Raw genomic sequence first — 107,912 nt, 5'->3', positions numbered from 1 at the left:
CCCAGTGGCGCCCCCCCCCCCCCTATAAAAATAATCATAATGTGGCAGCATTTCACCAGAAATAATCTTATTACAGCAGTGTTTTGGTGCAATACTATGGGCCGCCGATCTACCGCCACTATACCACTATGTCCAATTGAAAAATGTACTGTTCGTAATTTTGATATGTTTTTGCCACGGATTGATGGAAATTATGAGCAATGTGGGTGGTTGATAATCATCAGATTCGATCATTATGAAATAATCGGTCGGTAAAAATGAATGCATGTATTGACAGCTATAGGCTAGGGTAACTAATAACAAGTTTGGGTGATTAAATTGTGACGGTGGGTGGGGGCAAACTAGAGAGTGACAAGGAACATTTATATTGCGCATTTCTCCTGGCGGACTCACAGTGCTTGAGCTGCAGCCACTAAGACTCGCTCAGTACGCAGCAGTGTTAGGGAGTCTTGCCCAAGGTCTCCTACTGAATAGGTGCTGGCTTACAGGGCAGGAAAAGCTAATATTTGCTGAGGTTTGCACCCAGGTCACCTGTGCCAGGGACAGAGCCCTTAACCATTACACTATCTAGAGAGAGGGGAGAAAAGCACTTTTATTTTAGCTTTCCTGTATGACAAGAAGACAGCCAGGGCTAGGGGAAACAAAGGTGAATGAGGGAGAGAAGAGGAGTGGAGAGAAGAGGAGTGGAGAGATACTGAGAATAGCCCGAGATGGAGCAGAGAGCTTATCTGTATTGCAGTCCCACATCACACAGAGGCAACTTGCCTGTAATGTGACTCCTGGCCCTGCCAATCTCTCACACAAGGCTGCAGCAGCCCTCCTGGAGTTTAGGGACTGTCGAAAACGTTTCAACCTGTGTAATACCTTATCTATCTGTCCACGTGCAGTCTTTACAATGGTAAGAGAGTAGTTTTTTCTACGGACTCTGCAGGAGGCAAGCCTCTGTTCTGCATAATGCTGTGTACATTTACTAGCTTGCCCTCCCCAGTAATTGCACATTGTACTTTTATTTCCCTCAGCCAGCCTAGTTCTTTACATTGTTTTATACAAAAACCTCAATGCACCATGCACTGTAACGGCCCTAAATCATTAAATGAGAGGCAGCCTGGGGGGACATGCCCCCCTTCCTCCCTGGCCAGTCGCTCTGGCATGCCTTGTGGTTACCTGCTTCAACAGAAAGACACCATCCTCCTCTCCTGATCTGTGTTTTCTTTTCTCTCTCCTGGAGAGGCAGAGAGGAGAGGCAGGACAGGAGTGCACAGACACAATGTAGATCCCAAGATAACACTAATTAGGGAATGTTATACAGAGTTCTGTTGTAGACAAAAGATTTGTAGATTCCATATCATTGGCTGAGCAGGTGGTTTCATTAGAACTTTTTCTCTCCACACCCTTGGTTTTCAATCTCTTAAAGTGAACCGAGCACCTTTTTAGCACTTAGGACTTTTCTATAGCACATGAAAAATGCATGCCAACTATCTGTTTCATTATTAAAATAAACTTTCATTTTACCTTGTATCTTACAATCAAAGTAGTTTTATTAGCCTGTTTCAGTAGCCTGACAGTCCGCAGAAATCTCAGGAAGCTAATTGTTTTTTTGAGCGAATTACCCAAAAGTAAACAATACCTTTTTATCAACAAAAGGCGGTGGGTAATTAGGACTGTTTGACACACCCAATGTCTTTGAAGAAACAGTCCTAATTAACCACCCCCTTTGTTGATGAAAAGGTATTGTTTTCTTCTGGGTAATTAGCTCAATAAAACAATTAGCTTCCTGAGATTTCTGCAGAAGGTCAGGCTGCTGAAACAGGCTAATAAAACTACTTTGATTGTAAAATACAAGGTAAAATGAAAGTTTATTTTAATAATGAAACAGATTGTTGGCATGCATTTTTCATGTGCTATAGAAATGTCCTGAGTGCTAAAAAGGTGCTCAGTTCACTTTAAGCCCAATCTACACCATATGATTGTTTGTTTCGATTACGATTCTATTTACGATCCGATTATATCCGACATGTCCGATCGGAGGAGCAGGTTGAGATGTTTTTTCGGCTTTGACCTGCACCCAAATTTTCTGACGCCTTAATTACATGTACTCCGGTCTGGATTTACCTCACAGAAGCCTGTAGGCACAGTTGTCTTGTCACCTTAGACTTTGGCCTTCATGTCCCTACAAACTCCCACCAAACTGCATTGCAAGTGTGCTGGCTGTCCCAGCTGTCACTTCTCCCTTACTTCCCTTGCCCATCATAGGTAGCTACAGGTGCCCCTTAGTATTAGATAGTCAGAAGTACCCTAAATATTAAGTAGCTAGAGGTGTCCCCAAGTATTAGGTAACTAGAGGAACCTCAATATTAAGTAGCTAGAGGCACGGCTGCCCCGGACCGAAGGGAGATCTTGGCAGTGGAATGCTGAGAGCTGGATGAGTAAACTCTCATTTACACTCTCATCAGGACTCTGCATAGGGAAGGAGGGCAATCTAGGACAAGCGCTGTCAGGCCAGTGCCTGTGTGCTACTGAGGGACCTTGCTGACCTGGAAGTAGTACAGAGACAGGCTGCCCATGGACTTTTCTCAGTACAACAGTTAGCTCCATTCCTAATGGTAAATCTGGCCCTGCATGTACACCTGAAAAGAACCTATATTTTAGCTTTATTTTGTCAATATGTTAAGTTCCAATAACGGTGCCAGGTTATAGCACAAATACCTACAAATATTTTTGAAATTGCTTATGAAGTATCCCCGCGCTCCTGTCACCTCAGATTACCCTACAGCCTTTCCAAGTAAACTTCCTTCTATAATCTGCTGTTTATGTACGGCTAAGATCCTGCGTTTAGGTATGCAGAGTAAGCTATCAAGACACACAGCCATTTATAAGCTATGCTGTGATTGCACAATCTTTCCCTTAAAATGTTCTATTGCCAAACCTAAAAACAAAACGGGAGGGGAAGAAATGTACTCAAGCAAATGTATTAGAAATGGCATTTAGTAAGCACGTTTAATGTTTTTAAATGGTCACTTTCAAACAGACATGCTATAATACAAATATTCAGTGGCGAAATAATATAAATCAACTTTTCAAAGTTGTTACCCATAATTCTTTAAATAAATACAAGAGCAGCTAATACAGTATGTTTGCTTAAAGGATGCCAGATTCCGGAAGACACTTGAAACCTACGCCCTGTTTGGGACCTGTTATGCCTGCCAGGGCAGAGAATTCAATTAGCCCACCGCACGCTGCCACCGATTGTGCCGATCTCCCTCCACTACAGCCCACTCACCCTGCTGTCTGTATGACAGCTTAGCTCTTTTGAGCCAGTCAGGAGCCACATCACTGCCACCGTGCTGATCTGTAGGTCTGGATGAAAGGACACAACAAGGGGAGAAAAGTAGGGTGGCCTTTTGGAGGGAGTAAGGAAAAAGTCCACCTGGTACTGGTTTCAGCCAGCACATATACCCTCTCCATATCAAAGGTGGTTAATTTAACGAGGACACTATCCAGCCTCAGTACAGACTCGAGTGGCGTTAGTATGTGGTTGGGTATACAGTGGTGGTGGTGTAAACTTCTAAGGGTAATAATTCCTTTTTTTATATAGCGCTTTTCTCCTGTCGGACTCAAAGCGCTCGCAAGGCAGCCACTAGAGCGCACTCAGTAGGCAGTAGCAGTGTTAGGGAGTCTTGCCCTAAGAACTCCTTACAGAATAGGTGCTGGCTTACTGAATAGGAAGAGCCGAGATTTGAACTCAGGTCTCCTGTGTCAGAGGCAGAGCCCTTAACCATTACACTACTGTAAGGAAGGAGGGAGTCAGTGATATTATAGGTGGTTGTCCTCCAGGTCCTGCATCTATGTGTATTAGATAGGATATGCATCAGGCCAGTTTCACACTGGGGAGTTACTTTGTATTAAGGATCACAGCACAATGGAGGGGAAAAGTCACATGACGTATACAGTATTGAAAAAGTATGCTTTACTTCAACTGTAAATGCGCATGTTGTCCATTAACACACAGTTACGCTGACACACAGAGCTGGGACAAGGTCCTCCAGCACCCAAGGCTGAGACACCAAAGTGCACCCCTCCATACCTCCCACTCTAGCTGTCACACACTGATTTCTATTAGAGTAAGAGGCGCCCCAGGGCCCCCGCCAGCTTCATCTCTAGTTATCTGGCTTGCAGTCACTGCCATGTATCCCCTTTTCTTACAATAGGTGTACCAGTTGTGCAGATCCCTCCTACACTGCACCCTGAGGCTGGAGAGGCAACTGCCTGGTGCAATGAAACATTTTGCAACCCATCATATTTTGCATCTTGCCATAGAGGACAGTGTATGAATGTGTAGGCGTGGCTCCTCTGTGTTAACACGCCTGTAATTTTTTGCAACCACAGATCCCATTGAGCTAGAAGGGGGATTGTTCCCTCCAGGGGGGGTTATTAGTTGAGCAAGAGGGGATATTGTTCCCTCGGGGGGTGGGGGGGTTATTACTTGAGCAAGAGGGGGGATTGTTCCCTCCAGGGGGGGTTATTAGTTGAGCAAGAGGGGGGATTGTTCCCTTCGGGGGGGGGGGGGTTATTAGTTGAGCAAGAGGGGGGATTGTTACCTGGGGGGGGGGTTATTAGTTGAGCAAGAGGGGGGATTGTTCCCAGGGGGGGGGTTATTAGTTGAGCAAGAGGGGGGATTGTTCCCTCCAGGGGAGGTTATTAGTTGAGCAAGAGGGGGGATTGTTCCCTTCAGGGGAGGTTATTAGTTGAGCAAGAGGGGGGATTGTTCCCTCCAGGGGGGGGGGGGGGGGGTATTAGTTGAGCAAGAGGGGAGGGTTCTGTGTGAGAAAAGGGTTTGGTTGGGTTGCATTTTCTGATACAGATAGGTTGAAGTCAATGGTTAGGTTGCACTTTCTGATAGCTATACCTATAAATAAGTGCAACTGGTTGCAAAATCTGATAAAGTTGCAAAAAATTTCACCACACCGGCCCTGCTCATGCATACCACACCAATTCTGCTAACGCTACATGAAAATGCCAATCCAAATCCAAAAAAGCTTTATTGGCAGGACCAAATACATTTAGCATTGCCAAAGCAAAACAAAGCATTAACACGGGAGGGGGGATTGTGGGAATAAGGGAGGGGTATACGGTATATTATAACTACATCACGTTAGATATGCAATTGTCTTTTCTTAAAGCAGACCTGAACTCAGAAATCCTCTCTGCTCTAAATGATACACAACAGCATAATAACCTTTAAACAAAAACATTTATTTGTTACAGCTAGAGTGACCAGACGTCCCGGATTGCCCGGGACGCGTCCCGGATTCGGGGTCCGCTGTCCCAGGCTTAATGAGGTCCCGGGAAACGTCCCGCTTTCAGCAGCGGGACGTCCCGGCCTCGGGACTCTGGCCACTCTATCTCATGAACTGGCAGCGGCGTCTATAGACGCCGTGCCAGTTCATTGCCCGCAGCCCCGCTCCAGCCTCCTCTTCCGGTGTCTGTTCTGACACCGGCAGGCGAGCAGGGCTACGGCAAGATGGCTACCGAAGCCCTGTACTGGAGACTATTTGTGTCTCCAGTACAGGGCTTCGAGCGCCATCTTGCCGTAGCCCTGTCAGCGCGGGAGACCAGAGCAGGAGGAACAAGACAGTCCCGGGACGGAGCAGCGCGCCAGAGGAGACTTCTGCCAGGTGAGTAAATGCTTGTTTTCCAGGTGAACTTTGCCCGCATTGCGTTTCTTGTCTGGTGAAATGTTTCCCCACATTACGTTTCTTGTCTGGTGAAATGTTTGCCCGCATTGCGTTTCTTGTCTGGTGAAATGTTTGCCCGCATTGTGTTTCTTGTCTGGTGAAATGTTTGCCCGCATTGCGTTTCTTGTCTGGTGAAATGTTTGCCCGCAGTGCGTTTCTTTTCTGGTGAAATGTTTGCCCGCAGTGCGTTTATTTTCTGGTGAAATGTTTGCCCACAGTGCGTTTCTTGTCTGGTGAAATGTTTGCCCGCAGTGCGTTTCTTGTCTGGTGAAATGTTTGCCCGCATTACGGTTCTTTTCTGGTGAAATGTTTGCCCGCAGTGCGTTTCTTTTCTGGTGAAATGTTTGCCCGCAGTGCGTTTCTTTTCTGGTGAAATGTTTGCCCGCATTGCGTTTCTTTTCTGGTGAAATGTTTACCCGAATTGCGTTTCTTTTCTGGTGAAATGTTTGCCCGCATTGCGTTTCTTTTCTGGTGAAATGTTTGCCCGCATTGCGTTTCTTGTCTGGTGAAATGTTTGCCCGCATTGCGTTTCTTGTCTGGTGAAATGTTTGCCCGCAGTGTGTTTCTTTTCTGGTGAAATGTTTGCCCGCAGTGCGTTTCTTTTCTGGTGAAATGTTTGCCCGCAGTGCGTTTCTTGTCTGGTGAAATGTTTGCCCGCATTGCGTTTATTTTGTACTGACATGTTGCCCGCATTGCGTTTATTGTCTGGTGAAATGTTTGCCCGCATTGCGTTTATTGTCTGGTGAAATGTTTGCCCACATTGCGTTTATTGTCTGGTGAAATGTTTGCCCGCATTGCGTTTATTTTGTACTGACATGTTGCCCGCATTGCGTTTATTTTGTACTGACATGTTTGCCCGCATTGTGTTTATTTTGTACTGACATGTTTGCCCGCATTGCATTTATTTTATACTGACATGTTTGCCCGCATTGCATTTATTTTATACTGATATGTTGCCCGCATTGCGGTTATTTTGTGCTGACATGTTGCCTATTGCGTTTATTTTCTGGTGTCCGGGGTAACTGTTACTGCATTTATTATTTAATGGTCATAGATGGCTATGTTTGCTGCTTTGTGGTTACGGTATACTATTAGCATCACACAGTTTCTGCACACCCATGATGCAAAGTCTCGTTTGTCCACATCATGGCGTAAACACTGCTTTCTTATGCCTCGCTGTTACATCATTACATTAGCTCCGCCCATACAATGTCATGGCCACGCTCCCCCGGTCTTCGCCACTGCGCGCTCCTCAGTCCTCCCCACTTTTCGCCCCCCCCCCCCCACACACACACACACACCCCTCCCCGTCCCAGGTTGGACCCACAAAAATCTGGTCACACTATTACAGCTCATACAAATCCTAAAATAAATCTGCACAGATTTAGACACAAATGAGGGGGAATTAGACAGCCTAAACTCTCTAAATACATACAGGGTGCATGTCTCTCTGTTTTCCTTTTGTCCTGTGCAAGAGTTCGGTCCACTTTAACACAATGCAACAGCAACATTTCAACCAGCGTTAAAGTAATGCCTTAATAAAATGTGAGGCTGAACCAGGATTTGAAACTACTCGTGGGCAAATACTATGTTATTCCTTTTTCTATGCAGTAGCTTGCATTAACAAACAAAACACTGAATGGCTAATGTATTATGGCGGGCAGTTGGCACAGTGTAGATAACGCAGAATAGCGCTTGTCACAGCATCACGGTACGGTAGGCAGCGCAGTATACTGTACTCGCTTCCTCCTCACTGCTGAGTGCTCACTCAGTGCACAGCACGCATATCATGTGACAGAGCAGACCACGTGACTCCAGCATCAGCCTTTCCTCTATACAGGCTGCTGGTAGAGAAATAAGTGATTGTCACTTGTCAGAAGCCGTGTGCCACAGATTGCTTACCAGCACCGCTTCTATGCCTCCACTATGGTGCTGCCTCCCTGTGCTTCTCCTCGGCGCTGGCCTGGCACAAGCTTTAGATGGAGGTATGTTATATCCCAAAGAAACCCCCACCCGGGAGCTGAAGGAGCTGAATGGCATCTGGAGTTTCCGGGCTGACAGATCATGCAGCAGGGACGAGGGCTTTCAGAAGCAGTGGTACAAAAGGCCACTCAGAGAGGTAACTGAAGATTCGGAGCTTTTGCGTTGGACTGGACAAATATTGTATGTTGTATATACAATACTAATGTATGCAGCCTGTAATATTTATATATTTCCCCCCAGCCTTATAAAGTTATATGAATACACCTGACCTCACAAAGAGCCTTTCTTTGAGCAAGCAGTGCATACATATGTTTCACATGTACAGTATCATCTCTTATAATTGTTCTTTAGATGAAAATGGTACCCAATTTACACATTCTCATTATAATGCTATCATTTACAAACCACCACAAATTATTTGACCATCAGTGTAAAGCACCAATGTTTCATGCGACAACATCAAAAGAAGTATGAAAGATTAAGAGGCACAAAAAGGCACAACTGAATGTCGGTGCGGTGGGCATTCTGAAAGATTCAGTGTGGGTTAACTTGGTGCTGATTAGGGATGATCCGTGAGATGCAAATAGCTCTGAGTTGATGTAAGATTATGCAAATTGTGCACACATTTATGCTTGAAAATGGTCCAATTAAATTCAACTTTGATGTTATTTGATTCGTTTTCAAACTGCTTAAATGTGGCATAATCCTGCCTCAATTTGGAACTTTTTGCATTTTATTGACCATCCCCAGTTTTGATGCTTGAATGTTGGGAAGGGACCCCCTGGACTACTAAGGCTGAAGGGTAAGTTTTTGTGCTGGGTGTTGGGAGTGAGAAAGTCTTGATGGAGGGAAGAAGGACTGGGTGGTGAATGCTGTTGGAGGAAAAAAGGAAGGACCGGGTGTAGGGTGCTAAAGATGAAAAGTTACTGGTAGAGGGTGTAAGAACTGGGTGCAGGGTGCGAAAGATAAGATCCTGGTAGAAAAAAGGAGGGACTGGGTGTTGGGTGCTAAAGATGAAAAATTCCTGCTAGAGGGAGTAAGGACAGGGTCAGGGGCGTAGCAATAAGGGGTTGCAGAGGTAGCGACCGCATCGGGGCCCTTGGGCCAGAGGGGCCCCGAAGGGCCCTTCCTCAACTACAGTATTAGCTCTCTATTGATTCTGTGCTCAAAATAATCACTTCTATAGATACTTTGAATAGTGGTAATCATTAACAAGCTATTTCCCATCCTCTTCTTGCATCTCTGACACTGTAGTTGCTATTGGCAGATTTTGGTGTGCCGTATCAATTGTTATGTATAGAGTGCTTGGGGGGCCCCATTGTAAAACTTGTATCGGGGCCCACAGCTCCTTAGCTACGCCACTGGACAGGGTGCTTTTTGGTAAAGATGAGAAGGTCCTTTGTGAGGTTGGAAGGATCTAGTACCGCAGTACTGGCTGCTGAAGATAAGGTTGGATTTAACAAACTTATATAGAAGATCTGGACAATAAATAAGGCATCAGACTATGATAATAGGGGTAGGGACAACCGCAGGAATGCGGAAGTGAGAGCGGAGATTCATGTGGGTGTCCGAACGGCGTCCTGACCTGCGACTGTGTTGGAAGTGCACGCCATCTCGTTAGCGATGGAGGAACTACAAGTGCCAGCCGGGGCTCAACTACACGGGGGAGAGCCCGTAATCAAACTCTATGCTGAATATTTAAAGAAAGAAATCTGTGAGTGCAATCCAATTTTTTTAATAAATGTCGCTGGTTTTACACTATGTAAGGCAACTTGTTCTTTGAGGTAATGCTTGTATGGAGGCTGGAATCTGGTCTGCATAGAGAAGGAGTATCCGAGGTGACCCTGTGGTGACATATATCCTCTTGGTGTGGTAGGGGATGGCCCAAAGCGCTTTTAGACCTGAGTGGAGGTCTTTAAATTTGGTGAGTGTCTGCTCACAGGGTGCTGGCGGAGGTGATAGGAAGATAAGAAGCTGTGAACACCTTAACCTTTTTGGCAGATGTGGACTTGCTTTATCCTGCAGCATAAATACTGTGACATTTCCCACATAGTGACAGTTGTGTATGCGCTACCTTCTAAAGAGACAATTATATTACAAATAAGAAGGGGCGGCTCCGACTGAGTGGATGCAATAGGCATTTTTTCCTTTATGGTGTAGCGCTTTTCTCCTTGCTGGTTTATAGAGAGAATTAGGAGATCCAGGTAGGGTAGACCTTCTTGAAGAGGTGAGGTTGGATTGGGTAGCGAGTGCTGAATATGAGAAGATTTTGAAGGAGGGGAAAAGTCTAGGTGTCTGGTGCTAAAGATGAATGGATTTTAGTGGAGGGAGAGAGGAAGGGTTAGGTGCCAGACGCAGAAGTCAAAACAAACATCAAAAGGCAAGTACAAATTAAAGTCAGTATAATGCACTCCTACGTTCATGGTAGGTAATACACTTGGGCACTGTCCCATGCTAGGAATTACTGTGTCCCTCTGAGTGCCCCCCAATCAGTTCCATAGAGTTAAACGTTTCCAGGCTCCAGCAGGTTACAGTGAACAGGATAGGGTCTGTAAAATTAACTCTACATGTCAGTGTCTATGCAGGTGTTAAGTATACCAAGGGTCTTTTCTATTTGCCATAAATACATCACAATCCTTGCAAGATCCCTTGCAATTAATGTATGTGGATGTCACTTATATTTGCAAAAAAACTCTCTACCGACTTCTAATTGTATGTTCTGACATTGTCAGTCAACATTGTCAGTTAATCATCATTGGGACAATATGCTCTGCTCAAAAGGCACTGTGAGTTTTGTTTGATGTTTACATTTTGCTCCCATCATTGCTGAAATAGTTAGCCTTAAGTTTAACATCTGAGTTAGGCAAAAAATATCTAAAGCTCGCTATACAAACATCAATTTTGATTACTCAAATGGGCCTCACCAGCCAGTCATCGTCCCGTCCCGTCCCCCCCCCCCCCCAAAAAAAAAAAAAAAAAGAAAGAAACATTGAAGCTGGAGGCACCATTGCCTACAATCTATGGCAGCTGTCACTTACTTTATGAATTAATATATAGAATGGCATACATAGCTAAAGCCATTAGTTGAACGGTCAAAGCACAGTGTGAAGTCCACCCACACTATGACGCACCATGGAGTAAGAGGGATAATGAGGAAAGCACAGCACTCACAGCGATCAGAATATCTCACTGATGCATGCTAGATTGTTGGCAGAAATGGCTTAAAATGGCTTTCTTCATCCGAGTACCATCTAGCATGTGTGCCAGGTTTCAGATATGGCATGTGTACTGGCACCTTCCCTGCTGTCACTAGCAGTCACAGAACTCTGCACCATATGCAGGTGGTGGTACTAGAGTAGCAGTCATTCTGTTTTGGCTCCAAGAGGATCGGCGTCCTCGCAATTTCCCTGTGGGTGTGGCTCTTGTATCCATTTTTAAAGTGTCATGTAGGCAATTTTAGTAATCTTTGTTGCTGTTGTTTTATGGTGTTATTCCTCACTTCCTGATCATATGACAATAAGAGCTGTGAGAATCGCAAAGATACAATTGCAAAACTTATAGTTGTATCCAGCCACCATGAAGAGGGGAGAGGGGTGTGTGGCAGTTACATACCTACCAGTAATTATCTTCTGGGGTGCTAAGGAATAGTGTGCATTCCTTTCATTTGGCTCTTGGTGTTCTCCTCCTCTCCAATGACCCTTATGTGGCCTCCACCTCCTCTCCTAAATTGGTGCGGAATGGGGTGCTGGAAAAACCTGTCATTCCATGCTACTCCCTTATGTGTCATGCATGTGCACCCTCAGAACCCTGGGAAAGAGCCAGAAGGAAGTAGCGGGCCACAGCAGCATTGAGGCAGTTAAAAGGAAAGGGGCAATCGGCACAGCTCAGTTGCACTAGCCCATGCCAGCCTTACTTAAAGGATACCCGAAGTGATTTGTGACATGATGAGATAGACATGTACAGTACCTAGCGCACAACTATGCTGTGTTCCCTTTTTTTCTTTCTCTGTCTGAAAGAGTTAAATATCAGGTATGTAAGTGGCTGACTTAGTCCTGACTCAGACAGGAAGTGACTACAGTGTAACCCTCACTAATAAGAAATTCCAACTGTAAAACACTTTCCTAGCAGAAAATGGCTTCTGAGAGCAAGAAAGAGATAAAAGGAATTTCTTATCAGTGAGCGTCACACTGTAGTCACTTCCTGCCTGAGTCAGGACTGAGTCAGCCACTTACATACCTGATAAAACTCTTTCAGGCTGAGAAATAAAAAAAGGAATACAGCATAGTTATTTGTGTGCTAGGCACTGTACATACCCATGTCTATCTCATCATGTCACATGTCACTTCGGGTATCCTTTTAATGGGTACCTGAGATGAGACATATAGAGGCTGACCTATTTATTTACTTTTAAACAATGCACATTGCCTGGCTGTCCTGCTGATCCACTACCTCTAATACATTTAGCCATAAAACCTGAACAAGCATGCAGATCATATCATGTTTCTGAAACAAATCTGACAAGACCAGAAGATCTGACAAAACTGCCGATTTGTATACAGGAAAATAACGAATGCAAAACAGGAGTCAAAATTGGCTCAAAAAGTTCTAAATTGCAGAAGACCAGAAGATCAGCAGGACTGTTTGGCAACTGGTATTGTAAAAAGATAACCATTAAAGGAGCCCCCATATGTCTCTCACATTAGGGGCCATATGCAATTCACTTTTTCGCCTGAGTTTTCTCCTAGGAGATAATTTTTCATCTTTGATTTAAAATAACTTTCCAGGATTTTTCAACCAAAAAAGTACCAAAAAGTAGGTGAGAAAGTACTATCAAAATTATTTTGAGTATTTTCTTGCTTTCTGTTAGCTTGAAAGGCATTTTATTTACAAGTTTAAAAATATCACCTGAGAGAAAACTCAGGAGAAAAAGTTAATTGCATATGGGCCAAGGTTCCTTTTTAAAAACCAAGGGGAGATGGAGCAGTTTAATCAGTCTTCAAATACAGATATCCTTTAAGTATAAGCAGTGGGTTAGCCCAGGTGTGGAAGGCGAGTTACAAGCTCCTACTCTGTTCGGACAGAATTATTGGGCTCCTGTTTATACATTTTATGTTTTGTAAATCTGATTTTCCAGTAGAAGCATTTTAATTCCAAATGTAAAGCAAGAATTGGGACAAACACTGTCTGTCAGTTGTGTAAACTTTAAATAAGGGAAAGCTTTTGTAATGGATTGCGGAGATGCCGCCGCGCGGTCTGGCAGCGGGGCGGCTGTCTCCGCGTTCAGACCGGCGGTTTCCGCACAGCAGCATGCGTCTGGTTTGTCTGAGCCTTCTAGTGCACACAGATGGAGAGCTACGCGTGTGCGCGCTGGGAGGCAGGAACTTTATGCCATTAGGAGAGGGATCAGCTGATCAGGTCGATCAGCTGATCCCAGTGCAGCTGTTGATTGGCTGAGTGGCGCTGGGCGGCGCTGAGGAGCGCTGCACTATATATAGATCTCGCTGGTCAGTCTCAGGTTGTCTGCCGTTGCGAATACTTACGTGTGAACACTCAGACCTCAGTCAGATCCCACAGTGTGTTAGAACCAGGTGGACCTGGGAATTCACACTTAGTCAGATTACGCTTGTGTTATAATTTAGACCAGTTCCGGGGTGTTGTGACCAAGGACCTCACACCCAAGCTTAGGATTACTGTGTCATTGCTGTGTTATACTTTAGACCAGTTTCGGGGTGTTGTGACCAAGGACCTCACACACAAGCTTAGGATTACTGTGTCATTACTGTGTTATACTTTAGACTAGTTCCTGGGTGTCGAGACCACGGACCTCACACCTCAGACTAGGACTCTGCTCTATTTCTGTTATGACTATTTGCTCTGTCGACCTCTCTATTGCTTTCTGATTCGGTACCTCTGCATATCTGCCTACCTGTTGCCAGACCCTGCCTGTACCCGGTTACCGAATCAGCCTTCTGTCTCTGTACCTTATCTGCTCGTGTGTTGCCGACCTGGCCTGCCCGACCTTCCAGGCTGTCACTCACCCCTTGAGTGCTCAGTCTATCTGTACTAGCAATGACACAATTCCACCAAGTGTCAGTTGCAACTAGGACTCCTGCTCCTCAGAGACTCCGGCCGGTTAGCAGCCAGTGGCCTCTTCCCCTGGAGTCCCCTGGCTGCAGTACAGTCTATATCTGATATCCAGATATCCCTGGTTGCCAGGTTCTCACTATTCCCTCTCTCAAGGAGATAGTCCCTGCACTTCCCAGAGCCACCTGCCTCTCAGGTGGTTCTCGGTCAAGCTGCCTGTATCTCCCGCCTCACGGGAGATAGCCTACAGTTACACCAAACACTTACACTTTATTAGGTGTCCAGAGGTTAGTCATACTTGTATTATTGGTGATTCTGCAGATCATCAATGATCAGATTCTCTCTGTGTGCTGACACCGATCGTTACAGAACGTCAGACCTGAAAAACAAAATGGACGCACTCAACAGCCGTCTTGATGCACTCACCACCTCGGTGGAGAATTTCATCAGGGTGCTGGACGGTCATCAGACCCAGATCACTGCCTTGTCTGGGTCCATACAGGTCATTCAGACGGCTGTGAATGCAGTGCGATCTCCTCCAGTACAGACTTGCGTATGTCTGTACCCGAAAGGTTTTCTGGTCATAGATCTGACTTTCAGAATTTTAAAAATCGAGTAATGTCGTATTTTGAGTTAAGACCCAATTTATCAGGAACTGAGGCACAGAGAATTACATTTATTAAAACCCTTTTGTCAGGGTATTCTCAAGCATGGGCATATAGCCTTCAGGTAGGGCATGAGGCTTTGACATCAGTTGAGGAATTTTTTAAGGCCATGGCCATAATTTATGATGATCCGGACATTGCCTCCACTGCTGAGCGGAAGCTTAAGACTTTGCGTCAAGGCAAGGATCCAGTAGAAGTCTACGCAGCTGAGTTCAGGAAGTGGTCTGTGTCAGCTAGGTGGGGGGACATTTGCATTGTTATACTGTTTTTTTTTGTCAGGGTTGTCAAACGCAGTCTCTGATTTGATGTTGGGACACCCTGAACCAAAATGTATCGATGAGGCAATCGCTTTTGCAGTACGGGTTGATCGCCGTTTACGCTATCAGAAACAAACCCGGGGTAAGAACACTGTAAGATATGTCTCCTACGCCTCTCCTCCACCCGTCTCACCTCCGCTAGAACCAATGCAAATTGGACAGTCAAAATTTACAGGGGTGGAAAAAAATCACAGGAAAACAGAACAGCTCTGTTTATACTGTGCAGAGGAGGGTCATAAGGTGCAGAATTGTCCAAAAAAGTCGGGAAACGCTGCCGCCTAGGTGTAGTCAGAGGTAATACCCTAGGCGCGCAGTCATTACCTCTAAACAATAATTGTCTGCTTCTTCCCTGTTCTGTCACATGGGAGGGCCAGACTGTTTCCACTGAAGCTTTCATAGACTCTGGTTCAGCGGCTAACTTTATGGATTACGAGTTTGCAAAAAATTTGGGGGTTCCCATACTTCCATTAGACCAACAGGTTTTGGTCACTGCAGTAGATGACTCTCCTCTACAAAGTAGACATCCCCTGTCTCGGACCCCGGAGTTGAGGTTCAGTGTTGGGGTACTACATAAAGAGAGTCTACAGTTTCTGGTCCTGCGTATGGCAACCTCCACCGTTATTCTTGACATGCCATGGTTACAACTTCACTCCCCTCAGATAGATTGGGTTTCAGGTCAGCTAACGAGCTGGGCTACCCATTGTCATCATCACTGTTTAGCGAAAGTAACCGTGGGTAACACCAAGATTCAGGCTAAAGATGTGCCAACCCAATACGCAGAATTTGCTGACGTATTTTGTCCTAAATCAGCAGATAAACTCCCCCCCCCCCCCCACCGTACCTTCGACTGTCCCATCGATTTAAGATCTGGTTGTATGCCTCCTAGGGGCCACATCTATAATCTATCTGGGCCTGAGAAACTGGCAATGCAGGAATACATCAAAGAAAATTTGGCTAAGGGTTTCATCCGTCCCTCTCGTTCACCAGCAGGGGCAGGATTATTTTTTGTAAAGAAAAAAGATGGAGGCCTTCGTCCCTGCATTGATTATCGAGGCTTAAACAAGATTACAGTGAAAAATCGTTATCCTTTACCGTTGATTGACGATTTGTTCACTCAGGTTACCAACGCCAAGATTTTCTCGAAACTAGATTTGAGAGGCGCATACAACCTAGTTCGAATTAGGGATGGTGACGAATGGAAGATGGCCTTTAACACACCCGACGGGCACTACGAGTACCTGGTGATGCCCTTCGGGTTGTGTAATGCCCCGGCTGTCTTCCAGGAGTTGATTAATGAGGTATTCAGGGAGGTGTTGGGGAAGTTCGTCTTAGTATATCTGGACGATATACTGATCTTCTTCTCTTCCAATCTCTCGGAACATCGAAAGCATGTCAAGTTTGTCCTAGAGAAGTTAAGACAAATGTCTTTTTGAAGTAACCTCTGTTGTCTTCTTGGGGTACATTATCTCTACGTCTGGCCTCTCTATGGATCCTGGAAAGGTTTCTGCTGTCTTGGAGTGGCCTCAGCCTGTGGGACTGAAAGCGCTCCAAAGATTTTTGGGCTTTGCCAACTACTACAGGAGGTTTATAAAGGGGTACTCTACAGTGGTCTCGCCCCTCACCAGTCTCACCAAGAAGGGGGCTGATACTTACCACTGGTCAGCAGAGGCACATTCTGCCTTTTCTACACTGAAAAAAACTGTTCTGTTCTGCACCCATATTAAGACATGTGGATGTCACCTTCCCCTTTATCATGGAGGTTGATGCCTCAGAGGTGGGGGTGTATTGTCTCAGCGATCGGGTTTGCAGGGCAAACTCCACCCATGCGCCTACTTCTCTCGTAGGTTTTCACCCGCAGAGAAAAACTACGATATAAGCAACCGGGAGCTTTTAGCTATCAAGTTAGCTTTTGAGGAATGGCGACATTGGCTAGAAGGGGCAGAACATACTATCACAGTTTATACAGATCATAAAAATTTGGAGTACATTGAGGGCGCCAAGAGACTTAGCCCCCGCCAGGCCCGGTGATCTTTGTTCTTTTCAAGATTCAGATTTGTGATTACGTATACCCCTGGTAGTGAAAACATCGAGGCCGACTCCTTGTCCAGGTGTTTTGAGCCCGAGACAGTACAGCCCTCAGCCCCTGAGACCATTCTACCTCAGAAGGTAGTTTTGGCAGCCATTGAGACCTGGAAGGATTGGACAGTCACTCTGAGTCCTTACCAACAGGATGCTCCAGAGGGGAAGCCTGATGGGGTTATGTTTGTGCCACTACCTTTCCATCTACAACTCTTACAGCTGTTTCATCCCCACAAGAATGCTGGTCATCCCGGGGCCACCAGAACCCAGGATTTACTGGCCAGATGTGCTTGGTGGGCTACGTTGGCAACAGATTGTAAGGAGTTTGTAAGAGAGTGTGCAGTGTGTGCTAGGAGTAAACCTTCTCGTCAGGCTCCTGTTGGTACTTTACAACCCTTACCAGTCCCAAGTGAACCATGGACCCATTTGTCCATGGATTTTGTAGAACTCCTCAGGTCTGAGGGCAAGACGGTCATTTGGGTGGTAGTAGACAGATTCAGTAAGATGGCTCATTTTGTTCCATTGAAAGGACTCCCCTCGGCCCAGGAATTGGCTGACCTCTTCATCCAGCACATTTTCCGGCTGCATGGCATTCCGGAAAATGTAGTGTCAGATCGGGGAGTCCAATTTGTATCTAAGTTTTGGAGAGCCTTTTGCCATCAGATGGACATGGACCTTGCATTCTCATCAGGCTACCACGCACAGACCAATGGCCAGACCGAGAGAGTTAACCAGTCCCTAGAACAATTTCTCAGATGTTATGTTGCAGATGCGCAGTGTAACTGTCCTCGGATCCTTGAAAGACTTTAAGAACATACCGCTGGTACAAAAATAACTTTCTTTATTGGTAACATCATCAGGATACGGAATCAGGAATAAAGATGATCACAGTTTTAGTAATATTGGTGGCTGAACATGGTAGAATGTGATCTTAGCAGTTTCAAGTGGTAGAAAGCGATTTCAAGCATAGAAAGCGGTAGAACTAGGGGCAAACATACAAAACAGTATTCAGTATAGACTCTAACATATAACCACTAACATTGTCATTAGCAGCATGAATCAGTACACATAAACCAAGATAGCTCACCTATTTTGGCCTCATAGGATCTTAAGGGCAGTTTCTCTGCTCTGTCTCTCTCATAAGCTCTGAAGATTCTGTCTGTAAGATGGCTGCTGGCATGTCTGGATAGAAGATTCTAGAAGATCTCAGAGTGAGGCTGGGTTCTGATTGGACTAGAGTGTCAGGTGACTGGAGTACTCAGATTAACCCTGTAATGTCCTGTGCTTAGCTAGCTATATTATAGCTGATGCTGCAGGCTGTTACTCTACACACAAATAAACTTTAACAGCAGGCTAACTTTTCTGCTTATCATACAACAGGCCTATATAGGTGTATATATTGTTCTGTACAGAAAACTAGCATTAAATTTCTATCAACTTCTCTTATTTTAACAGTGACTATAGAGAACATATAGATTATGCTGTTCAGTTCTTAGATTGGCTTGGACGGGCAGCTACACTCCCACCAAATTACCTCTAATTTATGCTTTAATTGTTGAGTTGGGTTGCATAAATTAAGGGAATTTTACTTCTTCCTTCTTGCTAGGCATTTTGGAATGTCCTTTATTATTCTCGATAAGTACAACCAGTTTTTGGATAGGACGTTCTAGTATGAGTGGAGTGGTGAGACGTTCTCCTTTCTTACTTAATTTGGAATCTCCCATCTGCACTCTTCTCACCAATCTGTCTTTGTCTTTCTGAACTTCAAGAACATTAGCAATTCTCCATCGATTTCTGGCTATGTCCTCTTCTTTGACCATCACTATGTCGTTTATTTGAACATTTCTCCTAGGAGTATGCCATTGTTGGTCCTTGGCTGTTGTGTTTAAGGCTTGAATGGCCTTCACTTCGGGATCACACATTGATAGCTCTAGGAAACCTTTCTTGGGTACTATTTCCCTTTCCCATAGGAACTTTGGGCCTGTGAACCAGTTTGAGTCCTTCATTTTTGAAACTTTAAGACCTCTTGAAGCATGATCAGCTGGGTTCTTTTCTGACTCAATGTAGTACCACTGGCCTGGATCAGTAATTTCTCTAATTCTTTGAAGTCTGTTTGCCACAAAGACATGAAATCTTCGAGCTTCATTATTTATGTAGCCTAGAACCACCTGTGAGTCTGTCCAAAAGTACTCTTCATCTATCTTAAACTCTAATTCATCTCTCAGGAACTTGCTCATTGAAGCAGAAACTGCAGCAGCTGCTAGTTCCAGTCTTGGTATTGTGAGAACATTGGTAGGTGCAACTCTGGTCTTGGCCATGACAAGGGCGCAATGTACCTTTTCATCTCTTATCACCCTGATGTAGGAACATTGGCCATAACCTTAATACTAGCATCTGAGAAGTGATGCAGTTCAATTCTGTCATACTTTCCAAAGTTGTAGGGTGCGAAGCACCTCGGTATTCTGACCCCTTCAAGATCTTGAAAATCCTTAATCCAACTCTCCCACCTTGGCCTCAGTTCTTCTGTTATAGAGTCATCCCAACCTAGCTTCTGCCTGCACAGCTCTTGGAGTATTCCTTTTCCTCTGAGGATCACTGGGGCTAAGAATCCCAATGGATCATACACAGAAGCTACCATGGAGAGAATATTACGTCTTGTTGCTGGTTTCTCTTCAATTGAGACCTTAAAGAAGAACTCATCCTTTTCAACATCCCACCTCAGGCCAAGTGCATTCTGGACTGGAAGATCATCATAGTTGAGGTCTACATTTTCCATTGCTGATGCACGTTCAGATTCGCAAATGGATTCCAACACTTTTCTGTTGTTTGAGATGAATTTGTGAAGGTGCAGATTTCCCTTTGCACACAACTCTTGGGTTTCTTTCACTAATTTGATCGCTGAGTCAGCAGATTCCAGGCTTATAAGTCCATCGTCGACATAAAAGTTTTTCTTAATGAAGTTTGCTGCAGATGGATAACTTCTTTCGTTTTGACTGGCAAGGTGTTTCATACCATAATTGGCACAACCTGGGGATGATGCTGCTCCAAACAGATGAACTTTCATGTGATATTCTACAGGCTCTGTATTAGTATTTCCATTCTCCCACCATAGGAACCTCAGGAAATCTCTATCTTCTTCTTTCACGTGAAACCTATGGAACATCTTTTCAATGTCACACATGACAGCAATAGGGTATTTCCGAAATCTACAGAGAACTCCAGACAGCATATTCGTGAGGTTTGGTCCCGTTAGCAGATAATCGTTCAATGCAACACCATCATACCTTGCTGAGCAGTCAAATACCACTCTGATCTTGTCTGGTTTCTTCGAGTGATAGACACCTTGATGTGGAATGTACCAAACTTTTCCCAGGTCTGGTTGATTGTCAGCTCTTTCTGCATCTCCGTCTTGGATGATGCCTTCCATAAACTTAAAATAGTCACTTTTGAATTTTGGCTCTCTTCCCAGCTTCCTCTCCAAACGTCTTAGTCGTACTAAGGCAAGATTCCTATTGTCTGGAAGGTAAGGGTGTTTTCTGAAAGGTAAGGGCATCTCTAAATGTCCTTGTTGGTTTTGCTCAATGCCTCCTTCCAAGATGTGTAGGAATTTTATATCTTCTTGAGATATGCTCCTTTCTTTTGAACTGGTGTCTGCAAAGTCAGACTCAAGGATCTTGATTACTGTAGCAGGACTTGGAGTTGGTGACATCTTGACAGATATGCGATGACATAACCCGGTTACTTGTGTTGAGCTTGCAGCCTGTTGTGCCCCTCCAACAATGCTCCATCCTAAATCAGTTTTGATGGCATATGGTTCATCATCCCTTCCTGCGATAATTTGTCGTGGCATCAGTGCTTTAGAACAGTCATAACCTATCAGGAGCCCAACACCATACTCCTTCAGAGGGGGTATTTTATGAGAGATTACTGATAGGTGCTTCCACTTTTTAGCTGTTTCACAGGTAGGTATGTGTTCACGATCAAGGGGTATGAAGTCTCTTGTATAGACCGGAGGTAGATCTATTCTGACATCTGAGCAAAGTCCCTTGACTTTTAGTCCTGTGACTCTTTGACTATCTTCCAATGAGTCTTTTCCCATAATTGTTGAGAGCTTAAACTTCACTGGCTCCATGGCTACTTGCAATTTCTGACAGACCTCTTGGTCAATGAAAGTGTTACTGCTTTGTGTGTCTAGTAGTGCATAAGCAAGTACCTCCTTACTTTCTGTTCCTGGAGATGAGATACACACTGGGATGATCATTGAAGTATTCTTGCTCTCACTTTCAACCATACAGCAAGATAGTGTGGATATGCTTTCTCCCTCATTGACAGTACTGGGTATTGAAACTTTATCCCTCTTTGGGTGCTCCTCATGTAATGGGGTTGGGTGACGTCCTTTACAAATGCCACAGGTGGCTCTTCTCTTACAGTCCTTAGCACTGTGTCCCTTTCGTAGGCACCCAAAACAGAGCTGGTTATCCAGTATGAATCTTTTCTTCTCCTCTACAGACCTTTCCTTCATTTGTTGACATTTGTAGATGGAGTGGTTCTCTCCACAGAACATGCATTGAAGAGGTGTGTGACTATCCGTCTGTACTTTCTCTCTGTTCTTCACATCAGTGACCTTAGGCTTACTCTCCTTTGTATCATTGCCTTTATCCACTGCATTGACTGCAAATGAAGTTGCCTTTGCACGCTTTACCTCTCTTGTTGGCTTTCCTTCCAAAGGTTTCAGAATGTGGAGGGATGACACTGGATTGCATGCTATGCGTGCTTCTGTATTGACAAACGAAGAAAACTCTTCAAAGCTGGGATACTCCTTGCCTTGGTCTAACTGTTTAGTTACATGACGATTCCATCTTGAGGTCACCCAGTCAGGTAGCTTAAGTAACATTTTCTGATTTTCTTCACAGTCATTCAGTACTTGCAAACCCTTTACGTGTGGAATGGCGTTGCTACATGCTTGCAGGAAGTCACCATACTCTCTAAGCTTAACATACTCTTTAGCGCCTATCTTTGGCCAACTGTTAAGTCTCTCTCTGAAGGCTCGCTGTACTACAAAGGGATGACCATACCTTGCATTCAGTTTTTCCCATGCTTGTTTGTAGGCTTCTTCATCTTTCCTGTAGAAGCTACCTTCAAGAGCACTCTTTGCTTCTCCACTAACATACTTCTGTAGGTAGAACAACTTGTCTGCTGAATTGGGGCAGCGACGTGCAATAAGTGCTTCAAAGCTTGTACTCCACTCTATGAACTTCAGTGGGTCTCCTGAGAATACAGAGGGTTCAGGAGTTGGAAGTCTTGTAAGAACCATTGTCTCATGTATTGCTTGAGCAATAGCTGCAACATTTTCTTGGTCACTATGATGACTAGTGGGGATAGAACGACAGGAATCTGTTCTCTCACTGCACACGGATTTAGATTTCTTTCTATTTTCGTCAGTGAGGACAGAAGGACAGGGATCTGTTCTTTCATGTAGTGCTGCTCTGGATCTATCACAATTTTCTTTTATTTCCTCTTCAGCATATACTCTAAGTTTAGCTTCCATGACCTCAATGTCTCTTTGGTTTTTCAACTTTTTTAATTGTAGACGTTGTGCATCAATTGCAGCTTCCATCTCAATCTCAGCTCTTTTAGCGGCAAGTTGTGCAGATGCTTCTACCCTTTTGGCTGAGGTACTTGTGCACTTAGATAAGTGGCTAGAATGGTTGCTGGAAGAGGTTGCTCTTGAAACTGTAGATCCATATACAGACTTGGCATAATCCCTTTTATAAAGCTGTAGTAGTCTTGTCCTCTCTGTCTCTGCATCAAAGTCGGTTTCAATTGATCGTATTCTCATAAGCCCTAATAAATCTGCTGTTATTGCAGTGCAGGTGTCGATCTTCCTCTTAATGTCCTGGGAGGGTGCTGTGTGTGACCTTAGCTCATCATATATTGTCTTCATATCTAACTCATGCTTCTGTACAGCATCCATCAAGTTGGATAATTCATCCTCTGCACACTCTAGTTTTAGCTTCATGCGAACCTCATTGGTGTGCGTCTTCCATTTTATGTACATTTGGTTGAATTTCCTTTCTCTTTGTGCAGCCTCTTGTTGCATATATTCTAGCATTTTTGGGGTAGGTCTTCTCTCACGAGATGACTGTCTCAACTGGCCTATCTGTTCTGAGACTGCCTGAGACTCCCTAAGCTCAACTTCTAAATTCTCTATCTTAGACAGGTACTCTTTTAGGTCACAATTTATCCTTTCTATCTCTTCAGGATCTGTCTCTGCCTCTAAGGTTTCCCTCAACTCTAATACCTTCTGCTGTAAGGAATATCTCTCACTATTTAACTCTTCACCCTCTAACAATGGCATTGAAATACTATAAACAGACATTTTGACCTGAAATAGTTAAATAGCAGTTAAACTCAAAGGAATAATAACTTTGTTCAAATACACATAAAGTCCTTATAATGCAAATGTCTCTTGATGTGCCAAATTCAGCACATAATCATCAATAAGGAATAAACAGGAAACTCTGACCTTATTATGAAGAGCAAGATACAGTGACTTGACTGCTGATTTAATATTAGTGTCTTTTGAAACAGAAGTTAGGATTCACTAAGGATCAGTCTTTGCAGATGTAGATGCAAGGTGAGGGACTTTGACTTGCTTGTAGTTGCTTACAGGATGCAGACTGTCTGTGTCTTTACTTGCAGAGATGCAGCTGTGAGTGTCTGTGTCTTCACTTGCAGAGATGCAGCTGTGAGTGTCTGTGTCTTCACTTGCAGAGATGCAGCTGTGTCTGTGTCTTTACTTGCAGAGATGCAGCAGTGAGGATTGTTGCTCTGATTGTGTGCGGTTGCTCGAGGTGAATTGCAGCATGTGGTTGTTTCACTCTGTGTGGTGGCGCGCCTGTCGATATGTGCACTCTCACTGTGGCAATGTTGTGACTCTGAAGGCCGCAGGAAAGGCATACATCTACTTGGGTGCAATACTTGGCTCTATTTCTGCTTCTACTGTGGTGTTTTGTGAACTCTGTGGCCACAGGGAAGGCAGGTTAGCTTTAAAGTGCTTTTTGAACTTTTGTGCACTGTCACTTTAAGGGCTTTGCAATTACACTCTGAGGCACACTTGGTATGGCTTCTGCTCTAGCTCTGATGAGGTGCGTCTTCTCGCCTCCTCAGAGGGTAATAGTTCTACTGTAACTGTCCTCGGATCCTTGAAAGACTTTAAGAACATACCGCTGGTACAAAAATAACTTTCTTTATTGGTAACATCATCAGGATAGGGAATCAGGAATAAAGATGATCACAGTTTTAGTAATATTGGTGGCTGAACATGGTAGAATGTGATCTTAGCAGTTTCAAGTGGTAGAAAGCGATTTCAAGCATAGAAAGCGGTAGAACTAGGGGCAAACATACAAAACAGTATTCAGTATAGACTCTAACATATAACCACTAACATTGTCATTAGCAGCATGAATCAGTACACATAAACCAAGATAGCTCACCTATTTTGGCCTCATAGGATCTTAAGGGCAGTTTCTCTGCTCTGTCTCTCTCATAAGCTCTGAAGATTCTGTCTGTAAGATGGCTGCTGGCATGTCTGGATAGAAGATTCTAGAAGATCTCAGAGTGAGGCTGGGTTCTGATTGGACTAGAGTGTCAGGTGACTGGAGTACTCAGATTAACCCTGTAATGTCCTGTGCTTAGCTAGCTATATTATAGCTGATGCTGCAGGCTGTTACTCTACACACAAATAAACTTTAACAGCAGGCTAACTTTTCTGCTTATCATACAACAGGCCTATATAGGTGTATATATTGTTCTGTACAGAAAACTAGCATTAAATTTCTATCAACTTCTCTTATTTTAACAGTGACTATAGAGAACATATAGATTATGCTGTTCAGTTCTTAGATTGGCTTGGACGGGCAGCTACACGCAGTCCGATTGGGTAAAATTTTTGCCGTTTGCAGAATTTGCGCACAACAACCTGAAAAGTTCCTATTCAGGATTTTCCCCATTCCAGGTAGTGTTGGGAAGATCACCCAAGTTTGCCCCCATTGCCTGTGGCGTCTACACCATTCCCGGCCCTGGAGGATTGGCAGAGGGCTTTGAAGGAAATTTGGGGAATGGTTAAGAGGAACTTGGGGAAAGCTTTCCAGACCCAGAAAAAACAGGCAGACAAAAGGCGGTCCGTAGAGTGGAAGTCCTCTCCGGGGGACTTGGTGTGGGTGTCCACTCAGCATTTGGCCCTGAAGCAACTGTCACCCAAACTGGGTCCTAGATTCATAGGACCATTCCCAGTGACCAGAAAAATTAATAATGTCACTTATGCGATTGATCTCCCAGCCAGCATGCGAGGTGTGAGATCATTCCATGTGTCTCTGTTGTAACCGGCAGTGCACGTGGATTCCTCTCCCCCCCCCCCCCCGTGATGGTTGATGATCAACCTGAATATGAAATTGAAAAGATTCTGGACTCTCGGTTAGTGCAGAATTCCGTGCAGTATCTGGTCCACTGGAAAGGATATGGTGTGGAGGAAAGAACTTGGGTGCCAGATTGTCGCATGCATGCGGAAGAATTAAAGAAAGAATTTCATGACTCACATCCTGGGAAGCCCGGTGGGAAGTGTCCAGAGTCCACTCCTCAGGAATGGCGGGTACTGTAATGGATTGCGGAGATGCCGCTGCGCGGTCTGGCAGCGGGGCGGCTGTCTCCGCGTTCAGACCGGCGGTTTCCGCACAGCAGCATGCGTCTGGTTTGTCTGAGCCTTCTAGTGCACACAGATGGAGAGCTACGCGTGTGCGCGCTGGGAGGCAGGACCTTTATGCCATTAGGAGAGGGATCAGCTGATCAGGTCGATCAGCTGATTCCAGCACAGCTGTTGATTGGCTGGGTGGCGCTGAGGAGCGCTGCACTATATATAGATCTCACTGGTCAGTCTCAGGTTGTCTGCCGTTGCGAATACTTACGTGTGAGCACTCAGACCTCAGTCAGATCCCACAGTGTGTTAGAACCAGGTGGACCTGGGAATTCACACTTAGTCAGATTACACTTGTGTTATACTTTAGACCAGTTCCGGGGTGTTGTGACCAAGGACCTCACACCCAAGCTTAGGATTACTGTGTCATTGCTGTGTTATACTTTAGACCAGTTCCGGGGTGTTGTGACCAAGGACCTCACACACAAGCTTAGGATTACTGTGTCATTACTGTGTTATACTTTAGACTAGTTCCTGGGTGTCGAGACCACGGACCGCACACCTCAGACTAGGACTCTGCTCTATTTCTGTTATGACTATTTGCTCTGTCGACCTCTCTATTGCTTTCTGATTCGGTACCTCTGCATATCTGCCTACCTGTTGCCAGACCCTGCCTGTACCCGGTTACCGAATCAGCCTTCTGTCTCTGTACCTTATCTGCTCGTGTGTTGCTGACCTGGCCTGCCCGGCCTTCCAGGCTGTCACTCACCCCTTGAGTGCTCAGTCTATCTGTACTAGTAGTGACACAATTCCACCAAGTGTCAGTTGTAACTAGGACTCCTGCTCCTCAGAGAGTCCAGCCGGTTAGCAGCCAGTGGCCTCTTCCCCTGGAGTCCCCTGGCTGCAGTACAGTCTATATCTGATATCCAGATATCCCTGGTTGCCAGGTTCTCACTATTCCCTCTCTCAAGGAGATAGTCCCTGCACTTCCCAGAGCCACCTGCCTCCCAGGTGGTTCTCGGCCAAGCTGCCTGTATCTCCCACCTCACGGGAGATAGCCTACAGTTACACCAAACACTTACACTTTATTAGGTGTCCAGAGGTTAGTCATACTTGCATTATTGGTGATTCTGCAGATCATCCATAATCAAGTATAAATCTGTATTATTGATGATTCTGCAGATCATCAATGATCAGATCCTCTCTGTGTGCTGACACCGATCGTTACAGCTTTACATCCATCTAGGGCAGTGGTCCTCAAACCAAGACCTGTGGGCTGAATGCGGCCCTCAAGGCTTTTTCACTGGCCCCCAAACACAAAATTGTATAACCTATAGATGTGGCCCACTGCACCTTTAAATATCGGCAGCTCACATATAGAATAGCAGTGCTGGCACCACATACTGTAGAAGCCAGGGAGCGTCATTCGCTGGCTTCCTATCCAATTCCACATCAGGTGACACTGCTGTCCAGTTGGATGGCAGGTTGTCACCTGGGTATGCTTCACTGTCTGGTGCACAAAGACATTCTTCTGGCGCCACACAACTGCTGGGAGTTCTCCTCCAGGCATGATTGGGGGAAATCGATACCTAGATTCAATGTAATGTTGTTCAACATCATTTTATGCATGTTCCGGCCCCCCAGCAGTCTGAAGTATGTTGGCCCTTGACAGAAAAAGTTTGGGGACCCCTTTGTAATAACTACAAAAGCTGCTTTATTTTAAGTTTTAATGATTTTTTTATGTGGTGTAAGTAGAGGAAAATCACATCTTGTAATTGTATTTATTTTCACTAGATGGAGTACTAACCCTGAATTTAACTGTGGCTAATATCAAAAGAATCCAACCACAGTATACCACTTCTGAAATCTCTCAGGGAAACTACTCTGGGGAATTGTGGTAGCTCAGTCTCCTAGCAACAGGGACGGATTTAGGGGGGGCAGGTGGGTCTCTTGCCCCAGGTGCAGTTTGTTGAAATCTTAAAAAAGCGGCAAAATTTGGATGGGGAAATAAACACTTGGCAGAATTGATACCCGGGAGTGTGGCGACCCCCCCCCCCCCCCCCCCTGCAACAATCCCCTGTTCGGTGTAATACATACTAAGGTTTCGATCCTGCGGTTGGACGTCACACGAGCTCTGTGCTGCAGCTCCGTCTTCCCTGCCAAGGACACAGACACTCTGCTTGGTGATGTCACTAAGCCGCGTGTCTGTGTCCCGACAGAGAAGAAGGAGCTGCAGAGCTTGTGTGACATCCGCAGGATCAAAGGCTCGGTATGTATAGTTACACCCGGCAGGGGATGGCTGCAGGGGGGGGGTCGCCACATTCGGGAGTTCAGTAAATTGCCACCCTCAGAGGTGGATAAAAGGGGGGATTGCCACAAATAAGAGGTCAGTAAATTGCCACCCTTGGTGGGGAAGAAGGGGGGATTGCAACAAAGGGGAGGTGGGTCAGAAAATCGCCACCCTATTTCTAGGATTACATGCGAGGATTGCGTTTTCGAATTATGTATAAACAGTAGGGATAAGAGCATAGGCACCAAAACCTGACCTTGCCCCAGGCGCAACTTGGTCTAGATCCGTCCCTGCTCCTGTAGTGCGCGCAGGTGCCTTCTGTGCATTTGATTCTTTTGAGAATCGGGTGTTTACTGGTAGAATATACTAATCCAAGGTTAGAATTGAGGATTTACTATTGTCCACATACAGTGGAGGAAATAATTATTTGACCCCTCACTGATTTTGTAAGTTTGTCCAATGACAAAGAAATGAAAAGTCTCAGAACAGTATCATTTCAATGGTAGGTTTATTTTAACAGTGGCAGATAGCACATCAAAAGGAAAATTGAAAAAATAACCTTAAATAAAAGATAGCAACTGATTTTCATTTCATTGAGTGAAATAAGTTTTTGAACCCTCTAACAATAAAAGACTTAATACTTCGTGGAAAAACCCTTGTTTGCAAGCACAGAGGTCAAACGTTTCTTGTAATTGATGACCAAGTTTTCACACATTTTAGGAGGAATGTTGGTTCACTCCTCTTTGCAGATCATCTCTAAATCCCTAAGGTTTCGAGGCTGTCTCTGTGCAACTCTGAGCTTGAGCTCCCTCCATAGGTTTTCTATTGGATTAAGGTCCGGAGACTGACTAGGCCACTCCATGACCTTAATGGGCTTCTTCTTGAGCCACTCCTTTGTTGCCTTTGCTGTATGTTTTGGGTCATTGTCGTGCTGAAACACCCATCCATGACCCATTTTCAGTTTCCTGGCAGAGGGAAGGAGGTTGTCGTTCAGGATTTCACGATACATGGCTCCGTCCATTTTCCCGTTAATGCGATTAAGTTGTCCTGTGCCCTTAGCAGAAAAACACCCCCAAAGCAAAATGTTTCCACCCCCATGCTTGATGGTGGGGACGGTGTTTTGGGGGTCATAGGCAGCATTTTTCTTCCTCCAAACACAGCGAGTTGAGTTAATGCCAAAGAGCTCTATTTTGGTCTCATCAGACCACAGCACCTTCTCCCAGTCACTCACAGAATCATTCAGGTGTTCATTGGCAAACTTCAGACGGGCCTGCACATGTGCCTTCTTGAGCAGGGGGACCTTGCGAGCCCTGCAGGATTTTAATCCATTGCGGTGTAATGTGTTTCCAATGGTTTTCTTGGTGACTGTGGTCCCTGCTAATTTGAGGTCATTCACTAACTCCTCCCGTGTAGTTCTAGGATGCTTTTTCACCTTTCTCAGAACCATTGACACCCTACGAGGTGAGATCTTGCGTGGAGCCCCAGAGCGAGGTCGATTGATGGTCATTTTGTGCTCCTTCCATTTTCGAACAATCGCACCAACAGTTGTCACCTTCTCTCCCAGCTTCTTGCTAATGGTTTTGTAGCCCATTCCAGCCTTGTGCAGGTCTACAATTTATCTGACATCCTTGGACAGCTCTTTGGTCTTTCTCATGTTGGAGAGTTTGGAGTCTGCTTGATTGATTGATTCTGTGGACAGGTGTCTTTTATACAGGTGACTAGTTAAGACAGGTGTCCTTAAAGAGACTCCGTAACAAAAATTGCATCCTGTTTTTTATCATCCTACAAGTTCAAAAAGCTATTCTAATGAGTTCTGGCTTACTGCAGCACTTTATACTATCACTGTCTCTGTAATAAATCAATGTATCTTTCCCCTGTCAGACTTGTCGGCCTGTGTCTGGAAGGCTGCCAAGTTCTTCAGTGTTGTGGTTCTGCTATGAACTCCCCCCTCCAGGCCCCTCTATGCACACTGCCTGTGTGTTATTTAGGATTAGAGCAGCTTCTCTCTTCTCTCTTATCTTTTACAAGCTGGATAAATCGCCCTCTGAGCTGGCTGGGCTTTCACATACTGAAGAATTACAGACAAGGGCAAAGCTGTTTGCAGGAAGAAACAAGCAGCCTGAAACTTCAGTGCATGAGAACAGGGGGAAAGAAACACACAAATGATCTCTTGAGATTCAAAAGGAAGGCTGTATACAGCCTGCTTGTGTATGGATGTATTTTCTATGTGTGGACATACTGTACATCAACCTACTTCCTGTTTTGGTGGCCATTTTGTTTGTTTATAAACAAACTTTTTAAAACTGTTTTTAACCACTTTTAATGCGGCGAGGAGCGGCGAAATTGTGTCTGAGGGTAATAGGAGATGTCCCCTAACGCACTGGTATGTTTACTTTTGTGCGATTTTAACAATACAGATTCTCTTTAATGAGGGTGACTAATTGAGTAGAAGTGTCTAACCACTCTGTGGGAGCCAGAACTCTTAATGGTTGGTAGGGGTTCAAAAACTTATTTCACTCAATGAAATGCAAATCAGTTGCTATCTTTTATTCAAGGTTATTTTTTCAATTTTCCTTGTGATGTGCTATCTGCCACTGTTAAAATAAACCTACCATTGAAATGAAACTGTTCTGAGACTTTTCATTTCTTTGTCATTGGACAAACTTACAAAATCAGTGAGGGGTCAAATAATTATTTCCTCCACTGTATATGCCCCCCCCCCCCTCTTCCCAGTAACCCAGACTGTCTTATTCTCTTTTTCACACGTTTTCCTGTTTTTCCTCTCTGCTTTTTCACTATTTCACGTTCCTCACATCTCTCTCTCCCTTAAAGAGACACTGAAGCGAGAATAAATCTCGCTTCAGTGCTTATATTCAGCAGGGGCACATGTGCCCCTGCTAAAACGCCGCTATCCTGTGGCTAATCGGGGGTCCCTTACCTCCCCAATCCCCTCGTGCTGTGCGGGCAGCGCTTCCGCATTCAGGCAGGGCTAATGGCCGCAGCCCTGCCTCACGCGCGTCTGTCAGCGCGTATCTCCGCCTCTTCCCCGCCCCTCTGTCTTCCTTCGCTGAGAGGGGCGGGGGAGAGGCGGCGATGCGCCGCTGATTGACGGCGCTGACAGGCAGGGCTGCAGCCGTTAGCCCTGCCTGAAGAGCAGCAAAATCTACAACCAAGTTGGTCGTTAATTTTGCAGGGGGGTTTGGGGGTGAAGGGACCCCCATTCGGCCGCGGGATAGCGGCGTTTTAGCAGGGGCACACGTGCCCCTGCTGAATATAAGCACTGAAGCGAGGTTTATTCTCGCTTCAGTGTCTCTTTAATGTCCCCCAGCCTTCCCCCATGTTCCCAGTCAGTCTTCCAGTGCTCTCCCACACACTTTTCCATTCTTCAGTGCTTCCACACTCTTCTACTCTTTCTTCCCATATTTCCCTCTTTTTTTTTTTTTTGCCTCTTTCCCTCTTTTTCTTGTCTCTTCCTCTGTTAACCACCCTGGCGTTCTGATTAAATCGCCAGGGTGGCTGCGGGAGGGTTTTTTTTAAATAAAAAAAAAACTATTTCATGCAGCCAACTGAAAGTTGGCTGCATGAAAGCCCACTAGAGGGCGCTCCGGAGGCGATCTTCCGATCGCCTCCGGCGCCCAGAATAAACAAGGAAGGCCGCAATGAGCGGCCTTCCTTGTTTTGCTTATATCGTCGCCATAGCGACGAGCGGAGTGACGTCATCGACGTCAGCCGACGTCCTGACGTCAGCCGCCTCCGATCCAGCCCTTAGCGCTGGCCGGAACTTTTTGTTCCGGCTACGCTGGGCTCAGGCGGCTGGGGGGACCCTCTTTCGCCGCTGCTCGCGGCGAATCGCCGCAGAGCGGCGGCGATCAGGCAGCACACGCGGCTGGCAAAGTGCCGGCTGCGTGTGCTGCTTTTTATTTCATTCAAATCGGCCCAGCAGGGCCTGAGCGGCAGCCGCTGGCGGTGTTGGACGAGCTGAGCTCGTCCAGACCGCTCAGCTGGTTAATATGGGCGGTGCAGGCTTTAGTGTTTGCAAGAGTTTGATGCGGCGTCAACGAACATGGTGACGTCCATGTTGTGGGCTGCAGCTTTGGATGTGCTGCAGCTTTGGATGGGCGGCAGCTTTGGGCGAGCTTGTGGGCAACGTTTAGTGTTCTTGGCCTATATACTAATTGAAGTTGCATTTCTTGTGGGCGGCGGCTTAGTGTTGGTGGGCGGTGGCTTAGCTAGTGGTCTCGTGCATGCATACAGCCTCTGGTTAGTATATAGAATGCCACTGTGAGCCTTATAGTGTAGCTACATCCGGAAAGTATTCACAGTGCACCACTTTTTCTACATTTTGTTATGTTACATCCTTATTACAAAATTTATCAAATTCATTTTTTTCCTCAGAATTCTACACACAACATCCCATAATGACATGAAAAAGTTTACTTGAGGTTTTGGCAAATTTATTAAAAATAACAAAAATTGAGAGCATATGTATACAGTATAAGTATTCACAGCCTAAAGGCCATGAAGCTTAAAACTGAGCCCAGGAAACATCCTTTTTCCCCTGATCATCCTTGAGATGTTGCTGCAGCTTAATTTGAGTCCACCTGTGGTAAATTCAGTTGATTGGATGTGATTTGGAAAGGCACACACCTGTCCATATAAGGTCCCACAGTTGACAGTTCATGTCAGATCATAAACCAAGCATGAAGTCAAAGGAATGTTCTGTAGACCTCTGAGACAAGATTGTCTTGAGATAAAAATCTGGAGAGGTTACAGAAAAATCTGCTTTGAAAGGTCCCTATGAGCACAATGGGCTCCATCATCCATAAGTGGAAGAAGTTCAAAACCACCAGGACTTTTCCTAGAGCTGGCTGGCCATCTAAGGTGTTTGCACAGTCAGTATTTGTCCATCATGAAAACAGTAATTCTGTTTACAAAACAGACAGCCTGCTGCCTAGCGATGTGTCCTATCACTATGGGGGGCAGGCAATATGCGGTGCAAGATGGAGGAGGCAGAGCGCAGTCAGGCAGCATTTTAATGAGATAATCTGGCATGCCAAATCTTTCAGGGCCTGAGCCCACTGCTGCGTTTATAGAAACGCATGCATTTTTAAAACTCATTCAAATGCTTTAAAACGCATTTCAAAATGCTTTCAAAAAGCGTTCCTATGCGTTTTCATAAACGCAGCAGTAGGCTCAGGCCCTCAGGGACGTATCAAGGCTGCGGTATACATGCTAGATTCTCGGCACAAGCTTTTTCTTTTTTTTGCCCTCTTAGCCACTTAAAGGGACACTTAAGTCAAACAAAAAAAATTAGTTTTACTCACCTGGGGCTTCCAATAGCCCCCTGCAGTTGTCCGGTGCCCTCACCGTCTCCATCCGATCCTCCTGGCCCCGCCGGCAGCCACTTCCTGTTTCGGTGACAGGAGCTGACAGGCTGGGGACGCGAGTGATTCTTCGCGTTCCTGGCCACAATAGCGCCATCTATGCTGCTATAGCATATATCATATACCATATAGCAGCATAGAGGGTGCTAATGTGTCTGGGAACGCGAAGAATCACTCGCGTCCCCAGCCTGTCAGCTCCTGTCACCGAAACAGGAAGTGGCTGCCGGCGGGGCCAGGAGGATCGGAGGGAGACGGCGAGGGCACCAGACAGCTGCAGGGGCTATTGGAAGCCCTAGCTGAGTAAAACCCATTTTTTTTGTTTGACTTAAGTGTCCCTTTAAGCCAATCTGGACGGATATATTTGTTCTGCCCTTGTGCACACATATCTGCATTCAGGCGGCTCCTTCTCTGCCTCTATAAGGCCCAGTGTACACCAAAAACCTCTAGCAGATCTGCAAAACGCTAGAGGTTTTGAAGCAGATTTCAGAGCGATGCTAGGCATGTTTAGAGAGGTTTTCTAAACATGTCTAGCGTTTTTTGTGTAGCAGATTACAAATATTGTTACAGTAAAGCTGTTACTGAACAACTTCTGTAACAAAAAATGATCTGATCTAGCATTTTTCAGAGCGGTTTTCCACTTTCCTATACTTTAACATTGAGGCAGAAAATGCTGCAGCCCCCGTGTTTGCGTTTGTGGAAAAAACAAACGGTACTTATCCGTTAGCCGGGCGCATCCTCTAGGTGGCGACAAAACTCCACCAGAGTTACTTCTTTCCCTACTATCCATGTCGGCCTGGAGGGGGAATAGTAATTAGCGCCACCTGCCGGATGCGCCCGGCTAACGGATAAGTACCAAACAAACTTCTCTGGTGTGCACCATCCCGTTCACTCTCCTTAGCCAAGCGGTTTTCCCCCTGCAAGCGTTTTAAAAAATGCTCCAGAACCGCTCTGGTGTTTACCAGCCCTTACAGGTGATTGATTGCTGAAGAGGAACCAGTGTTCCCCAGAGGCAAACGACTCCTTGCAAATGAATCAAATGCCTCCAATCAGGAGGTATTTGATTCATGAACTGTGAAATGTAAAACTAAAGACCTTGCACTCCCTGGTATCTTTCAGGAGAGTGCTTAGCGCCACCTAGTGGCCAAAAAGTAAAATTAAAGTATGGGGGGAAAAAAACACAACCCTTAAATAAAAACTGATTGATTCCCCACCCTGCCCATTAACTAAAAAAATAAAAACACATTAAAACAAAAAAATACAGTTTAAAAAAAAAAAACATAAATAGTTACCTTAGGGACTAAACTTTTTAAATATGTATGTTGTGAAGATATATTACTATACACCTTATTACCTTGAGCCTATATGGGCTTGTAATTAGTGATGGACGCAAAACTGAAAAAATGCACCTTTATTTCTAAATAAAATATTTGTACCATACAGTGTACTAGGGAAACATTTTAACCGTTGCAATAACAGGGACAAATGTGCAAATGTGTGGATTTTATCCACAGAGGAACATTTTATTTTAAAACTATATTAGCTGAAAACTGAGAAATATTTTTTTTCCATTTTGTTTCTTATTATTCCTGTTAAAATGCATTTGGAATAAAATAATTCTTAGAAAAATGTACCACCCAAAGAAAGCCTAAGTGGTGGCAAAAAAAACAAGATCTAGATCATTTGTGTGATGAGTAGTGATAACGTTATTGGTGGATGAATGGGAGGAGCGCTGACAGGGAAAATTGCCTTCGTCCTGCAGGTGAAAACACCTGCGGGCTGAAGTGGTTAAAACAGAAGGTATTTGCCATTATTCAGATTGGAGTTAGAATCTGAGGTGTCCTACAGTGTATTACCGCTGAATATGCAAACCGTCTCTTTGTTGTCCCTTGGGGGTTGTCTTTTACCGGATATTGGCTGATCTTCATACTCGTGATCCTCTGGACCACAGGAACAATATTGTAAATACCGTATATACTCGAGTATAAGCCGACCCGAGTATAAGCCGACCCCCCAACTTTTACCTAAAAAACTTGGAAAAAATGATTGACTCGAGTATAAGCCGGGGGGGAAGCAATGCAGAGGTCTAAAGTCATTGTCCTGCTAGCCATACACTAAACAACAAGTGCCCAATCCTGCAAATGACTGTGCCCCCAGCATATGCAGCGTAGTTTGAGAGGATATGCGGCCATGACTGTGTCCCCATTCCCCCTCCAGAGCCGAACAGTTTATAAATAAATCCTGTGTGTCTCAGCCAGAGTATCCTCTTTATATAGTGCTGTGTGATTAGGGCACATCTACAGCCATCACTTTACTTTCCCCATCTCCATCCAGAGCAGAGCAGTTTATAACTAAATCCTGTGTGTTTCAGCCAGTGTATCCCCTCTATATAGTGCTTTGTGATTAGGGCACATATTCAGTCACAAGGGTTCCCCTCTAGAGCGGAGTATTATCTAAATTACAGCTATGTCCAGCTATGTCCCCTGAGTGCCTCCCCTGCATATTGCAGTGTGGTTTAGCCGCACTGACAGTGTCGGCTCTCTCCCCCCCCACCCCCGCCAGAGCGAAGCGGCATGTAAATATCAGCTGTGTGCTGATCTGATTGCCGCTCTCGCTGTGTGCAGAGAGATAAACTGCGGTGCGTGCTTCCTCCACTTACTTGCTAAAGTCCGTTCGTGCTGCGGGGATTTCTCTATAGCTGCTCTGATGCCGGCTCATCTCTATGACACCATCTAGTGGCGCTTCCGTCATAGAGATGAGCCGGCATCAGAGCAGCTATAGAGAAATCCCCGCAGCACGAACGGACTTTAGCAAGTAAGTGGAGGAAGCACGCACCGCAGTTTATCTCTCTGCACACAGCGAGAGCGGCAATCAGATCAGCACACAGCTGATATTTACATGCCGCTTCGCTCTGGCGGGGGTGGGGGGGGGGAGAGAGCCGACACTGTCAGTGCGGCTAAACCACACTGCAATATGCAGGGGAGGCACTCGGGGGACATAGCTGTAATTTAGATAATACTCCGCTCTAGAGGGGGAGAGTAGAAAACCCTTGTGACTATATATGTGCCCTAATCATCCATAACTATATAGAGGGGGTTACTGGGTAGGGGGACAATGGCATGGCGACTCGTGTATAAGCCGACCCCCCCACTTTTGGAGCACTTTTTTGGTCCCAAAAATTCGGCTTATACACGAGTATATACGGTAAGTTAGTCTGAGATTTAAACATTGTAGGCTATTGGGTGTTTTATTGTGATATTTCTTCCTTCAGACAGGTCCTGTTATAGACATGCCAGTACCTGCCAGCTACAATGATATTACCCAGGATGCAGCTTTGAGAGATTTCGTTGGATGGGTCTGGTATGAAAAGGAGGTTTGGCTTCCGAGCCGGTGGATACAAGACCAGGCCACTTCAAGGATTATGCTTCGTGTTGGCAGTGCCCACTATTATTCCATTGTTGTGAGTATGGTACTACTTATTGATTTTGAAAAACAGTTAATTACCCTTGAATACACAAATACCCATGAATTTTATAAGGACAGGAAATGGTAGGGACCCCAAGACAGCAAGCAACATGAGGAGTGTCACCACCAGGTAATCTACCTATGGGCTTAATTCACGATTTATTTTTTTTCTGTTCACTTCAGGGCTACTTAGGCTGCTTTCCTAACTTTGAGTATTTTTGGTTTAAGGCAAATGTTAATATATCTGCAATCAATGTCAAGTTAGTCATGTTTCACATTAACCAATTATTATGCATTTATATAGTGATCACTTATTTTGCAGTGCTTTACAAAGTACATAGTCATGTCACTTACTGTATGTACTCAAATATGAACTGATTTACATGTAAATCAATCCTATGTTAGGCAAGGTAATAATAGCTGACTCGACTGTAAAATAAGGGGCCTTTACATCCCCAGCTCAGATTCTGTCCCACCGCTACATTGATCCTCCCAACCCACGCCACCACCACCACAAGCAGGACACACATGTACTGTGCTGGGGGGTATTGGCACAGCTACCTTTCTTAGTTACAACTGTTGTCTCTTTCATTTAGCTACTTCCTGCTGCCATGTCCTCCTCTGTTCACCCCACTGATTTTCACTGCTCAACGCTGTCTGTCAGCTCTGTGGGGCTTTGGATAAATTATGCTGACACAACTTGGCAATGGATGATGGTTGAAGGAAGGAGACTTGACAGCAAGTGCAAGGAAGGCTTTCTATGCCATCCCCCACCAAGAACAAGACACATTCTTATTGGGCCTGAAAAAAAATTATTCTGATTTAAACAACTGACTTGCCAAAACTGAAGTGTATCTGGCTGCATCAGTCTATTTCGTGTGTCAGAGAAACCATGAAGTCCTTCACCATTTCATACTTTCCACAGAGATATTTTTCCCTGTTTGCGCCAGATCACTCCCCATATTAGTGAAAACATTTTGTAGAACATTTCCTGCTTAGAACTAGGAAGTACCGTATATTCCGGCGTATAAGACGACTGGGTGTATAAGACGACCCCCCAACTTTTCCAGTTACAATATAGAGTTTGGGATATACTCGCCATATAAGACTACCCCTCTTTCAACACACACCAAATTAAAATAAAAAAAAATCATGTACTGGTGCTGTGTATGAACAGATACTGGTGCTGTACTGTATGTGTTACCCAGTACATAACAGTATATGATTGACTTGTTGCATTGGTCAACTCTCCTTAAAGGGAACCTTAACTGAACGGGGGGTAAAGAGTTTTACTTACCTGGGGCTATTACCAGCCCCCTGCAGCAGTCTTGTGCCCTCGGCGCCGCTCTGGAATCCTCTGGTCCCCCGCTGTCACTTAGTTTCGTTTTTGACGACTCACCAGTCGCCGGCCGCCATGCGTATTATTGGACGCATTCACCAATGCAATTAGCGCTATTGCGGACCGCAACGCGTACAAAAATACGCGTTGCCGCATTCCGCACGCGTAGATATGCGGCAACGCGTATTTTTGTACGCGTTGCGGTCCGCAATAGCGCTAATTGCATTGGTGAATGCGTCCAATAATACGCATGGCGGCCGGCGACTGGTGAGTCGTCAAAAACGAAACTAAGTGACAGCGGGGGACCAGAGGATTCCAGAGCGGCGCCGAGGGCACAAGACTGCTGCAGGGGGCTGGTAATAGCCCCAGGTAAGTAAAACTCTTTACCCCCCGTTCAGTTAAGGTTCCCTTTAAGTAGACTGGTCAGCTCTCCTTGTCTACCTGTTTATCAGAGTGGTATGGAAGAATAGATTGCGCTCCCTCAGCAGGGAGATCTGAGAGGTGGTAACAGGATAGGGTGTATCCCCCGGCATCAATGACACCCGGCGTATAAGACGACCCCCAACTTTTCAGAAGATTTTCAAGGGTTAAAAAGTAGTCTTATACACAGGAATATACAGTATTCCTTTTGGTTTGGTTGAGAAGTGCTTTGTTCCTTTGCATATTATGATGCACAGGGGCGGACATACGGCCGTGCAGGCCGTGCCGCCGCACGAGGGCCCCTGAAGTTCCGTTTTCTTCAGGGGCCCATGGCATTAAGTACTTTTTTTTTTTTTTTTAATATTTTTTTTTTTTTTTATTATTTTATTCCCGGGGGCCCCCCGACTCCTATCCTCCCTCCCTCCCTCACCTCGGGGGCCCCCTCCCGATATGCGCGGCGGGAGAGCGAGCGAGCGGCAAATGCAGGAAGGGCTCTCCAGGCATCCGCTAGAGGCCCAGCCGCTTGGTCTCCAATATGTCTCCAGTTGGAGACATATTGGAGACTCAGCGGCTGGGCCTCTAGCGGATGCCTGGAGAGCCCTGAAGACTTCCTGCATTTGCCGCTCACTCTCCCGCCGCGCATATCGGGAGGGGGCCCCCCGAGGTGAGGAAGGAAGGGAGGGAGGGAGGATAGGAGTCGGGCCCCCCACCCGGATAGCTACCCACCCGGCTACCTACCCACCCGGCTACCTACCTACCCACCCGACTACCTAACCACCCACCAGGCTTCCTACCTACCTACCCACCCGGCTACCTACCCACCCACCAGGCTTCCTACCTAACCACCCACCCAACTACCTAACCACCCACCCGGCTACCTACCCACCCGGCTACCTACCCACCCACCAGGCTTCCTACCTAACCACCCACTCAACTACCTAACCACCCACCCGGCTACCTACCCACCCGGCTACCTACCCACCCGGCTACCTACCTACCTACCCGGCTACCTACCTAACCACCCACCCGGCTACCTACCTAACCACCCACCCGGCTACCTACCGGGCTAGTTACCAACCCACCCACCAGGCTACCTACCCACCCACCCGGCTACCCGGCTACCTACCTAACCACCCACCTGGCTACCTACCTAACCACCCACCTGGCTACCTACCTAACCACCCACCCGGCTACCTACCGGGCTAGTTACCAACCCACCCACCAGGTTACCAACCCACCCACCAGGTTACCTACCCACCCACCAGGCTACCTACCTACCCACCCACCAGGCTACCTACCCACCCACCAGGCTTCCTACCTACCCACCCGGCTACCTACCTACCCACCAGGCTACCTACCCACCCACCAGGCTACCTACCTACCCACCCACCAGGCTACCTACCCACCCACCAGGCTTCCTACCTACCCACCCGGCTACCTACCTACCCACCCGGCTACCTACCCACCCACCAGGCTTCCTACCTACCCACCCGGCTACCTACCTAACCACCCACCCGGCTACCTACCTACCCACCCACCCGGCTACCCACCCACCAGGCTTCCTACCTAACCACCCACCCGGCTACCTACCTAACCACCCACCCGGCTACCTACCGGGCTAGTTACCAGCCCACCCACCAGGCTACCTACCCACCCACCCGGCTACCCACGCACCCACCAGGCTACCTACCTACCCACCCACCGGGCTACCTACCTACCTACCGGGCTAGTTACCCACCCACCCACCAGGCTACCTACCCACCAGGCTACCTACCCACCCACCCACCAGGCTACCTACCCACCCACCCACCAGGCTACCAACCCACCCACTCAACCAGGCTACCAACCCACCCACCCACTCACCCACCCACTAGGCTACCTATCCACCCAACCACCCATGGGAGCTGCGCGCCGGATGGAGGCTGGGACAGGAGGTCTGCTGCTGCAGGTGAGTAAATGTTTTTGTTTTATTTATATTAGCAGGTGTATGTTCTGGGCAGGTCTGCCACATGATTGCATGTATTTTCTTCGCAAATCTGCCGACATGATTGCATGTATTTTCTGGGCATATCTGCCGACATGATTGCACGTATTTTCTGGGCATATCTGCCGACTTGTTTGCACGTATTTTCTGGGCATATCTGCCGACTTGATTGCATGTATTTTCTGGGCATATCTGCCGACTTGTTTGCACGTATTTTCTGGGCATATCTGCCGACTTGTTTGCACGTATTTTCTGGGCATATCTGCCGACTTGATTGCACGTATTTTCTGGGCATATCTGCCGACTTGATTGCACGTATTTTCTGGGCATATCTGCCGACTTGATTGCACATATTTTCTGGGCATATCTGCCGACTTGATTGCACATATTTTCTGGGCATATCTGCCGACATGATTGCACGTATTTTCTGGGCATATCTGCCGACATGATTGCACGTATTTTCTGGGCATATATGTGTATTTTCTTGAGAAAACCTGCACAATTATGTGAATTTTCTGGGGAAAGGGTCACCAAAACTTGGGCCCACTGTCTTTGCGTTGCACTTTTCAAGGGAACCTGAGGTGAGAATAATATTGAGGCTGCCATATTTCTCTCCTTTTAAGCAATACCAGTTGCCTGGCTGCCGTGCTGGTCCTCTGCCTCTTATTCTTTCAACCATAGACCCTGAACAAGCATGCAGCAGGTCAGGGGTTTCTGACAATATTGTCAGAACTGAGAAGATTAGCTGCATGCTTGTTGCTGGTGTAATTCAGTTTATTACTGCAGCCAAATAGATCAGCAGGGCCGCCAGGCAACTAGTATTGTTTAACCATCCTGGCGGTATGGACGAGCTCAGCTCGTCCATCACCGCCGGAGGCTGGCGCTCAGGCCCTGCTGGGCCGATTTGCACCAAATAAAGTGCAGCACACGCAGCCGGCACTTTGCCAGCCGCGTGTGCTGCCCGATCGCCGCCGCTCTGCGGCGATCCGCCGCGAGCAGCGGCGAAAGAGGGTCCCCCCAGCCGCCTGAGCCCAGCGTAGCCGGAACAAAAAGTTCCGGCCAGCGCTAAGGGCTGGATCGGAGGCGGCTGACGTCAGGACGTCGGCTGACGTCCATGACGTCACTCCGCTCGTCGCTATGGCGACGGTGTAAGCAAAACAAGGAAGGCCGCTCATTGCGGCCTTCCTTGTTTATTCTGGGCGCCGGAGGCGATCGGAAGAACGCCTCCGGAGCGCCCTCTAGTGGGCTTTCATGCAGCCAACTTTCAGTTGGCTGCATGAAATAGTTTTTTTTTAATTTAAAAAAAACCCTCATGCAGCTGCCCTGGCGATCTTATCAGAACGCCAGGGTGGTTAAAAGGAAATAAACCCTCACCCCGGGTTCGCTTTAAGTTACAGTTAGCTCCGCCCTCATCCGGTCATTGCCACGCCCATTTTTTTGCCGCGGCGCTACGCGCCGCAGGTTCTGTCCACTAATTTTTGCCGCGGCGCGCTTCGCGCGCCGCAGGTTGTAGCCACGCCCATATTTTGCCGCGGCGCGCTATGCGCGCCGCAGGTCATAGGGGGCCCACAATTACAATTTTGCACAGGGGCCCACTGCTGGCTGTGTCCGCCACTGATGATGCAGTATAATCCCTTTATAGTAAACTCCAATTGGCCAGGAAAATTAGTTCACTATAAGGAGATTCTACTGTATATTGCACTTTATATCACCCGCAGAATGTTCAGTAGCATCCAATGTGCAGATATTGATTGTATTCATTGGATGTATTCTGTTTCCCCTTGCAGTGGGTTAACGGAGTACAAGTAACACAACATGAAGGAGGCCACTTGCCATTTGAAGCTGACATAGCCAGCGTTCTGAAAAGCAGTATGGGGAGTGCCTGTCGTATTACTATTGCTGTGAATAACACTCTGACGCTGAACACCTTACCCCCTGGATATATCCAAGTCATGCAGGACACCAGACTGTAAGTGTTCAAAGTGGGGCTTTAACACACAAGATTGGAGATAATTTATATGTAACCACCAATGTTATATGCATAGCATTACATAGTCAGACTAAAAATCTGTTACATCACAATCCAGTAGCACCTGGATAGCTACAGCAGTCCGTATTCCGATTCTAAGGCTCAGGACTGATTTTCTAGTAACGTGGCAATCTGAACAACAGTCTCCACTTTTCTTTCTTTCCACATTTGAAATCCTGATCATGACTTTTATAACCCCTACTTCTGCTAACGTGGCATCCAGAAGTTCCATTCACTTGTACTGGAAAGTGGTCAGAAATTGGCACCTAACTTGTGACCTCCAGTCCTTTGCCTGTATCACTATCAGCAATTTGCAGTGTAAGAAGAACAGGGGCTTTGACACAAACGCCACTGTTTTGTACTGCACTATTTCTTATGATGATAATAATGTTAAAATTTGTGTAGAGCTTTTCTCCTGTCTCCCGGGGCTTGTCAGTATCTGTGACGGTCTCCACAAACCCTTATAAAGTGGTAATGACATCTGTTATACTCTTAAAGTGGATCTAAGATAAACTTTTACTCATTGCATAATTGTGTTCCTTTCATATCATTTATAGGGCATTCATCAAGCCAAATATTTTTATTGTTTTGTTTTAATACTCTAATTCCCTATAAACTAAACAAGCCTTGCCCACAGCTCCTCCAGAGTGCCTTGGCACTTTGAGCCTTAGTAGCAAGGGCTTTTGGGAGCTCAGTCTGGGCAGGAGGAGGTTACTAGCCAGAGATTTCAGAGGCAGAGGGGAGGAGCTTCACAGACTGAGGGCTGGAGATACAGATGTGCCTGTGTGTAATGTGACAAACAACATGGCCACTCTCATTGTATCACAGGAATAAATAATCACAAACTGTTGCAGTTGTTTGCAGCTAGATTTGCTGTGTAAACTATCTAAACTTTAGATAAGATATATAGACAAATTACTTGTTATAGTTAGTTTTTCATCTCGGATCTGCTTTAATAAATGTGGCTATTGGATCAAAAGTCTTTTTAAGTGGCGATCACTCTGATTAGTGTGTGTAATATAAATACGCACGCACGCACGCACGCACGCACACACACACACACACACACACACACACGTATTAAATAGACCACATACAAGGAGGCCTTTTTCCAATAACAAGGGATTGTGTGTTGATGGCTCTTTGTGAGGGGTTTCTATAGCTATAGCAGGAATGAATATACACACCACTTTATAATTTTTCATGTATCACTTTTTATTTTCATAATTTTTTTACACTATGTAAAAGGTGTTGATACCAAAAGAGAGAGAGCAGAGGCTGACACTGCATGCATTAAATGTATTGTTAAACTTTGCTTTTACATTAGTGGGGTGGATGGAGCATCAATAAGCAGAAAAGCTAGTGGGCGGCTGGGCACTGGTCCAGCCTCTTTCTTTTGATAAGACACGTCTGCTGCACTGCCTGGGCACACATGTTGAGTTTTCAACATTAAAGGAGAAAAAAGATTGTTGGCACTATGGCTGCATGGGAGGTTAAAGCGGAATATAACCCTGCATTTCAACTTTGCTCTAAAACATTATTTACAGCATATTATATGCAAAAAGCATTTTTTTTTTACTAGACTAGCATTGGAAGGGTTAAACACAGAGGTTTTAAGTTCCGTGCAGACGTTCAGATAGTTACGTGTGTAAATAGAATATGAGTGGTAGGCACAGTGGACGTCTGCTTCAGGGAGGGTTTCACTCGCTGGTACTGGAGTATAGGGTACCACCTTTGGCGTGCTCAGATTGGAATATTAGATGCAGTATATATCATGTAAAAAGGAGAACAAAATCTTGCACCGCTCCAAGGTCCTTTATTCTATCAGTTCAATCTTCATACATATACATTCATGTCCATCTTGTAAATATAGAAATGTATTCAAACATACCCTGATGGAGTCCTGGCTGTGGGGCAATGTGGGGCGGCAGCGGCCTGCCTGACGACCGTTTCGCTCAACGAGCTTCCTCTGAGGCTCCGTGCGCGTTGGACATCCCATATTGGGGGACTTTTATATTACCCATCGGTAGTTCCGTGTTCCGGGCACGTGACGCCGCTACGCATCACTTCCTGTCCGCGTCAGCCGCATGCACGCGTACTGGATGACGCGTGTCATGCGCATATCTGGACAGGAAGCGAAATGCGTTCCACGCTGGAACACACAGTCCTCCGTCCGCATCGGGTGCGCGCACGCGTACCACATGACGCATGCGGACACACCCATAGACGGAAAGCCCATGTGCTCCATATAGGACGCCTGGGCTCCAATTCTTTCAGAGTCCAAACATCCTCCACTAGGTGGTGCCTAAATATACAGGAAAGGCTTCTTTCTATACAAGTTCCATTAGCAGCAGTGTTTAATCATAAAACCTACATATTTATTTCAATATTGTTAAAAAATACATCGTGCTAAAACTCATATAGTGAAAACTATATCTAAAACAATGCATATATAATCAACTATTCTAGTATTCATTCCATATTCCCTGATAGGGGGGGGGGGGGGAATTCTTCTGATATAAGCTAGTGGGAAATTTTTGGTGCTAACTGATTCATTCTAAACATTATTTATTGTTGAGTTAAAGATAGTTACATTCTATTTAGTTAGATGTATCTATTGATAAACAGTTACACACTCTTTGGCTGTCCTCCAAGCTCCTTCTCAGTGAGAGAGATGAGTCACAATAAACACTTAAAAGATACATATTTGTAAACAAAAAGTATCTAACTGAAGTTCGGATGCGTCTGCAGAAATCTCTAGGGACTTTAAAGCCCTGTGTAACCCTTCCAATGCTGGTCTAGTAAAAAAAAAATGCTGGTTGCATATAATATACTGTAAATAATGTTTTAGAGCAAAGTTGAAATGCAGGGTTATATTCCGCTTTAAGCGAGGGGTTTGCTGGGCCCACGTGCACTGCGGACTGCAAATACATGCCCAAATTATAGATGCGCTAGACCGTGTACAAAACCAAAAAGGAGAAGATACTGCCAACAGTCTGTTTATTGTAAATGGTTTATGAAAAAAAAATGCAAGTTGATCACTAGCATACAAGCATGAAGACACATACCGGTGAAGATGCTCACAAATGAATGGAGGGGGTGGGTGCAGGGTAAAGATCAGCCTTAGCACTTCTGCGTGGTCCAGAAAAATGTCCGTCATGCTTTTCATTTGTGAGCACCTGCATTGGCATTTGTCTTCATGCTTGTTTGTTACTGAACACATTGCAGCTTTTTATACACAGTTTAGAATAGTAGTCCAGTCTTCACCTCTTAATTGTTATAGCTCTGAGTTTACAGCAATACAGACAGCGTGTGGAAGCAGGAACCATTCCCCCATAGCCTTCTAGACCCAAGTAAGGGCTGGTGCACACCAAAACCCGCTAGCAGATCCGCAAAACGCTAGCAGATTTTTAAACGCTTTTTTTTATTTTTATGAGGCGTTTTGCTAGCGTTTTGCGGATTGCTGCTGCGGTTTTCAGTATAGTAGATTTCATATATTGTTACAGTAAAGCTGTTACTGGACAGCTTCTGTAACAAAAACGCCTGCAAAACCGCTCTGAAGTGCCGTTTTTCAGAGCGGTTTGCGTTTTTCCTATACTTAACATTGAGGCAGAAACGCATCCGCAATCCAAAAAATGCCTCACCCAGGCATTTTTCGTTTCTGCAAAATGCCTGCCGCTCTGGTGTGCACCACCCCATTGAGATACATTGACCAAGCAGATCCGCAGCCGCAAGCGGATCTGAAAACGCCCCAAAAGCCGCTCGGTGTGCACCAGCCCTGAGTGCTGATCTTTGCCTCTCTATACATTAATTTTGTTAATTGCAAGAGGGCAAAAGGTCTAAGTGAGCTAGCTATGATGTGAGGGAAGAAGAAACACTATACAGGTATGTTAGAGTAGCATTTCTGGAAGAAAAAAAAAAGAAAGAAAGAAAACTGGATCAATAATACCAAAGCAGGCAATTTGGGCACATAGCACACCAGTAAACGTGAGCACCTGAAATGTAAATTGCCATTATGGCGACAATTTGAGTGCTTAAGTTTTGGCTTTTATATAGCTAAACTCTGGCTATTGTCGGAGAGTGAAGGAAGTGGTCAGGTACGGTGTACCCAAACTCCCAATAGCAACAATGGTGAAAACAGCAGCGGAAGCATGTTAGTGACGCCAGGGTTTTAGTCCCAGCGCACAGAGTTCAGTCAAGGCAAAAAGGGTTAAGGAATCGTCCATCCAGGATTTGGCTATTATGTAGCCCCACATCAGCAGAGATTAGTGTTAGGAGCAGGTTGGGGGGGCAGTGTGAGAGTTAGTTGAGGGAAGGCAATAGTAGAATATCAGTAATAATACCAATATAGTACTATTGGTAATGCAGCATATTGATGGTAGAATTTCCAAACAGCCTTTTTGTATGTCATACAATAAAACAACTGTACAGTTTTGGGCACACATGTTGAGTTTTTAGATTTTAGTTTCAAACTTTTTATTTTGAAAAAAGCAATAAAAAACTTCTTACAGCATTGGAATAGTGCCCCCAATGGGGCAAATTTCTGAATTAAACATAGTATGTCATAAACACAAAAATAACGGTACTACAAATATAGCAGCATTTGGTACAGGTTACTCAATATATGAAATAGCAAACAAGGTCAAGGAGAGGCATATTCTAATTTTAAATGGAGAATGCACAAGATCGAAGGCCTAGTAGGGTAGAGGCGTTCATCCAAGGCTGCCATGTTTTGATGAATGATTCAAATGTGTCATTTGTGATAGCAAGCAACCTCTCCGAAATTACAATATCTAGTAAGATCTGATCTACCATTTGTATTGAGAGTGTTGGCTGTAGCCACTGTCGGGCAATATGCGATCTGGCAGCCTTGGCTATATGTTGTGCTAGACGATGTGGTGGGTGCTTCCACTTTTGAGGTTTATCTCCAAACAGGAGAAGTGCTGGGTCAGGACTAAGGGAGGTCTCAAGTGCTGTATTAATTACTGATGTGATTTTGGCCCAGAAGTTCTGAACCTTCGGACAGTACCACCATATGTGTGCTATGTCTCCAATTCTTCCACAGTTTCTGAAGCAAAGGTTAGTTTTGGAGGCATCGATAGCGTGAAGTTTTAAGGGGGTGATATATGTACGATGGAGAATTTTATAGTTTGTTTCGGTGTGGGAGTAGTAGTTACTGCCTTTTGACAGGGTAGTGCAACACTTAGACCATCTCTCTGGAGTGAGGGTAATTCCAAGGTCCGATTCCCAAGATATCATGGTCTTAAGTTTTTGTGGTTGGGAAGGCTGTGAAAGGGTAGAGTATAGTAAGGATATGAGGCCCCCTTCTAATGGTCTAAGGTCACACCACGCCTCATATGATGAGCGTTGGGGTACAGTTGTGCCTTTTGAGCCTATGGATGTGATAAAGTGATATAACTGCATTGCTGCAAAGTATTCAGATGGTGGCATGTCCATTTTGGATTTAAACTGGTCCCATGTGGGGATCCTGCCGTTAATTACCAGGTGCTTTATTTGGGTGATTTCTTTATCTTTCCACCATTTGAAAGCTTTAGGATCCAGTCCTGGAGGAAACATAGGATTACCAAACAGTGGGAGTATTAAGGGAATTTTTGTCTGTAATTCTTTTTTATATCTGGAGTAACGCCATATGTGGAGGGAATGGGCAGATAAGGGAGAATTGTGCTTTAATGTTGCAGGCAAGGGTGCCATGGACCACTGTAATGCTGGCAAGGTGAATGGATGCAGGAGGTCGGATTCTATTTGTGCCCATAGAGGGAAATTGAATTTGGAGTGTGTCTGTGCAAGTTGTGCTATCTGGGCAGCCCTGTAGTACGTCATGAGATTAGGGACTCCCAAGCCCCCCCTCACTCGGTTAAGATACATGAGAGTGCGATTTATACGGCTCCTTTTGTTATTATTAATGAATTTAAAGATTTCATCTTGTAGGCCTTTAAGTTTTTGCTGAGTGACTAGAATTGGAAGAGTGCGAAATAAGTAGAGCAAGCGAGGGAGAAGGTTCATACGGATTGCCTGCACTCTACCTGTCCAGGAAATGGTTGGGAGATTCCACCCTGACAAGTCCCCGATCAGTTTCGAGATCATAGGTTTGTAATTAAGCTCATAGAGATCAGTTGGGTTGGTAGAAATTTTTATCCCTAGATATGTAATGTATTTACGCTGGAGGATAAGGCCCAATGAGGACGTTAAATGTTCTGCCTGGACCTGAGGTAGATTAGTGAACATGATTTCTGTTTTGGCTACATTGAGTTGCAGGCCTGATATAGTTCCGAATCTTTTTACCAAAGATAGGAGGTTAGGGATTGAGGTATGTGGTGAGGTGAGCGTAAGGAGCAGATCATCTGCAAAGAGGCTGGTTTTATAAATTTTGTCTGCTATTTTTATGCCTTGTATGTCTTGGGATCGCCTGATTTCTTCTGCCAGGGGCTCAATCACCAACGCAAAAAGCGCAGGTGAGAGTGGGCAGCCCTGCCTTGTACCTCTTTTAATTGGTATATTAATGGCGGTTGTAGATGGCAATTTCAGTTGGGCCAAAGGGTTTGAATATAGTCCCCGGATTGCTTGTAGGAAATTACCCCCTATGCCCACTCTTCCCAGAGCTTGCAACATGTACTCCCAGTCTATGGTGTCGAAGGCCTTCTCCATGTCTAACGCAACAAGTGCTAATGGCTCTTTTCGTTTTTTAGCGACATGGAGAAGGCCCACCACCTTTCTTACATTGTCAGGGGCCTGCCTAAAGGGAATGAACCCCACCTGGTCTTTGTGTATTAGTGGAGATAGGAATTTGTTTAGTCTGGAGACAAGAATGGACGTGAAGAGTTTGTAATCTAGGTTGAGGAGCGAGATGGGACGATAGTTTTTGACGTCAAGGGGGTCCCTATTAGGTTTTGGTATTACTGCGATCATTGATTGTAAAAACTCAGCTGGAGGGACCCTACCTAGAAGGATGGAGTTGTAGAATTTAAGGAGGTATGGAATGAGATGGTTTTTGAATTTTTTGTAATACATGGCAGAGTAGCCATCAGGTCCAGGGGCCTTGCCATGTTTTAGGCGCTTGATTGAGTTTGTTAGCTCTTCCTCAGTAATAGGGAGATTGAGTTCTTGGGCCTTTTCAGGTCTAAGGGAGGGCATTGGTAAGTTTCGTAGGTATGAAGCTGGGGAGACATGGGACGGGGCAGTGGGCTTTGGTGCATAGAGGTCAGAATAATAGTTAGCAAACTGTTGGTGAATTTTTAGAGGGTCCGAGGTGACACTACCATTTTTGGTTCGGATTTGGAGGACTTTATTAAGGTGCTGGGTTTCTCTGAGTTTTTTTGCAAGCCAGGAATTAGGCTTATTATATTGGGCGTACAATTTAGAACGTGTCCATCTCAGTGCCTTTTCGGTTCTCGAGGATAGATTAATTTCTAATTGGGCTAAGGTCGATTCAATTTGTCTTTGTAGGTACAGAGTTGGAGTGCAGGCGTGTGCTATTTTTAGCTTGGAGAGCTTAGGGCCCGTTCACACTGCACGCGTTTCCAGCCGCGTTTTGGAAACGCGTGCAGGTGGCCAAAACGCACGACATCAGACATTGCATAGAGTGCAATGTCTGATGTTCACACAGCATGCGTTCCGGACCTGTGCGGTCCGGGAACGCATGCTGCACGCAGATTTTGCAAAAACGCGTGGCTGTCCCATTCACTTTTCAGTGATGGGATCAGCCACGCAACGCACACAAACGCGGATGGCCATGCGTTCGTACGCGTTGCGGTCCGCACGCGTTCCGCACGCATGGCCATCCGCATTTCTGATCTGAACGGGCCCTATTCTAAGTTAGATTGCTGCTCAAGCTTTTGTCTTTTGTGTTGTGCTGCTAAGCGTATTAGATGCCCCCTGATTGTAGCTTTATGAGCGAACCATACCGTTGAGGGTTGGACTGTTGGTGAGTCATTAATCCTAAAATAGTCTGATATATTTTCCTCAATGTCTAGCATATTTTCGGGGGAGGTTAATAGGCTCTCGTTTAATCTCCAGGGTGGTCGTGTTAAGGGCGTCGAGAGGGAAGTGCAAGTCGTTACCACCATGTCATGGTCTGACCATGAGCTTATATGTGTTCTTGAAAATATTAGATTAGGTATAAGGGATGATGACATGTATATTGCATCTATTCGCGAGTATGTTTTGTGGGCATGCGAGAAAAATGTGTATGCTCTGGTTTGAGGGTTGTATTCCCTCCAAGTGTCTACTAAATGGATTGAGGCCATTAAGGATTGAAGAGCTTTTGATTGTTGTGTTTGCTTATGGCTGGAAACAGAAGATGATCTATCTAGGACCGGGTTGGGGGCTACATTGAAGTCCCCAGCCCAGATGATTTGAGCCTTGGGATACTGTTGAGTTTTTAGATTTTGTACATGCTCTGTACGTTGGAGATTGGGTCCATCTTGTGAAGAAAGAAGTAGGATTGCCTAATATGGAATTTGATGTCTGAGCCATATACAGCCTTGTAGTGCGGGCACTTATTGGCTGGTAAGCCTCTTTGCTGTTGGTGATGACTCACTGAAGTTGTCCGACACCAGGGTGTTAATTATCAACTAATAGACTGCTGATATCATATTTAGCTGAACTAATGTTTTATCATATCTATTGGAACTGTGGACGAGTTTGTATTTCAGCTGCTGTTTGATTGTCTTTGGCACTGATCTATCATTTTAGAAGATACTTGTCTTTATAGCCTTATTTTTAAACCCAACATTTTGAATAAAACATAGCTATAGTTTTGTATCTTATGTATATACATTTTTAATGCAGGTACCCTAAAGGATATTTTGTCCAAGTTGCAGACTTTGATTTTTTCAACTATGCTGGCATTCATCGTCCTGTGGTCATTTATTCTACTCCCTCAGTTTACATTGATGACATCACTGTAATTACTGACATCACTGGCAACACAGGTAGGTGGAACTTGGTAGCTTGGATGAATAAAGTACACCTGAACTGAAAGAGCTGTGGAGGCTGACCTATTTATTTCCTTTTAAACAATGCACATTGCCTGGCTGTCCAGATGACTAGTACATACGTTCTGCGTGCAAATGGGGCGCTGGGAGAAGCCAAACGATGGCTCTGACTGCACTAGGCAATCTCTGAAAATATAAAAAATATATTCCCCTACTGATTACCTTACTTCCTCCCCCCTGCATGTAATTCGGGGTCTGGCAGTGATTTTGTAGCTGGTGCCAATCTGCTGTGGTGCCTGAGCGGACACTAAAATGACCTGTCTCACTGCTGATCCTCTGGCCTCAATTCACTAAACTTATCTCCTGTCTTTAATAACTCTTCTAGAGTTGTTACCATGGTGATAAGGCATGTAGTATTCAGGAAACATTTTACCTCAGGCAAACCTAAAGTTAACTCTTCTGTCTTTAAGTTAACTCTTCAATCCTTAAAATAACTCCAGAGTTAAAGACAGGCTGTTTATTAACTGCATGTGAAAATAACTACAGAGGAGGTAAATTAACTACAGAGGAGGTAAAATAACTACAGAGGAGGTAACTTAAGGAATGAAGAGCTAAAATAACTCTCTCTTATGTGGAGGTAAGTTTTCTCTTGCCTTATTATCTCCAGCATGATCTTAGTGAATTGAGGCCTCTGCCTCTAATACTTTTAGCCATAGACCCTGAACAAACATGGAGCCGATCAGGTGTGACTGAATTAGCCAGCTTGTTTCAGGTGTGTGATCCAGACACTACTGCAGCCAGGACTGCCAGAAAATAAATCTAGCAGTCACCACATGCACCTCAATTCAGGGGGTACTTTGAGGGCTTGTTTCCACTGTAGCGGTGCGGAATCGCCTGGATTCCACCGCTGAAGAAATCGCATGCGGCTGCGTTTCCCCATGCGGATTTCCCCGCGATTTCGCATGCGATTTCGCATGGCAAGGAGCCATTCGAATTTAACCATGTCACTGCCTGTGTTAAGTTCCATTGGCTTTCATGCGAAATCGCATGCAAAATCGCGGGGAAATCCGCATGACAAAGCCGCATGCGATTTCCCTATTAAATACATTAGCGGCGATTCGCATGCATTCCACTCGCAGGCGAATTCGTTGACTCTTTTGAGCGTTTTTTTACCGCTGAAAAAAACGCACCTCAACAACGCTACAGTGGAAACAGGCCCATCCACTTGCATTACATGTGCGAATCCGCATGTGTTGGACACATGCGGATTCGCGATAGTGGAAACGAGCCCTAAATTGTCAGGTGGATTTGTGTGATTTTCCCAGGTGATTTAATAAAAATAGGAAAACAATTGTAAAGGTAGGATAACTAGCTGTAGGGTCTCCATCTTTATAAGAAAAAGGAAGGTGGAACATGACCGTGTGTGTGTGCGTGCGTGCGCGTGCGAATGGTAAAAGTACCATACATTATGTATTGTGGTGTTTTAGGATGAAGCTTTGTTTAGGGTGAAAGTTAATAGATTTGAACAGCAGCAATTCCTACTTGGTATACGATATACTTGGAGTCTGTATGTTTTTCTGTCCTATATATCAAAACATTCCAATGTGTTAAATGCCTGTGCCTACAAGAAGACCTATAAAGTGAAAGGGACATTAAGGGATCAAACCCACTAGAGCGATTTTCTGAGCGTTTAGGTAGCGATTCAAACCACTAGCAATTTCCCTAAACGCTCAGCTAATGTTAACCCTCCTGGCGGTTTGCAAAAAAATCGCCAGGGGGCAGCAAATCTTTTTTTTAAAATTTTTTTTTTTTTTTTTTCATGTAGCGAGACTTTGCTCAGCGGCATCCCCCCAGCCCCTCCGATCGCCGCCGGCGATCGGAGATCCGGAGATCCCGTTCAAAGAACGGGATCTCCCGGAGGGCTTCCCCCGTCGCCATGGCGACGGGGCGGAATGACGTCACCGACGTCATCGACGTCGTGACGTCAAAGGGGATTCCGATCCACCCCATAGAGCTGCCTGGCACTGATTGGCCAGGCAGCGCACGGGGTCTGGGGGGGGGGGGCGGCTGCGGCGCGACGGATAGCGGCAGATCGGCGGGTAGCGGCGGCGATCGGGCACTGCACGCAGCTAGCAAAGTGCTAGCTGCGTGCAACAAAAAAAAAAATTATGCAAATCGGCCCAGCGGGGCCTGAGCGGTGCCTTCCGGCGGCTTACCCCGAGCTCAGCTCGGGCTTACCGCCAGGAAGGTTAATGGATGTGCCAAATTCCACTGGAGCGATTGCGATTACCAAATCGCAGAACATGCAGCATTTTTCGTGGTTAGCGTTATCGTTTCTGCAATGTAAAGTATATAAACGCTGGCGTAATCGCTCATCAAAACCTGCACAGAGTGATTTTGCTAGCGTTTTGAAGTTACTGCACACTGGAACAAAATTAAATTTAATTGAAAGGACCAATCAGAATTTAAACGTTAATCGCTACACAACCGCTGGCAAATTGATTACACTTTTTAAAATCGCTACTGAAAACGCTCATGAAATTGCTAACAATCCGCTCATACAAAACACTAGCGATTACGATTAGCGATAGGTACGCTGCCAGTGAGTTGGGCGCAGGATGAGTCAAACGACGGTTCACACTGCCACCGCTCGAATTCCCAGCAGCGTTACATACTATTTCCCCCTCAGTCGTAGCAACTCGGAGGTAGAAGTCATTCTGGGCACCCCGAATGACCCATCCACGGGCATATGGACTGTAGCATAACTGCTATAGCGGCGCCCAAGTCGGGCACCATGCGGCCGGCACATGGTGCCTAAACAACCTGCTTCGCCTGTAGTGGATCTCAGCCCTTAAAGGACCCATTTCCACTAGGAGCGGTGCAATGCGTTACATAGCCGCATCGCACCGCGTGTATGCTGAAACACATGCACACCAATGGAAGTTTCCACTGCGTGCATGTTGTGCGGAGCGATCCGAGAATCTGCAGCATGCTGCAGATTCTCGCACGCCCGCCTGCAGCCGCGCCCCATATCCTCAATTGACTTCCGCATCGGGAGATGCGGAAGTGATGCGGCCGGCGATGGAAGTGATGCGATGCGGCTTGGTAGCCGCATTCGCATCACTTTGTAGTGGGAACCGGCCCTTAGAGACAGACAGTGTGATGTGATCTCTGCTGCAGAAAGTGTCAGTGCTGTGTGAATATGTACATACATATTAATGCACCTTTATTTTTATTTAGGATTGGTGAATTATAAAGTGGCAGTTGTTGGATCAGAATACTATTCTCTAACTGTGACACTGCGTAACCAGGAGGGAGAAGAGGTAACCAACGGCCTAGGTGCCATTGGACAGCTAAAAGTATCCAGTGCAAACCTTTGGTGGCCGTATCTGATGAATGAGAACCCTGGCTATTTATACTCATTAGAGGTAAACTGCTGTCATTCCTTGCATGTACCACATGATCATTTCATAATGCGACTGCATAAAACAATAAGTCACTTCAGCAGACGCGCCTGCAGACCACCTCCTGGCACCAAAAAAAGACCTGAAGTGAAAATAAACCGATGAGTTAAACAACTTTATCCATAGTCCTAATCTTAAATAGGACCTTTTGGAAATTCCATAATCTGAATTATGGTTTAAAAGGTTCAAAGAATCCCATTTTAATGTAACTGCCTCAGGTGAATGTTTACTTAAAGAGGAACTTTAACCCAGAATTGAACTTCATCCCAATTTGTAGCTCATACTCCCCTTCCCACGAGAAATCGTTACCTTTTCTCAAATAGATTGTTGGGGGTCTGTGTCTGATATTGTGGTAGAACCTCTCCCACAATGTGATGTCATTACCATGGTCCTGACAGATTGCTGTCTGTTAACCTCATTGCATTGTGGGAAATAACTGCTTTTTCCAACTGCTAAGCAAGCAATATCTCCCTCTGTGTATAGAACTCTCAGTAGCTAACATTCCATACAGATCACCTGGCAGAACTAAAGATGTCATCACCAGTGATACATTTCAGAATGTAAACCAAGGAGAGGAAAGATTTTACAATAGGCAAACACTGCCTAAATCTATAAATGAATTTTTATTTTTTTTAAAAACACTTTTATTCCTTATTTTCACTACAGTTCATCTTTAAATCTTCCACAAATATATTTACCGGTATTGAATTTTATGTTCTCTACGCTCACAATTTTTTTTGCCTCAGTCGCATCAGAGTGAATATAAAATTAATATACTGAATATAAATTTGCCTTAAAGCACACCTGTACTCAAAATAGATTTTAATTTACCTGGGGGTTCTTCCAGCAGATAAACTGTCATGGATTCTTAACCCTTAAGGTCCGTACACACGCCGGACTTTAGGCAACGACGGGTCCGTCGTTGCCTCCCGCTGGGTGGGCGTGCCAGCGACAGTCCGGCGTGTGTACGCTCTGTCGTCAGACTGATACGGCTGTTTCTGAGCGATCCGCCGGGCGGATCGCTCAGAAACAGCCGTATCAGTCTGACGACAGAGCGTACACACGCCGGACTGTCGCTGGCACGCCCACCCAGCGGGAGGCAACGACGGACCCATCGTTGCCTGAAGTCCGGCGTGTGTACGGACCTTTACAGTTAGAAAAAAGAACAATGGGCTAGTTCTAAGTAGGATTTAAAGATTAAGCATAATAGGCAGTGTGATGTCTAAGCAGTTATCATTCCAAACCCCACATCCCCCTACACCCCCCGCCCTCCCCGGTATTTATTATAGCATCCATCCTACCACCTTTTTTTTGTTCTAAACGTTTTCAGACCAGGGTATTATTTTCAAAAATGGTCTGAACCTTAGCAGGTCTTATAATTGGGTACATACAACCATGAATGCAGGGGTGTAACTGGAAACTCCCCGGCTACTAGTGTTAGTTTGCCTTTTGTCTGTTTTTCATTTTTTGCCTGCATGTAAATGTCCATCAGTACAGTGATGTGAAAAACTATTTGCCCCCTTCCTGATTTCTTATTCTTTTGCATGTTTGTCGCACTTAAATGTTTCTGCTCATCAAAAACCATTAACTATTAGTCAAAGATAACATAATTGAACACAAAATGCAGTTTTAAATGATGCTTTTTATTATTTAGTGAGAAAAAAAACTAAAAATCTACATGGCCCTGTGTGAAAAAGTGATTGCCCCCCCTTGTTTAAAAATAACGTAACTGTGGTTTATCACACCTGAGTTCAATTTCTGTAGTCACCCCCAGGCCTGATTACTGCCACACCTGTTTCAATCAAGAAATCACTTAAATAAGAGCTATCTGACACAGAGAAGTAGACCAAAAGCACCTCAAAAGCTAGACATCATGCCAAGATCCAAACAAATTCAGGAACAAATGAGAACAAAAGTAATTGAGATCTATCAGTCTGGTAAGGGTTATAAAGCCATTTCTAAAGCTTTGGGACTCTAGCGAACCACAGTGAGAGCCATTATCCACAAATGGCAAAAACATGGAACAGTGATGAACCTTCCCAGGAGTGGCCGGCCGACCAAAATTACTCCAAGAGCGCAGAGAAAACTAATCCGGGAGGCCACAAAAGACCCCAGGACAACATCTAAAGAACTGCAGGCCTCACTTGCCTCAATTAAGGTCAGTGTTCACGACTCCACCATAAGAAAGAGACTGGGAAAAAACAGCCTGCATGGCAAACCACTTTTAAGCAAAAAGAACATTAAAGGGACTCCGAGCAGTGCAGAAACTATGGAAAGATGCATATCATTTTAAAGCTCTCTTTCTCCTCTTTCCAATGATATATAAACCGCTGCCCTACGCCTTTAAGTTTTCGCTATTTTTGCGGCCGCGACTTCGACCGCGGAAATAGAGAAAACTAAAAGGCGTAGGGCGACCATTTAGGTGTCGCCAGAAAGGGGAGAAAGAGAGCTTTAAAATGATATCCATCTTCCCATAGTTACATTGTATTACACAGGGCGACTTTTTCTCAAAGTCAGCAGCTCCATTCAGCAGAAAAAGTCGCCCTGTGTAATACAATGTAACTATGGAAAGATGGATATCATTTTAAAGCTCTCTTTCTCCTCTTTCTGCTCACATCTAAATCATCGCCCTACGCCTTTTAGTTTTCTCTATTTTCGTGATCGAAGTCGCGGCAATTTCGATCTCGAAAATAGTGAAAACTAAAAGGCGTAGGGTGGTGGTTTATATATCATTGGAAAGAGGAGAAATAGAGCTTTAGAATGATATGCATCTTTCCATAGTTTCTGCACTGCTCGGAGTCCCTTTAAAGAGAACCCGAGGTGGGAATTACTTTTACTATTGGGGCACAGAGGCTGGTTGTGCGCACTAAGACCAGCCTCTGTTGCCCCATCGTGTGCCTCCATGTCCCCCCTGCTCACCGCTATACCCCCCGCATTGCTGGCGACACGCAGCGTGTCGCCAGCTCAATGTTTACCTTGCGCTGTCAGTCAGCGCTGCTCCCCTGCCTCCTCCGCATCGGCGCACCCGCCCGTGTCCCTTCCCTCCCGCTGATAGGAGGGAAGTGACGCGGCGGGTGGCGCCGATGCGGAGGAGGCGGGGGAGCGGCGCTGACTGACAGCGCAAGGTAAACATTGAGCTGGCGACACAGCCAGCAATGCGGGGGGTATAGCGGCGAGCAGGGGGGACATGGAGGCACACGATGGGGCAACAGAGGCTGGTCTTAGTGCGCACAACCAGCCTCTGTGCCCCAATAGTAAAAGTAATTCCCACCTCGGGTTCTCTTTAAGGCTCGTCTCAATTTTGCTAAAAAACATCTTAATGATTGCCAAGACTTTGGGGAAAATACCATGTGGACCGACGAGACAAAAGTTGAACTTTTTGGAAGGTGCGTGTCCCGTTACATCTAGCATACAAGTAACACAGCATTTCAGCAAAAGAACATCATACCAACAGTAAAATATGGTGGTGGTAGTGTGATGGTCTGGGGTTGTTTTGTTGCTTCAGGACCTGGAAGGCTTGCTGTGATAGATGGAACCATGAATTCTACTGTCTACCAAAAAATCCTGAAGGAGAATGTCCGGCCATCTGTTCGTCAACTCAAGCTGAAGCGATCTTGGGTGCTGCAGCAGGACAATGACCCAAAACACACCAGCAAATCCACCTCTGAATGGCTGAAGAAAAACAAAATGAAGACTTTGGAGTGGCCTAGTCAAAGTCCTGACCTGAATCCTATTGAGATGTTGTGGCATGACCTTAAAAAGGCAGTTTATGCTAGAAAACCCTCAAATAACGCTGAATTACAACAATTCTGCAAAGATGAGTGGGCCAAAATTCCTCCAGAGCGCTGTAAAAGACTTGTTGCAAGTTATCGCAAACGCTTGATTGCAGTTATTGCTGCTAAGGGTGGCCCAACCAGTTATTAGGTTCAGGAGGCAATTTCTTTTTCACACAGGGCCATGTAGGTTTTGAGTTTTTTCTCACTAAATAATAAAAACCATCAATTAAAACTGCATTTTGTGTTCAATTATGTTATCTTTGACGAATAGTTAATGGTTTTTGATGAGCAGAAACATTTAAGTGTGACAAACATGCAAAAGATTAAGAAATCAGGAAGGGGGCAAATAGTTTTTCACATCACTGTATATGAACCTAATTTTGTAAATTTTTATTAATCTGACATGTTGATTTTGAACCAGGTTATAAACACAACAGCAATCATGAACACCCTCCAACCATCTCTTCCCCTCCCCATAGCAAATGTAGTAATTGTTCCTCTCCTCACATAACAAGTCCAGTCTCCACTACTCAACAAGATCAGCTAGGATGATTGTTCCCATCATCGTCATAACCATTTTGGGCTACCTATTCCCCTACAAATGTGACTGGCATAACACCACCCCATAGCATAACTAGCGCAGGTTCCATACTCTTTCTTCCCTGTCCACCAAATAAGCCTAGCCACCTCTCCATCCCAATAAAAACTGCTGTATTCATTGTACTAGCCCTCCACACCACCATCATACATAGTTCTGTGCAGGGGAGTAGAATATTTTCACCGCAGTGTTGCAGCCCCCTGCTGTGCTGTTGAATACCTCCATACAGCTCCCAATATTGCAGTCTGATGTGACACACAGGAATGAGAAACGGTCAGTTTAAACATCATGATATTTGATAGCAAAATTGTGAGGAAGCTGAAATCAAACCAGAATGTGGAAGGTGAGTAGGTTCAGAGAATGTTAAGGTAGCCACTAACTGTCCAATGTCTAGCGAAAAATCGTTCGAGAGATCAGAAATTCTGATCGGAAGTGAAATATTGTAATACATCGTTCACTACACCGTCAACAAACCAATCTTTGCTTCCTATCTATCACAACCAACAAGAAAATCCAAATTTTGGTTCGTCAAAAATTCATTCGGACGACATTTTTTTCACTTGTCCATAATAGATTGTGTCCACCAATGGAGATTATTTACAACCAATCCGATCAGAATTTCTGATCGCTCGAACGATTTTTCGCTAGAAATTGGACCGTTAGTGGCCACCTTAAGAGGGAGGTTGGCTTTCCTATACCCTGCTTATGAATTTATTATTATTAATGGTGACTCCATGCATACCCAATCTTTTCCCTCAACTTGTTTGTTTACATAGAAATAGAAGGATTTTATGAAAAAGATTGGATCATTAGTGGCTACCATAAGCATGCCTTTCTCTTTTGCTCTTTTTAACGTTTCCATTGCAATTTGAGTTGATGCAGCTGAGATTGCTGTTTCCAGGTGAAGATGAAGGCAAATACAGATAGTGGCTCAGTTGACGATGTCTACACCTTACCTGTTGGGATAAGAACAGTTCAAGTATCAGGACAGCAGTTCCTCATTAATGGGAAACCCTTCTACTTCCATGGTGTCAACAAACATGAAGATTGTGATGTAAGTGTCAGCGGATAGAAAGTTACTTAGCTCTAATAGATTATGGATCTGTGCACAGTTAAAAGACAACTGTAGGGAGGCTACCATGTTTTTTTTCCTTTTTTGCAATACCGGTTGCCTGGCTGTCCTGCCGATCATTTGTCTCTAATACTTTTAGCCATAGACCCTGAACAAGCATGCAGCAGATCAGGTGTTTCCGACATTAATGTCAGAACTGACAAGATTAGCTGCATGCTTGTTTCTGGTGTTATTCAGACACTACTGCATCCACATAGTTCAGCAGGGCTGCCAGGCAACTGGTATTGCACAAAAGGGAAAAAAACAAAACAAAACATGGCAGCCTCCCTACGGTTGTCCTTTAAGGCTAGCCAAGACTGAGAGCAAACATGTATTGTGTTCTAGGATTTTTATAAATACAATCACGATTACACATTACTATGTTCTGCTTTTATTTAACAGATCAGAGGAAAAGGTCTGGACTGGTCCACAATCGTGAAGGATTTTAACCTTCTGAAGTGGCTGGGAGCAAACTCATTCCGCACTAGCCATTACCCATATGCGGAGGAAATCCTAGATCTGTGTGATAAATATGGCATAGTGGTCATTGATGAAAGCCCAGGAGTGGGCATAAAACGCCCGTAAGGAATCTGTGTGCTTACTATAGTTTTCTCTTGTTTCTGGCATATATGTGATGAATTCAGCATCGAACCCACAGCATACAGTATTGAGTGCTGTACAGTAATTAGACTCAGCGCCCTGCACCTGGCATATACATAGTACAGACACTGAAGACCAAGAACTCTTTGATAACTAGTGGTTGTAACAGGGAAATGGGCTAGTGTAAAACCTTACATCTGTGTTTTCTAAACCGGTACTCAAGTCCCAATAACACTACATGTTTTGCAGATAAGCTGCCATAGATACAGCTGTGGTAGCCAATGGTTCAGCCATGTGGTTTATTATGCTTGCCCTGATTCTAGTATTGCTAACAATGCTATTCTTGAAATGGAAGATTAGGGTAGGGTGGTGATTTCCCCGGTTTCATGTAGTTAGGCTGGAGAAGTGTAACATCAGGACAAGTTTTGGAAGCACTGGTTTTTGCATACAGAAAAGTTTACCCCATGACTGCATTACTTCCTGTCCGTTGCCCTCTCCTTTCCATTCTCAACATTGCACTGAATGTTAAAGGGAACCTTAACTGAGAGAGATCTGGATGTTTCCTTTTAAACAATACCAGTTGCTTGGCAGTCCTGCTGATTTCTTTGGCTGCAGTAGTGGCTGAATCACACCAGAAACAAACATGCAGCTAATCCAGTCTGACTTCAGTCTGAGCACCTAATCTGCATGCTTGTTCAGGGGCCATGGCAGTTCAGTATTAGAGACATAGAATCAGCAGGACTGCCAGGCAACTGGTATTATTTTAAAAGGAAAAATCCATATCCTTCTCAGTTTAGGTTCCCTTTAAGTACCATTTCAATGACTTACCAGTTATCATTAGCAAGTGATAAATCTCCATCAATGCCATACCATCATACTGTTATGACCTTCCCCAACTTTTCTTAATCCTCTGGACAATTCTTATTTTTATATTTAGAATTGTTCTAAAAAGACTTGTTTACTGGAAACGCCCCGAGTGCACTTTGGAAGAAGCACTTCTAGTCCACATATTAACTATTTCCTTTTCAGCATAAAAGTATAAAATTGAATTTACATGACACCTTCCGCTCCTAATAAAATACCACTAACATTTGCTGTTGAAAACTCTTAATCAAAGTCTCTTATATTTTCTTCCAGGAGATCTTGGCCCTGCAGCAGAACATGTAGGAATAGGAATCTTCTCCCTTTCTTGGTACATCCTATGTAGTCTTTGTGGTGGACACTTTACACTACAAATATTTTTTCAGTTGTATTCATCTGTTCCTAGCAGAAATTAGTGCCGAGTTATAATAATAGGGCACCCCAGGCTGCTTACTATGTAATAATGTTCAGAGGTTAAGCTGTTAAATGTAGTGCCTGCCCTGTGTCTTGTCAGGACAAGCTTTGGAAATAAGTCTTTGGAACATCATCTGGTTGTCATGGAGGAATTGGTACGCCGGGATAAGAACCACCCATCTGTGGTAATGTGGTCAGTTGCCAATGAACCAGCCTCTGAGCTCATTCCTGCCGGATATTATTTCAAGTAAGTGACAGAACTTTTTATCTGGTTGTCCAGCATCTTTTATGAAATGAAGATGTATGTAGTAGGATCTTGTTATAGTAAACTCCGATATAGTACATCCCTTGCTATAGTAAACTCAATCCCTAGGTCCAGAAAATTAGCCTTTATGAATATACAATGTATGACCAATTCTAATGTAGTACATTTCTGATCTAGTCAACTACTTGGCTAGGTCCCTTTAAGTTTACCATAAAGGGTTTTTACTGTAATGCAATGAAGAGTACGTCCGTTTTTTCTTCAGATCAGAGACCCTATGTAAATGATTTAACTGCTGATCTAAGTTACTGAATAGTAGGAGATGGGTAATGAGATGCAAGTAATTTCACGTTTGCGGCATTATACAAATTTTATATGCACCTTTAGGGCCCATTCTCACTGGGGCAATTAGCGGACAATTACAGCCAATCGCTGAATCACTAGCGCTTTTTAAAGTGCAATCAATGACGATTAGTGGAAATCGAAAAACGCATGCAGCATTTTTCCGTGATTCTAGAGCGATCTCGATTAGAATGCTAAAAAGCGCTAATCGAGATCGCTCAAATATCACGAGAGTGTACAGTGATTTTACTGTGATAATCGCGGTAAAATCACCAGCTCAAAATGCTAGCGCTGAGCGCTAGCATTTTGCGTTTGCCAGCGCTGAGCGCTAGCATTTTGCGTTTGCCAGCGCTGAGCGCTAGCATTTTGCGTTTGCCAGCGCTGAGCGCTAGCATTTTGCGTTTGCCAGCGCTGAGCGCTAGCATTTTGCGTTTGCCAGCGCTGAGCGCTAGCATTTTGCGTTTGCCAGCGCTGAGCGCTAGCATTTTGCGTTTGCCAGCGCTGAGCGCTAGCATTTTGCGTTTGCCAGCGCTGAGCGCTAGCATTTTGCGTTTGCCAGCGCTGAGCGCTAGCATTTTGCGTTTGCCAGCGTGAATGGGCCTTTAAGCAGCTTGGAAATGGACCAACCATATTCTACTGAAGCCGGATTTGATTTGTCCAGTTTCAAGATACATACCTTTGCATACCCAATTTGCATAACCCTGCATCAACTCAGAATTATTTGCATTTCATTGACCATCCCTACTGAATAGTTGTAGTTTAGAATGAAGTGTTATGCAGACTGCACATGTTAAGAGGCCATTGTACAATAAGTTGATCAATTTACTTTGGCAACACATTTTTGTATTCTGAGCACAGTGTAGAGCTGTCTCATTCAGTTTAGTTGAATGGGGCAGCGCTGCAACGCAGGTCCCAGCTGTATAAAACGTATGGCCACTTGCATTGCAGCTCCCTGCGACAGTGTGCCCAGGCCTTCAATGAATGTCTTCTCTTACAGCTGTGAATGAAATGTAATATCTTGCTGTACCTGATTCCTAATAGAAATAATAATGAATCCTTCAGTGTTTTGCTAATGATTTTTCTCTGTTAGAGCATATTGCCCACAGAGAGCTAATTACTTTGGCATATTGTAGTCTCCTTTCCTGTAAGCTCGAATACTTTCCTCTAGATATTTTGACTATTAGAATTACCCATGGGCCTGATAAAGTACTTTATTAGCTGCCAGGATACATGCTTTGTAGGTTTGGCGTTTGACATGTGCACAAGCTAGGCACACACAGCTTTTCTGCCAAGCATAAACTGACCCTTATGTATAATTTTGTTAAAAGTAGATTTCATGTTACAGCCTGCAGAATCTGTCAATACAATGTTTATAGCTATTATTTTGGCCTTTAGCGTAATATCATTCTTAAATGTATACATTAATAAAATATTAACTAGTGACCTTAGCCCGTTAAAAAACGGGCTAGGTCTGTCACCGTTCATCAGCTGTGCGAGCGTGCACACCCGCCCATCCTGGCTCGGTCCTTCCCAGCTTGCGCGTCATTCCCCAGCTCTCCTCAGTGTCTCTGTGTCCCTCCCTGCACATGCGCACACAAAAAAAAAAACCACACACACAGGGACATGGGACGCAGAGACACTTGCTGATTATTATATAGGATGCATTGGGTTTTGTAACTTACGCATCTATGCATGGAGAATGCACAAAGGCCATTGTAAATTCCTTCAGAAAACCTCAGAAGGAAGAAAAAAAAACAAGGAAGCAGGAGCCTTTTTTAAGTGTAGTATGAGAAGTTATATGGTGGCTCAAACAATTCGCCAGTGGACAGTTCCCAGCGAACTTGTGCTGTTCGCCATTCGCATTTAGCGTAAATTGTGTTGAAAAAATTTTGTATTTGCATTTTACATTAACGTCAGTGGCCGCCAACTTTAGCATTTAAAGTGAATGGGAGTCAAAGTAAGGAAAAGAAGAAAAAAATAAAAAAAATAAAAAGAGAAGGCTCTGGGTCCTGTAGAGTCTCCCCGCTCCTCTTTTGCTCCCCATTCCAGTGCTGGTTCCCCGGGAGCAGTATTCGACCAATTTGGTCAAGTACTGCTTATCTCCGCCACTGAAGGGAGGCTTTGGAAGTCTTCGAGAACTTGAGTGCACCCGAAGACGGGCCCGCTAAACATGCGTCAGCGCCCTCTCTAGCACACTCGCGCGTGCGCAGTATGGTGCCACCTGTCTTTGGGAAGAATCTACTTCCTAAAAATCCCCCGCGGTGGGGGATTTAAATGGAGGAGCTGCAGCTGCAACGAGGGCACCAGGAGAGGTAAGTATCTCCTTAGGTAAGTATCTGGTTTATTTTTTTTTTTTTTTTAGCACAGTTCCCTTTCGCTTTAATAGCAAAGCCCCCTTACGTGCTAGAAACATTTGCAGGATATGTGAAAGAGGATAGTTGAGCAGGGCTGTGGAGTCGGTACAAAAATCTTCCGACTCAGACTCCTCAGTTTATGAAACCACGACTCCGACTCCAACTCCGACTCTGGGTAACCAAAATGGACCCACTTCCGACTCCTCGACTCCGACTCCTTAGTCTAATATTTAACAGGGGTGTGGATTTTGTACAAAAATCACCCGACTCCGACTCCTGACTCCGACTCCTTAGTTTATGAAACTCCGACTCCAACTCCGACTCCAGGTGCCCAAAATTGCCTCGACTCCGACTCCAACTCCGACTCCACAGCCCTGTAGTTGAGTACAAGAGGAAAACTTTTTTTTTTTTTTTTTTTTTTTTTTCAAAAAGACCTTTGTAGTTTTTGAGAAAATTGATGTTTAAGGGCCAGTGCACACACAAAAGCGCTAACACTCTGCGCTTTTTGAAGTGATTTTTCTAGGCGACTAGGCATGTGCTTAGTGATTTTCTAATCATACCTAGCTATTTGTGGAGCGTTTTGGTGTAGCGTTTTTAATTTTTTGTTACAGCAGAGCTGTAACTGAACAGCTTCTGTAACAAAAACGCTTGGAAAATCTCTCTGCTCTAGCGCTTTTCAGAGCGATTTTCCACTTTCCTTTCCTTTAACATTGAGGCTGAATTGCCTCAGAAATCAGCAGAAATGCTGCAGGACCCGCTTTTGGGAGAAAATCACATTGCTCTGGTGTGATCCATCTAATTCAAATACATTAGCCAATCGCTTTTCAAAGCGCTGGCTCAGTAAGCGCTCTTGGTGTGCACTAGCCTTAAGTTAGAGGCAAAAAGTAGCAAGGTTACTGCACTAAAATGACAATGTATTTAAAATGTATATAAATGTATTTTTTTATGTTCAGAGTGTGGGAAATATACAAAAAAAAAGACACCTCCTGAGCCTCTTTAACTCCTTGTCCCCCATGCAGGCTGGGATGGCCAGAATGCAGAGCCCCAGCCGCGTGGAGCTTTGCACCCTGAGCTATACCAGCCCACATGGTCCATGGTATGGGGGGGGGCTTCGGAGTGGCCAAGCCTTCACCTACCCTCCCCCCCCTCCCCCCTCGCCCGCGGAGCCCTTGTCCAATCCATGAACAAGGGGCTTTTCCTCACTTCTGGTGCCCCAGGAGGAGGTGGGGGCCGCCAATGTCCGGGGGGAGGGGCGTGGGGTTTCATGGTGGCATCTGGGAGTCCCCTTTGAGAAGGAACCACCCCACGCCCACCCTCTCTCCAGGATACATAGTACCCCTTACTCTTTTCCATAAAGGGTTAAATGAAATGGACATAAAGACGAAAAAAAGCCTTTATTAATCTTAATTAACCAGAAATGCATACCTTAAAAAAAAAAAAAGTTCCCACACCAATATCCTTTATCTTGCGATTTTTAATTGAAGATCTGTACCCCTATACTCATTTCTCCTGGGCATCTGGGGGTCCTGTTCTTAAAGGGGACTCCCAGATGCTACCATGAACCCTCCTCCCTTTCCAGACATCGTCGTCTCCACCTTCTCCTGGGCACCGGAGGTGGGGCAGAGCCCCTAGTCCATAGATTGGACAAAGACTCCGGGGAGAGGGGGAGCCTTGGCCGCCCCTCTCCTCCGGAGCCCCCCATACCATGGACCATGTGAGCTGGTATAGTTCAGAGTGCCAAACCCCACGTGGCTGGGGCTCAACATTATGGCTATCCCAGCCTGCAAGGGGGACAAGGGGTTACAGAGGCTCAAGAGGGGGAGCCCATGTAATTTTTTTTTTTACACTCTGAACATACAGTATCTAAAAATAAAAATACATGTTAATACATTATCCATCATTTTTGCGCAATCATTTTTTTTCTTTCATCTAACTTTAACATTAATTTTCTCAAAAACGTTAAGGTCTTTCCCCCCCCCCCCCCCTCTTGTACCCACTGTCTTCCTCCACATACCCTGCAAATTTGGTATGTCTAGCACGTAAGGGGGCATTGCTATTAACTACTAAATTTGGCAGCCGGTCATCTGCCATTTAAGTCTATGGAGCCCGCTGCGAACAGTCAGTTCGTGAACATTTGCAGTAAAGTTTGCGAAACGAAAATTTGATGTTCGCTACATCACTAGTGGTTGCCCAATTGCAGTCACACTTCAGGCTGGAGGTTGGGGTAAGGTTAAAGGCTGCGGGGACAGGAGGAACGCCAATTGAATGTGAATATAAACCAGAATCATTCCATTGAAAATATTAACCCTTTCTGGACTAGCACCCTCTGCCCCCTCAAGGACCAGAGGGTGCTGGTCCAGCAAACCGCCGCTTCCCGACGAATTGCCGCAAGTTACCGTCGCTCCCGCCAGACACGCCGCTCTGTCCCCGCCGCAGGCTGCTCTCTCTGCCGTCGCTATGACGGCAGAGCGCTGTGCGCCGGTCAGGAGCCGCTTTCATTGGCTCCTGACCCTGTCACTCCATGTAAGCCAATGGGAACGGCTTACATGAATGACAGGGCCAGGAGCCAATGAAAACGGCTCCTGCCTGGCTCACAGTGCTCTGCCATCATAGAGGCGGCAGGGCATCACATTGCGGCGGGGGCAGAGCAGACCGAGCGACGCGGACGGGCTAGGGCGCGCGGTCAATGGGACGTAGAGTTTACGTCCGGTCAGGACCGCAGCGCCCCCTGCTCGACGTAGATTCGTACTCGCTCGGTCCGAAAGTAGTTAAGGGCCCTTTCACACCGTGGCAGTGCGGTATTCATACCGCACCTCACCGACGTGCAATGAAAGTCTGTAGAGACTTTTAGTACTTCCACGGTACGGTGCGACACAACGGAAGTGACATTTTTGACACATCCCCAATGCAGGTCCGTTGCGGCGACTTGCGCCAATCTGCGTCATCCCGGAAGTCATATTAGTCTATGGCGATACATGGATTAAAAAAAAAATACTGACGCGACATTGCGGCATGCATGCAAGCGCGCGTCACTTCCTGCTTGCCCGGTGGCCAGACAGGGAGAAGGTCTGGTTTTCAGTTATGCAATGAGGCCTCCTCACTCTGGGGACCTAAGGACCTCCCTAAAGGGTTGTCAGTGTGGCAACTATTAAGATTTAGGCAGAAAATACATGAGATTATTACATAGAGGTTAAACATTTTATGTATTTATTTTTACCTTGTTTTATAGTGGTGGCTGGATAGTGTACTGGTTAAGGGCTCTGCCTCTGAGACCTGGGTTCAAATCTCGGCTCTTCCTATTCAGTAAGCTGCACCTATTCAGTAAGGAGTTCTTTGGGCAAGACTCCCTAACACTGTTACTGCCTACTGAGTGCGCTCTAGTGGATGGTCCCACAAGTACTGACAGGAGAAAAGCGCTATACAAAAAAAAAGGAATTATTATTATTATTATTATTAGCATACATACAATCTTAGCACTGGGTGCCACTGCCACATCACCTTGTAGGGGTGGCTTAGAAACCGGCATGTTTATAAGGAGGACTAATCTTTTTCTAGTTTTTGTTTACTTGAACACTCCCCATTTCATATCAGTTGAGTAGCAGTGATTGATGTACCTACCTTTTCACATTCTTCCAGATAGATTTAAGCAGTACAACACTATGCAGTCATCTATCCCCATCTGAAATGAATCATTTACACTGTGCACACAACATATTACATCAATGTTAACATGCTTCTGGAGAAATGTTGTTCTGATAGCTTCACACTGCTTGATGTAGCAGAAAGCTGTGGGAAAAGCTTTAGAGCACAGGATTTGCCTGCTTTGACAGAACATCGATCAATAGTCGAAAAATGTCTTAGGCCACGTTCAGAGTGGGTGTTGCGGCGCTGCACGTTATGCTCTTGTTGTGTTGGGTATACAGTAATGAAGCATAGTAAAGGAAAAGTATGCTCTACTGTACTGTTAATGTGCACATACATGCAGTACACTAGGATGCCGGAACAGGTTATACCGCAACGTACCTGCCGCACTGTTGCATTGGTGGCACATTGCAGTGTGGTAAGTTACGTTACAAAGCAGCCGTTACACCGCAACACTGTGAACGTGGCCTTAGGCCAGAAACCCACTAGGAGCGCTTTTCTGAGCGCTTTTTGATTTGAAAAGCTCTTGGTAATGTATTGCTACGGGTGTGATCCCACTAGAGGGATGTGATTTTTAAAAAATCCACCATAGCATTGCATTAGTGAGAGCTTTTTCAAATCACTAGCGCTTAAAAATCGCTCCTAGTGGGTTTCTAGCCTAATAGTCTATGGTAAGCATCTTTATATGGCTGTTTTCCTTAAAGAGAACCTGTACTGAGTAAAAATATTTAAAATAAACATATGAGGTAACTTCAAATGAACATTACATAGTTACCTTGCCATCAGTTCCTCTCAGAAGCTCACCATTTTCTTCTGACAAAAATCCCTTCCAGTTCTGACAATATTTTGTCAGATCTGAAATATATCAGTTGCTGTCAGTAAAATATCAGTTGCTGTCAGTTATAGCTGAGAGGAAAACTGATGTACCAGGTAATGTCCATGTTTTCCTATGACTCAAGTGGACGATGTTACAGTTTAACTGTGTGCTGACCAGAAAGCTGTTATGGGGTAATGGCTATTTTCAAAATGGAGGACGGAAAATTCCCTTGATCACAGTGAACAAACAGGACGCGGGGCAGGAGAAAGACACTGAGGAGTAGACTACATGGAAGGTAAGTATGCCTTGTGTATGCTTATTTTGACTTTTCATTTTCAGTTCAGGTTTTCTTTAACATTAAGTTATGTGGTAGGTAAGAGTCCACATTCATTGGAATGATAATTGTTCATAACATGCCTTCCTTGGAACAAATTCCCCTCATTTTTGTGTGACCTATTTCTTTTCCACAGAACAGTGATCTCTCACACCAAACAATTGGACCATACTAGACCAGTCACGTATGTCACTTGCGCCAAATATGATAAAGACCTAGGTGTAAGTTAATTATTTTTTTAAATGTCAAATATATAGTTGAAATGTTATAGTAAATATAATAATCATGCAAACCAGAAATGCAAAAAGAAAAGGATAAGACTGGGCTGGTTTACTAACAGCTGAGGGATATAACTCAAATGAGGGTGGCTAACTTTTGGCCCTAGTCACAGACCTACCACTTGCAGAAGCAATGGATTTTGCTTTGTGATTATTGCAATTGCACTTTCATGATCACATCGTGATTGCTCCTAAAAGTCTTCATGCTGTGCCTTTGTGATTTTATACAAACTCCAACACTGCAATGAGAATGGTCCCATAGGGTTACTTTATCACAGTGCTTTGCTGATCCCCAGTAATCAGTAAGGCATTGGTAATCCCCTATAAAGAGCCCCAGTATGAACAGGCCACAGAACATCAAGACATTTAAAAAAAAAAAAAAAGTCCATATCTTACCATGAGGCGTTGTTCACATCTAAAATCGAAATCGTATACGAGGGCAAACTTTTTTTTTTTCTCCCCTCCCGACACTCGGGTGGGCGCTGCGTTTTTTTTATAAAGCGATTTTACATAGAGATTTGTTTTTTCAATTCCTGGCGACAGGAAGTGAACTCTTTGAACCGGAAAAGAATAAATAATACAGTGTATTTATTCTTAACAACGCCTGGGAAATCGCAAAACGCTTGAAAAAACTCTTTTTATAGTGATTTCCCTATACCTTCCATTGAGGCAAAACTCCTCAAAATGGTACAGGCAGCGCTTTGCTGAGCAGATCGGAAACGAACCGCTCAGATGTGAACACTCTCATAGGGAATCATTGCACAAGCGTTTTTAAGGCGATTTTCAAAATGGCCAGTGTCAGGAACTGGCCCGCGGCACGCCTGCGTATACGGTTCCCGACTGCGAGTTTGACCAGACTGAGAGGGGAAGCAGCCTTAGTCAAGCTAAAACAAGGCTGGGACCCCTCAGAACACCTCTCACTGCCACCACTAGCGGTTCGCTAGACACTTCCACTCTGCTGTCGAGTCCTCAGCGCGCACTCCACGTTTTCGTATTTGGGTAGCTTTGCGCTTAGGCCAAATACGGGAACGCCACGCCACGCACCCACACACACACACAGTTGCAATCTTACACTGTCGTGAAGCAAGGACCCACTAACAGTCGTTCCGAACGATACTGTTGGCCACTCTGCTGTCGCTACTCGCACTGGCGTTGTTCGTACGTTGGGTCAGCTGCGCGCTTAGGCCAACGTATGACAAACGCCCCCACACACAATGCAATTACAATTTCATACAGTAGTGTTGCTCAAGCGTACAATTAGGCATGAACTTATACACGGTTACACTTCAGTCTCTTCTAGGCTATGAGTGTTAGTTTAGTACAGCAGAAGTCCAAGCTTATTAAATAATAATTTAATATTCCAGAAAAACATAGAACAATGCAGAACTTAATATATACAAAAGATTACAAAAACAAAGTAAAAATAGTTACAAGATAAAAAGTTACAAAGATAACACACACGGATATTTGCGTAAAATAAAAATGGGGATTAAAAAAAACGTTACCAACTTGAAGGTCTCAACGTTGTCGGCAGGAGCATGCCGCTTGTTCGACCGGAAGTCGAGATCAACTCTAGCTATGCGCTAACTCCCAGAGCAGATAGTCACTAGGCATCTGCCTCTGCTTTTTATACTCTGAGCTACGCCTGGAGGCTGCAACTTCCTTGGGGAGCGGAGGAACTAGGTTTTAATTAAATCTCAGACATATTCCATTTCCAGGTAAAAGTCTATACATCAAAGATTGTGAAGTGAGTCTTTCAACTCCAGGTGAAAACTTGATTAAGGCTTTTTCCTGTCTCCGTTTTATTAGATGTAATTTACAGGGTATAGTTTTGCACCTCCACTAATGATTTAATTTCCACAGGTAAAAAATGGTATCAACAGGACTTCACCCATTTCTAATAGCCTGTCATGTACATTTCAAATGTTCCTGTGTTAGTCTCCAGACTCTGGTCCTCTTGCTTTGTGTATTGAGACAATGGGCCGTCTCCTGAGTTCAAAAAACCAGGCAGATAATCCCATTAGCACTCTCAGAGGAACTGCATACAGACTCAAAGCCCCTCATATGGCCAAGACAATCACCCATTTCCTTGCCCCAAGCAACTTAAGGTAACAGCTCCCTTCTGGCAGACCTACACGGAACACAGGCAGAAAAATGAAAGAATATGTTCCTTTATTCCTAACATCATCAGCACCCCAATATATCACCACAGCCAGCACTTAAAAAAAAAATGCAAAACGCCCTAGATGTGAGTAAGCCTTCCGTTTTATCCGAGCCAGGCAAGGGTTTCCATTTTGTATGCTTGAATAATTTTGAATACATTTGATTAGCATATTTCATTATTGCCTAAAATAAGTAGCTGCAGTAGTGTCTGGATCCCACGCATGAAACAAGCAAGCAGCTAATCCAGTGTGCATGCTTGTTCAGAGTCTGTGGCTAAATGTATTATGGCCCATACTCACGGGCTACAATTGTCGCCGCAACACGCGGCGCACGCGTGTTGCGGCGATAGGTCGCCCGTGAGTATGCGCCGTTGCACCCCGAACTGTCGCTCGTCGCTGATGTCGCCAGGCGATTGAACTGCTCAATCGCCTGGCGACAGTTGCCGCCGCAACTGTCGCTAGTCCGCGTGAGTACGCGGACTAGCGACAGCAACCTCCATTGAGGAATACGGAGCTTCCGGCGGGGGGAGGAGGAACGTCGGCGACAGCTTCCGTCGCGCCGCTGGTCCCTCTTCCGCGTGTGTACACGGAGGGACCTGGCGAGGAGCTGTCGCCGGCCTGTCGCCCACACGCTCACGTGTGCTGGCGACAGGCCCAAAAAGTTGCCCGTGAGTATGGGCCATTAGAGGCAGAGGATCAGCAGCACAGCCAAGCAATATACATTGTTTAAAAAGGAAATAAATATGGCATCCTCCGTGTATCTCTTGGTTTGGGTGCGCTTTCATGCATCTTAATGACAGTTCTATTAGCAAAAAATACAGGTCCTTCTCAAAAAATTTGGATATTGTGATAAAGTTCATTATTTTCTGTAATGTACTGATAAACCTTAGACTTTCATATATTTTAGATTCATTACACACAACTGAAGTAGTTCAAGCCTTTTATTGTTTTAATATTGATGATTTTGGCATACAGCTTATGAAAACCCCAAATTCCTATCTCAAAAAATGAGCATATCATGAAAAGGTTCTCTAAACGAGCTATTAACCTAATCAACTAATTAAATCTAAACACCTGCAAAAGATTCCTGAGGCGTTTAAAAACTCCCAGCCTGGTTCATTACTCAAAACCACAATCATGGGTAAGACTGCTGACCTGTCTGCTGTCCAGAAGGCCATCATTGACCCCCTCAAGCAAGAGGGTAAGACACAGAAAGAAATTTCTGAATGAATAGGCTGTTCCCAGAGTGCTGTATCAAGGCCCCTCAGTGGGAAGTCTGTGTGGGAAGGAAAAAGTGTGGCAGAAAACGCTGCACAACGAGAAGAGGTGACCGGACCCTGAGGAAGATTGTGGAGAAGGACCGATTCCAGACCTTGGGGGACCTGCGGAAGCAGTGGACTGAGCCTGGAGTAGAAACATCCAGAGCCACCATGTACAGGTGTGTGCAGGAAATGGGCTACAGGTGCTGCATTCCCCAGGTCAAGCCACTTTTGAACCAGAAACAGCGGCAGAAGCGCCTGACCTGGGCTACAGAGAAGCAGCACTGGACTGTTGCTCAGTGGTCTAAAGTACTTTTTTCGGATGAAAGCAACTTTTGCATGTCATTCGGAAATCAAGGTGCCAGAGTCTAGAGGAAGACTGGAGAGAGGGAAATGCCAAAATGCCTGAAGTCCAGTGTCAAGTACCCACAGTCAGTGATGGTCTGGGGTGCCATGTCAGCTGCTGGTGTTGGTCCACTGTGTTTTATCAAGGGCAGGGTCAATGTAGCTAGCTATCGGGAGATTTTGGAGCACTTCATGCTTCCATCTGCTGAAAAGCTTTATGGAGATGAAGATTTCATTTTTCAGCACGACCTGGCACCTGCTCACAGTGCCAAAACCACTGGTAAATGGTTTACTGACCATGGTATTACTGTGCTCAATTGGCCTGCCAACTCTCCTGACCTGAACCCCATAGAGAATCTGAGGGATATTGTGAAGAGAAAGTTGAGAGACGCAAGACCCAACACTCTGGATGAGCTTAAGGCCGCTATCGAAGCATCCTGGGCCTCCATAACACCTGAGCAGTGCCACAGGCTGATTGCCTCCATGCCACGCCGCATTGAAGCAGTCATTTCTGCAAAAGGATTCCGACCAAGTATTGAGTGCATAACTGAACATAATTATTTGAAGGTTGACTTTTTTTGTTTTAAAAACACTTTTCTTTTATTGGTCGGATGAAATATGCTAATTTTTTTAGATAGAAATTTTGGGTTTTCATGAGCTGTATGCCAAAATCATCAATATTAAAACAATAAAAAGCTTGAACTACTTCAGTTGTGTGTAATGAATCTAAAATATATGAAAGTCTGTTTATCAGTACATTACAGAAAATAATGAACTTTATCACAATATGCTAATTTTTTTTTAGAAGGACCTGTACATATTTTGTAAATATGCCACAAAGATAGACTTATGATCAGTACAAGAAGAGTGTATAATCAACATTTTTTTTCTATTGAGATGTGAAGAGAATGTTTAATATTTTACAGGCCCCCTATGTGGATGTGATCTGTGTTAATAGCTACTACTCCTGGTACCATGACCCTGGCCATCTTGAGGTGATTCAGCTCCAGCTTAATGCAGAGTTTGACAATTGGCATGACTTGTACCAGAAGCCCATTATACAGTCTGAATATGGGGCAGACACCATCCCTGGTTTCCACAGTGTGAGTACAGCTTATGAGATGCATGTAAGTGTATGCATTGCTGGCCTGTCCCGTGTGTCATGTCTGCCTGCTCTGCTTGCAGGATCCCCCAGTAATGTTCACAGAGGAATACCAGGAAATGGTGTTACGAAACTACCATGCTGTGTTTGACCAGAAAAGAAAGACGTTTGTTATTGGAGAACTCATCTGGAACTTTGCAGATTTTATGACTGCACAAGGTAAATTTTGTTTTGTTTTTCTAATGTGAGGATTTTCATCTCTGGCATCTGTGTGGCCTTATCAAGTGTATCCTCACGCTTATGATTTGCCCTCTACCATGTATTGTTTGTAGAGTGACGTGTGTGTGTGTTTGTGTTGGAGAGGGTGTCAGCAGGAGTTATTGCTAACTCTTCTTTGATTGAATTTCTTCCTTGAAATTCTGGTATATGTCAACAGTAAATCTACGGTAAAGAGGGCTTAGACAGCAATACAAACTCTGTTTTTGTAGGATGAGAAGTGTTACTTTCTGTTTTGTCACTAAGGACATAATGTTGAGGCGAATTTCCCGCATGGGATTGTAGATAATACAGATTCAGCCAACTCTCTACAGCAAAGCTTCAGAAACATTGAATCAAATTATCTACCACCTTTTTCTGAAAGCATCTTGGTCTCCAGATCATGGTTCCTTCAGTTGAAGCAGGTGATTTGAGAAATCGGTCTTTGCTTTAAATTGGGCACCATCATAGAGCCCTAAGCAAATTGTGGCTTGGTGGTGTTGGGTGCTTAGTTTGGGCCCCAAAACTCAGGGATTGTTGTTGTTTGTATTGAGCTGCATTCAACTATTCTATAGCCAAATGCAGGCACCTTAGTCAAACACTAAAACCAATTATCAAGCACCGACATCCAACCTGAGCGCAAAAGAGAGAAAAAATTAAAGGTGAAGTGTAGTAAAGTTTTAATCCTTTTACGTGTTGACCCCCCCCCAAAAAAAAAAAAACTGCTGCAATTAAATAAAAGTAACTACATTCATTCACAACATCTCCGTAGATTGGCAGACTACAAGAAGCCTTGTAGACTTGGCAGTGAATAAGTCATTGACCAATTTGACTAGGGCTTGTTTCTTTTAAATGATTGGAGCGGAAGCCAGTTTGGAGGTGTCTAAACTGAGTTTTGTAGTGAGATGATGCACCAATTCTAAAGGTGGGTACACACATCAGATAAGTCTTTGGAAAATGAAATATCACAGACCAATTTTACCCCCTTCCATGTAGTATGAGAGCCATACCTACACAGTCTAGTCTACTGAGCTAAACTCCCCATCAGATCAAAATCTTTGCAAGATGCTTTACACATGCAACAGATCAGTATCTGCAAAAGATCAGCTCGTGCAAAATGCATTCATAGTCTATCTGCAGATCTTATACACACCTTGTTTAACGGACAATCATCTGCAGATCAGATCCACCAGGATGGATCTTCAGATCTGCAGATGAATGTCATTTAACCACTTGAGGACCAAAGTGCTAAACCCCCCAAAAGACCAGGCTAATTTTTACTAAAACGGCCACCGCAGCTTTAAGGCCAAGCTGCAGGGCCAAACACCGCACAGGAGTGATTTCCCCCCCCCTTTTTCCCCCACCAACAGAGCTCTCTGTTGGTGGGGTCTGATCGCCACCTAGTTTATTTTTATATTTTTTAAATAAATATTTGCGTATTTGTCTTTTTTTAATTTTTTTTTTTTTAGCAAACCCCTCCCTCCCTCCAACCAATCCCGCGATCTGCTGTCATAGGCTTCTGCCTATGAGAGCCGGTTGCTCTCTTGTCCCCCAGGGGGACAGCCGTGTCACACGGCTGTCCCCAGTACAGCGCTGCTGCCGATCGCAGTGCTGCACTATGTAAATAGCCAGCGACCACGCCGTAATAGTCTCCCGAGCAGCAATAGCCGCTCGGAGACTGAAGAGGGGACGGAGCTCCGCCCCCCCGAGGAGATGCGCGAGCACTCTGCGTGCAATCTCCTTCAGTACCCGGCTCCAGGACCTGACGCCAATTGGCATTAGGCGGCTCCGAGGCTACCGCCGCGGCCACGCCCATTGGCGTGGGGCGGTCCTAGAGCAGTTAAACAAGGTGTGTATGAGATCTGCAGATATAGACTATGAATGCATTTTTGCAGGAACTGATCTGTTACATGTGTACAGAATCTTTGTGTGCAGCATCTTGCAAAGATTTTTATCTGATGGGGAGTTCAGCTTAACAGAATAGACTATGTAGGTATGGCTCTCATACTACATGGAAGGGGGTAAAAGTGGCCTGATCTTTCTTTTTCCAAAGACTTATCTGATGTGTGTACCCACCTTTAGTTGACATTTTCCTGAAGTAGATTGGAGGAGTATGTATAGTTGTCATATATTATTGTTTTTATTTAGGAGACCGTGGTCTATTGTTTGTATTGACTTTTTTGTTTTTCCTCCTATCTCAGGCGTAACCAGAGTTGTAGGTAATAAAAAAGGAGTCTTCACTCGCCAACGGCAGCCCAAGAAGTCTGCATTCATTCTGCGGGACAGATATTGGAAGCTGGCCAATGAAACTCGGTATAAACCTACATAATAGCTGGATTCCTTTTCAGCATTTGGTGCTTCCATGACTTGTTTACACAGGACACCGTCATCGCCTTGCCCAATCCCTCTTGCTTAATACACAGCAAAAGTGTACGCTAAAACAAGAACAATGCCCAGCAGTTATATCTGGACATTCCAAACCACAATAATGGTTGTGTAAGCAGAAAATCATGGAACAGAAGTGCCTTCGATGTGTGAAACATCACACGCCGTGCCATACTATGCAGTTTGTACTAAAGATTACCATTTATAAAGCACACATGCTTTATAATTGGTTTTCTGATCGTATTAGGGTTGGTCAGCAAGATGCACATAATTCTGAGTTGATACAGGGTTATGCAAATTAAGTATGACAATTGTGCATCTTGAAAATGGACCATTGAAATTCACCTTGGTCAATGGGATGCAAAAGATTCTGAAAAAAATATTGAAAATGGATTCTGCCAACCCTAGATGGGTCAAAATTAAGTTGTCCTTGGAGATGATCATTCACCATCTGATACAGCAGTTTATTGCTGGATGAATAACTGGTTATCATTTAGCTATAGGAGCTTTGCCATTGCAGTGATGGTTACTGGACAAACTTTCTCAGGAGTAGAAGAAATCAGCTGTGCTGCATTTCCTCAGCCAAATGCTAATCCCACCAATGTGGGGAAGTACCATGGGGTATAGATACCTCTGCAATGATTTTCTATGCTCAGTTTATAGGAGTGTCAGTGTTTATGCCACAGAGGTGAGACATTCCAAGCACCATCACACACCATGGAACCTTCTAATGTTTTATTTTTAAAAATGTATGTTCTATGTACTTCTATTTACATAGTTCTGTATGATCTTAACTGGGATTGATAATTTTTTTATATTTTGTGATTGATAATCATGCACTTGATGGGGGATTAATTGAGGAAGCTGCTTTGATAAATAAAATTAAAAATCCAATTTTGAATCCAATTAATTGCAGTAAGTTGCTTTGCTTAAAATCTTTTCTTCTTCGTGGTTTTTGACAAACATACCTTGCTCATACACATTAGAATTAACAGAGGACGTCAGTAACATTTTTTACCTCATCATAATGGCACTTCTTAAGGGGTGGTATATATCATTTGTTAGTAGGAAAATGGACAAGCAGAAAGAGAACAACAACTTTGACAAACTATGATGCACAAGTACAAATACTTCATAAAGAGGCTGTGGGTGTTTAGGAGAAACAGGCAGCTAAATATGTGAAATGGCTGTCCAGTGCAGCCGTCTACTTCCCCTAAGCCCCCAGCAGTCTCTTTAGGCCACGTTCACAGTGGGTTTAAAGAGGAACTCCAGTGAAAATGTAATAAAAAAAAGTGCTTCATTTTTACAATAATTATGTATAGCTGATTTAGTCAGTGTTTGCCCATTGTAAAAAAAAATTTAAATCCCTGATTTACATTCTGACATTTACTACATGGTGACATTTTTACTGTTGGCAGGTGATGTAGCTGCTGCATGCTTTTTTTGGCAGTTGGAAACCACTGTAAACAGCCATTTCCCACAATGCATTACTGGATCTGATCATTTCTAATAGACCAGATAATGTATCAAATGTGCAGGTTCAAGAACATTTGGCAAATAGTGATCACAACATGATAACGTTTGATCTGGTGACTGATAGGCCACGGGGCAGCGGGACCACTAAACCTATGAATTTTAGAAAAGCAAAGTTCAATCAAATTAGGCAGGCACTAAGTTTGGTGAACTGGGATAATGTACTACAAGGAGAGGACATTGAAGGGAAATGGCAAGCTTTTAAACTTATTCTCAATCAATATTGTAGTATGTATATCCCATATGGAAACAAAATGTCTAGGAATAAAAAAAAAGCCTCTATGGATGAATAGAAAGGTTAGAGATAAAATGAAGAGGAAAAAAATGCCTAAAACAGGAGGGGACCGAGGCTGCACTAAGCAATTATAAGGAGTGCAATAAAAATTGTAAAAAAGGAATTAGGCTGGCAAAGATCGAAGCTGAAAATCAGATCGCTAGGGATATCAAATCTAACCCAAAGAAGTTTTACAGGTACATCAACTCTAAAAAAAAAAAAAAGGTTGACTGTATAGGACTCCTAAAGGATGAGGGTGGGAACTCAGTGGAGGATGACCAAGGTAAGGCAGAGTTATTAAATGCTTTCTTTGCTTCTGTCTTCACAAAAGAAACAGCACTGTTGCAAATTACAGATGCAGAAGAGTATCAATCTTCTAACTGTAATATTAAATACTTAACGCAGGAAGAAGTGAAGGCAAGACTAAATAAATTAAAAATAGGCAAGGCACCTGGCCCGGATGGCATGCATCCTCTGGTCCTAAGGGAATTAAGTTCAGTTATGGATAAACCCCTTTATCTTATCTTTTGTGACTCTCTTTCAACTGGCAGAGTCCCAGTGGATTGGCATACAGCCCACGTTTTCCCATTATTTAAGAAGGGCAAAAAAATCAGATCCAGGAAATTATAGACCTGTAAGCTTATCAGTTGTATGCAAACTATTTGAGGGGTTACTAAGAGATACTATACATGACTTCATAGTAGAAAATCTTTCTCAGAATCAACATGGGTTTACTAAAGACAGGTCCTGTTTGACCAACAGGCACAGCTTTTATGAGGTAGTGGACGCTAATGTGGATATTGGGAATGCTGTAGATGTGATATACTTGGACTTTGCAAAGGCCTTCGACACTGTTCCACACAAGTCTGGTGCAAAAGTTGAGGATGCAAGGACTGGAGAAGAGTCTGTGTTCATGGATAGGGAACTGGCTAATGGACAGAAAACAAAGAGTTGTGGTCAATGGACCATACTCAAAATGGGAGACGGTTAGCAGTGGGGTCTGTACTGGGTCCAGTGCTCTTCAATTTATTTATTAATGACCTAGTAGATGCAGTAGTGAGCAATGTTGCTATTTTTGCAGATGGTACAAAATTGTGCAGAATCATCAACTCTCAGGAAGATAGTGTCCTATTGCAACAGGATCTGGATAGGATGGCTATATGGGCACATACACGGCAGATTAAATTCAATGTTGAAAAATGTAAAGTCATGCATTTTGGTCGTACCAATGGTCTAGCACCATACAAATAAATGGGATACAGTTGGGGACATCAAACTTGGAGAAGGACTTAGGAGTACTCATCGACAACAAGTTAAATAATCTTACCTAATGCCAAGCCGCTGCAGCTAAATCTAACAATTTTGGGATGCATTAAAAGGGAAATAAAAACTCGAGATGCTAGCATAATATTGCCCCTGTTTAACTCTCTAGTAAGGTCACATCTGGAATATGGAATTCAGTTCTGGGCACCACATTACAAAAAAGATATTGCAGTTTTAGAGCAGGTGCAGAGACAAGCAACAAAATTGATACGTGGGATGGAAGGTCGCACTTACCAAGAAAGGTTAGATAAACTGGGTTTATTTAGTCTAGAGAAAAGATGCCTTAGAGGGGATCTAATTAACATGTATAAATACATCAGAGGACAATATAATAGCTTGGCAGGTGAGCTTTTTGTCCCTAGGCCTTCTCAAAGGACTAGAGGACACGATCTGCGCATGGAGGAAAACCGTTTTAGCCATTTATTTAGGAAAGGGTTCTTTACAGACATCTATGGCTACAATTACTAGGTAATGCCTAATGTTGATCCAGGGATTTTATCTGATTGCCATCTGGAGTCGGGAAGGAATTTTTTTTTCTCTTTTGGGGCTAATTGGACCATGCCTTGTAAGGGTTTTTTCACCTTCTTCTGGATCAACAGGGATATGTGAGGGAGCAGGCTGGTGTTGTACTTTCTTCTCTGGTTGAACTCGATGGACGTATGTCTTTTTTCAACCAAAATATCTATGCAACAAAGTTCAGACAGAAAACTGCCAGGAGTACCACAGTCCTCAGTTTCTTGTGGGAGGAGTTTCACCACAATAGCCATACAGCACCCCCTGATGGTCTGTTTGTGAAAATGAATAGATTTCTCATGTAAAAGGGGGTATCAGCTACTGATTGGGATAAAATTCAATTCTTGGTCGGAGTTTCTCTTTAAGGTACATCTTAATGCAGAATGTTGCTATGCAAAGTTCACGGTGCGGTCTAACTGAATGTGGTGTCCAAACACATTTACTGCACAACTCCCGTATTAACAGTGACCATGAAGCATACTTTTCATTGGCTGCATACTTTACTATACTTCACTTTATCCAATGCGCAGATAATATGCAGTGCCGCTTTGCCCTTGCATTGTGATCCTTCAGTGACCAGGAACGCAACACAACCACCACTGTGAACATAGCCTTATTCTTCCAAGTGCAAGAAGATTGCAGGGTCCTTTCACGCTGAATCTGTTGCAATGAGCTATCATTGCAATGCAATGATATTCCTATGGTATTTTCACATTGGGAACAGTGCTGTGAGTTTGCAATGAAAGTACCGTATGTTTCACTGGCACAACACTGTATGCTTCATTGCACCGCATGTCTAACGTAAGGTGCAACTTTTTTGCACCGGTGCAGTTAGATGGTATAGCAACGCAACATTCACTGAAGTCTGAGTTAAGTGGTGTCCAATGTTTTCCTATGGTGTAAATGACTAGTGGAATGTGTTCAGAATGGTACACACTCACTGAGTTATTCATCAAGTGTTTAGGGAAGAGACTCTCCTCCACTTAGAATAGCAGATTCTGAGGAAATGTCTTCTAGGACAGGATAGGAATGGGTGTTCAGCTGCAGCCACTGTAATTTGTCTTTGGACACCCCAAGTGGATCTTGCAGCTAAAAGCTTGATCTGTTAATGTGTCATTAACTTTGTGAAAACCTGAAGTGAGAGCAATATTGATATTCTGAGTCAGTGATTTAGTAAGTAGTATTATAAGGAGATAATCAGCATTTGTTATAAAGTATGTTCTCATAGCAACTTCCATATCCTCATCAAGACAGCCTTCCTAAAGCAAAGTCAGCATAATCAGATGGGTTAAATCATGTTTATTGTAGGGGATCATGGATATTATGTTTCCTGTCTGTTGTGCTATGCAATCCTTTGCAGGTACAGTGCTGCCCATAATTCATACCCCTGGCAAGTTTTGACTTTTATTAAACCAGCAAGTAATTTTTTGGCGGGAAATGATATAGATGTCTCCCAAAAGATAATAAAAACGATGTACAAGAGGCATTATTGTGGGAAAAAACAAATTCTGAGCTTTTATTTGAGCAAAAGGTGCCCAGTCCAAACTGATTAATGCCATTCACAAACTGTTAGTCTATGGGAGAATCCAAATTTCTATACCATTCCAAATAGTCTAAGCTGTTCTAGAGCACCCTAATTAATTGGAAACAGCTGTTTTAATCAACTCAACTGTAGATAAACAGCAGCTTTTTGCAGTTGGTTTGTGGACAGTCATGGTTAAGACAAAGGAGCTCAGTGAGAACCACTGGCTGTGCATCGGGACTGCTCACAAGTCAGGAAAGGGCTACAATGCCATTTCTAAATGTTTTCAAGTTCCAGTGGCTACAGTGCAAAGTAGTATTTAAAAAAATGCAAGATGTTCCAAACTGTGGAAATCTGAGGACGTGGTCGGAAGCCAAAAGTGACACCTGAGCTGTCTAGGATGATAGTGAGAGGTGAAAAAGAATCCAAGGATCATCACCAAGGCCATCCTGGTGAATCTGGGCTCCGCTGGTGGCAATGTCTCAAAACACAATCCAACAGACACTGCACACTGCTGGGTTCCACGGATACAGACCAAGGAGGACGCCACTTCTCCAGATAAAGCACACAAAAGCTTGCTTAGCCTCTGCAAATGCTCATCTGGATAAAGAAGACGACTTCTGGCCTTCTGAGTTATGGTCAGATAAAACAAAAATGTGTTTGGTCACAATGAGGTTGCCTTTATTTAGCGTAAAAAAAAAAATATAAACTTTCAACCCAAAGAACACCATCCCACACTGTCAAACATGGCCAATGAACCAGGGAACCTAATCACCATAAACTGCACTATGAAAAAAGAGTGATATCAGGCAGTCTGCAGAGAAACTTGGACACCAGTGGACATTTCAGCATGACCAAAACACAGCAAAAGTGGTGAAGAAATGGTTAGTAAACAATATTGTCAGCCAGAGTTCTGACTTAAATATAATTGAGAATCTGTGGAGGGAGCTAAAGATCAAGGTGATGGCAAGAAGATCCTCAAATCTAAAAGATCTAGAGTTCATTGCTAAAGTTGAATGGGCAAAAATACCTGTGGAGACATGCAAAAGTAACAAAGTCAAAATTTGCCAGGGGTATGAATAATTATGGGCAGCACTGTACATTGCTGTAACACTATTTGTATTCAGTACTCAGATTCACAACTTTAGTGTTTGAAATAAAGATTTAAAAAACAAAAATGCAGCGGAAGGTTAGATCAACTGTGGTATCTGCAGCAACAGGAATTAACAAAAAAGGGGTGAGGTTTGAATGCTAGTTTTGGTAGTCCAACAGAAAGTGGCTGTAGAACTCGCTCTACGGCCTCTTTCACATGGGAGGCTAAAGGTGGCCATACATGGTACAATTTTTTCATCCAATCTTACCAATTTTATGTAGTATAAGGGAACTGCCTAAATTATCCTCTCAGTATATTCACTTAATTTACCCCTTTACAACATAGAAATGGTAAGATTGTATGAAAAAAAAATTGTACCATGTATGGCCACCATAAAAGTGATAGTTAGCCTGGCAGCTACTCCTGTTGGGCTCTTTGCTTGCTAGTGCTTAGCATGGGCATTGGAGAGGTAGCCCAACTATAAAGTCACAGCTGAGCATAAATGTGCTTGGACATGACATGTCACAGGGTGATTGCCACAGGCTCCTGTGTGAAAAGGGCCTAAGCTTGTCCTCTAGTCTTCCTCCAATGTTTTCAGTGTCTGCTCAGCTTATGTGACTCTCCACAGAGCTGTAACATGAGTTAGCAGGCTACTGGCAGATTTGCTAAAGCTCATCTCCAGGGACCCATCTAAATATACCATTACACTTCTAAGTAATCTCGGCATCCCAGTGGTAGTGAAACAAGGCTTCTGAAGCTAGTTTTTGTTTTGATCTGCAGTAAAATGTTTTCAGGGCAGGGTGTCTGACTAGAATCTTAGCTTTCACATTTTGTAAATACAACATGCTTTAGGAACCACAATATAGAAAAGCTCATCTACACAATCCTAACCATATATAACATTAACTTATCAAGGAGCTTATATTACAGTTTACACCTGACAACACAAACCTTTGTATCCGCAGCTCTGCTTTAAGGTAAGAATGTATTCATATCCAGTTCAATGATTTGCATGTGCATGCATTCCTTGTATCAATCAGAATTAAATTAGTGTAGTAACTATGAAATGTTTTGTTTTCTTGCATCCACATGCTAATGTAGTACATCTCCATCTTAGCTATTTCGATTCCTTACGGAAAAATTCTATATCCCAAGACCTATACTGTAAGAAGAGGGAGACAGCAGCAGGATCATGTGGACCACATAGTGGCCTTTTGTGAACTTGGACTATAGATGAAGTGTTAAACAGTATGACTCAATTATGATGCTAATTAAGATGGAGAAGTATTTATAACCCTCAGCGTTTGTCACATTGCAACCTGGAATGAAAACTGATTTGGACTTTATAACAATTACAAAATGAAAATCTGACTGCATTCATTAGTGATGATTAATGTGATTGCCAGTATTTCCAACCTGGGTGCAAATGTACTGCAAAATGCATGAACCTTAGAAATGGGCCTATCAAATGTGATTTCTGCCAATTAGAATTGGTCCAGTTGCAATTTGCATTATATCTGTATCCAGTTCAGAAAAATCAGCATCTCGATCATCTAGTATCCATTGTTTTGCTAGTTAACTCCCCAAATAAGATCTGATCCTACCAGTTAACCCCAGATTATTTTTTTGGAGGCCTTTCTGTATGGAATTGGTGTCACATGGTGCCAGCACAAGCAGACCAGTTTTGAAAGACCTGACTGGAACAAAGGCCAAGGGTAGTGGACAGGGGCAGCAGGTTAGTGTTGCTCAGATAGATTAAGGTCCATAAGACACACCATGTTTAGCATTTTCCCCTCTGTAAACTGTGATGTCTCATAGTCCGAAAAATACAGTAAATTTGCAGGAAAGAGTTTGCATGCAATTGTGCAGAGGGCTAATTCATTTTCAAGACACTGAATGGACACTTCCCCAACATCTGAGTTGGGAAAAAAAAAACAAAACAAAAAAAACTTTGCTATACATATTTCTCCCATATTTACAACATACATACACAAGACATCGTAGTGTTGTTTCTACATTTATTTTATAACAAAATTATATGCAACAAAAAGACTTAAATATTTACATAACACTTTTTTCCGATATCCATTAAAACTGAACTGATCTGCCGTAGGGCTGTCTGTTACTCTTGCGAGATTCTGTGGTTGCTTGATTACTCAAATCAAAAAGCAGTATTTCATACATTCCGAGGCAACATTCCCATACAAAAACACCTCGTACTTGGCCATGCACGCCGCAGGCTTACATTAAGGAATCTTCAGGCTGAGCATCTGTACAATACACAATGATTTATGGTTCCATACATTACAAAAAATAGGATTAAATGAAGTTATGGAATGGCAACTGGAAAGAACAGAAAAATAATAAGGGTTACTGTTAGCTGCTGCACACGTTTGTACTGCATCACACAGTGCAAAGCAAACAGTGGCTGTGTCCCAACAGAGGTTCCATTGGCTTTCCACCAACATCTTATGGACTACTAAGTGGTACATAGTGGTATCCAGGTGAACAGTTCATATCTGTGCTAGTGTACAATAGCCATACATAAGTACTTCTATGACTATATCATACTGGACAGACATCTCCCTTAATCTTGCACATACATGGACATGACAAATTGGAGGTCAGGAGTGGGAAGAGTTGGAATGTGTATATGTATAAGAAAAATAGTCCGTATTTAGATGTCTTTTGTGGGTGTCAAGTTTTTCACATAATGAGACTGAGTAATCAGGCCAGTAATCGGCTCAGTCCAGCTATTTTCATTTATGCCATTTAAAATCCAAATAGGTGCACGATGGAACAGGGTGAGTAGAGTAACAATAGGGTCGATTAGGCAAGTAGATCCACTGGTCTGGATCTCTCGCCAAAGCAAAAAGTCAGAGCTCTAAATACTGACTAGGTGCAGGGCTGTGCCAGCTTCCAGAGATCTTCAGACTGTGCTTCATTCCAGCCAGAAATGCACTCTGAACTCATACTGAGAAACTGAGGAGTAGGTTTTGCCAACTATGAGGCATTCTGTTTAAAATGCAGCTGGCTGCACAAGAATTACCGCTTTCTCACTCTAATTATAGCACTGGAAACTTCAATGGTATTTGTAGCAAGCTAAACTGAGACTGAGCACTTAAAATAAAAAAAAATAAAAACATAGCTTGATGCTAACGGAATGCAATGGAAACCTCATGTTACAATTATCAGGATTTACAAGGAAACCGCAAAATAATATGCAGATTCCTGTAAAGCTGAGCTTCTCTCTGAGCATTTCTACTCTAAAGGTGCCCATACACTCGTCAGATTGGCAGCAGATAGATAAGAAATGCATCTGATGATCTATCTGATGCATTTTTAGAACATTTTTTACCAGGATAGAATTCCAATAGATTTCAGTTTGAAATCTATTGAAATTCGATCTGATGGCATTTTTTTGCCATCAGATTTCCATTAAGGCCAATGCAAACTGATAAGCAATCTCATCAGATCGACCTAAATTTTCCACCCTGCAAGTTGGATGGAAATCCATCGAAATCCATCGAAATCGGCCGTCGATCGGCCAACCGATTTGCAATCGATCGATCGGTCGGGATCGATCGGTCGGCCAGAAAATCGGCTGAGTGTATGGGCTGCTTAACATCACTATTATTCCTGAAACATGATAGGACAACAGCTTCACTGGTCAGTAGAGACAATTAATGAGATGCAAATAATTCCAGCATCTATGCAGATTTCATGCAGCTTAGAATTAGGACAATTAAATAAACTTCCTGCCTATTTGATTGACCCTATTCCAAGCTCTATACAATTTTCATGCCAGCCAGCATTATAAGCACCTCACTGGCCACTTCTGCTGACCAGCAAGGAGTTTAAGGCCACGTTCACAGTGGGATATTGCAATTTGTGCCCTGTATAATAGGAACGCAACAGTACAAAAAAGTAATACCCCGTTACGGCAGCATTGAATACAGTGAAACAAGTTAATAAAAATATGCTTTACTGTACCTATTAACATGCGCATTTAGCAGTAACGTTACCGCTGCACTATGAACATTGCATAGGTGGTGCATTGCAGTAAGCCTTGTTACAGAGCACTGTTATACTGCAACGCACCACTGTGAACGAGGCCTCAGGAGAATATTTCTAGATAGTCCTGATGAAGTCAGTTTGTGTTCACCAGAGCTTTGACAGGTTAACTTAAAAGAATTTGGCTGTGCAAAATACTACACATTAACAATTAGAAAACTGGTCAAATAACATTTCCAAACCAAAGTCAGAAAAACAGTTTCTGCGAAAGAAGCGTGGAAAAAAAATGGGTCGAGACTGTATGAAATCCTCTACTTACTTGGCATGTTAGAGCCATCAGTGGTGGCAGTAATACACTAACCACAGGAATTCACAGACTTATAAGAGAACTGGAAAAGATAAGGCCTCTTTTCCACAGACTGTTGAACTATGTGCTCAGCAAGCAGTTACCAAGCAGCAACAAGCAGTTACCAGGCAGCAGAGAATTGTGAGCATTTGAGAGGCATTTCACTGCCTATCAACAGTCCGTGGAAAAGAGGCCTTAGTATTCTTACTAACCTGGCCTGAATGGATTAGAAATCACTTGCTAGGTGGAAGTATTGGACCAAATTAGGGGTTATGCAACATCAAGCATGTGCAGAGACCCGTGGAGGGATTAACTTTGTGAATTTATTAAAGCCAACGGGAACCGGTTTAAAAAAAAAAGTCAGATACCTAAGGAGAGGGAGGCTTTGGGTCCCATAGAGCACTCCCTCTCCTGGTGCCCGCTGCTGTCCTGGCTGCCCCATAGCAGTATTAGACCGTTTCGGTCAAATACCGCTGTCTCCCAGCTGAAGGGAGGCTTCAGAAATGCTTCGGGAGCCCGAGTGCTCCTAAAGACGGGCCGCTCTACACTGCGCACGCACTCTCTATGACGCACTCACCTGTGTGCCGCCTGAGCCAAGTCCTCCCGAAGACCCCTCGGCGCGGGATACGAACGGAGGAGCCAGCGGGGCACCGGGAGAGGGATGACTCATTAGGACCAAGCATTCCCTCTCCTTAGGTGAGTGTCTTTTTTTTAAACGGGGTTACATTAGCTTTCAATACATATAAAGTGTATGTGAAAAAGTAACTGCAATAACATAATTGACTCAATCAGCTTTTTGCAACCCTCAGGCCCATTTTCCATGGGCAGTTGATAGGCAGTGAAAAGACTCTCAAACAACTGCTTGCTGAGCACACAGTTCAACTGGCCATGGAAATGGGCGCTAAATATGACAAGTGAGAGTAAAGGCCCTTTTCCACAGGTGGCTGAACCGTGTGCTCAGTGAGCCGTTACCAAGCAGCAGCAGCGAGAGTTCAACAGTCTTTTCACTGCCTAACAACTGCTTGTGGAAAAGGGTATGGTCAATAAGGCGCAAAAATAATTCCCAGTTAATGCATCTTTAAGCAAAATTTTTCCATCAAGGTGGAATTAAATTGCTCAATTTTCAAACTGCATAAAAATATATACTGGTACTAAATTTGCATAATCCTGCATCAGGTCAGATTTGCATTTAATTTACCATACATAGCGAGGGTTGCAAAGTCTTGCTACCTAAAATAAAAAAAATTACAGTACAGGGCAGGTTTGCAAATTCACAAATCTCTCCCAATAGCCTTTCCATGAAAGTTTTAGTAACTAAGTGTAGCTTTTCTTTGTGATTCCTGGGTCTCTGTTGGCATTCATAACATTTTCTGCAAACTATCGTTGCATTCTTCCTGCTTTTTCATTTGTGCCAGCATATACTGCGATTACAAATGCACGCAACGTGCGAGAGAAAGGGGAAAGTCGTGCAATATAAAAATGCACGGACGTTTGCAAACAGTCACAACGTGGATTTCTCAAGTTAGGCTATTGACTTTAATAGCCTTCAAAATCATGCTAAGTTGCCATCCGCGGCAAAATGTGCACAATCACACCACATATTCCCTCCCTTAGACAGTAACTGAAGTAGACAAGGTTACATTAGCACCGTCTTTGTAGGATATCTGACATTATGTACCCGTTACAGACATTGCTGGATTCAGATACATTTTAAGAACGTAACACCAGACACTAGTAGCTGCGTCTAGGAAGCCAAGTAAATACTTTAACCGTCCAATGCAGAAAACAAATCCTGCATTAACTTATTACTAAATTGCTCTGCTGTGCCACTGTTAGCAGCAGCTGTATCAGATAACATGCAACTGCTTAGCACATAGGCGCAGCTACTTCCTGTTGTGTGACATAACTCTTGGGGCTGGCATGCTTGGGTCTTTGATCAGTTAAACATCAGTTTCCCATCTACTAGTATTGTTGGGGCAATAACAGATGTTAAACTGTGAGCAAAAAACATTGGTCTACAATATTTCTAAAAAAAAAAAAAAAAAAAAAAAAAAAAAAAAAGGTACATTGGTAAAACAAATTTCACACTTGCTTATTTGCTTTTCCATCTTCATAGAAAACAAGGTTTACGCTCCAATGATAAAATTGCACTGAGAATAATAAGGCAAGTGTATAATTAAGTAATAATGCATTTATCATACTGACCACATGTAGAAGGCCATTGCAAGCTCTAAGAGTTCACACAAAGGTCTGACTCCTGTCCTGATCCAAGAACAACTGAAGCCTCGCCATGCAACTGCACCAGAGAACTATCAGCCATACCACACACATTAAGGGCTGAGACACCCCAGAAAGCTCCCCAAAGGCTAGAGGTTTCAAAAGCTCTTCCCAATGTAATGCTATGGTTTTTTTTTTTTTTTTTACAAAACCTCATCGCTCCAGTGTGCACAGACACATAGGATAACATTAGCAGGAGGTTTCAAAAACTCAAAACGCTCAGAAAAACTTCTCTGGTGTGCACCAGGCCTTACACATTACTTTCTTTACACTAGATGAAGAGGATTTGTTTTGGCTTGTTTTGTATGCAGTTGGGATTATGAGCACCTCTGCCAGGTTAGTCTGCTATTGCTTAAACTTTGAGGCTGCTTTCACAGTAAGACGTTACAGGCGCATGTTAGTGCAGCCTGTAACGCAGCCCACCGAACAGCAATGAAAAATCAATGGGCTGTTCACAGTGCCCATGTTGCGTTACATTGTAACGCAGTAGGTTAAAGGAAAGTGCTGCATGCTGTAAGTTATCCGCGGCTAAGCCGCGTTAGACTGTTTGCACATGCTCAGTGATGTTGGAGGAGGAGGTCTCCCTTCCTCATCCACGGCCAGCCACATGGCTAATTAATATTCACTGCACTGTGACGTGCAGTGTTTACTTTCTGGAGCGGCCGCTCTGTGCGGCGATTGGCTGGCGGCACCACGTGATGCGGATCACTTGGTCTCCGCATCGCACAGCACAAAAAAGGCGCACCAAGAGCTGCATAACGCAGCTCTTGGTAGCGTCCTCCTCCAGCACCACCAGGCGTTGCGTTAGGGGCACGTTATGCGACCTATAACGTCCCCTAAAACGCAACATCCTGGTAGGAAAGAAGCCTAAAGGACAACTGAAGTGAAAGATACAGTGGAGGAAATAATTATTTGACCCCTCACTGATTTTGTAAGTTTGTCCAATGACAAAGAAATGAAAAGTCTCAGAACAGTATCATTTCAATGGTAGGTTTATTTTAACAGTGGCAGATAGCACATCAAAAGGAAAATCGAAAAAATAACCTTAAATAAAAGATAGCAACTGATTTGCATTTCATTGAGTGAAATAAGTTTTTGAACCCCTACCAACCATTAAGAGTTCTGACTCCCACAGAGTGGTTAGACACTTCTACTCAATTAGTCACCCTCATTAAGGACACCTGTCTTAACTTGTCACCTGTATAAAAGACACCTGTCCACAGAATCAATCAATCAAGCAGACTCCAAACTCTCCAACATGGGAAAGACCAAAGAGCTGTCCAAGGATGTCAGAGACAAAATTGTAGACCTGCACAAGGCTGGAATGGGCTACAAAACCATTAGCAAGAAGCTGGGAGAGAAGGTGACAACTGTTGGTGCGATTGTTCGAAAATGGAAGGAGCACAAAATGACCATCAATCGACCTCGCTCTGGGGCTCCACGCAAGATCTCACCTCGTGGGGTGTCAATGGTTCTGAGAAAGGTGAAAAAGCATCCTAGAACTACACGGGAGGAGTTAGTGAATGACCTCAAATTAGCAGGGACCACAGTCACCAAGAAAACCATTGGAAACACATTACACCGCAATGGATTAAAATCCTGCAGGGCTCGCAAGGTCCCCCTGCTCAAGAAGGCACATGTGCAGGCCCGTCTGAAGTTTGCCAATGAACACCTGAATGATTCTGTGAGTGACTGGGAGAAGGTGCTGTGGTCTGATGAGACCAAAATAGAGCTCTTTGGCATCAACTCAACTCGCTGTGTTTGGAGGAAGAAAAATGCTGCCTATGACCCCCAAAACACCGTCCCCACCGTCAAGCATGGGGGTGGAAACATTTTGCTTTGGGGGTGTTTTTCTGCTAAGGGCACAGGACAACTTAATCGCATTAACGGGAAAATGGGCGGAGCCATGTATCGTGAAATCCTGAACGACAACCTCCTTCCCTCTGCCAGGAAACTGAAAATGGGTCGTGGATGGGTGTTCCAGCACGACAATGACCCAAAACATACAGCAAAGGCAACAAAGGAGTGGCTCAAGAAGAAGCACATTAAGGTCATGGAGTGGCCTAGTCAGTCTCCGGACCTTAATCCAATAGAAAACCTATGGAGGAAGCTCAAGCTCAGAGTTGCACAGAGACAGCCTCGAAACCTAAGGGATTTAGAGATGATCTGCAAAGAGGAGTGGACCAACATTCCTCCTAAAATGTGTGCAAACTTGGTCATCAATTACAAGAAACGTTTGACCTCTGTGCTTGCAAACAAGGGTTTTTCCACTAAGTATTAAGTCTTTTATTGTTAGAGGGTTCAAAAACTTATTTCACTCAATGAAATGCAAATCAGTTGCTATCTTTTATTTAGGGTTATTTTTTCGATTTTCCTTTTGATGTGCTATCTGCCACTGTTAAAATAAACCTACCATTGAAATGATACTGTTCTGAGACTTTTCATTTCTTTGTCATTGGACAAACTTACAAAATCAGTGAGGGGTCAAATAATTATTTCCTCCACTGTATATGGAGGCTGCCATATTTCCTTTTATACAATACCAGTTGCCTGGCAGTCCTGCTGGTCTATTAGGATGCCGTAGTGTCTAAATAATGCCAGAAACAAGCATGCAGCTTATCTTGTCAGATCTGACAATGTCAGAAACACTTGATCTGTTGCATGCTTATTCAGGGTTTATGGCTAAAAGTATTAGAGGTAGAGGATTAGCAGCATAGCCAGGTAATTGGTATTGCTTAAAAGGAAATAAATATAGCAGCCTTCATATCCCTCTTGCTTCAGCTGCCCTTTAACTTTTTCTGCTACTTTCTCCTCTGTGACAAAATACATTAAACTTTATAATGTTCCTCATACTATGCAAAAATGAAAGAATTTTAGCTGGAGTCCCATTTTTAAAGCCTCTGTCCAAGAAAGGACAATGATTTCTGGAATGTGTATTAAAAAGCTATATGTTCACTAGGTTTGTCTATGTACTGCAGAAAAAATGCCAACAACAATGCCATGCCTTACCAGAAATTACTCTATAGTATAAGGGCTAGTTCACAGAATATATCTGCATGGAAACGACCCTGCCCATACAACTCTATGGGCCTTTTCACAGTATTGGGTTGTAGCAGATCAGGTTATTTTAACTTACTTGCATGCAGGTTTTGTATTAAGCCTCTTTTCCACGGACTGTTGAACTGTGTGCTCAGCAAGCAGTTGCCAAGCAGCAGTGAGCAGTTACCAGGCAGCAGCAAGCACTTGCGAGAGTTTGAGAGGCATTTCACTGCCTATGAACAGTACGTAGGAAAAGAGGTCTAAAGGTGCCCATACACTCGTCAGATTGGCAGCAGATAGATAAGAAATGCATCTGATGATCTATCTGATGCGTTTTTAGAACATTTTTTACCAGGATAGAATTCCAATAGATTTCAGTTTGAAATCTATTGAAATTCGATCTGATGGCATTTTTTTGCCATCAGATTTCCTTTAAGGCCAATGCAAACTGATAAGCAATCTCATCAGATCGACCTAAATTTTCCACCCTGCCAGTTCGACAGAAATCCATCGAAATCGGCCATCGATCGGTCGATTGGCCAACCGATTTTCAATCGATCGATCTGGATCGATCGGCCAGAAAATCGGCTCAGTGTATGGGCCCCTTAAATGTTCACTCTTTATTGCAGTTCACACACACACACACAATGCATGTGTTATGCAACGCACCACTGTGAATGCAGCCTATGGGTAATTTCCAAGCAGTTTTCTACCCCTACTCTGCTACTACTTGTAAAAGCTGTATTTGCCTGTCCTGCATTACGGATTGTTTAAAACATCCCTTTTACAGGAACTAGTTAATGGGTTTGCACAAATGCTCCCCTCCATAGCAATTTATTTTTTATAATAACCCAAACGGTAAGGGGGAGAAGTCCAAGGTGGATCTAGAAAATATTTCTTGTATATTTAGAATCAGTTTTTAACAACTGTTACAGGATTTCATGAAAATTACCAACAAACCAAACTCAAAGCTTTACTGTGCCAGCGCTAGAATTGGAAAGTTTCATCCAGACATGAAACTGCTCTTGTGGCTACACAATATCAGCTTCCAATTCCAACTCTGATAAGTTTATGACACTCTGTGGTTAGAGTACCAAGGAGGGAAAAATGAAATCCTGTTGGAAAGCAGAGTTATGCACACAGAAAAAATAGGCGTATTAAATACACTTAGTTGTCCAGTTGCCATTGCCTTAGTGCAAGTACAAAAAGAAAGAAAGATTCTAACATTTAAAAATCAATCTGTACCTTCAGTGTGCCATTTTGCAGATCCAGCACAATAATTCTAGTGGCAGATTAATAATGAAAATCATTACAGTACATAAGTGATGGATAGAAAACACATCTATACACAGGCAGAGAATAGCCCCCCTCCAACAGGTGATCTATAAACTATTATTTAGTATCAACCTGTCCCTCCCACTGCAATCTAATTTTAACAGTTTGTCTAAAGTGACATAGCCACTCCTCATGGGTTTTGTATTGCTCAGTGCAATCCAAGACCAGCTACACTGTTCAATCCACCGATAAATCTTTTCAGTACTCCACGTCTGACTGACACACCACTCAAAATTGAAAACAAACATTGGGAAGAAGTAGATCTCTGGTCACCCTGACAGAAAAATAAACTTAAACAGATGCCAGGATGAAATCAGCCATCATGATTATTGAATTAGTGTGTATGTATGGTATGCCTTAGAAATATTTGCAGCTCAGTGATCATCTCAGAGTTCATGGAGGATTATGTAAATTTGTATGCAAATTTATGCAGCTTGAAAATGGTCAATTTAAACCTGGGTGGGACTTAATTGGTTTATTTTCAAGCTGCATAAGTTTGCATACAAATTTACATAATCCTGCGTAAACCTAGAAATATTTGTATCTCTTTGATCATCCCTAGTATTGCTTTCACCTCCATCCATTTTACACTGCAGCATTGTACAAGTGTGTTTTTAAAGGAGGATACAAAAACAAGTAGAAAAAAAACACAAGCACCATTAAGATATCCATGTAGAGAAATAAAACCAACATAAAAACATCTGATGGTCGCTAACAAATCTGATCAACAACATTCAGATCACGCTACCATCTGATATCTGTAAACGAGCACCAAACCTGACTGCTCAGGAAAACAGCTGGCTGCCTTTTCCCAGTGTCACCAGTGTCAGAGCCATGAGGACCCTCAGATCATGCCTGCATATCAGATAGCCCTCAGCTCTTAAAGTGAACCAAGCACCATTTTTTAGCACCCAGGGCATCTCAATAGCAAATTTAATACGCATGCCAACAATATGGCTTATCAACCCTCTTGAGGCCAACAGGTTTATACCCCCCCCCCCCCCCCCCTAGTGACCAAGCCCTTTTTTACAATACAGTTTATTGCTCAACCATACAACTTACCACCCAAATGAATTTGACCTCCTTTTCTTCGCACTAATAGAGCTTTCTTTTGGTGGTCTCTGATTGCTGCTGCGATCTTTATTTTATTGATAAAAGATCTAAAAAAACCCAAAACATTTCTATTACTCCCCCCCCCCCCCCAAATTAGCCCTAGACTGCGATACCAGGGCTGTGGAGTCGGTCCAAAAATCCACCGACTCCTCAGTTTAGGATTCCACCGACACAGACTCCTTTAATTTGCATATTACAATTTTGTTGATTAAAAGTATGTAACATGAAATTCGTCTCTTAACTGCCAACGCTTAGGAATTTTACAAGACAACTGAAGTGAGAAGGATATGTAGACTACTATATTTATTCCCTTTAGACTAAAACTAGTCCTTGGTAAGAGTACTTGTAAAAGGTACAAACCGGAACAAAGAACATCGATCAGGCCCTAGGCAATGTAAGTGTGGGTACATGTAAGAATGATGTGCAGGTACTCTGCAGGGGAATGAGGAGATTCTTCCTCTATTACACATTCTTCATGCACAATCTGAACAAGGTTTATGGGTGACAGACAACACCTCTGTGTTCAATGTGCACAGCATTCTCAGTGGATTCCCTGCAGCTCTGTGGGGAGTGCATATGTAGAGTATAGTACTACTGTGTAACAAAGTAAACTTGAGACAGATGAAATTAAAGTTTTATACATACCTGGGGCTTCCTCCAGCCGCCTTCAGGATAATCAGTCCCTCGTTGTCCTCCTCCACCACCTGGATCTTCTGCTATGAGTCCAGGTACTTGAGCCAGTCGGGCGTAGTGCGCATGCACACACTCCGCCGCCAGGAGCATACTACACCTGTGCAGCACTATTGCGCAGGTGCAGAATGTTCCTGGCTGTGGAAGCAGCATACGCTGACTGGCTGAATTACCAGGACTCATAGCAGAAGATCCGGGTGGTGGAGGACAGCGAGGGACCGATTAGCCTGAAGGGGGCTGGAGGAAGGCCCAGGTATGTATAAAACTTTACTTTTCATCCGTCTCAGGTACCCTTTAATTTGTAGTCACCAAACCAAATTTTAACAACATATCAAATTATTTGATTTCATCAGCAAAGGGAGTGCATACATTTGCATAAATCAGCATCAGTGCAGAATTATTTCAATCTCATTGACCATCTCGATTAGTGACACGGCTACACATCAGGCTTTATTCTTACAGCATAGATGTTATTTAGTATATATAAGAGATTCCTGTGTACACATCATATATACAGTCACAATCAGATATGTATATCTGACCTTAAAAATACGGGGAGTGCTTTATTGAAGCAGCACAAGTAACTAATTTTGATTGGTTTATTTCATTTTTGTGGACTAAGCACAGCTATTACTGTGTATATACATTGTTAATGACTATTATCTGAGAAATAGAACATTTTATCATATTTTCTATTTTAATTACAGTTACAAATTCATTAGGAGTCGGAGTCTGTGCATTTTTTCCAAGCTCCGAGCACCCAAAATTGCCCGACTCCACAGCCCTGGTATTACCCATGCATAGACTGTACAGCGCTATGCTAGAGCGCATCGCTGTAAAAACGATTGTTGCATTTTCTTTATTTGAGCCTGCCAGCTCCATTCGCAGCTGGCAGGCTGATGACTGAGCCCCTCTGTTTACTTGCAGGGAACACGAACGTTCCCTGCTAACCCAACTTCCAGGACTGACACCGATCCTGTTAATGCAACTCTCCCACCGCTGATCGGTGTTAATCGAATTTAAAAAAACCACAAACTTTAATTTTACCTTTACTTTCTACATTTAAAAGTTTAGCAGAGGGTTTTATTAGCTTCCCAGGCCTGCCTGACCACAGAAATTTTAGGCAGATAAAGGATTGCTCTAATTTTATTACACACATTAGCAGAAAGCAAACAAAAAACTTTTGATCAGCAGGGAGGGTGGGTAGATTTGACACTGCATTCAAAGAGTGTACAGAAGCCACAGATGCTACCTTAACACCTTCTCCTGGATAAATAATGGGCAGCTAGAAGGGAAGGGGGGGACACGGCAGCACCTATAGCTATTAGAAACCAGGAAACAAAAGTAGTGCTTGGTTCCCTTTAATGCCAAAGCTGAGCAACAGATAAAGAAAATATACCCGGAACTGTGTAGTGTGTCTAACTAAATCCATGCAGGTAAACGCGCTGCACAGCTTTATGGTTGGGAAATAGGGGAGATTCACTTACTATCGGTCAAGAGGGGGGGGGGGGGGGGGGGTATTTACTCCATTGTAAAAGCTTTTGCTCACAGATGTGTAAATACATGCACTGCACGTCTCTGCATTTCTTTTTATAAGCTATAAATTATAGATGGTTATGAAAGTGCATAGAGCTAATCACTAAAGACATCTGAATAATCAAACTTTTTGGTTGATCAACATATGTAATTCAGTAACATTCCATTTACACCATAGTGGAGACACCCTTTTTCTTTCATTTCTTCTAATATCCCCTCTGTAATGTGCTATTGTAAAAAGTTTGGTAGTAATAAAAAAAAAAAAAAGCATTTAGTGGAACAGCAAGTGTGGCATCTCTTCAGGTTCAGCTTTGCTGCATCGGTTATCAAGAGCCAACAAAAGTAGATAAAAGCACAGGACAAAATTCAGTGCAAATAGAGTCAAGCATGCTCCAAGCATTTGCCCACATGTCTTCTGTAAACAAGCTTTAACTGTACTTTGAAATACCAATGCAATTAGGTAAAAACAAAATATAAATTCTTTACCCATCGAGGTCCAGATTAGCTAAACCATAAATACACTGTTTTCAGATCTTGGAAAGTAATGCTTTATGGTAGTCCTTTTATTAACAATTTTATACACACACCACAATAAACATTCAGTATCCAACATTTGTAGTGTTTAAATATGCTGGGGTACAGTCCAGAGAAGGAGATAGATTCCTAGCAAAAGGAAGATGGCATCAGGCTTTGTACCGACGATTACATAAAAAAAAATAAAAAATACAAAAAAAAAATGCTGGAATTTGTTGAGTATAGCGCAATTCTTAAATCTGGACCAAGGTTTATTGTAGAAGAAAAAGAAAATTGCAACTGATGCAGAGAGGTCTACTTTGGCAGCTAAGAATAATTAAAAATACTGTATTTGGCCCACAGGGTTTTGATTTCAAGATCACAATATATTGGAATGTTTCATAGACTAGGCTGTGCAATATGAAGAACAACATTCAAGCGAACATCCTCAGCATAGTACCTAATACAAACAAGGTCTTATTCAGTAATACAAAGCATGTGTGCAAAGTGCAGTAATTCACAGCAGATTCCTGCTGGTTAAAACATGGCTTCCTTCCAGAAATGGATTGAGGTGTAGAAAGGGCCCTAGGCGAGGTACCAGCTTCAGCTCCCTCTACTGGTCACCGGACCTATTTATTAAGCATGGAGAAAGGAGGAGAGTGATTAGAGGGAGTGGCAGCTGTGCACCTCAATACCAACCAGGCCCAAGGCATCTGCCTAGATCACCTTGTGCATATTCCTGCTCTGCTTCCTTCCAGTTGCTATGGGTTGCTGCACTTTAATGTATAAGGACAACAGTAAGTTTACTAAATTACTATACAAGTCAAAAATCTGAAAGTCCTTACATACACCTGCTATAACACTTGGAGCAACTTCTGCAATCTAGGTAGGTATATTGAGGGGGCCTCATTCAGATGAAAATAATCAGTCTTTGCTGGAGCATTGTTAATGTGCCTATTTAGTAGAAGAAAGAAAACATATTAACCTATTCTAATTCAGTTGAGGCTGAGAGGATGTTTAGCAGAATGTAAAATGAGATGCTAAACAGTGTTGTGGCTTTTAAGGGTACTTAAATGATACAACCACATTATTCAGTGCAATATGAAAAATAAAATTAACAAAGTAAACATTAAAAGGATTAACACATTAAAAGGGGTTTGATTTTGCTACTTAGCAAATTAAACAAAAAAAATGACAAAGCAGCAGCTAAAGTGGCAATTTGCTGAATGTAGAATCTCCAAGTAGTGTGCTGTGGTATCAGCATGCAACATATATTGCTGCCACATATGAACCCTTTAAACATCTAGACTCTACAGACATGATGGCATGTCAACAACCAGCATGCTCTAGATTCTAGAGCATTCTGGTTGTTGACATGCCATCATGTCTGCAGCTATGACATCTTTTTCGTGAAGCCATAAATGCCAACTTCAGGCAATTCACTTGGCATGTGGCAAACAGATTTGCAGTTCTACAATTCACTACTACAAAAAGGTGTACTAAAATGAACTCATAACATTTGAACCAATGCTAGTGGTTTCCATTCTTCACATCTGTTGTATTACAAAATATGGCCAGCAGGTACAACACACACTAGGTTTACGCTACGCACAGATGCCAGATTTTCTTTGACACGATCCTAGTGTGGGTACAGGTGCTGCACAGTACCTACCGGACTACTAACAATTCATCACTACTTTCATAGTATACTCCACTTGTCCTGCCCCTCTACAAAACACATAGGCTGTTCAGCTGGAAACCAAGAAACATACCTGTGCTGCAACCACTTCCACAGTGTCACTTAAAACAATCAGACTATTGTTTCTGATGACAGTTACTAAACAGCGATACGTAGCTTTATTCAATACAGGAGTGCAAAGAGCAGGGCAATGTACATAGTACGGTTACTCAGAATAACCAAAGATCATCCCAGTTCTCCAACTCTAGGCAACAGCTAATAGCAGGTTTATGGAACCTTTTATTTTATATCCAAATCTGCCAAGATTGAAATCACAATCTCTCTGCCCACCAATACCAGTTTTACAGCACTCCGAGGAGATCGTTCAAGTTAGAGCTCATGCTTTGCAACACTACTTTCTGTCAAGATTAGCAGATCACATTCTGACAAGCTGATCATGTCCCCACAATTGGCTAATATCTGTTGTGAATGGGTACCTAAATGTACATTTGGAAAATGTTTGCAGTTAATACATTAATTGAGATGTAAATACTACACCTGGACAAAGATATGTTGTATCTCAATAGCAAAGCTTAGCTAGATGAAGTGTCATGGCAGTTTCTCAGAAATCCTATCCAAAAAGCTGAAGGCACTTTTATTTAGTATTTTGATGGAGAAACACACACTTTCTGGCAATACACCTATAGGAAATCTGTCAGAATATCCCTTCTGTTTTATAGGCAAGATTCTCATCGACTCCTGGGTGTACAGTGGTACAATTGGCTCTAACATTGCTTGAGGGAATCAAGCACACAATGGCAACCAGTAATGACAACATTGTTTTTCCAATTTAACATTTGCTCTGCCACTAAATCCTTCAACAACACTTAGGCCTGGTGCACACCAAAAACCGCTAGCAGATCCGCAAAATGCTAGCAGATTTTGAAACGCTTTGTCTTATTTTTCTGTAGCGTTTCACCTAGCATTTTGCTTTTTTGGGAAGCGGTTTTGGTGTAGTAGATTTCTGATATTGTTACAGTAAAGCTGTTACTGAACAGCTTCTGTAACAAAAACGCCTGGCAAACTGCTCAGAACTGCCGTTTTTCAGAGCGGTTTGCGTTTTTCCTATACTTTACAATGAGGCAGAAACGCCTCCGCAATCCAAAATCTGCAGCAGCCCGGGAGTATGCGTTTCTGCAAAACGCCTCCCGCTCTGGTGTGCACCACCCTATTGAAATACATTACCCTAGATTTTCCACATCCGCAATCGGATCCGAAACCGCTGCCGAACCGCTCTGGTGTGCACTAGGCCTAAGTGTGACAGGAGTATTCATCAAAATGACAGGAGAAAGGTCATGGAAACCACACCTGTACACGACATATGGCTAAATAAAGTATGAACTCCGTATTATGGAAGACAGCTACACAAGATGTGTCACTAAGGCTTGGAACCCACTAGCAGCGCTTTTCTAAGCCTTTTCTGACTGCTTGTGATTTGAAAAGCTCTTGCTAATGTAATGCTATGGATATGCTCCCACCTGAGCGATGTGATTTTATAAAAATCCCCCACAGCATTGCATTAGCAAGAGCTTTTCACATCACAAACAAAAAAATCTCTGCTAGTGGGCCCCAGGCCTAAGGGCTCTGTCAGATAAATGGCCGCTAGCAGTACACTTCACCACTCGTCAACCACTCCAGTTTATGTACTGGGCCTCCCCAGTCGGCTGGAAGTGCCCAGCACTTGTGCATCTGAGCCCTCTGCGTTTTTTTACTGGACAGTTACTGCACCGCATGTAAACCGCTGAAACACTTCTGGTCACAAATGCTCCTATTGATTTGCACTATTTTGCAATCAGACAGGGCTTGACCCTGGCTAATGAGCAGATAAATAGTGCAATTCACACCACTACTTCCAGAAGATATAGTCAGGGATGACAAACTAACAGCCACCATACTTTCTGAAGCCCAAAAATGTATACATATAAAGATTAAAACAAAAACTGCAACAAATTCTTATTTAATGGCTAAACCAATAAAACTTCACCAGGGTCTATGGGGAACTACAGACATTAGCCTGTAAACTCTGAATCTTTCCTTGTTGCTGCCACCAACATTAATACTGCATCTGCGTCTGACAAATCTTAAAACACATGTTGCGGGAATAAACCACTTGCTGGATATCAATAGACTTCCAAAACAGGGATTTCAATGTGCTGCAAAAGAAACCACTTATTTCACTTCTGTTTTTTTTTTTATCACAAGTCCTATTAATTCTATGGGTTAGAGATCAGATCCTTTGTGTGGCAGATTCTGCACAGATGCTGGAACTGAGCACAAGAAAGCAGTGGTTACCATCACCAGGTGCTGCCAACAGCTACACTGACAGCCGCAAGGCTTCAACTGATGAGATCTTTCATGAAGTCCAGGTGCATAGACCCTGCAAGAGAAGAGCTGCTTCATATTCACAACTGGTAGCCCCAAATTCACACACCACTAGGCAATTAAACTCTTATTAGCACTTTAGCCTCAACAAATGGGTTATAAAAAGCAGAAATAAGAACAATAAGCTTCCATGATCTGATCTAAACCTGCTGCTGTGGTCAATTAATGATTTTGGAGCTCTTTACAAATGACATTTGATAATGAGAAATTAACAGCCTGAAAAAGCAGTTACAAGCAGAGCTGATCAATGAGATGCAAATATTCTAGGTTTGTGTGGAAACAGATTGCAGCGTGTAACAGAACTGAACAAATTCACAAGCTGCAGTGTGCAAGCTGAATCTTATTTGCAAAATACCCAATTTATATCTATAGTTGGTCAATTGGGTTTCCACATACGCTGAACAAAGCCATAGGGCAAGTTCACACTACGTGTGGTGCATCGCACTGTGTTGTCACATGCATTAATAGTCACACCCATCCGGTATGTAGGACTACATTATACTAACATTGTCTACTGTATGTAGCATTCTACTGTATGCTTCTTGTCTGAGCTTCCCTAAAGGCCGGTTTTACACTTAGTAGCAGTGCAATGAGGAAACCAGCTTTCATATGACCCTGCACCACGGTGCGGCGACAGGGTCATATGCATAGCGCCGCCCTGCTCAGTGACGTACTCTCCCTTGCTGGGCAGAAAGTCACTGGGATTCCTGTCAGTACCACATACGCATGCCACCTCGCACCGCATGCCAGTGGTTTACACAGTGCGTCGCCCATTGACTTGCATTGCTGCATAAACATGCAATAGGCACGGATCATGCAGAAGCGCACTGCAGACTTTGTGTAAGAAAAGCAACAGGTGCTTCCAGTGCTTCGTATATGAGTTTTAAAGGGACACTTAAGGGTAGGGCCAGGAGGATCCGAGCGAGACTGCGTGGGCACCAGACAGCTGCAGGGGGCTGGTGGAAGCCCCAGGTGAGTAAAACTCATTTTTGTTCTACCCTTAAGTGACCCTTTAAGTCACCAGCAAGCAAGAAAACACCCAGAATAATTTTAGCAGTACATTTTCACATATGTTTTGGTACATTTTCAAACGCCGAGTGCAAAAGTTATTTTAAGCAGAAGCTGAAAAATGATCTACTAGGAGAAAAAGTGGACCGGAATGGGCCCAATGTGGCTGACGGAAAAGGCCAGGAGAGGGTTGTAAGATTACACAGGCTTTACAGAGTTTGCACCCAGGACAGCAGGTCTGCATGAGTGCACAAAAAAGGCATTGGTTCATGGGAAAGCAAACTTGACAGCCCAATATGTGGTCTGGGTAAACAGACTCACAAGACTGCCTGCTGTCTCCTCAGCCACTAAGCACTGAAGGTGGCAATGACAGGAGCTGCATCACGGAGCAGCAGCCATCTGATTATTTGCAGACATAACATGATTGGCGCTACCCACCAGTAAATATCTCTGCATTAGCTGCTGATCATAAAATTGGCAGTACGGCTGTAATATGCAATAAATCTGTTTTATGTTAACATCTATTTTGGCAAAGGAAGTATCAACGTTCACTTTAATGGAAACCGCTCAGTATTTAAAACATTCGTAACTGTCACTGCTGCTTAAAAGTCATCCCTAAGGCTAGGTTCACAGTGCTCCGTTGCGTTGCAGAAAAATTCTGCATGTCAACTCACTGCCCATACATTTCTATGGGCCTGTTCACAGTAACGGTTTGCGTTTTTCTAAGTCGCTGCATGCACGCTTTGTATTAAAGTCTATGGCAGGTCTCCATTGCAGTTCACAGTCATAACACGTGCGTTATGCAATTAATCACTGTGAATCTAGCCTAAGGCTGGATTCACAGTGGTCCATTGCATGACTCACGTGTTACAATGTGAGTGAACTGCTATGGAGACTGGATATAGACTTTAGTACAAAGCGTGCATGCAGCGAGTTAGTAAGTAATGCGATCAGTTACAATGCAGTACTGTGAACAGGCCCATAGAATTGTATGGGCAGTGGGTTGATGTGCAGAATTATTCTGCATTACAACTGTGCACTGGGAACTATCCCTAAAGGTATATACATTTGTTGCGTAAAGGTTTATGCTAAAATTGAATTTTAGATCTAGGTCTATCAGTGCTTTCCTGTCACGTGCCTCACATCCTTGCCCTCAGACTGGTGCAGAAGGTGGCAAGGGGCAAGCAAAACAGCAGCTCAGGTGTAATCTTCCCTTCATTCAGCATGGCAGTGCTTACAAGAAGGGATGGTCAATGAGATGCAAATACTCCTGAGTTTATGCAGGATTACGCCACGTTTACACTTTCAAGCGCAGATGGCTGTGGGATCGCAACGCCCACGATCACACACTCTGGTGCATTGCGCTACAGCTCCCATTCCCTACAGTGAATAGGTCAGCATTGTGCTTAGGGCGCCCCACCCTAAAAAAAAAATGCATGTAGCAGTGTGATGGCGCATCGCCCTGTTGCGCAGCGCATGTAGTTTGATCAGATAGTGTAATCTATGCACTTCTGATGTTCTTGCGCGTTGTACACCATACAATTGCCAAAATGTGCACAGCACCACACAGTGTGAACGAGGCTTTAAAGCAGGGGTCCCCAAACATTTTGGATCGAGGGCCAGGTCAACGTACTTCAGACTGCTGGGGGGCCGGAGTATACATAAAATTATGTAGAAGCCTTTGCGGGCCAGACAGTGAAACATACCCAAGTGACAGCCTGCAGTGGACAGCATTGTCATCTGATGTGGAATCTGATTGGAAACCAGCGAATTACTGCTTTCTGGCTTTCACGTGAATGGGTGGTGCCAGCACTGCTATTCTATATGCGGACCACCAATATTTAAAGATGTAGCTGACCGCATCTATAAGTAATACAATTTGTGTGTGGGACGCCGGTAAAAAAAGCCTCAGGGGGCCATATTCGGCCAGCGGGCCTTAGTTTGAGGACCACTGCCTTACAGGGACACTTAAAGCGGATCCGAGATGAAAAACTAACTATAACAAGTAACTTGTCTATATATCATATCTAAAGTTTAGATAATTTACACAGCAAATCTAGCTGCAAACCGCTTTAATAGAATGATTAATTCTTCCTGTGATACAATGACAGCAGCCATGTTGTTTGTAAACATTACACAGAGGCAGGCTTATCTGCATCTTGAGCAAAAAAAACCTAATCCCCCCCCCCCTCCTCCTCCCCTCTGCCTCTGAAATCTCTGGCTAGTAATACCTCCCCCTCCTCCTGCCCAGACTGAGCTCCCATGAGCACTTGCTACTGTCTGAAAGTGCCTTGGCTCTCTGAAAACCTGTGGACCTGGCTTGTTTAGTTTATAGGGAATTAGTATTAAAACAAAAAAGTATTTGGCTTGAGGAATGCCCTATAAACAATAGGAAAGGACCACAATCATGCAATGAGTAAAAGTTCATCTCGGATCCACTTTAAGCCAAAACAAAAACAAAACAACAAACAAACCACACCAGTTTTACTTTCTAGGGCTTCTACCAGCCCGTGCCCTCGCAGTCACTCATGGAGCTGCCCCCATCGAGTTTCATTTTCGCAGACAGCCCCGACAGGCCTGGCCACACGTATTTTTCTTCATGTTCCCGGCTGCAATAGCGTCTTGGGCCTGTGCAGGACGCTATTGAGGACAGGAACATGAAGAAGGCTACACGTGGCCAGGCCTGCCCAGGGGCCTGGTAGAAGCCCCAGGCAAGTAAAACTGATTTTTTTTTTTTTTTTATTCCCGACTTAAGTGTCCTTTTAAGCACATTTTGTATGCAAATCAATGCAGCTTAAAAACGGGACAAGAAAATCCTGCCAAGGTGGAATTTGCACAATCCTACACCAATTCAGAACTATTTGCATGTCATTGACCATCCCTACTTGTTCACATTTAAAAGAAAACCAGAGACGTTAGAAAAGAAAGATTTTATAATTACCCCGGGTTTCCTTAAGTCTCAAACACCACCGAGTCCTGGGGGTCTGTGTTTGCTCAGAAGACCCCAACTGACTTAGCCAGTTAACGGGCCTGATTGCGGCTGAACAGAGGCACACAGGAGGGACTCAGTAGTGCTTATGGAGCTGGAGGAAGCCCCGGGCAAGTATAAAGTCTTTCTTTTTTTTATGTTTCTTGTCCACTTTAAGCTACGTACACACGCTGGTCTGAACGGGTGAGAATTGTGAGTCAAACAGCAGCCGCACAACGTCTGCTAAAGATCCCGCATATTGGATCTTTAGTGATCCCCAATGCCTGAGCACCGCCAACTGCATTGTTCTCCCTGCTACCCTGTACACTGGAATCCGCTCCAACGTAGGCTGCTTGTTCTCCCTTCACCTCCCACATAGCAACAGACACGTCGCTAGCCAGGATGCTGATGACGCATGTCTACAGCATTGGCAGTGATCTGTTGCTCAAGGGATTGTGTACCAATCCCTGCCAGGCGACAGAGATCCCACTGTGTATGGGGCTTAAAACTTGTTGTAGATAGATTTTAGGTTTAAAGAGCATAGCTATAGGTTTATTTTTATTCAGCTGCTCCATTACCAAAACTGAGCTCATCTCAGGCTTTGTAACATGCAGCACAAAAAAAGCTTACCAGTTGCATTCTGCATATAAAAGAAGCCGCCGATTGCATTACTGAATAAAAGATTCCAAAAGCAGAAAAGTATTGCTGAAGCTACCTCAGGGTTGATAGATGTGCACTGTAGGGTACCCCAGTTTTATTAATCACCACCAAAGCCACCACGGATTTTTCCTAATGGGTCCAAATGAACCTAAAAGCCCCATCTGAAGACAGAAATGCACTAATGTGGCTACAAAAATTGTATCCTTTGGCAATGAAGAACTGAACCCTCAGGCAAGCTTTCACTCGTCTAGCTTAGA

The 107,912-nt window shown here is 44.0% G+C and overlaps 1 protein-coding gene and 1 long non-coding RNA gene across 3 annotated transcripts; one reads left to right on the top strand and one right to left on the bottom strand.

Annotated features, from left to right (window-relative positions):
* The first annotated feature begins 7,547 nt into the window (after positions 1–7,547).
* GUSB (glucuronidase beta) lies at positions 7,548–85,883 on the top strand. Of its 2 annotated transcripts, XM_068268585.1 has the most exons (13): positions 7,548–7,854; positions 36,498–36,686; positions 42,222–42,403; positions 51,272–51,414; positions 54,658–54,845; positions 60,157–60,309; positions 60,769–60,947; positions 62,342–62,488; positions 70,129–70,213; positions 74,963–75,139; positions 75,222–75,357; positions 77,595–77,706; positions 85,154–85,883. In XM_068268585.1, exons 1-13 carry the CDS (start codon positions 7,651–7,653, stop codon positions 85,254–85,256), a joined length of 1,998 nt encoding a protein of 665 aa, XP_068124686.1. In that variant the 5' UTR covers positions 7,548–7,650; the 3' UTR covers positions 85,257–85,883. The 2 variants fall into 2 exon arrangements, with proteins under 2 accessions (XP_068124686.1, XP_068124687.1); XM_068268586.1 differs by lacking the exons at positions 7,548–7,854; positions 42,222–42,403 and having other exon boundaries at positions 36,504–36,686.
* LOC137544290 (uncharacterized) lies at positions 24,097–24,736 on the bottom strand. The gene is made up of 2 exons (XR_011025809.1): positions 24,360–24,736; positions 24,097–24,254 (listed from the first exon to the last, which is right to left on the bottom strand). It is a non-coding gene; the product is annotated as an uncharacterized lncRNA (long non-coding RNA).
* Positions 85,884–107,912: the final 22,029 nt, after the last annotated feature.

The sequence above is a fragment of the Hyperolius riggenbachi genome, chromosome 2, assembly GCF_040937935.1.
Source record: "Hyperolius riggenbachi isolate aHypRig1 chromosome 2, aHypRig1.pri, whole genome shotgun sequence".
In the NCBI taxonomy this organism is placed as follows: domain Eukaryota; kingdom Metazoa; phylum Chordata; class Amphibia; order Anura; family Hyperoliidae; genus Hyperolius; species Hyperolius riggenbachi.
Note: the sequence above shows the minus strand (reverse complement) of the source record. Positions and strands in the feature narration are given on the sequence as shown.

Excerpts from the sequence above, each read along its gene's own strand:
- GUSB (XM_068268585.1), top strand. The coding sequence starts at position 7,651 with ATGCCTCCACTATGGTGCTGCCTCCCTGTGCTTCTCCTCGGCGCTGGC. Across the intron at positions 54,846-60,156 it reads GCTATTTATACTCATTAGAG|GTGAAGATGAAGGCAAATAC; the intron begins GTAAACTGCTGT and ends TGCTGTTTCCAG. Across the intron at positions 70,214-74,962 it reads AATATGATAAAGACCTAGGT|GCCCCCTATGTGGATGTGAT; the intron begins GTAAGTTAATTA and ends AATATTTTACAG.